This window comes from Salvelinus namaycush, chromosome 4 (genome assembly GCF_016432855.1).
Source record: "Salvelinus namaycush isolate Seneca chromosome 4, SaNama_1.0, whole genome shotgun sequence".
In the NCBI taxonomy this organism is placed as follows: Eukaryota; Metazoa; Chordata; class Actinopteri; order Salmoniformes; family Salmonidae; genus Salvelinus; species Salvelinus namaycush.
The window spans coordinates 79,469,427-79,595,809 of record NC_052310.1 but is presented as its reverse complement, the minus strand read 5'-3'; the positions used below and the strand labels follow the sequence as shown (position 1 = coordinate 79,595,809).

Below are 126,383 nucleotides of genomic sequence, written 5' to 3'. Positions count from 1 at the left end.
ACATATTAAACAACAATCCATGGAGGAACTAACCCCATATATACACAACACAACATCCCTGGAAGGTATTAAAACCCCATATAGAACACAACATGTCTGGAGGGCAAAAACACCACATATATTATCACAACAAAACATCCCTAGAGGTAATAAAACCCCATATATAACACAACATCCCTAGAGGGAATAAAACCCCATATATAACAATACACACACATCCCTAGAGGTAATAAAACCCCTATATAACACAAACATCCTGGAGGCTAATAAAACCGGGCATATATAACACAACATGTCTGGAGGGTAATAAAACCACATATATAACATAACACAACATCCCTGGAGGCTAATAAAACCCCATACATAACATAACACAACATCCCTGGAGGGTAATAAAACCCCATATATAACACAACATCCCTAGAGGGTAATAAAACCACATATATAACACAACATGTCTGGAGGGTAATAAAACCACATATATAACATAACACAACATCCCTGGAGGCTAATAAAACCCCATATTTAACACAACACAACATCCCTGGAGGATAATAAAACCCCATATATAACACAACACAACATCCCTGGAGGATAATAAAACCCCATATATAACACAAGACAACATCCATGGAGGGTAATAAAACCCCATATATAACACAACATGTCTGGAGGGTAATAAAACCACATATATAACACAACACAACATCCCTGGAGGATAATAAAACCCCATATATAACACAACACAACATCCCTGGAGGGTAAAAGAACCACATATATAACACAACACAACATCCCTGGAGGCTAATAAAACCCCATATATAACACAACACAACATCCCTGGAGGATAATAAAACCCCATATATAACACAACATCCCTGGAGGGTATTAAAACCACATATATAACACAACATCCCTGTAGGGTAATAAAACCACATATATAACACAACACAACATCCCTGGAGGCTAATAAAACCCCATATATAACACAACACAACATCCCTGGAGGCTAATAAAACCCCATATATAACACAACATCCCTGGAGGCTAATAAAACCCCATATATAACACAAGACACCATCCCTAGAGGGTAATAAAGCCACATATATAACACAACATCCCTGTAGGGTAATAAAACCACATATATAACACAACACAACATCCCTGGAGGCTAATAAAACCACATATATAACACAACACAACATCCCTGGAGGCTAATAAAACCCCATATATAACACAAGACAACATCCATGGAGGGTAATAAAACCCCATATATAACACAAGACACCATCCCTGGAGGGTATTAAAACCCCATATGGAACACAACATGTCTGGAGGGTAAAAAAAACACATATATAACTCAACATCCATGGAGGATAATAAAACCGCATATATAACACAACACAACATCCCTGGAGGGTAAAAAAAACACATATATAACTCAACATCCATGGAGGATAATAAAACCCCATATATAACACAACACAACATCCCTGGAAGGTATTAAAACCCCATATAGAACACAACATGTCTGGAGGGCAATAAAACCACATATATATCACAACAAAACATCCCTAGAGGGTAATAAAACCCCATATATAACACAACATCCCTAGAGGGTAATAAAACCCCATATATAACATAACACAACATCCCTAGAGGGTAATAAAACCCCATATATAACACAACATCCCTAGAGGGTAATAAAACCACATATATAACACAACATGTCTGGAGGGTAATAAAACCACATATATAACATAACACAACATCCCTGGAGGCTAATAAAACCCCATACATAACATAACACAACATCCCTGGAGGGTAATAAAACCCCATATATAACACAACATCCCTAGAGGGTAATAAAACCACATATATAACACAACATGTCTGGAGGGTAATAAAACCACATATATAACATAACACAACATCCCTGGAGGCTAATAAAACCCCATATTTAACACAACACAACATCCCTGGAGGATAATAAAACCCCATATATAACACAAGACAACATCCATGGAGGGTAATAAAACCCCATATATAACACAACATGTCTGGAGGCTAATAAAACCCCATATATAACACAACACAACATCCCTGGAGGATAATAAAACCCCATATATAACACAACACAACATCCCTGGAGGCTAATAAAACCCCATATATAACACAACATCCCTGGAGGCTAATAAAACCCCATATATAACATAACATCCCTGGAGGCTAATAAAACCCCATATATAACACAACACAACATCCCTGGAGGATAATAAAACCCCATATATAACACAACACAACATCCCTGGAGGATAATAAAACCCCATATATAACACAACACAACATCCCTGGAGGCTAATAAAACCCCATATATAACACAACACAACATCCCTGGAGGATAATAAAACCCCATATATAACACAACACAACATCCCTGGAGGCTAATAAAACCCCATATATAACACAACACAACATCCCTGGAGGATAATAAAACCCCATATATAACACAAGACACCATCCCTAGAGGGTAATAAAACCACATATATAACACAACATCCCTGTAGGGTAATAAAACCACATATATAACACAACACAACATCCCTGGAGGCTAATAAAACCACATATATAACACAACACAACATCCCTGGAGGCTAATAAAACCCCATATATAACACAAGACAACATCCATGGAGGGTAATAAAACCCCATATATAACACAACATGTCTGGAGGGCAATAAAACCACATATATATCACAACAAAACATTCCTAGAGGGTAATAAAACCCCATATATAACACAACATCCCTGGAGGGTATTAAAACCCCATATGGAACACAACATGTCTGGAGGGTAAAAAACACACATATATAACACAACATCCATGGAGGATAATAAAACCCCATATATAACACAACACAACATCCCTGGAAGGTATTAAAACCCCATATAGAACACAACATGTCTGGAGGGCAATAAAACCACATATATATCACAACAAAACATTCCTAGAGGGTAATAAAACCCCATATATAACACAACATCCCTAGAGGGTAATAAAACCCCATATATAACATAACACAACATCCCTAGAGGGTAATAAAACCCCATATATAACATAACACAACATCCCTGGAGGCTAATAAAACCCCATATATAACACAACACAACATCCCTGGAGGCTAATAAAACCCCATATATAACACAACATCCCTGGAGGCTAATAAAACCCCATATATAACACAACACAACATCCCTGGAGGATAATAAAACCCCATATATAACACAACATCCCTAGAGGGTAATAAAACCACATATATAACACAACATCCCTGTAGGGTAATAAAACCACATATATAACACAACACAACATCCCTGGAGGCTAATAAAACCACATATATAACACAACACAACATCCCTGGAGGCTAATAAAACCCCATATATAACACAAGACAACATCCCTGGAGGGTATTAAAACCTCATATGGAACACAACATGTCTGGAGGGTAAAAAAAACACATATATAACACAACATCCATGGAGGATAATAAAACCCCATATATAACACAACACAACATCCCTGGAAGGTATTAAAACCCCATATAGAACACAACATGTCTGGAGGGCAATAAAACCACATATATATCATAACAAAACATTCCTAGAGGGTAATAAAACCCCATATATAACATAACACAACATCCCTGGAGGGTAATAAAACCCCATATATAACACAACATCCCTAGAGGGTAATAAAACCACATATATAACACAACATGTCTGGAGGGTAATAAAACCACATATATAACACAACACAACATCCCTAGAGGGTAATAAAACCCCATATATAACACAACATGTCTGGAGGGTAATAAAACCACATATATAACATAACACAACATCCCTGGAGGCTAATAAAACCCCATATATAACACAACATCCCTGGAGGCTAATAAAACCCCATATATAACACAAGACAACATCCATGGAGGGTAATAAAACCCCATATATAACACAACATGTCTGGAGGCTAATAAAACCCCATATATAACACAACACAACATCCCTGGAGGATAATAAAACCCCATATATAACACAACACAACATCCCTGGAGGCTAATAAAACCCCATATATAACACAACATCCCTGGAGGCTAATAAAACCCCATATATAACATAACATCCCTGGAGGCTAATAAAACCCCATATATAACACAACACAACATCCCTGGAGGATAATAAAACCCCATATATAACACAACACAACATCCCTGGAGGATAATAAAACCCCATATATAACACAACACAACATCCCTGGAGGCTAATAAAACCCCATATATAACACAACACAACATCCCTGGAGGATAATAAAACCCCATATATAACACAACACAACATCCCTGGAGGCTAATAAAACCCCATATATAACACAACACAACATCCCTGGAGGATAATAAAACCCCATATATAACACAAGACACCATCCCTAGAGGGTAATAAAACCACATATATAACACAACATCCCTGTAGGGTAATAAAACCACATATATAACACAACACAACATCCCTGGAGGCTAATAAAACCACATATATAACACAACACAACATCCCTGGAGGCTAATAAAACCCCATATATAACACAAGACAACATCCATGGAGGGTAATAAAACCCCATATATAACACAAGACACCATCCCTGGAGGGTATTAAAACCCCATATGGAACACAACATGTCTGGAGGGTAAAAAACACACATATATAACACAACATCCATGGAGGATAATAAAACCCCATATATAACACAACACAACATCCCTGGAAGGTATTAAAACCCCATATAGAACACAACATGTCTGGAGGGCAATAAAACCACATATATATCACAACAAAACATTCCTAGAGGGTAATAAAACCCCATATATAACACAACATCCCTAGAGGGTAATAAAACCCCATATATAACATAACACAACATCCCTAGAGGGTAATAAAACCCCATATATAACATAACACAACATCCCTGGAGGCTAATAAAACCCCATATATAACACAACACAACATCCCTGGAGGCTAATAAAACCCCATATATAACACAACATCCCTGGAGGCTAATAAAACCCCATATATAACACAACACAACATCCCTGGAGGATAATAAAACCCCATATATAACACAACATCCCTAGAGGGTAATAAAACCACATATATAACACAACATCCCTGTAGGGTAATAAAACCACATATATAACACAACACAACATCCCTGGAGGCTAATAAAACCCCATATATAACACAACACAACATCCCTGGAGGCTAATAAAACCCCATATATAACACAAGACAACATCCCTGGAGGGTATTAAAACCTCATATGGAACACAACATGTCTGGAGGGTAAAAAAAACACATATATAACACAACATCCATGGAGGATAATAAAACCCCATATATAACACAACACAACATCCCTGGAAGGTATTAAAACCCCATATAGAACACAACATGTCTGGAGGGCAATAAAACCACATATATATCATAACAAAACATTCCTAGAGGGTAATAAAACCCCATATATAACATAACACAACATCCCTGGAGGGTAATAAAACCCCATATATAACACAACATCCCTAGAGGGTAATAAAACCACATATATAACACAACATGTCTGGAGGGTAATAAAACCACATATATAACACAACACAACATCCCTAGAGGGTAATAAAACCCCATATATAACACAACATGTCTGGAGGGTAATAAAACCACATATATAACATAACACAACATCCCTGGAGGCTAATAAAACCCCATATATAACATAACACAACATCCCTGGAGGCTAATAAAACCCCATATATAACACAACATCCCTGGAGGCTAATAAAACCCCATATATAACACAACATCCCTAGAGGGTAATAAAACCCCATATATAACACAACATCCCTGTAGGGTAATAAAACCCCATATATAACACAACATCCCTAGAGGGTAATAAAACCCCATATATAACACAACATCCCTGTCGGGTAATAAAACCCCATATATAACATAACACAACATCCCTGGAGGATAATAAAACCCCATATATAACACAACACAACATCCATGGAGGCTAATAAAACCCCATATATAACACAACACAACATCCCTGGAGGGTAATAAAACCCCATATATAACACAACATGTCTGGAGGGTAATAAAACCCCATATATAACACAACACAACATCCCTGGAGGGTAATAAAACCCCATATATAACACAACATGTCTGGAGGGTAATAAAACCACATATATAACACAACACAACATCCCTGGAGGCTAATAAAACCCCATATATAACACAACACAACATCCCTGGAGGATAATAAAACCCCATATATAACACAACACAACATCCCTGGAGGGTAGTAAAACCCCATAACATGAAAGAAATGAATATTTGACAGTTATGGAAGGTTCACCTGTTGGACATGTTGTGAGATGCTGTGCCCAAGGATCTCCTGCCCAGCACAGACAAGGCATAGCACAGAGTGACCAGAGGGGAGTCCTCGTCACAGTCCACAGGCTGGCAAAACACAAGGGTCAAAGGTCATCAGTGTTCACATCCTCTGAAATGACCAGCAGCAAGGAAACCAAACGGTACAACATGGGGTCATCCAGACTGCATGTCTTGATAGGGCCCTGTTTTTTTCCCTGACCACATTACCTTATCAGGAAGCATGAACTAGTTCCTAGAGTTTTCCTGACCATGAAAAATAAACTAGACTTGGGCATGGAGTTTTCCTGACAAGGAAAAATGAACTAGACAAGGGCCTGGAGTTTTCCTTACTACATGCATGATTGTACTGTGCATTACAATCTCACATCTCCACTCACCTCCTCCAGCTTGTTGGCACAGTACTGGATCCACTCCAGATAGATGTTACAGAAGCTGGCCCTGGTGACGCCCTGGAGGCAGTGGACGTAGTCCTCGTCTATCTTAACGCTGAACACGGCCGGGTCTCTCTCTATGTGGTGCCACTTGGTGTAGGACACCAAAGCCTTCGTGATAGAGGGATCCTTGATCCACGTCTGTAGCTTCAGGGACTGGATCAGGTAGTAGATTATGCTCTAGAGGTGAAACAAGAGGGAATAAGGTTTGATGATGAAGTATATATTTTTATGGCCTACTCCTTGCTTGCAAAGGTTTTGAAGCTCAGCAGTTAAGCTCAGACTTAATTGCTTTTGAAATAAAAGCAGTAATGAATTACAAAGATGTTGAAAGTATAAAAAATAAATGAATATTAAACTGCTTCGATCATAGGTTAAATTCAAATTCAAGTCTTTATTGTCTGTTACATTTCCATAAGAATTCAAAAGGTCTACAACCTTCAGATAGTAGCTGATAAGCAGTTTGCGCAGGTCGTACACCTGAAGCATGGTGGCAGCGTTGTTCTCACTGATGCTGTAGCCCTCCAGCAGGTACTTGGTGGTGGTGACCTCCCAGGCCAGCCATCGCAGGTTGAAGGCCGCATTGCAGGACAGGACGTGTGGCAGGTGGCCCGGCTCACAGCAGCAACAGGAATCGTCCTCCTCCACCCCCTCAGTGATGGCCTCTACCTCCCTCTGCTGGCAGTATGTACCTGGAGAGGAGGAGAAGGGGAAAGGAGATTCCTAGTCAGTAGCACAACTGAATACATTCAACCGAAATGTGTTTTCCGCATTTAACCCAACCCCTCTGAATCAGAAGGAGAAGGAGAAGGACCACAGACCATCATGTTAATGGTGATTGTACGTCAGTGGTCGAGATGTGGGGCTTATGATTATTAGAAAACAATTTCAAAGAAAATTTGAATATATATATATTTTTTTTTAAGAAACTTGTAACCGGAAAATATTCAGACCCCTTGACTTTTTCCACATTTTGTTAGGTTACAGCCTTATTCTAAAATTTATGAAATGTTTTTTTCCCCTCATTAATCTACACACAATACCCCATAATAACAAAGCCAAAAAGGTTTGAGAAATTTTTGCTCATTTATTTAAAAAAAAACTGAAATATCACATTTACATAAGTATTCAGACCCTTTACTCAGTACTTTGTTGAAGCATCTTCGGCAGTGATTACAGCCTCAAGTTTTCTTGGGTATAACGCTACAAGCTTGGCACACCTGTAATTGGGGAGTTTCTCCCATTTTCCTATCCAGATCCTCTCAAGCGCTGTCAGGTTGTATTGGGAGCGTTGCTGCACAGCTATTTTCAGTTCTCTCCACAGATGTTCGAGCTCTGGCTCGGCCACTCAAGGGCATTCAGAGACTTGTTCCAAAACCACTCCTGCTTTGTCTTGGTTGTGTGCTTATGGTTGTTGTACATTGCTCCGTTCATCTTTCCCTCGATCCTGACGAGTCTCCCAGTCCTTGCAGCTAAAAAACATCCCCACAGCATGATGCTGCTACCACCATGCTACACCGTAGGGATGGCGCCAGGTTTCCTCCAGACGTGATGCTTGGCATTCAGGCCAAAGAGGTGCCTTTTGGCAAACTCCAAACTTTAGGTGCCTTTTGGCAAACTCCAAGCAAGCTGTCATTTGCCTTCTGGCCACTCTACCATAAAGGCCTGATTGATGGAGTGTTGCAGAGATGGTTGTCCTTCTTTAAGGTTCTCCCATCTCCACAGAGCAACCCATCTCCCATCTCCACAGAGGAACTCTAGAGCTCTGTCAGAATGACCATCAGGTTCTTGGTCACCTCCCTGACCAAGGCCTTCCCCCGATTGCTCAGTTTGGCTGGGCAGCCAGCTCTAGGAAAAGTCTTGGTGGTTCCAAAGTCTTGGTACCCTTCCCCAGATCTGTCCTCGGCACAACCCTGTCTTGGAGCTCTACGGACAATTCCTTTGACCTCATGGCTTGGTTTTTGCTCTGACATGCACTGTCAACTGTGGGACCTTATATAGACAGGTGTGTGCCTTTCTAAATCATGTCCAATCAATTGAATTTACCACAGGTGGACACAATCAAGTTGTAGAAACATCTCAAGGATGATCAATGGAAACAGGATGTACCTGATTATGGGGTATTGTGAGTAGATTGTGTGTAGATTGCTGAGGATTTAAAAAAATGTAATCCATTTTGTATCGTAACAAAATGTGTAACACTCAAGGGGTCTGAATACTTTCCGAAGGCAGTGTAGGTGTATATGGTTCTGGGTGTGGTATAGTGCTCCTCATTTGTATTAGTCAGTATCTGACCTCTGAACTCCAAGCCTCGGAGCTGGAAGGTGACCAGGCCGTTGCCGATCTCGATGAGGTGAACGAAGGCGTTGAGGTAGTCAGAGGCCAGGATGAAGCAGTCTCCAGAGCTGTAGTTCCCCCAGCGGCCCAGCATCAGGTCACCACACAGCGAGTGCTGCAGAGAGCGCGTCAGATACTCATAGAAGATGGAGTTCAGGTTGTTGTCGTCACATCCTGGAGGAATAAAAGTTCATGTAAAATACACTGATTGACATGACCAACAAAACAACATGTATTAACCATGAGAAGATCATTGTCGAGTTGAGAAATTCGAAATCAGCTTCTCTGGTTAATGTTAATTAGGGAGGATAACATGATCATATTTATTAAATAAATGTAATATTTTACCTGTCTCTTTATCAACCTGAGATATCAGTCTGCTATTGGCGTTGTCAATACGTTTGGTGCTGCAAAATGGTACCAAACCAAGATTAGGGAGACAGTACATTCATTTACATACAACAAACAAAGTCTAACAGAGAGAATTCTGGTTTCTTCTTAGGACCTGTGTTAGTTATAGTTAAAATAGTTATATAAATCCTCAACAATAACCTAGTGACTGGAGTAGAGGTGCTAGACTATTTGTCTACGCCTAGAACACTTCGCTGTCAGCTGAGTGTATGACATCATCTCTGAGACAGAAATGTCCTTATATGGATGTCAACAGGGGCTCTAGGAGGCCACTTGCATATTTTCTGAGTAGATTAGAAACAGACTAACAATTAATTATTGACAGTGACCTCACTCAATGGTTTGGTCATAGACTCAAACTGATTTGGACGTCCCTCATCCCCCTCTTTATTCGTAATGGACTTTCCCTTGTCCCATCTCTGAGGCTGGATAGATGGGGGCCGTCGACACACTGTGGTGGTTTAAGGGCATATTGCGAGATTCAGACAATAAGCCGTTTTTCTATTTACCCAGTGTCAGATGAACTCATATGCTACTGTACCTGTAGACTTTCAGTCATTGCTCTAACACTAGTTAGCATTTTCTAGCAAAACTACCTTTAACTTCCTTCATACTGCATGCATAAACATAAAAATGGTATCCACAGGTTCATCGGACTCTGGGGAAGTAGATAATCTTGCAGTATCCCTTTAAGGTAAGTGCTTTAAAGGGCTTAATGGTACTTTATCTCATGCTGTGGGCGATGAAAGGTCATTACTTGTAGTTCCTCTCCCAGAACTTGACGGGCCGCGGGTAGGAGGTGATGAAGATGGCGCTGCCCAGGAAGGGGCTGAGAGGGGTGTAGAACAGAGTTGTGATGAATGTCTGCAGCAGCAACATGGCTGAGTCTGAGCTGCATCATGAAGGAGAACACCCACAACCAAGGAACAACCATCAGGTATCAACAGGTTTACCATACTCACATACCTGCTGTCAAATTCGCTGTCACAGTTTCAGTCAGAGCAACGTCAAAACATGTGGAAGCATTTGTAGTTCATACACACGTCAAAACCAAAGGATACGAGGCACAGCGAAGGGCTGAGCGAACGCGTGGAAGGCACTGCCCCATGCGATCTGCCACGGTGCGATGTAAACCATGATGAAGTTGAGCTTGTGAAGCAGATCGCTGAGCTGTAGAGGAACAAACACCTGCTGTGAGTCACTGACAGACAACAAAGACAGTTCTTTTTTAGATCCTAAAAATAAAACCAAGATAATTAAAAAAAAGAAGGCCACTCTACATACAGAGCAGCTGTGTCCGCTGCTTCACAGACCCCGAATAATACTACTGTACATTTTTTAAATCAATTGTAGGAAGTTTGGGAAGCGCAGCCATAGTGAGTTGCATTAACTTCCCTATTTTATGGTATTCAGAGGTCTATTATTGGGAGAGTGTGTACCAGTCTCTGGTCACGTCACAGACTGACCTTGTGGAAGACAATAGACATAATAAAAAAGTCCAGCAGAAAGGTTTCAGAGGCTCTGCTGCAGTCAAACTCGAAGAAGACGATAGTGAAGATGAGAGTGACGAACTGGAAGCTGGGATTGCAGAAGGAGGCGCGGAGGAGCTTCATCCCAGCAACTGTCATCAACAAGACATCACAGCTGGAGAGAGACACAGAGACCTGAGCAACTCAGGCGCACAGACGGGACACAGCAGAGCAAAGCAAAGGGGTGACATGGAGGGGGAGGGCAAATGCACCAATACTAGCTAATACTGTATATACATCACACATTCTTCCCTAGCAAAGGTCATGCATAGTGACTGACAAAGTGATATTTCTTTGATTGATGAAGGTACTCAGGGTTTTGTTGCACCTCCAACATGCACAGAGGGGAGTGGTGGAGACCAAGGTTATTATAGTAAACGAAAACTGACACTGAAATGAAAACGAATCATGAAAAAACTATTTTGTAAACGGAAATAAAATCATTAAAAAACCTGTTTGAAAAACTAAAATGATATTGAAACTATTATCTTTGACTCCAAAACTAACTCTAATGAAATAAAACCATCATGAATGATGTCCTTTAACTTCTTTGGGGTACCCCCCCTTCTTCTCAATTTCCGCCTAAAGACATGCCCTAATCTAACTGCCTGTAGCTCAGGCCAAGAAGCAAGGATATGCATATTCTTGGTATCATTTGAAAGGAAACACTCTGAATTTTGTGGAAATGTGAATTGAATGTAGGAGAATATAACACAATAGATCTGGTAGAAGAAAATACAAGGAAATAAATATACGTTTTCTGTTTTTTATTGTTGCTGCGTCATCTTTCAAATGACCAAGAACAGCCAAACATACAGATAGGATGCTGTGGATGATTTGAATGAAGAACATAAGATGGCAACAATAGCTGAGCAAAGTTTTAGACAGATAACTTCAAAAATGAGCCCAAATGTACCCAAGTGGCCGAATTGGTACAGTGATACATTTTGAAGGAAATAACTATATACAAAATACATAAATGCTATTCTAACACCCCCCCCACCCCCAAAACAAATATATATATATATGAAGAAAAATATATATATATAATAATAATAATAAACAAACAAATAACAAGGGTAACTATTTACACATTTTCTATTTACAATATTGTATATTTATTAAATAAATAGATAAATATTGTGAAGACCCTCAGCCCTCAGTCCTGGTGCCATGGCCCATAGCAGTCTCTTTCTGCTGTAAAGCAGAGGCTTACTGAACAGGTGGTGCAGGTGATGGGGCATTTCCTGTGACAAAGGGCACAACGTCTCCTCCCCACTGTGCCCTTTTTGCCCTGAGGCACATTCATGCCTGCAGAGATGAATCTGGGCAGGTGAACACCACTGGTTGACGGAGCAGAAGGTGCTGCAGTGGACTTGCTGTAGCTAGCAAGCTCCTGGATGAGCAGCTCCCTGAAGGCTAGCTGTGAGATGGGGGGCTGTCTCTATCAATTTCCTCTATAATTTGGGTTAAATCTGTATACTTAAACTTTGTTTTAGCTTTTCCTGATTTATTCGCCAAAATTTAAATATATAAACTTGTTGAAAATGCTATTGAATATGTACTGCTATGCGTAACACTCGTGGCTCCGTCAAGTAGGATTTGCAATGGCGAATGAACTTCTTTTGCGCCAGAGTTTACGACAAAGGCTGGTCTTCAAACGTATAACCATTACATATTGCCGTTTACCTCAGCTCATTGGCTATCTTCCAAGCTAGATTTCAAGATGATCAGTGGTCATTGGGTCAAAATACAGTCAATCAACGATAGACCGGTCCTACCATTGGTGCGCAATGAGGTCATTGATTGGTGTCTTCAAATCGGTTTGTTTCGGTCAATACGTCCCGGGAAAAGAGCCATCATGTATGGTTGTGTTAGTAACAACCAGAGGATTGCAATGAAACCAACCATGACTGGATAAACATTTGTTTAGTGTGTGTAATTACCACGAACGCTTCGTCCAAAGTTGAATGAGACGGAAATCACGACGCAACCGGTTTACAAATGTTTCGTGTTAGGCTATAAAAATTGATTTTATCAAACAAAACGAACATTCACTGTGTAGTTAGGACACTTGGCATTGCCACCAGAGGAAGATCTTCAATGGTAAGCAATTTATTTTATTGTTATTTCTGACTTTCGTGACGCTAATGCTTGGTTGGTAAATGCTAGTAATACTTGTGTGTGTGGGGCGCCGTCCTCAGAAAATCGCATGTTTGCTTTTGCAGTAAACCTTTTTGAAATCTGACACAGCGGCTGGATTAATAAGACGTTCATCTTTTAAATTATGTAAGATACATGTATTTACAAGAATGTTTAATACAACGAATGGTGTATTTAAAATGTTAGCTCTCTGCAGTTTCACCGGATGTTGGCCTGGTGGGACGTTAGCGTCTCACCTACCCTAGAGAAGTTAAAGTTTTTTTTACTTTGGGCAAAAATCAAATAGGTTTTTCAAGCTTTTTTCTAATGGGGTTTTTAAGCCTCTTAAGCCTGAATCTGGCAGGTAAAAGCTGCCAGTAGGTGGCGATGTTTCAAATAGGCCTAGCATCACTATCACTAGCTATCACTAGTTAACAGGGAAGAAATCTGCCACTTTCTAAACACTAAAACTGAAACTAAATAATATCAAAACAAAATAGCTTTTTATCCAACTCAAACTAAGTAAAAACTAGTAAATCAGGATGAAAGACTAAGAGAAATAAAAACGAATAAAAAAACACAAAACTATAATAACCTTGGTGAAGACTATATAGTATTAACCTGTGAAGAACTGTGTGATTCTGGAAAATGGTTTCCCCAGGTGCTACAGTACATGAAGCTTGGCATTTTAAGCTAATCGAATAAGTGGGACAGAGGCAAGTTTAAAGTATTTCACACTGTCTACCTGGAAAAACATTAACTCTACATTCTAAACTGAATGTTAGACAGAATATCTAAACAAACTGGTTTTAAATTGAAAATGGTTCTTAGAAAACCTGGGTCAAATTCTTGATTTAGTCTCGGTACAATGGAACCACTGGAATAGTTCCAAAAGTGGAAACCCCAAGCTAAACCCAGAGCACCTCAAAAACTGGATTTGTTCTGACATTCGTGATTTATTGTTTCTAATGTTTGATTATTATAGTGTATGTTTGACATTTTTATGCATTGTAGGAGCTAGTAACACAATCATTTCGCTGCACCCTCATCTGCCAAACTGTGTATGCAACCAATAAACCCTCTGTAACATCTGCCAAACTGTGTATGCAAACAAGAAAACCCACTGTAACATCTGCCAAACTGTGTATGCAACCAATAAACCCTCTGTAACATCTGCCAAGCTGTGTATGTGACCAATAAACCCACTGTAACATCTGCCAAGCTGTGTATGTGACCAATAAACCCACTGTAACATCTGCCAAACTGTGTACGTGACCAATAAACCTTCTGTAACATCTGCCAAACTGTGTATGCAACCAATAAACCCTCTGTAACATCTGCCAAACTGTGTACGTGACCAAAAAACCCTCTGTAACATCTGCCAAACTGTGTACGCAACCAATAAACCCTCTGTAACATCTGCCAAACTGTGTATGCAACCAATAAACCCTCTGTAACATCTGCCAAACTGTGTATGTGACCAATAAACCCTCTGTAACATCTGTAAAACTGTGTACGTGACCAATAAAGCCTCTGTAACATCTGCCAAACTGTGTATGTCACCAATAAACCCATCTGTAACATCTGCCAAACTGTGTATGTGACCAATAAACCCTCTGTAACATCTGATAAACTGTGTATGTCACCAATAAACCCATATGTAACATCTGCCAAACGGTGTATGTGACTAATAAACCTGCTGTAACATCTGCCAAACTGTGTATGTGACCAATAAACCCATCTGTAACATCTGCCAAACCTTGTATGTGACCAATAAACCCCTGTAACATCTGCCAAACTGTGTACGTGACCAATAAACCCTCTGTAACATCTGCCAAACTGTGTATGCAACCAATAAACCCTCTGTAACATCTGCATAAACTGTGAATGCAACCAATAAACCCTCTGTAACATCTGCCAAACTGTGCACGCCACCAATAAACCCTCTGTAACATCTGCCAAACGGTGTATGTGACCAATAAACCCTCTGTAACATCTGCCAAACTGTGTACGTGACCAATAAACCCACTGTAGCATCTGCCAAACTGTGTACGTGACTAATAAACCCGCTGTAACATCTGCCAAACTGTGTACGTGACCAATAAACCCTCTGTAACATCTGCCAAACTGTGTGTGTGACCAATAAACCCACTGTAATATCTGCCAAACTGTTTACGCGACCAATAAACCCTCTGTAACATCTGCCAAACTGTGTATGGGACCAATAAACCCTCTGTAACATCTGCCAAACGGTGTATGCAACCAATAAACCCTCTGTAACATCTGAACAAACTTTCTACATGACCAATCAACCCTCTGTAACATCTGCCAAACTGTGTATGTCACCAATAAACCCTCTGTAACATCTGCCAAACTGTGTACGTGACCAATAAACCCTCTGTAACATCTGCCAAACTGTGTATGTGACCAATAAACCCTCAGTAACATCTGCCAAACTGTGTATGTCACCAATAAACCCTCTGTAACATCTGCCAAACTGTGTACATGACCAATAACCCTCTGTAACATCTGCCAAACCGTGTATGCAAAAAATAAACCCTCTGTAACATCTGCCAAACTGTGTACGTGACCAATAAACCCTCTGTAACATCTGCCAAACTGTGTATGTGACCAATAAACCCTCTGTAACATCTGCCAAACTGTGTATGCGACCAATAAACCCATCTGTAACATCTGCCAAACTGTGTACGTGACCAATAAACCCTCTAACATCTGCCAAACTGTGTATGCAACCAATAAACCCTCTGTAACATCTGCCAAACGGTGTATGTCACCAATAAACCCACTGTAACATCTGCAAAACTGTGTATGTCACCAATAAACCCACTGTAACATCTGCCAAACTGTGTGTGTGACCAATAAACCCACTGTAATATCTGCCAAACTGTTTACGCGACCAATAAACCCTCTGTAACATCTGCCAAACTGTGTATGCAACCAATAAACCCACTGTAACATCTGCCAAACTGTGTATGGGACTAATAAACCCTCTGTAACATCTGCCAAACGGTGTATGCAACCAATAAACCCTCTGTAACATCTGAACAAACTTTCTGCATGACCAATCAACCCTCTGTAACATCTGCCAAACTGTGTATGTCACCAATAAACCCGCTGTAACATCTGCCAAACTGTGTACGTGACCAATAAACCCTCTGTAACATCTGCCAAACTGTGTATGTGACCAATAAACCCTCAGTAACATCTGCCAAACGGTGTATGCAACCAATAAACCCTCTGTAACATCTGAACAAACTTTCTACATGACCAATCAACCCTCTGTAACATCTGCCAAACTGTGTATGTCACCAATAAACCCTCTGTAACATCTGCCAAACTGTGTACGTGACCAATAAACCCTCTGTAACATCTGCCAAACTGTGTATGTGACCAATAAACCCTCAGTAACATCTGCCAAACTGTGTATGTCACCAATAAACCCTCTGTAACATCTGCCAAACTGTGTACATGACCAATAACCCTCTGTAACATCTGCCAAACCATATATGCAAAAAATAAACCCTCTGTAACATCTGCCAAACTGTGTACGTGACCAATAAACCCTCTGTAACATCTGCCAAACTGTGTATGTGACCAATAAACCCTCTGTAACATCTGCCAAACTGTGTATGCGACCAATAAACCCATCTGTAACATCTGCCAAACTGTGTACGTGACCAATAAACCCTCTAACATCTGCCAAACTGTGTATGCAACCAATAAACCCTCTGTAACATCTGCCAAACGGTGTATGTCACCAATAAACCCACTGTAACATCTGCAAAACTGTGTATGTCACCAATAAACCCACTGTAACATCTGCCAAACTGTGTGTGTGACCAATAAACCCACTGTAATATCTGCCAAACTGTTTACGCGACCAATAAACCCTCTGTAACATCTGCCAAACTGTGTATGCAACCAATAAACCCACTGTAACATCTGCCAAACTGTGTATGGGACTAATAAACCCTCTGTAACATCTGCCAAACGGTGTATGCAACCAATAAACCCTCTGTAACATCTGAACAAACTTTCTGCATGACCAATCAACCCTCTGTAACATCTGCCAAACTGTGTATGTCACCAATAAACCCGCTGTAACATCTGCCAAACTGTGTACGTGACCAATAAACCCTCTGTAACATCTGCCAAACTGTGTATGTGACCAATAAACCCTCAGTAACATCTGCCAAACTGTGTATGTCACCAATAAACTCTCTGTAACATCTGCCAAACTGTGTACATGACCAATAAACCCTCTGTAACATCTGCCAAACCGTGTATGCAAACAATAAACCCTCTGTAACATCTGCCAAACTGTGTACGTGACCAATAAACCCTCTGTAACATCTGCCAAACTGTGTATGTGACCAATAAACCCTCTGTAACATCTGCCAAACTGTGTATGTGACCAATAAATCCTCTGTAACATCTGCCAAACTGTGTATGTGACCAATAAACCCATCTGTAACATCTGCCAAACTGTGTACGTGACCAATAAACCCTCTAACATCTGCCAAACTGTGTATGCAACCAATAAACCCTCTGTAACATCTGCCAAACTGTGTATGTCACCAATAAACCCACTGTAACATCTGCCAAACTGTGTATGTCACCAATAAACCCACTGTAACATCTGCCAAACTGTGTATGTCACCAATAAACCCACTGTAACATCTGCCAAACTGTGTATGTCACCAATAAACCCTCTGTAACATCTGCCAAACTGTGTATGTCACCAATAAACCCTCTGTAACATCTGCCAAACTGTGTATGTCACCAATAAACCCGCTGTAACATCTGCAAAACTGTGTATGTCACCAATAAACCCTCTGTAACATCTGCCAAACTATGTACGGGACCAATAAACCCATCTGTAACATCTGCCAAACTATGTATGCAACCAATAAACCCTCTGTAACATCTGCCAAGCTGTGTATGCAACCAATAAACCCTCTGTAACATCTGCCAAGCTGCGTATGTGCCCAATAAACTTTGATTTGATTTGGATTTGTTCTACTTTCAATTTGACCCAGGTCTGGGCCTTGGTGTCAGGCAAAGGAGGGAGTATGTGTTGAATTTGACCCAGGTCTGGGCCTTGGTGTCAGGCAAAGGAGGGAGTATGTGTTGAATTTGACCCAGGTCTGGGCCTTGGTGTCAGGCAAAGGAGGGAGTATGTGTTGAATTTGACCCAGGTCTGGGCCTTGGTGTCAGGCAAAGGAGGGAGTATGTGTTGAATTTGACCCAGGTCTGGGCCTTGGTGTCAGGCAAAGGAGGGAGTATGTGTTGAATTTGACCCAGGTCTGGGCCTTGGTGTCAGGGACAGGGACAGGAGGGAGTATGTGTTGAATTTGACCCAGGTCTGGGCCTTGGTGTCAGGCAAAGGAGGGAGTATGTGTTGAATTTGACCCAGGTCTGGGTCTTGGTGTCAGGCAAAGGAGGGAGTATGTGTTGAATTTGACCCAGGTCTGGGTCTTGGTGTCAGGCAAAGGAGGGAGTATGTGTTGAATTTGACCCAGGTCTGGGCCTTGGTGTCAGGCAAAGGAGGGAGTATGTGTTGAATTTGACCCAGGTCTGGGCCTTGGTGTCAGGCAAAGGAGGGAGTATGTGTTGAATTTGACCCAGGTCTGGGCCTTGGTGTCAGGCAAAGGAGGGTGTATGTGTTGAATTTGACCCAGGTCTGGGCCTTGGTGTCAGGCAAAGGAGGGAGTATGTGTTGAATTTGACCCAGGTCTGGGCCTTGGTGTCAGGCAAAGGAGGGAGTATGTGTTGAATTTGACCCAGGTCTGGGCCTTGGTGTCAGGCAAAGGAGGGAGTATGTGTTGAATTTGACCCAGGTCTGGGCCTTGGTGTCAGGCAAAGGAGGGAGTATGTGTTGAATTTGACCCAGGTCTGGGCCTTGGTGTCAGGCAAAGGAGGGAGTATGTGTTGAATTTGACCCAGGTCTGGGCCTTGGTGTCAGGCAAAGGAGGGAGTATGTGTTGAATTTGACCCAGGTCTGGGCCTTGGTGTCAGGCAAAGGAGGGAGTATGTGTTGAATTTGACCCAGGTCTGGGCCTTGGTGTCAGGCAAAGGAGGGAGTATGTGTTGAATTTGACCCAGGTCTGGGCCTTGGTGTCAGGGACAGGGACAGGAGGGAGTATGTGTTGAATTTGACCCAGGTCTGGGCCTTGGTGTCAGGCAAAGGAGGGAGTATGTGTTGAATTTGACCCAGGTCTGGGCCTTGGTGTCAGGCAAAGGAGGGAGTATGTGTTGAATTTGACCCAGGTCTGGGCCTTGGTGTCAGGCAAAGGAGGGAGTATGTGTTGAATTTGACCCAGGTCTGGGTCTTGGTGTCAGGCAAAGGAGGGAGTATGTGTTGAATTTGACCCAGGTCTGGGCCTTGGTGTCAGGCAAAGGAGGGAGTATGTGTTGAATTTGACCCAGGTCTGGGTCTTGGTGTCAGGCAAAGGAGGGAGTATGTGTTGAATTTGACCCAGGTCTGGGTCTTGGTGTCAGGCAAAGGAGGGAGTATGTGTTGAATTTGACCCAGGTCTGGGTCTTGGTGTCAGGCAAAGGAGGGAGTATGTGTTGAATTTGACCCAGGTCTGGGCCTTGGTGTCAGGCAAAGGAGGGAGTATGTGTTGAATTTGACCCAGGTCTGGGCCTTGGTGTCAGGCAAAGGAGGGAGTATGTGTTGAATTTGACCCAGGTCTGGGCCTTGGTGTCAGGCAAAGGAGGGTGTATGTGTTGAATTTGACCCAGGTCTGGGCCTTGGTGTCAGGCAAAGGAGGGAGTATGTGTTGAATTTGACCCAGGTCTGGGCCTTGGTGTCAGGCAAAGGAGGGAGTATGTGTTGAATTTGACCCAGGTCTGGGCCTTGGTGTCAGGCAAAGGAGGGAGTATGTGTTGAATTTGACCCAGGTCTGGGCCTTGGTGTCAGGCAAAGGAGGGAGTATGTGTTGAATTTGACCCAGGTCTGGGCCTTGGTGTCAGGCAAAGGAGGGAGTATGTGTTGAATTTGACCCAGGTCTGGGCCTTGGTGTCAGGCAAAGGAGGGAGTATGTGTTGAATTTGACCCAGGTCTGGGTCTTGGTGTCAGGGACAGGGACAGGAGGCAGTATGTGTATAGGAGAAAGGAACTCACTGGATGCCTAGCTTCTTGCGGTGACTGAGTGAGAAGCCATCATTGGTGAGCGCACTCAGAATGATGGCTGGGTAAACAACGTATTTCTCAAAACACAGCAGGCCAACGTACAGACGCTCAAACCACATCAACTGAGCATTGTCTGGAAAATGAAAACAACTTTAATCACGAAACGCTGGTCATTAGATTTGCATGCTTTGACACATATTTATAGTCCTTCTTGGCATGTGAATATGGATCAATGACTACACTGCATGTCTTTGTTTTGGATTTTAAGAGTGGGAATGAAAACTGATATAAATGGGAAATAACCTAAAAGCAACCTCAGACAAAGATGAAGGCACAGAGAGGAGGTGCCCCAAATAACTGGGCCCACATCTGTGTATAGAACTATAGGCTATTAAATGTAGTCTTTCATCAAATGTTCTATAAAATATGCTAGAGAGACATATATGCTAGAGAGACACAAAAGGCCTACTGTAGGAAAGACCACATTGTGCCAGAAAACATTTCAAACATCCAATAAATAAGCTAGGACTGACCTCTGGGCTCATACTGGGAGTACTCATTGCTCTTTAGTACTGGGTGAGAGATCCAGAGCCAAGGGTGGTGCTTCCGTAACTGAGGTATGAGATAGTGGGTGACAAAGCCCACAGTCCCTGCCAGAGCATACAGTACTATGGTCACAAAGGGCTGTGGAGAGAAAGGGAGAGAGGGGGAGAGAGGGAGAGAAGGAGAAAGAGGTGATGAGAGAGAGGGGGAATGAGAGAGCGGGGGAGAGAGGGGGGGGGCGGAGAGAGAGAGAAAGAGAGAGAGAGAGAGAGAAAGTGGGCGAGAAAGAGAGAGGAAGCGAAAGGGAGAGAGGGAGAGAGAGAAAGAGAGAAGGGGGGAAAGAGGGAGAGAGAGAGGCGGAGAGGGAGGGGAGAGGGAGAGAAAGGGGGAGAGTGAGAGAGAGGTGGAGAGAGAGAGAGAGAGAAGGGGGAGAGAAGTGGGAGAGGGAGAAACAAAAATGGGGAGAGCAAGGGAGAGAGGGGGAGAGAGGGAGAGAAAGAGAGAGAGGAAGCGAGAGGGAAAGAGAGGGAGAGATAGAGAGGGGGAGACAGGGAGAGAAGAAGAGAGAGGGAGCGAGAGGGAGGGAGAGAGAGATAGAGAGGGAGAGAGAGAGAGAGAAGAGATAGAGGGGGGGAAAGGGGGAGAGAGAGAGGCGGAGAGAGAGAGAGCGAGAGAGAGAGAGAGAGAGAGGGGAGAGAAAGGGGGGAGAGAGAGAGGCAGAGAGACAGAGCGAAGGGGGAGAGAAAGAGGAGAGAGAGAGAGAAAGGGGGAGAGAGGGAGCGCCAGGGTGGTTGACTGAATACCAAACCGATGCAAAAACATTTTATTTACGACACGAAAGTAATTATTTCCTGATGAAACAACATTGTTTTATGACGCAAGACATTCATGACACATAGTTTAGGGATGGTGTTTGGCGGTAGGAAACCCACCTTTAGGGACAGGAAGACAGTGCTTGAAGTAATAGCAAAGGTTAAAATGTAGGCAATGGAGCAGACCACAAGATCCGAAAGAAGAATCTCCTTCTGCAAAAGCAAAATCAAATTATCCAATATCACAACGGAATGTAATAGTGTGTTAAAGTCAAACTAAAACGGGGGACAGCGTTTGAGTGGAACAAATACATTTAGAAGTATAGGAGACAATGCAAGTCTCTTGACTTACCACTGAATTCATGAGCTTCTCAGGAAGAGGGTCCCTGATGTCTTCTGAGTCTTCCCCCTCTTCCTCACTGTCCACAAGAGTGGGCATCAGTTTGGATTTGATTATTGACCTGTCGTGGTCAACAAAGAAGAATGTCTTTGCACTACCACCTCTCATAAAGTCAGCATGTTAGCAGGCATTACATTAGGAGGATTAGGCAGCTTACATCAGTACAGTCGGGTCACTGTTCTGCCCACTCAGATGGTAGGAGAGAATCACCAGCAAGCCACAGAACCCAGAGAACAAGGCTGGGATGTGCTGTTCATCCCAGGGCTCCTTCAGAATAGAATAGAATCAAATAGAAATATTGATAATGGCACCTAGGCAGAACATCTATTTTAAAATGTTGACTGCCAACCATCCTCTATAAAAACAGAGAACTGCTAATGGTTGCCTCATTCAGGCCTAATATTTGTAAGGATGAATATGGACACGTTGCTTTCCTGCAGGCATAGTGGCATACCTTTTCCCATCAGAGAGCCTTCTTAAGGCTATTTACAATGTTTGACTTCAACCCGTTTTACCAGCAGTTTGGAATACTAAATCATCGCCCAAGCAGAACAGTGCTTTCACTAGCCTGGAGGAAGAGAGAGCTGCTACCCAAAAAGCTATTTGATTTCTCATGCTTGACTTAGCTGCCTCTGCAGCAAGAAACTGTTCTGTCGCAGTGCAAAGCATATCCTCCACGTAATCATATACACACGTCTCAACAATGAATTCAATCCTACCTTCAAAGCTCCAAAACAGAACCCGTACAGCAAAGATAACGCCGTCAGACTACGGAATATGCTGTACACTGCTGAGTGGAGTCCAGTTGCAGCTGACACAGGAAGTGGATACACAGGCATCAGGTTGAGGCGTAAGACTTTGGTGGTACAGTATGCATTAGTTCATGATATTATGAAGCTCAACGTTAACAGAGAAGAGAGTGCTACTCACCTGTTCCACCAAAGAAATGAATGTCTATTTGTTCTAGCAGGTAAATCATAAAGGTGTTGATTTGTGGGAACAGGCCAAGGAGAAATGTGATAGGAAAGCAGAAGGTGAGGCCTGTGAAACATGAAACAGACAGGACTTTACAACTAAGATTGTATAATGAAAAAATAAAACACCTCATCTAAAATAATTTCCTTGAGATGACTGGAAATGGTCATAGAAATGATTTACTGTATGTGACTTACCCACTAAAATGTCTCTCAGGAATTTGAGAGCATCTGCTAATACTATGGGAATGCCATATACAGTGGACACAGGCAGGTCCTTCCTTCTTAACATCTGTTCCAGAATCCAAATAAGGCCACAGAAAATACAGAAATAAGCTGCCCGGCTGTAGGCAACAATCTGATTGTGTCCCTGGAAAACATCAAGAGGGGACAGAAATGAAACAGAGAAACCTCGAACCGTCTACTTGGAAAAAATGTAACAACCAGAGAAAATGTATCTTCACACTTTTAGAATATAGTATGTTCCACTTAGACTCACATGTGTTGGCGAGGCTGCATCAGGTTGCACACTCTGTAATACAAACAATTTGTTCCAAGCGTTATTAATGTGACTAACTGATACAGTCAATGACTGACAGAGAAATGTTTCCATCAGTAATGTGTCAGATAAGAAGTAGTTAGCTAAAGTGAAATGGGTGGGACAGTGAAATGGGTGGGGCAGTGAAATGGGTGGGGCAGTGAAATGGGTGGGGCAGTGAAACGGGCGGGGCAGTGAAATGGGTGGGGCAGTGAAATGGGCGGGCCAGTGAAATGGGCGGGGCATTGGAATGGGCGGGGCAGTGAAATGGGTGGGGCAGTGAAATGGGCGGGGCAGTGAAATGGGTGGGGCAGTGAAATGGGCGGGGCATTGAAATGGGTGGGGCAGTGAAATGGGCGGGGCATTGAAATGGGCGGGGCAGTGAAATGGGTGGGGCAGTGAAATGGGCGGGGCAGTGAAATGGGTGGGGCAGTGAAAGTATGTGGTGGGGCAGTGAAATGGGTGGGGCAGTGAAATGGGTGGGGCAGTGAAATGGGTGGGGCAGTGAAAGTATGTGGTGGGGCAGTGACAATGGCATGGTCTTATCACACCCGATCAACGATCTGAATTCTGTCAACACAGATAAGCAATGATTACGGTTGATTAGGCCTTATCCCTTCTTACAAAAATAGATACCTTCCTTACCTTTAACAATGAGTACTGGCAGCTAGCGATGACCACGCAGAATTGGAAAACCCAGATGTCTTTGAAGCAGCCGTGGTTGAGCAGGATAAACCCCAGGAAGGCCACCAGGAAGGCCAGGAACACCGCCACTATGTTCTCCACCACATCCTGGTTCCTAAGGGCAAAAATCTAAGTAAAGTCTCCATCAACCAGTTGATCAATCGCTGAGAGACGGAAAGGAAAGACAGAATAGGAGCCTTTTCTCTTTACCTGTCCAATAGCGCCAACAAGGTCAGCCGGTCATACAAGAAGTTCACCCACTTCCCAGGAAAAAGCTTAAGCTTATAGTACAGCTTAGGAGAGGGCTTTCCCTGTGTGGAGGTCTCTGACGACTCACCGATCGAGTCCTCCTCCTGTCAGAGGTGCAATTCAGGTTGCAGTGTAAAAGCGATCTCAATAACACTTTAATTTAATCTTTAGTCATACAGGTTACATAACATTGACATAATAGATTAAACTGTCATGACTGTTTGTTTCAGCTTTTGACAACTGACTACACACTGTCAAGGCACAGATAATGTTTAGATCAGTTCTCATACAGCTATAACATTTCAGTAATAATCATCAGTGCATTTCACCCAGTGTATTTCCTGTCCATCAATCATCTTTCAGCCATGTGCAGCTGGCATTATATCCCTTAACGGCCATCCGATAACTCAAACCTGGTGTGTGTGTGTGTATGTTTGCGCGTGTGCATGTTCTGTGAACCATATACTGTGAATTAGCTGCTGAGAGGGACAGTGAGCTATGTGATGTCTGAGCCAGGCAGACAGATACTGTTCTGCTCACAGAGTCACTATAGTGTAGGATCCCCCAACTGGTGGCTGGCGGGTTTGAAGCAAGGTTTGAAATTATAATGTTTTAGTAAAATATCATATCTGTTTGGGCTTCTTGCGGTCAATTTGCAGTCTACAAATTATTTGTAATTATGTTCTGGCCTGCTGACCATCTGCTCAAGAAACAATCAGCCCGTGGCTGAATCCCTGCTATAGTGTGATGAATGGCCAGCACTCTGATTTGCAGTGCTGAGTCAGACCACTGCTTGGCCTTGGCTGTCTGCGCCCACTGTCTGGGACGAATAGTGGTTTATGGGTGGAGTGGGGAGGAGAGGGGAGGGGAGGGGGGGTGAAGGGGTGAAGGATGTGTAACATCACTTGGAAGATTTTGTGAGGGGGAAGGGGAGGAGGAATGAGTGGAGGGGAAGAAGGGAGGGGGAGAAAGGGGTGTGGTCACCTGAAAGATTTCGGAGTACGTTCTCCGAGGCCGGAGCCTGTGTGCAGGGATGATGCGGCGCTGGAAGGGGCAGTCTGTGTGTGGGCCCGCCAGCTCGTCCTGGTACTCCGAGTTGGAGGAAGTGGACAGGAGATCACTGGGTACACGACAAGGACGACATGTAAAGACACATGAAGTTTTAAAATACTAAAATGTCAAATATGGATAGAACACAACAAGAACTTTATACAAATATTACATATCAAATAAAAATTTGCACCACATGTTGCCTGTGATAAGTTCAGCTCCCAGGGGTAGGTTTAGCGCTCTCTCAGCATACAGCTTACGAGGTCTGTCTCCTTGAATAGAGAACAGACAGAACTTCAAGTTTTAAACACCTACCTGATGTGACATAAGTCACATATGTTATACAATAGCTTGGCAATATTAGCACAGACAATTCACTAATACATTATCCAGGGTTTGTAACGAGTTTGCAGTCTTCAGTGAATTTACGTCACACCACAACATTTTGCACTTACTGTGGACTGTATGGAAAGTATAGGCTTCCTCCTTGTTAGTGGCCTCTGGTCTGCATATGACCTGGAGCATGGAGCTCTCTGTCTGAGATGTTTGGGAAGGCAGGGAGTCGTAGTCTGGCTCTTTATCCTGGTCTGTCTGGGGACTGAGAGTAGAGGACAAACTGTACAACGATCAAAACATTTATTCATTTAGAATAAAGATCAGATTAAAGAACAAAAGAAAGTCAATTGTGATGATGGCCTTTTATATCAAAGAGACATTTGAAAAGTTTTACCTGTCTGGAGACACAATGGGGATCCGTGTTTCAGGGATGGTGTGGAGGGTTTCTGTTGTGGCCAGAGTATTGGGAGGGATTGGACGCTCCTGCTGGCACTCTGTCTCTGTGTCAGCGTCAGTGACGTCCTCTGAAAAAACAACTTCCCTTTTCAATTTTACCAGTAAAGAATGATTAAAACACAGAGACAATAGCTTCTCTCCTAAAATGTTAGTTACATTTTAGCAGACACTCTTATCCAGAGCCACTTACAGAAAATCAGAAATACCTTATTTACATAAGTATTCAGACCCTTTGCTATGAGACTCGAAATTGGGCTCAGGTGCATCCTGTTTCCATTGATCATCCTTGAGATGTTTCTACAACTTGATTGGAGTATACCTGTGGCAAATTTGATTAATTGGACATGATTTGGAAAGGCCACACCTGTCTATATAAGGTCCCACAGTTGACAGTGCATGTCAGAGGAAAAACCAAGCCATGAGGTCGAAGGAATTGTCCGTAGAGCTCCAAGACAGGATTGTGTCGAGGCACAGATCTGGGGAGGGATACTAAAAAATGTCTGCAGCATTGAAGGTCCCCAAGAACACAGTAGCCTCCATAATTCTGAAATGAAATAAGTTTGGAACTACCAAGACTCTTCCTAGAGCTGGCTGCCCGCCAAACTGAGCAATCGGGGGATAAGGGCCTTGGTCAGGGAGTTACCAAGAACCCGATGGTCACTCTGACAGAGCTCCAGAGTTCCTCTGTGGAGATGAGAGAACCTTCCAGAAGGACAACCATCTCTGCATCACTCCACCAAGCAGGCTTTTATGGTAGAGTGGACAGATGGAAGCCACTCCTCAGTTTGGCACCGCTCATCACCTGACCAATACCATCCCTACGGTGAAGCATGGTGATGGCAGCATCATGCTGTGGGGATGTTTTTTAGGGGCAGGGACTGGTAGATTAGTCAGGATCAAGGGAAAGATTAACGGAGCAAAGTACAGAGAGATCCTTGATGAAAACCTGCTCCAGTGCGCTCAGGACCTCAGACTGGGGCGAAGGTTCACCTTCCAACAGGAGAAAGACCTTAATCACACAGCCAAGACAAAGCAGGAGTGGCTTCCGGACAAGTCTCTGAATGTCCTTGAGTTGCTCAGCCACAGTCCGGACTTGAACCCGATCGAACATCTCTGGAGAGACCTGAAAATAGCTGTGGAGTGACACTCCCCATCGAACCTGACAGAGCTTGAGAGGATCTGCAGAGAAGAATAGGAGAAACTCCCCAAATACAGGTGTGCCAAGCTTGTAGCGTCATACCCAAGAAGACTTGAGGCTATAATCGGTGACAAAGGTGCTACAACAAAGTACTGAGTAAAGGGTCTGTGTGAACCAGGCTTGTGGAGGTCTACAATATTTGTTCTGAGGTCTTGGCTGATTTCTGTATTTAAAAAAAAAAGTATATATATTTTTTTGAATACATTTGCAAAAATGTCTAAAAACGTGTTTTTGCTTTGTCATAATGGGGTATAGTGTGTAGATTGATGAGGGTAAAAAAATGATGTAATCAATTTTAGAATAAGCCTGTAACCTAACAAAATGTGGAAAAAGTCAAGGGGTCTGAATACTTCCGAATGCGCTGTATATGAAGAACCCTCCGTGAAGATACATTTCAGGAAAGACAGGAAACCATGCATATGGCTTAACTCACCTTCCTTCACGGCTCTGTCCCCCTCCTCTGTCGCCTCCTCTGGTGGGTTAATGGACTCCAGCAGCGACACAAACTCCACAAAGTTGGATTCGTTGGGGATCTGGCCCTCCTTGGCCTCCAGGTCTGACTTAGACGAGGTCATGGTAGTCTGTCTGTTCTGTGATCTGTCCGCAATGAGGACTGCATCCTTCCCACTATCCATGCTCAGGCCTCGCACGTGTGTCCTGCCCCCCGGGCCGTACTTCCTGAACGTAGACGGGATTCGCAGGAAGCCATCTGCATCCACATTGAGGTCTGGAGGGTCGTTCTCATCAGGGTGGGAGTGGACGTCGATGCCAGAGGAGCTGTTGTCGGCTGTGGTCAACAGGGGGGTGGGGTGTTCCAGGTCTGCCTTGTTGTATTCTAAGTCCCGGCAGTCCAGAGCGGCAGAGTCAGAGCTCATCAACTCTTTGGTGATCTGGCCGTCTGGGCTTGGAGTCTGCAGCTGAGCAGGGTCAACCTCAGATAACGGTTCCCCTTCATTCTCTGCACCGCTCTGTTCATCATCCTCAGGCGAGTCAAAGGTGATAACAGGAATTTTTTGATATTTGAGATTTGAAATTTTGATGAGGCAGTCGCCAGCAGCCCCTCCATGGTGGCCGATGACCATCTGTGCCTGGGCAGACTCCAGGATGCTCTGTTTGACCGACTCCTCCAGCTCCGCAGCCGTCTGGGCATCACAGATCATTGTGATGATGATCTTGACTGTGTCGTTCTCGTCCAGGCGGTCTGATGGCCCAGAGTTGTCAACCAAGACAACAGCTATCTCGTCCGAGCAGTATGTCTCCTCTGGCTGGTCATTCTGAGGAGGAGGTGGGAGGGGGTCATCATGCTCCTGAATGACCTCTAGAGAGTTGTTGTTGGGGTCCTTTTGAGGCTGTTTCTCCAGCTCCTTCTGCTCTCTTCTTTCTTCATCACTCCCCTTGGAGGAGAGCAATCCCTCATCAGCAATCTCCCTATGAGCCACATGCTTCTGCTCCCCCAGCAGAAGAGGGGTGGCCTGGTCAGGGTTGGGGCTAGACAGGTCCTCTGGGGAGAGCTCCTCCTCATGCTGCAGGCTCTCTGTTGGTTGTTTCTCCTCAGGGATACTGTCACTCTGGGCTGCAACAGATACACTATGTTACAAAGAGCATATTGACAGGAATTTAGACTCATAAATACAAAAAAATGACATATCAGTCGTTACAATTTCTGCTCTTAACTAACAATAAAGGATATTGATCTTCTCAGCAACACTTTGCAAAACCAACATGATGAGACAACATTTACTGGAAGCTGATGGCATGCTTATCTGAGCATATTTGAATTTGAATAATGTGCTAGACTAGCATAAAGAGTGCTATTCAATGTATCACTACATCTATACAATGCATTCCAGGAAGAACATCTCATTCTCACAGTGAGATTTGAGAATAGAAAATACATTTCCTGCTATAGGGGGAATCAGACCAGTTTTAAAAACATATGAGCGCACAGTACCTTCAGTATTCTTTAAGTTTTCTGATTTTGGGCACTCCTGTAAGGGCAAGAGATATGGATGATGGTAGAAAGAAAAAGGGGGAAAATGGTGCTCATTAAACAACAAAAAATGTCTATTCCATAATATATACTGAACACAAATATAAACACAACATGAAACAATTTCAATGATTTTACTGAGTTACAGTTCATATAACGAAATCAGTCAATTGAAGTACATTCATTAGGCCCTAATTTATGGATTTCACATGACTGGGCAGGGGTGCAGCCATGGGTGGGCCACCAACATGGGAGGGCCACCCACATGGGAGCCAGGCCCAGCCAATCAGAATGAGTTTTTCCCCACGAAAGAGCTTTATTGCGGACAGAAATAATTCTCAGTTTCATCAGCTGCCCAGGTGACTGGTCTCAGATGATTTCGCTGGTGAAGAAGCCGGATGTGGAGGTCCTGGGCTGCTGTGGGTACATGTGGTCTGCAGTTGTGATGCTGGTTGGACGTACTGCCAAATTCTGAATGAACATTCAATTCTCTGAAAACAGCTCTGGTGTACATTCTGGCAGTCAGCATGCCAATTGCACGCTCCTTCAAAACTTGAGACATCTGTGGCATTGTGTTGTGTGACAAAACTGCACATTTTAGAGTGGCCATTTTATTGTCCCCAGCACAAGGTGCACCTGTGTAATGGTCATGCTGTTTAATCAGCTTCTTGATATGCCACAGCCATCAGGTGGATGGATTATCATGGCAAAGGAGAAATGCTCACTAACAGGGATATAAACACATTTGTGCACAAAATTTGACAGAAATTTGCTTTTTGTGTGAATGGAACATTTCTGGGATCTTTTATTTCAGCTCATGAAACATTTATTTCAGCTCATGGACTAACACTTTACATGTTGCATTTATATTTTAGTTCAGTATAACAAGTGGTAGAATGTAGCTCAAGAGTAGTTAAAATGGTACACTAACCACTCCAATCAACCCAGGGTCCGTCTCTGTCTGTTTTACTGTAACCTGGATGACTGGATTCGGCCTGTTTCTGGTCAACATTGTCATGGCAACACTGTCAGGAACCGTGCTGCTTTTCCTATTTGGAAAGATGTAGAGAGTATGTGGTCATCTGTGGTAGTTCCTTTATCAAAGGATGACATGTTTTTCAAGACAAAAGCACTACTTCAAACTATATATACTTTGGAATATATTGGTTATACATTTTGTTTTTATAAACATGCTCACCTTAATTTAGCTGGAAGACATGAATCTGAGGTGTTGCTTTTATTCTCTGCACCTTGGATGACATCAGAGAGACTGCTTGGGGTCACAACGTCACCTTCATCAAACATCACATGGAGGCGATAGTTGACCATCTTTATGGTGATGAAGAAAATGGTGACTGAGGTGCAGTATATACTAAGTGCCATGGAGGTGGGCGGAAGAGCCTGAGGAAAGAACACACCAACTCCCTCAATATCTCAAAACTCCGATCTTGACCAAAAAATTATAATTATTCAAAAATACTTCTTATTCTTCTTCATCACATTGAGCAGAGTGCATCCCACCCTTTCCTCAATAATATGACAAGAAGTCTGAAACATAAACCTTCATCTTGGGTGTACTTAACACCAGAGGAGCTATTTGAGGCTGTAATGTAATGTACAGTTGAAGTCGGAAGTTCACATACACCTTAGCCAAATACATTTAAACTACATTTTTCACAAGTCCTGATATTTAATCCTAGTAAAAATGCTCTGTCTTAGGTCAGTTAGGATCACCACTTTATTTTAAGAATGTGAAATGTCAGAACAACAGTAGAGAATGATTTATTTCAGTTTTAATTTCTTTCAACACATTCCCAGTGGGTCAGAAGTTTACATACACTCAATTCGTTTTTGGTAGCATTGCCTTTAAATTGTTTAACTTGGGTCAAATGTTTCTGGTAGCCTTCGACAAGCTTCCCACAATAAGTTGGGTGAATTTTGGCCCATTCCTCCTGACAGAGCTGGTGGAACTGAGTCAGGTTTGTAGGCCTCCTTGCTCGCACACACTTTTTCAGTTCTGCCCACTAATTTTCTATAGGATTGAGGTCAGGGCTTTGTGATGGCCACTCCAATACCTTGACTTTGTTGTCCTTAAGCCATTTTGCCACAACTTTATGCTTGGGGTATGCTTGGGTTTTTTGTCCATTTGGAAGACCCATTTGCGACCAAGCTAACTTCCTGACTAATGTTTTGAGATGTTGCTTCAATATATCCACATAATTTTCCCGCCTCATGATGCCATCTATTTTGTGAAGTGCACTAGTGCCTCCTGCAGCAAAGAACCCCCACAGCATGATGCTGCCACCCCCGTGCTTCACGGTTGGGATGGTGTTCTTCGGCTTGCAAGCCTCCCCCTTTTTCCTCCAAACATAATGATGGTCATTATGGCCAAACAGTTCTATTTGTGTTTCCTCAGACCAGAGGACATTTCTCCAAAAAGTACGATCTTTGTCCCCATGTGCAGTTGCAAACCGTAGTCTGGCTTTTTTATGGCGGTTTTGGAGCAGTGGTTTCTTCCTTGCTGAGCGGCCTTTCAGGTTATGTCGATATTGGACTCATTTTACTGTGGATATAGATACTTTTGCACCTGTTTCCTCCAGCATCTTCACAAGGTCCTTTGCTGTTGTTCTGGGATTGATTTGCGCCTTCGCACCAAAGTACATTCATCTCTAGGAGACAGAACGCGTCTCATTCCTGAGCGGTATGACAGCTGCATGGTCCCATGGTGTTTATACTTGCGTACTATTGTTTGTACAGATGAACGTGGTACCTTCAGGCGTTTGGAAATTGCTCCCAAGGATGAACCAGACTTGTGGAGGTCTACAATTTTTTTTTCTGAGGTCTTGGCTGATTTCTTCAGATTTTTTAATTTTTAACATTTTATTTCACCTTTACTTAACCAGGTAAGGTAGTTGAGAACAAGTTCTCATTTATAACTGTGGCCTGGCCAAGATAAAGCAAAGCAGTGCGACACAAACAACACAGAGTTACACATGGAATAAACAAGCTTACAGTCAATAACACAATAGAAAAAAAGAAAGTCTATATACAGTGTGTGCAAATGGCATGAGTAAGTAAGGCAATACATAGGCCATAGTAGCGAAGTAATTACAATTTAGCAAATTAACACTGGAGTGATAAATGCGCAGATGATGATGTGCAAGTAGAAATACTGGTGTGCAAATGAGCAGAATAGTAAATACAATATGGGGATGAGGTAGGTAGATAGGATTGGCTATTTACAGATGGGCTATGTACAGCTGCAGCGATCGGTTAGCTGCTCAGATAGCTGATGTTTAAAGTTAGTGAGGGAAATATACGTCTCCAGCTTCAGCGATTTTTGCAATTCGTTCAAGTCATTGGCAGCAGAGAACTGGAAGGATAGGCAGCCAAACCAGGCGTTGGCTTTGGGGATGACCAGTGAAATATACCTGCTGGAGCGCGTGCTACGGGTGGGTGTTGTTATCGTGACCAGTGAGCTGAGATAAGGCGGAGCTTTACCCAGCAAAGACTTATAGATGACCTGGAGCCAGTGGGTCTGGCGACGAATATGTAGCGAGGGCCAGCCGACGAGAGCATACAGGTCGCAGTGGTGGGTGGTGTATGGGGCTTTGATGACAAAACGGATGGCACTGTGATAGACTGCATCCAGTTTGCAGAGTAGAGTGTTGGAGGCTATTTTGTAGATGACATCGCCAAAGATTTTCCCATGATGTCAAGTAAAGAGGCACTGAGTTTGAAGGTAGGCCTTGAAATACATCCACAGGTACACCTCCAATTGACTCAAATCATGTCAATTAGCCTATTAGAAGCTTCTAAAGCCATGACATCATTTTCTGGAATTTTCCAAGCTGTTTAAAGGCACAGTCAACTTAGTGTATGTAAACTTCTGACCCACTGGAATTGTGATACAGTGAATTATAAGTGAAATAATCTGTCTGTAAACAATTGTTGGAATAATGACTTATGTCATGCACAAAGTAGATGTCCTAACCGACTTGCCAAAACTATAGTTTGTTAAAAAGAAATGTGTGGAGTGGTTGAAAAACGAGTTTCAATGACTCCAACCTATGTGTATGTAAACTTCCGACTTCAACTGTATGTAACATTATGCTCAAACAGCCAAAGGCGATACTGAAAAACTATTGCCTATGGATGATCTGATTGAGAAGTCAATGCTCCACCCATATAATGTGATCATTTGGCTCCTCAGCCACATTCTGAGAAGAGTCTTTCGACAAGTCGACCTATCAACTTCTAGAACTATTTTCTGAGAAATCGAGAGAATAGAAATTCTGGCCCTTATGAAGTGGCACAATCTCACATTCTATGATATAGAGAATAAAATAGGAACTTGAAATAGAGGACAAAACTAATCTGCTTGAAAGTGGTTAGCGTGAGACAACATTACACCATTACATAACAATGGCAGTACTCCATCACTTTAACATCTGCACAAATAACCAGGAGGCTTTTGGTCTTCAGAACAGTTCATATGTTGTTGGACGTTTTTTTATCAAATTAATTCTAAATAAACTATGAAACAAGCTTTGTGGGTTTTTTACTAATTGAAACCACTCATGTATTTAAGCAGACAAGAGGTACTATTCTGAAACACAGTAGGTCTGATAAGTGTATAGCATTTCTGCAAGATAATAGATGCAATTCCATTACGATGGCAATAAAGGGACACATTAAAGAGCCCACATCTGGTGCCCGAAATAATTGTATAGGCTATCTTGACTAAATTAAACCAAACCCAAACAGCATTCACCTAGGCCTACTAGACACTAATTTGCTCAAATGCGAATGAGTGCCTGCTGTAGGCTTACTATCACATCCAAAAGAGAGAGACGGTTTAGCTGTGCTGCCGCTTGTCTTTATGAACGCTGTGTAGTCAGTGTTACAATGCCTGGAATTCTCTGCTTTTTCATCACTGTGGCTGGCAGACATACGTCCCAAATGCGACAATTCCATTTTCTGCCAATATAATTAATTAATTAATAAGCGGAAAAGTTTCAGTGATGAAGATAAAAATATCGCTCTAAATAAAAAATGAGACTGGAATGTTTCTCCAAGAGAACCGTGTTTGTTTTAACTAAAAGGGCTCTTCGTGATGCGGCGGCGCACTAAAACCTTATAGCCTAGACTACACAAGATCTGGGCCTTCGATTTAATTTACTCACCAAATGTAGTAATAGTGGCAACATCAGAAGGAACATCCACAAATAGAGGTGACAGGAGTTATTGAATTTGTTCTGGTCCGGGTCATGGTACCATCCTCCGGTCAATGATGCCCAAACCCCTTGACGCAAAGTTTGTACCATTTGCGAGCCCATCCTCCTCAAATGCGATGGATTCTACAAACGATGTACAAATGCATATGTAGCCCATTTATTACGCCTCTACCATGTTGAAAATCTAGGCCTTCAGGTTCTATCAAACTATCATTCGAGATTTACTCGCTGCATCATTCTATCCGAATGTCAGGTCTCACATGGTGGACGGCTGTCTCTAATCCTCTGTTCGTGGGTCCAAGATGCGCAGATCCTGAGAGAGCACGAGCAGTTATACAGTGCTGCATCACTAACACTCATATGCGGTTTATGAGCTGATCCTGAATCGAATTGAATCTACCTTATGGTTATTGACGTAATTTCCCATTTAAAATTGACTGTAAATCATCATGAAATGTTTTTCACTTCTTTGGGACGAACATTATATAAACAATATATATATATTTTTTTTAAAGTACTATCCTGATGATTGAATATAAAGCATAAACACAGTCTCACATACAATTCGTGCATATATGTACATAATGCATTTCATCAAATTTCGTGCATTTTTGCGCGGCTTAATTCGTGGAACGTGTCAATGACAGTAGCCTTGCAGTGATGCAAATCAAAATTAACGCATGAGTTCTTATAATAATAATAATAGGCTTACATAATGTCTATAATATACAGTACCAGTCAAAAGCTTGGACACACCTACTCATTCAAGGGTTTTTCTTCATTTTTAGTATTTTCTACAATGTAGAATAATAGCGAAGAACACACATGGAATCATGTAGTAACCAAAAAAGTGATAAACGTATCCAAATATATGATATATTTGAGATTCTTCAAAGTAGCCACCCTTTGCCTTGATGACAGCTTTGCACGCTCTTGGCATTCTCTCAACCAGCTTCATGAGGTAGTCACCTGGAATGCATTTCAATTAACAGGTGTGCCTACTTAAAAGTCAACTTGTGGAATTTATTTCCTTCTTAATGCATTTGAACCAATCATTTGATTGCATTTGAACCTTCTGTGGTACACAGAAGATAGCCCTATTTGGTAAAAGACCAAGTCCATATTATGGCAAGAACAGGAAAGGAAGACCCAGAGTTACCTCTGCTGCAGAGGATAAGTTCCTTAGAGTTAACTGCACCTCATCTTGCAGTACAAAAATAAATGTTTCGCAGAGTTCAAGTAACAGACACATCTCAACATACACTGTTCAGAGGAGACTGCATGAATCAGGCATTCATTGTCGAATTGCTGTAAAGAAACGAGTACTAAAGGACACTAATAATAAGAAGAGACTTGCTTGGGCCAAGAAACACGAGCAATGGACATTAGACCGGTGGAAAGCATTGAGAAGTTGGTGTGATGGTGTGGGGGTGTTTTGCTGGTGACACTGTCTCTGATTTATTTAGAATTGAAGGCACTTCACCAGCATGGCTACCACAGCACTCTGCAGCGATACGCCATTACCATCTGGTTTGCACTTAGTGGGCCTATCATTTGTTTTTCAACAGGACAATGACCAAAAACACACCTCCAGGCTGTGTAAGGGCTATTTGACCGAGGAAAGTGATGGAGTGCTGCATCAGATGACCTGGCCTCACCCGACCTCAACCCAGTTGAGATGGTTTGGGATGAGTTGGACCGCAGAGTGAAGGAAAAGCAGCAAGTGCTCAGCATTTGTGGAAACTCCTTCAAGACAGTTGGAAAAGCATTTCAGGTGACTACCTCATGAAGCTGGTTGAGAGATTGCCAAGAGTGTGCAAAGCCTTCATCAAGGCAAAGGGTGGCTACTTTGAAGAATCTAAAATCTAAAATATATTTTAATTTGTTTATCACTTGTTTGGTTACTACATGATTCCAGATGTGTTATTTCATAGTTTTGATGTCTTCACTATTATTCTACAATGTAGAAAATAGAAAAAATAAAGAAAAACCCTGGAATGAGTAGGTGTCTCCAAACTTTTGACTGGTAATGTATATACGAAGTAAAATAATAAAATAAAATGGTATTTGTCACATGCGCCAAATATAACAGGTGTAGACTTTACCATTAAATGCTTACTTACAAGCCCTTAACCAACAATGCAGTTCAAGAAATAGAGTTAAAAATAAAATATTTACTAAATATCCTAAAGTAAAAATAAAATAAAAAGTAAGACAATAAGGGCCTCCCGGGTGGCGCAGTGGTCTAGGGCACTGCATCGCAGTGCTAACTGCGCCACCAGAGTCTCTGGGTTCGCGCCCAGGCTCTGTCGCAGCCGGCCGCGACTGGGAGGTCCGTGGGGCGACGCACAATTGGGCTAGCGTCGTCCGGGTTAGGGAGGGTTTGGCCGGTAGGGATATCCTTGTCTCATCGCGCTCCAGCGACTCCTGTGGCGGGCCGGGCGCAGTGCGCGCTAACCAAGGGGGCCAGGTGCACGGTGTTTCCTCCGACACATTGGTGCGGCTGGCTTCCGGGTTGGAGGCGCGCTGTGTTAAAGAAGCAGTGCGGCTTGGTTGGGTTGTGCTTCGGAGGACGCATGGCTTTCGACCTTCGTCTCTCCCGAGCCCGTACGGGAGTTGTAGCGATGAGACAAGATAGTAATTACTAGCGATTGGATACCACGAAAATTGGGGAGAAAAGGGGATAAAAAAAATAAAAAAATAAAAAAAAATAAAAATAAGACAATAAAATAACAATACTAAGGCTAGATACAGGGGGGGTACCGGTACCGAGTCAATGTGGTACAGGTACAGGTTAGTCGAGGTAATTTGTACATGTAGGTAGGGGTAAAGTGACTATGCATAGATAATAAACAGCGAGTAGTAGCAGTGTAGAAACAAAGGGAGAGGGGGTGTCAATGTAAATAGTGCATTTGATTAATTGTTCAGCAGTCTTATGGCTTGGGGGTAGAAGCTGTTAAGGAGCCTTTTGGAACTAGACTTGGTGTTCCGGTACCGCTTGCTGTGCGGTAGCCGAGAGAACAGTCTATGACTTGGGTGACTGGAGTCTTTGACAAGTCACCCAAATTCCATGAGATATGCCTACAATATATACTTTTATGTATGCCGTTTTGAAGCCATTTGTAGGTATGAATGACTGGGTTCAACTCCAGGTACAGTATGTCAAATAAAATTGTATTCATAAACAACAGTTGTAGACTAGTGAAATGCTTACTTATGGGTCCTTTTCCAATAATGCATTTTTTTGTTTGTTTTGTACTTTTACCCCTTTTCTTCTCTCCAATTGGTAGTTATAGTCTTGTCCCATCACTGCAACTCCCCTACGGACTCGGGAGAGGCGAAGGTCGAGAACCATTCGTCCTTCGAAACACGACCCTGTCAAGCCGCAGTGCTTCTTGACACACTGCTCACTTAACCCGGAAGCCAGCCGCACCAATGTGTCGGAGGAAACACCTTCCAGCTGGCGACCGAAATCAGCTTGCAGGCACCCGACCAGCCACAAGGAGTCGCTAGAACGCGATGGGACAAGGAAATTTCGCCCCTCATGTGTCTCTGGAAACGGCCAGTTGTGACACAGCCTGGGATCAAACCCGGGTCTGTAGTGACGCGTTTAAGCACTGCAGTGTCTTAGAACACTGCGCCACTCAGGAGGCCCCCAACAATGCAGGGTTAAGATAAAGATACAAAATAAAATAGAAATGTGCACGAGGAATAAATACACAGTGAATAATGAATAATTGAGGTAGCTATGTACATATGGGTAGGGGTAAAGTGACTAGGATACAGGATAGATAATAGAGAGTAGCAGCAGCATATGTGATGAGTGGGAATGTGTCTGTGAGTGTGTGCGTGAGTATGGCGTCAGTATGCATGTCTGCACGTGCTATGCACGTGTGGGCATATGTAGTGTGTGTGTATGTGTATGTTGTGGTGTCAGTGTAACTATGTGTGAGTGTGTGGGTAGAGTCCAGTGTGTGTTAATAGAGTCAGTACAAGAGAGTTAGTGCAAAAAAAGGTCAATGCAGGTAGTCCGGGTAGCTATTTGATTAGCTATTTAGCAGTCTTGTTTAGCAGTCTTATGGCTTGGGGGTAGAAGCTGTTCAGGGTCCAGTTTGTTCCAGACTTGGTGCACTGGTAATGCTTGCTGTGCAGTAATAGAGAGAACAGTCTATGGCTAGGGTGGCTGGAGTCTTTGACAAGTTTTTGGGCCTTCCTCTTTTTTTTTTGTAGAGGTCTTGGATGGCAGGGAGCTTGGCCCCAGTGATGTACTGGGCCGTACTCACCACCCTCTGTGGCGCCTTATGGATGGGTGCCTTGCAGTTGCAGTACCAAGCGGTGATGCAGCCAGTCAAGATGCTCTCAATGGTGCAGCTGTAGAACTTATAGAATATCTGAGGGCCCATGCCAAATCTTTTCAGCCTCTTGAGGGGAAAAAGGAACTGACGTGCACACTTCACAACTGTGTGGGTGTACAGTGTATGCGGACCATGTTAATTCCTTAGTGATGTTGATACTGTTAGGGTTGCGAAAGTTCAACTGAGATAGGAACAATAGTACACCTGAACTTGGTTAAAATAATTGTTTAATTCAAAAGTTAATAAATGGCAAATACATTTTTCGTATATACGGGTTCACTGCACCACCCCGCAGGGTGGAACAGAGAAGACACTTGTTCCTGACAAAGATAGTATATTATACTCGTGACAGAGATTAGTTCCCGCTTCCGAGCCGGCCTGTCAGAGTAGAGACTGGGCGTGGTTTAGACTCACCCAGCCTATCGTTGATGTTGGCACATAAGCTGGTCCCAGCTTCTTTGCGCTTTCTGGTGTCCCTTCATTGTTGCTGTGTAGATTACGCTCCTTCACCCCAGAGACTGGGGTCAGACAGTTTTATAACATTGTCTGAGATATCTGCACCTGTATACATTGTCCACTGTTCTCGCTCAAGGCTAACTACAGCTTCCCAGCTTCTTATCTGAGCTAACTGTTACTTCCAGCACACACACACAGACATCCAGGCGCCCAGGCCAACAGTTAGCTAATATTCAATCACATTTAATACAGTTACTAATCACGTTTATTATAGTATTCAATCACATATGATATAGTTGCTAATATTCAATCACGTGTGTTATAGTATTACTCAGAACCTCACATATGTTCTTCGTGTGTATAGCTTATCTGTTATTGTCTGGTCAGCAGTCTCCTGATTCACCCCCCTCCTGTGTCTCTCTAAGATTAGCACAGTCTCGGCCACACAGTACAGCTTCACAGCGCCCTTTTTAACACACACATTTCAGACTGATACATTTGTGGCATACACACACATATTTCACACAGTACAGCGCTCTCTTTAACACACACACATTTCAGGCTGATATTCATGGTTAGGCCCTGAGCACTGGTAAAAGTGAGAACAATGGAAAATGCAGGTTCACAAGAGTCAGCAATTCAAACTTTAATGCATAAGAAGCCCTACTAGCTTATAGTTAGTTAAGCATGTCAAAAAACCTTATAAAAACCCCACAATCCCCCGTTTGACACCTAAAAGGTGTCAACATAAACATTTTTGATTAACATAGACATTTTTTATTTTTTATTTTTTATTCCCCCGTTTGACACCTGTAAGGTGTCACAAACAATAAACATTTCATCCCTATTCCATATACTAGGTGGGCTCGTTACCACCCAGGAACTTATAACCTTCTTAGGGAGAACAGTGTTATTCATAGATCTCTTTACATAGAAATTTCGATTCCCCCTTTTGATCTCAGAATACAAAGTTTAAAAGAAACACACCTTTATTGTATAGAAAATAAAAACCATCTAGTCCACCCTGCTACCCCTAACAGGTACCAGGTTGGCTACCTCCCACCCAGGAAATTTAAACCTTGACATAAGGTAGGACAATATACAGGGTAAAAGATTACAAAGATATATTGTGAAGCAAAAAATAATGAATTAAAACTAAAAATAAGCACATTTTTATTTCTATTTTTTATAGCAAACCATGGATCATCCTCTGTCAAGGCAGTCTCAGCATCCCCCCGTGAGCAAGCAGTGGCATCATAACTGCAGCGTGCGCAACATCTGTAAAATATTTCCTCAAACATGGGATAATACATGCAGCACAGCACATTAATATAAGAAATACAATTATTACGGTCAGAAATCCAGTAACCATCAATGCAGTGTACTCACCAAACCAACCACCCAGCCAGGAGAACAGTCCACTCTCCTCCACACCTGCAAGACCCTTCATCTCCACAGATAACTTTTCCAACCCGCTCAGAGCTTTTGAAATGCTCCCATCAGGACTGGTATTGTTAGGGATAAACGTGCAACATTGTTCTCCAAACATTGTACAAACACCCCCCTGGTTGGCCAGAATCATGTCTAGTGCTAGTCTATTTTGTCTACTAGTTCGAGAGGTGGCATCCAATTGTTCAGCCATCCCCATAAATTCAGTGTGGGTGTAGTTAACAAATCATTGTTGATTATAGTAGATATAATTGATCCAGGCATTCTGCTTAGCATCAACAATAGCTGGGCCAATAATGGGCAATAAATGCCACAGGCCATCATTCCTGTTTAATGTCTGGAATTCGTGGGGGACCCCTATTGGGACCCCAACAGGTTGGTGTGGATGTTATCTGTACCCTCGGACCAAGGAGCGTCACGTTTCTGCCGTCTCCTGGGTTGGTCCCGAGCCTCTGTGTCATGTGCAGCTTCCAGGAGTTGGTTAGCTGTAACTTCAATAATAGTTAATGGTGTTATCAGACTGGCCAAAGCACATTTGCCCTGACAATCTCCTTTCAAAATGGGGGTCAACCGCCTGGCAGGTCCACACATCCACCATACATCAGCAACACCTCTAGTTAATAGTGACATTAGTGATGCAGGCAGTAGTAGGGAGCCTCCCACAGTCTATACCCCTACCTGTACCAGTGATACAGCTGTAATTTCCCCCATATGCCTTAAGCCCCCATGGTGTCTTGTGGGGAGGGACTTCTGGGAACACAAGACTCAGAGTTTTACACAGGGTTGAATTTGGCTTATTATAATAGAAACTTTCCAATATGCACATCCAACCTTTCCCACTGCTTAGGGCAAATGGGTGAGCAGCCAGAATAGGTCTAGCATGTCCACATACGACACAGTCCTTTCTATGAAGTGTTTTGGCTGTGTATCTCATATAGGCCAACCACATATTCTCCCTTCCCTCATAACCAGTTTCAGTCCCCAATTGGTCACTATCTGAGATGTCTTTCACATTTATTACCTGTACCAGATTGGAGAGCTTAGGTGATGGTGTGGGACTTGGTCTTGAAGTGGTGGAGGAGGTCGGCTGAACCTGGCCCGTTGGAACTGGTGGTGGCTCTGGCAGCACTGTGATGGCAACCATCCCCATCGTATCCTAATCAGACAGCTCAGGACTACAAGCAGTCCTGTAAAGCCCCACCCTCTCCCAGAGAACACATCATCAGCCAGAGATCAAGCAACACTTTCACTTCTATGAACGTACACAGTGATGAGAGGGCGGGGTCAGGGAATTCTTCATTAAGGAGTTGATCCCCGAACTCTATTAGTAACGGTTCTTCTCCTTAACTCTGTGATCATTCGACAATGTCAGTGTGTCTCACCCTCCAAGTGCGATATGCCCCCAGGTCGAGTGAATCACCTTCTCCTTTAATTCACCTGTAATGCATAAAATCTTGGACATACAGGTTTGGTTAACAAACAGTTTCTCATTTGTTCTATCTGATTTGTTAGCTAGAATTTTTTAATTTTTTAATTTGTTTATTATCCAATAGGCCCCATCCTATCCTAGACCACAATGTACCCCTCCCCCTTTTGATACCTGGCTCTGGCCAGGTAACAACCTTACCTACTCTAAATAATGACTTAGGTAAGATTAGTAAAATATTCTTATGTTATGACATTATCATATAGGAACGCCCCTTTCATTTTCCACATGTTCAATTGTCCCTTGGGCTTGGGCGTCCATTCATATCTATCCTTTACCAATTATCTGTCAAGTGACTTATCTACTTTAAAATGTATCTGTGTATATGTTAAACCCTTTCTCTCCTATCTTATTTCACAGCCTACCTTGCTCATTTCCTGGTCCCCCCTCCCCACTCTGCTCTCAAACCTTCAAGGTCTCAACAGTGCGGGGTAGACCCATCTGTCTGCCTTTTTCTCATAATAGTCAATAACAACTATGTATTCCTTTGAAATATTAACTAAGTGTCACGAATCCCGTTTCCTGAGTCGTTTTTTTTTGCCTGTGTTCTGTCCTGGAGTGTTTTTTCCGGCGTCCTGGAACGCACCCTGTCTGGTTGCCGGGCAATGTAGCCAGTTGGGAGTTCTGATTACCCGCACCTGTATCCCATCAGCTATCTGCACACCTGGTTCTGATCATCATCTCTCCTCTTCATAAGCCCGGACCTGACATCCATTCCCTGCCGGATCGTTAGCCATGAACAGTATGTTGTGCCATAGTATCAGCCTCAAGTTGGATAGAATTTGTTTTGTTGTTTTTTTACGTATTGCTTGCCTTAAACTTACCTCCGTTTGTTTTGTCTTCAGTTACTCACCCGGATCATTTACCCCATTCCCGCCTGGTCGTCGGAGGATTCTGCTACCCCATTGGATCCACCTATTTACTCCCATCAACTCACCACCGCTGCCCGCTACGCCACCTGGATATATCTACCCATTCACATTCACTTGTAAATAAATACTCACCTTCTTCCTACTCTCCTTGTCCTGGTCTGCTTCTGGGTTCGATTTTGAAAGAACGTGACAGAACGATCCGGCCAAGGATGAACCCAGCGGACCTGGACCTCGTTTGCCATGCCATTACCCAGCAGGGGAAGACATTGGGACAACACAAGATGACGCTACAGGAGATAGCGGGTTCAATCCAGAACTTATCTGCTAGCTTGACACAAATCCAGGATCAGCTCAGTTTGTTCAGTCTGTTTCACCCATCTCACCTGCCGTGTCTGGAGCGGTTTCCTTCCGTGAACCCAAGGTACCGACGCCTGATAAATATGAAGGGGATTTGGGAAGATGCCGTTCGTTTCTTATGCAGTGTGGGTTAGTGTTTGATCTACAGCCCCATTCTTACGCCACTGACAAGGCTAGGATAGCCTTTGTTATTGAACTGCTGCGTGGAAGAGCTCTGGAATGGGCTTCAGCCGTTTGGGAACGACAGGGGACCTGCATGGCTTCATACCTGGAGTTCACGGGAGAGATGAGAAAGCTTTTTGACCATCCAGTCCGAGGTAAGGACGCAGCTAAACGTTTGTTCACTCTTCGCCAAGGAGCTCGCAGTGTGGCAGACTTTATGATCGAGTTCAGGACATTGGCTGTGGAGAGTGGTTGGAATGAGGAGTCACTACAAGCGGCTTTTTACCAGGGGTTGTCGGAGCAACTCAAGGACGAGCTGATATCCTATCCAGAGCCTAGTGACCTAGACAGCTTGGTCACTTTATCTATTCGGGTAGATAATAGAGTCCGAGAGAGGAGGGAGAAGCAGTGGGGCCCATCCAATCAATCAGCAACTCGGTTACCATTCGGTTCAGGAAGTGAACCAGAACGTATTGATCGTTATTCCCCACACGGGATTAGTGGAGGGGTCTTGCCACCAGATTCTGAACCAATGCAAGTGGGGCGACACGGGCTAACTAAGGAGGAGCGCCAACGTAGACGTGAGACCAACAGCTGTTTCTACTGTGGTAGCTCGGGACATTACATCTCCGCTTGTCCACAGCGCCCGTTAAACTGCCCGGCTCGCTAGTTTTGGGAGGAATTTTAGCGAGCCAGTTTCAATCTCTCAAGGATCCTGTCAGACCCCGTTTTCCTGCGACCCTTATGAATAAGGATCAGAGCTTAGAGATGAACGCTCTTATCGATTCAGGTGCCGATGGCAGCTTTATTGATGCCGACTTGGTGGAACAGCTGGGGCTTTCCAAGGAGCAATTGCCGGAAGCCATTGAAGCAACCACTCTGAACGGCAGTAGTCTGGCACGGATCACTATGAGGACTGAACCGGTTAAGATGTTGGTGTCGGGGAATCATTCAGAGTTTATCTCCTTCTTCATTCTGTCCTCGCCCCATGTTCCTCTGGTTCTTGGTTACCCCTGGCTGAAGGAACACAATCCCTCGTTTGATTGGGTGACGGGTAAGGTAACTAGTTGGAGCATTGAGTGTCATGCTAACTGCCTTAGGACTGCCTGTTCTCCTGCTGTTTCCAGTCAGGTCAGTGACTCTGCTCCTCCTGATTTGTCCCTGGTTCCAGAAACATATCACGAGTTGGGTGAAGTATTCAGTAAACAGAAGGCTCTGTCCCTTCCTCCCCACCGACCTTATGACTGTGCGATTAATCTGTTTCCTGGAGCTGCCTTTCCCAAGGGACGGTTATACAGTATCTCTCGACCTGAACGTGAGGCCTTGGAGACCTACATCAAGGAGTCTCTAGCTGCAGGTCTCATTCGGCCCTCGTCATCACCTCTGGGAGCAGGATTTTTTTTTGTGAGCAAGAAGGATGGCTCTCTTCGACCGTGTATTGATTATCGGGGTTTGAATGATATTACGGTCAAGAACAAGTATCCCCTGCCCTTGATGAGCTCGGCTTTCGATTCCTTACAGGGTGCTACGGTTTTTACGAAGCTTGATTTACGTAATGCTTATCATTTGGTTCGGATCAAAGAGGGGGACGAGTGGTTGACTGGGTTCAATACTCCGATGGGACATTTTGAGTACCAGGTGATGCCGTTTGGACTGACCAACGCTCCTGCTGTGTTCCAAAGTATGGTGAATGACGTTCTGAGAGATATGATTGGTATTTTTGTGTTCGTTTACCTGGATGATATCCTCATCTTCTCGAAGGAGCTTTCTAGCCACGTTCTGCATGTCAAGCAGGTCCTGCAGCGGTTATTGGAGAACCGTCTGTTCGTGAAGGCTGAGAAGTGTGATTTTCACGCCCACACGACGCCCTTCCTCGGGTACATCATATCCAGGGGAGAGATCAAGATGGACCAAGAGAAGGTTCGGGCGGTTCGGGATTGGGTCCAGCCCGGTACAAGATTGCAGCTCCAGAGATTCCTGGGGTTTGCGAATTTTTATCGGAGGTTTATCCGTGATTACAGCCGGGTGGCCACCCCTTTAACTGTACTGACGTCTTGCACCAGAAAGTTCTGTTGGTCTCCTGAGGCAGACCGGGCATTTCTAGATTTGAAGAGCCGATTCACCAACGCCCCGATTCTCTCTCAACCTGACACTTCCCGTCAGTTCGTTGTGGAGGTGGATGCGTCTGATGTGGGGGTGGGCGCCATCCTGTCCCAGCGTAGCTCCACTGACGGTAAACGCCATCCCTGCGCCTTCTACTCTTGTCGTCTTTCTCCAGCTGAAAGAAACTACGATGTGGGTAACCGGGAGCTTCTCGCTGTGAAGCTTGCCTTGGAGGAGTGGCGTCACTGGTTGGAGGGAGCGGAGCAACCGTTTGTGGTCTGGACTGACCACAAGAATCTGGCTTACGTGCAATCGGCTAAACGTCTCAACTCCCGTCAGGCCCGGTGGGCTTTGTTTTTTGGACGCTTCAATTTTTCCCTGACGTTCCGACCTGGGTCGAAGAACGGGAAGGCGGACGCCCTGTCCCGGATGTTCTCCAAGACGGAGGAGAGTGGGGCCAAGACTGAGACGATTCTTCCCCAGAACGTTGTCGTGGGAGCCGTTACATGGAGGATTGAGGAGGATGTGATGGCAGCCCTTCGGACACAGCCCGGGCCCGGTAACGGTCCACCCGGTCGGTTGTTCGTGCCTGAGTCGGTTCGTTCTGCTGTCCTTCAGTGGTCCCACGCCAGCAAGATAGCTTGTCACCCTGGCGTTGCTCGGACTATGGCGCTACTGCGCAGACGATTTTGGTGGCCTGCCATGGGAGAAGATACCCGGAGGTTTGTTGCCGCTTGTCCTGTTTGTGCGCAGAATAAGAGTACCAATCGGGCCAGCTCTGGGCTTCTTCACCCCCTACCTATTCCCCGGCGACCTTGGTCGCATCTGGCCCTGGATTTTGTCACGGGGTTGCCCTCTTCTGTTGGTAACACGGTTATTCTGACCATTGTGGATAGATTCAGCAAGTTTGCCCACTTTGTTCCCCTCTCCAAGCTGCCTTCTGCCACTGAGACGTCCGAGATCCTGGTTAGGGAGGTGTTCAGGGTCCACGGGTTGCCCTGTGACATTGTTTCTGACCGTGGTCCTCAGTTTACCTCTGCTGTCTGGAAATCCTTCTGTTTGGCCATTGGAGCTACAGTCAGTCTTACATCTGGATTTCACCCCCAATCTAATGGTCAGGCGGAGAGAGCCAACCAGAAGATGGAGTCCACGCTGCGCTGTCTTGTTTCCTCTGATCCCACCTCTTGGTCCTCTCAATTACCCTGGGTCGAGTATGCTCATAATACTCTCCCTTCATCTGCCACTGGGATGTCTCCCTTCCAGTGCCTGTACGGTTACCAACCTCCCTTGTTTCCTTCTCAGGAGCGGGATCTCTCGGTTCCTTCTGTCCAGACCCACATTCGTCGTTGCCACCGCACCTGGCATCGGGCCAGGAAGGCCCTCCTTAAGGTTTCTGACCGGTATCAGATCCAGGCGAATCGTCGCCGTATTCCTGCCCCCGCTTATACCGTCGGAGATAGGGTTTGGTTGGCTACACGGGATCTTCCTCTACGGACTGAGTCGAGGAAACTGTCACCGAAGTTCATTGGTCCGTTTGTAGTGGAGAGGATCATTAATCCTGTTGTGGTCCGACTCAAGTTGCCTGCTACACTAAGAGTACATCCCACCTTTCATGTCTCCTGCCTCAAGCCGGTTCTCCTCAGTCCTCTGTTGCCCCCTCCTCCTCGTCCTCCTCCTCCTCGGATGATCGGAGGTGGTCCTGTCTACACGGTGCGCCGCATCATGGACTCCAGACGGCGGGGTCGAGGGTACCAGTATTTAGTGGATTGGGAAGGATATGGTCCTGAGGAGAGGAGTTGGATTCCTCGGCGTCAGATCCTTGACGATGACCTGCTTCGTGACTTTTACCGCCTCCACCCTGGCGCTCCGGGTAGTCCGCCCGGTGGCGTTCGTCGGAGGGGGGGTACTGTCACGAATCCCGTTTCCTGAGTCGGTTTTTTGCCTGTGTTCTGTCCTGGAGTGTTTTTTCCGGCGTCCTGGAACGCACCCTGTCTGGTTGCCGGGCAATGTAGCCAGTTGGGAGTTCTGATTACCCGCACCTGTATCCCATCAGCTATCTGCACACCTGGTCCTGATCATCATCTCTCCTCTTCATAAGCCCGGACCTGACATCCATTCCCTGCCGGATCGTTAGCCATGAACAGTATGTTCATATAATATAACAATATTATCTTGTCTCTCGGAAACACGGAAACCCCTTAACCCAAACGTTTACTACAAAAACAAAACCTAATAATTGTGATAATACCCTCAAATCATTCGTTTGAAATTTCCCCGATGTTTCATGTAACTCATTCACACAACTGTGATAAACGTGTACTGTCCCTTTAAAAACTCCCAGCCAGCCATACCAGTTTGCGGGTCGGTCATTGTTCTCCATAATGAAAACAGATCATGTTTAGAATACGTTTACTTCTTGTTCGAATTCCCTGGTGTTACCTAAACAAAAACCAATAACTTTTAGCCACTTTTGAAAAGTGACTCAAAGCCATAATGTACGCATTTTCCCTCTAAATGACACAACCAATTTTTCTCTGGCATAATTTGATACGGCCACACCCGGTGGGGAAAGTACAAATTGTATCCCGTTCCTCCTATAATACCCAATGCTAAATTCAAAGTTGTGGTTAAATATATGGATTTGCCAATCATTATCAAATGTTGAATATACAGGTTTAGTAATTTTATCAAATAGATTAGTATAGTTCAAATAAAGATATGCGTTTACTAGCGCTCAACCTGTGTTCACTGTAAATCACTGTTAACTAACTGCAACAGGCAATAGTACGGATTCGATAAACCAAACCCAATTTATCACAAAGGTTGGATCTTGAATAGAATATACAACGTCAATCAACATCTCTTAATCAAAACTATACTGCAAGAAGTAAAGAAAATAGTGTACCTGAACAATGACCAAATCCATTCGAGTAACGTAATCGTGTATCCCCCCTAGTGACGTTGTTCTACGTCGTTACAAAACAAATCATCCTGTCCCTAGCAACGTACCCTGAAAATTAGTAGCATCAAAACTATCGTATAAGTAAAATCAACTTCTCAACTTTCTCTACTCCAAAGTTTAAACGTACCATATACTTCGCTAAATTTATATCGCATGTCAGCCAATCCATAACAATAATAACATTAGTCTGTAAATTTAACCTAAATAAGTTATTAAATGTATTCTCTCTACTCCGAATTGGTTTTAAGTTTTTCTCTATGTCACCAGCATTCAAACAGGCTCCCCGTCGACTGGGAGACCGTTGAGTGTGGCAATGCTGCCCTCTTCTGTCCATTCTCTGTACAGCTCTCCACCCAGTCTATTCAATTTGACACATACCTGTTTCTTATTATATCTTTTGTTTAATCATTTTTGTTTTTATCTGTTATTACCTAGTTAGACTAGAGTGTCCGTGACAAATAATGTGAGATTATAGTATGTGGTTAATGTACAACTTAAGTATATATGGTTATGTAATCTACATGCATGACCACACTTTCTGTTATTATAGCAGCCTGACACAGTTAAAACGTACAGTTCAATCATAAAGCAAAAACAATCATACAGTGAATCTTATCTTATCTCCAACACGTCTTATTCAATCAGTGAATCTTATCTTATCTCCAAAACACTGCCGTAGGTAATATGTGCACATAAACCCATCTTATCTTATCTCCAATGTTTTGCCGTTCACTTGTTACAGGGAACATGTCTTATACAGTGAATTGCCGTCGAGGGACCACCTAGACTTATCTTATCATCCAATTCTTCTGCCTTTCCCTGGACTATGTTGCCGTCCACTTTAAACATAAATCGACAATTTATTTTATTTCCAACACCCCACATAAAAATCCGTGAATCCGGTATATTGCCGTTCAATTATTAGAATCTTATCTTATCTCCAATATTCCGTCATTCACGGTGGTTAATGTTGCCATTGTCCTCACTCACTTCCCTAATCTTATAGACATTTGAGACAACCCTAGCTTATATACATACACACACACAAACAGGCTTTTAATTTCACTCCATACACATACAGTCATTCCATTGTTATTCTGTTGGCCAATTGAAAATGCATTCGCCATCAAGTAGTACGTAATTAAATAATACGTAGTTCGTTTTATCCTTACTTTGCTGTAGTGAACATATGGTTCGAAAATTTAGTAACTTACACCAGTTAGGTTTTCTCACAAAATAAATTTGGTTAACTCCAATATGCAGAATTTCAGTTTTGAAACAATAGGCTCTGCTTACCTGTTTTTTAGTAGACCGGTCTTTTTGTGAGAGGACCCCGTCTGGCGACAGTCTAGGCCAAAGGCTGGATGGCTCAATGTCCAGCGAAGTTCCCTCAGTTCACGGTCGGGGTCACCAATTGTTAGGGTTGCGAAAGTTCAACTGAGATAGGAACAATAGTACACCTGAACTTGGTTAAAATAATTGTTTAATTCAAAAGTTAATAAATGGCAAATACATTTTTCGTATATACGGGTTCACTGCACCACCCCGCAGGGTGGAACAGAGAAGACACTTGTTCCTGACAAAGATAGTATATTATACTCGTGACAGAGATTAGTTCCCGCTTCCGAGCCGGCCTGTCAGAGTAGAGACTGGGCGTGGTTTAGACTCACCCAGCCTATCGTTGATGTTGGCACATAAGCTGGTCCCAGCTTCTTTGCGCTTTCTGGTGTCCCTTCATTGTTGCTGTGTAGATTACGCTCCTTCACCCCAGAGACTGGGGTCAGACAGTTTTATAACATTGTCTGAGATATCTGCACCTGTATACATTGTCCACTGTTCTCGCTCAAGGCTAACTACAGCTTCCCAGCTTCTTATCTGAGCTAACTGTTACTTCCAGCACACACACACAGACATCCAGGCGCCCAGGCCAACAGTTAGCTAATATTCAATCACATTTAATACAGTTACTAATCACGTTTATTATAGTATTCAATCACATATGATATAGTTGCTAATATTCAATCACGTGTGTTATAGTATTACTCAGAACCTCACATATGTTCTTCGTGTGTATAGCTTATCTGTTATTGTCTGGTCAGCAGTCTCCTGATTCACCCCCCTCCTGTGTCTCTCTAAGATTAGCACAGTCTCGGCCACACAGTACAGCTTCACAGCGCCCTTTTTAACACACACATTTCAGACTGATACATTTGTGGCATACACACACATATTTCACACAGTACAGCACTCTCTTTAACACACACACATTTCAGGCTGATATTCATGGTTAGGCCCTGAGCACTGGTAAAAGTGAGAACAATGGAAAATGCAGGTTCACAAGAGTCAGCAATTCAAACTTTAATGCATAAGAAGCCCTACTAGCTTATAGTTAGTTAAGCATGTCAAAAAACCTTATAAAACCCCCACAATACCTAGGAACTTGAAGCTCTCAACCCGCTCCACTACAGCCCCATCAATGTGGATGGGGACGTGCTCTCCCCTCCGTTTCCTGTTGTCCACGATCAGGTCCTTTGTTTTGCTGATGTTGAGGGAGAGGTTGTTGTCCTGGCACCACACTGCCTCATCGCCGTCGGTGATCAGTTCTAACACCGCCGTGTTGTCAGCAAATGTGTGCCACAGGCCTGTGTTAGCTTGCTGAGCTAAAGCCTAGCTCTTGGCCATATTTATAACTGGTAATTTTTGGTGGTTATAAAACACTAATATATAACTAATTGACATTCAATAGATTTTTTTTTATAAGGCTATTAGAACCAACTAAGCTATTTCAGGTCTTAGCCATATTCTTCAAAACCCACGAAAAGAAACTTCTTACAGGGCCTAAAAAGTACATGCAATTGTTGAAAAATATGGTCTAAAAGGGTTAATAAATAGGCCTAGACAGTTAATTACTGGCCTAAATTATAGGCCAAATTAATGTAAGCTAGTTTATGAATCATTAATAAACAGTTATTACTCTTTGGTTTAAGATGTGATTGTCGTGTTGGTGCTTGTCAAATAATGAGTTTACGCATGGCTGCACTGTAATTCATTATTAGCCTACTATTGCTATCATCGATAATATTGCATAATTTTCCATCACAGCGCGCCCTCTTCTGCACACGGAGGCTACTCTCCCAACTGCTCCTCCTCGTTTTCCTATAGGGACAGGCATGTCACGTGAGGCTAAATTCACCAATCTACGTGTAGAACAGAACAGCTCGAGCAGCGTTCGCAAACTTTCCAGGACCAGCCAGACGCTGAATAGTGTGTCAGACAGTTCGGATAAGTCTAGTTGGAGCGATGGCGGTGCCGTACGGGTTGTTTTGAGGGAAGTTGCGGAAACGTTTGATATCTTTCGGATCCTAGCGAATCATTTCAACGCAACAAAACGTTCCATTGGTGGTTACACGACAAGACATTAGCAGAATGTATGCTCCAAATGTTCAAGTGTCAGTGCAGTAACGTTACTATAGTAGTATAGCGAATGAGTTAGCTGGCCAGCTAAAGGTTTTGGAGAGCGATTCAACTAACGTTAGCTAAACTTGCCAGCTAAAAGCTAACTGAAAACTTAGCTTGGCAATAGCGTAGTTACCAACAATAATATAGCTAATCCTGGTGTTGGTGTATGTTTCTGGTGTTTAACCAAAGTTTATTTCGATAATGTGACTGCAGGTACTGTTTTGGCACTTGATAAACGTCATAGCCTGAAAATTCAGGAGCTAACGTTTTCACGTATAACTATGCCTTTTTTGCTAGCTACTAAATTAGGTAGCTGCTAACGTTAGTACATTTAGCTATGCACTTTTTGCTAGCTACTAAGTTAAGTAGCTGTAATGGGCTTATTTTTCACTCTGTCCGTGTTGGGACTGGGTAAACTTTAATGTACACTTTCTGATAAGTAGCTCGTTAGCTACATAAATATGCTTTGTTTTTTCCAACTAGCGTAACTTTATAACACGCTAGGTATTAGCTAGCTAGTTTTACCTAGCTAGTTAGTTATCAAAAGTTGACCCACAAAGAAACTCCCTGTGGCGACGTGGAGAGATGAAAGTAGCAAACGAGTTTTACCAAGACTTTGGAATACCATGCTGGAACCGTCTTGCCCATTTGTGATATCGTTCTGAACGATTCACGAGCATTCCGATTAGAGGTCCTTTGATCGTTTGCTTTTTCGTCAACAGTTTGCACCCTATATGGTGCGGCTACAGCCACCGAGAAATGGATGTTTCCAAGGGCGGTTTCCCAAACGGTGAGGGGCGACCGAAAGACACGGGAGAGCATGCCTGGACAGATTCCCCCACTGCAAGAGCTTGGGCTCATTCTGCTCCGCTGTCCCGATCGCTGTGGACGGCAGTGTTTGACTATGGAAGTACTGGAGAAGACGAACTTAGTCTGCGGCGGGGGGACATTGTTGAGGTCCTCTCGAAGGATGCTGCCATCTCGGGAGATGATGGATGGTGGACGGGTAAAATTAACCATCGAGTCGGGATTTTCCCTGCAAATTATGTTACTGATCAACCTGCCATTTACAGACTTCCAGACGGTAGCACGGTAGGGGTGAGGGAGCGTCCGAGTACTCCCATCCAAATAGATTTTAGCGAACTCGTTTTAGAGGAAATAATCGGTGTCGGGGGATTTGGTAAAGTTTACCGAGGGGCATGGAAGGACCAAGAGGTCGCTGTGAAGGCAGCGCGACAGGATCCTGACGAAGACATCACTGCAACTTCGGATGGTGTTAAACAAGAGGCCAAGCTCTTTTCTATGCTACAACATCCCAATATAATAAAACTTGAAGGTGTTTGCCTTGAGGAGCCGAACCTGTGCTTGGTGATGGAATATGCTCGTGGAGGGACTCTTACCCGGGCTTTGACTGGTCGGAGGATACCCCCACACATTCTTGTCAACTGGGCTGTTCAAATCGCCAGGGGCATGCACTACCTACACGAGGAGGCTGTTGTGCCTATTATTCACCGCGACCTGAAATCCTGCAACAGTAAGAAACATTAATATTACCATCTGCTAAAAAATAACCTTGCATTACTTTTCAGAACAGATTAAAACAGAGCATGGCCATAGGTGCACTTGTTTCCAAAAATGCACCTGTGCATGCACTATTACCTTTGGGCACACCCCTCTTGAAACAGTGTGAAGGATGCCGGATCTAGAATGGTCCACAATGTCCTCTACCAACTAAAAAATAATCCTAAAGCTTATTACTATTTATTACTATTTACTATTACTAAACTAATGCATGAGGATACAATTGATATTCTACACAACTGAAACATCCATCACTAAGTAATGCAATAAGCCTAGAATGCAAGTGCAGAATAGTGGGTTCAATTCCTGGGACTACCCATATATAAAATGTATGCACTAAGTCGCTTTCAACAGAAGCATCTACTAAATGGCATTGCATGCATGTTGTTGATAGGCCCACTCGCAACTGAGTGTTGAGGTTGGCATTTGAAGGAATGATTAAGAGCGAGGGCTTTGCCGCCATGACTTTCCCTGTTTAAACTATCACTGAAGCCCTCTTGGGCTATCCTCACATTAATGATATGCTAGAACACAATTATGATAATATTCATCAGTCACAGTGGCATGTTGAAAGAGAACTACTTAATTTAACAAGGCAAGTCAGTTAAGAACAAATTCTTATTTTCAATGACGGCCTAGGAACAGTGGGTTAACTGCCTTGTTCAGGGGCAGAACAATTTTTTTTTTTTTTTTTAACCTTGTCAGCTCTGGGATTCGATCTTGCAACCTTTCAGTTACTAGTCCAACGCTCTAACCACTAGGCTACCTGCCACCTAGGTTTTGTTGACATATCTGTCCCATCTTGCCTGATTGCGTGACAGTACATGAAGTTAATTTAAGTTTGCAAAGCAGTAATGTTTGACATTTTTGGAAGTGCAGATTACATTTTGGGAAGTGCAGATTCATTGTGACTGCGATGAAATTGCACCATCTCTGCATTCCATTCCTTTCCACAGTCATTCAGCATAGACAACATTCCCTCTTTCAACTCTGTTGTTTTTCGGTCACCCGTATAGACTCCAGAGGCCTGTACAAGCAGCTGAGACTGAGCTCTCTCCTCCATCTGTTTGTTGGTCTGTTTGGCATGTGGCTGATCCCCACAAACACAGATCCTCTTCAGGGCATGTGAAAACATCTGCTTGTCGGTCTGACATGTGGCTGATCCCCACAAACACAGATCCCCTTCAGGGCATGTGAAAACCAGGCAGGACCCTAGAGAAGGATCTGTGTATGCAGGGGGGACCCTCGAAAGGATGTGAAGTAAGGTCTACGTTTGCTCAGCTGGGTTCCCTAACCCCCACCACCCTGAAATGTTGTCTCAAATATAGCCCCTGCTTTACTAAACACTCAACTTCAAACCATGTCATCAGTCTAGGCTATGTGCTCCTAAATTTTCCAAAGCATCTCATATTAGGCCTATATGGCCCTAAATTTTCCAAAGCATCTCATATTAGGCCTATATGGCCCATGTGGAAATCAAACCCACAACCCACAAGTTGCAAGAATCAACCGACTGAGCCACTGGAAAAAATCCTGAAGATTTTAGAACTGAAACATGCTACAGTTAACTTTTAGGCCTGTTTCAATAGGTGATACGATTTCCAGACTCAAATTTTTATGTGGCGTTGTTTACTTTTTGATACTGCCTCGGAGTCGTCCCTCTGAATAATGCATGAGAAAGTTTCAGAGTGGACTATGACTGTGGCTACATACTTCAAAGTGAGACCTCTGTGTTGTGTGAAACATGATTTTGGTGACTGTCTGTTCTCTGGTGTGTCTCATCAGGCTCTGCTTTCACCGAAGGTGAACCTTGTTCAGCAATCCTTCTGGCTGCATTTTATTTTTCACCAGGGAATCATTCTACATAATCACTGTCAGATGGGGGTGTGGGCTAACCAAACAAACCCAACCTCATTTTATTGAACAGGGTAATTCCATGGTAAGCCCCCCCCCCCCCCCCCCCCCCTCATTAACCATTAACTTCTACTTCACCACAACCACAATTTTTCACTAATCTTCTCAAACTTCTTCAGATGACAGTCCTATAACATCATATTACACAATACATATAGAGTTTGTTCGAAAATGTGCATATTTAGCGGCACAAATCGTGGTTATACAATGAGAATAGTAGCCAAGCTGCCAACAATATGTCGGGAGAAATCTTGGGAGAGGCACCTAATCTAATCAGTAACTAATCATAAACTTGACTAAAAAATACAGGTTGGACAGCAAATGAAAGATACATTAGTTCTTAACTTCTAGTTCCTCCCAAACCCGGATCCGGGAGCACCCCCACCAGTAAAAAAGCTGACTAGCATAGCCTAGCATAGCGTCACAAGTAAATACTAGCATCTAAATATCATTAAATCACAAGTCCAAGACACCAGATGAAAGATACACATCTTGTGAATCCAGACATCATTTCTGATTTTTAAAATGTTTTACAGGGAAGACACAATATGTAAATCTATTAGCTAACCACGTTAGCAAAAGACACCATTTTTTTTGCTCCAGTTTTTTACTCCATCAGTAGCTATCACAAATTCGACCAAATAAAGATATAAATAGCCACTAACCAAGAAACAAATTCATCAGATGACAGTCTGATAACATATTTATTGTATAGCATATGTTTTGTTAGAAAAATGTGCATATTTCAGGTATAAATCATAGCTTACCATTGCAGCCACCATCACAACTCGACTAGAATAACTACAGAGAGCAACGTGTATTACCTAATTACTCATCATAAAACATTTCTTAAAAATACACAGCGTACAGCAATTGAAAGACACAGATCTTGTGAATCCAGACAATATTTCAGATTTTCTAAGTGTTTTACAGCGAAAACACAATATAGCGTTATATTAGCTTAGCACAGTAGCAAACCACACAACAGCATTGATTCCAGCCAAACATAGCGATAACGTATTCACCACCAAAATATATTAATTTTCACTAACCTTCTCAGAATTCTTCAGATGACAGTCCTGTAACATCATATTACACAATGCATATAGAGTTTGTTCGAAAATGTGCATATTTAGCGGCACAAATCGTGCTTATACAATGAAAATAGTGTCCAAATACTCAAGCAATCTGTCCGGCGCCATCTTGGAAAGACACCTATTCTTATCGAAAACTATTCATAAACTTGACTAAAAAAATACAGGTTGGACAGCAATTGAAAGACAAATTAGTTCTTAATGCAATCGCTGAATTACATTTTTAAAATTAACGTTACTTCGCAATACAGGGTGCGATAACGCAAGGCTACACTGCAAGAAATGGTGTCTTATGCATTTGACATTTTTCAACAGAACAATGAATTATCAGCATAAATAGTTCTTACTTTTCGATGAACTCTCATCAGAATCTTGGGAAAGGTGTCCTTTGTCCAGAACAATCGTCTTTTGGTCGAAAGATGTACTCTTGTCCTGTCGAAATAGCCGCTAACGTTCGGCATGTGCCGGAAAGGTGAACAACTCTTGAAAGCGCGTCACAAAGAAATGCCAGAAAATCGCAATAAACTGATATAAATTGCTATAAGTCGGTTTAAATTAACTACCTTATGATGTCTTTAACAACTATAACGAATAAAAACATGACCGGAGATATAGAACTGGCAAAACGAAAGCTTGGCAGGAGGCCACTCTGGTGTCCCTACTGCGTCAGGCGCAACGTTGAAAAGGACGGTACTTCCGCTTCACGGTCTTATATAAGGTCCCAGATTGCGCAATCCACTCCATTCAAATTCTCACCACTTACTGACATCTAGAGGAAGGCGTATGCAGTGTTTGTAGCCCCACAGCGTACACAGGGACTTATAAACTGACCTCAGAACAGGGACCTCGATTTCTGAAATCTCACTCCCTGGCAGGAAATGTGCTGCAGAAGGAGTTCTGTTTCACTCAGAGACATAATTCAAACGGTTTTAGAAACTAGAGAGTGTTTTCTATCCAATAGTAATAATAATATGCATATTGTACGAGCAAGAATTGAGTACGAGGCAGTTTAATTTGGGGACCAATTTTCACAAAGTCGAAACAGCACCCCCTATACTCTCAAGAGGTTAACCTTTTCTCAATAGGGGGTGCTGTTTTCACTTTGTAAAAATTTCGTTCCCAAATTAAACTGCCTCGTACTCAATTCTTGCTCGTACAATATGCATATTATTATTACTATTGGATAGAAAACACTCTCTAGTTTCTAAAACCGTTTGAATTATATCTGTGAGTAAAACAGAACTCGAGTTGGAGCAATCTTCCTGTCAGCAAGTGAGAAATCTGAAATCAGCCAGGCTGTTCTGAGGTCAGTTTATTAATTTGCATGTCTTCTATTGGTTGAGATGCACTGCATACGCCTTCCCCTGGATGTCAGCAAATAGTGAGAATTGGAATGGAGTTGCTAGGCAGATCTGAGGCCATATAAATGGACTGGGAACGTGGGGTCCAGTCTTTCCTTCATTCGCCATGACGCAAGACAGACCTCAGGATGGCGTTCTAGAAAGCTCCCGTTATAGCCCTTAGATATATCCGGCTCTGATTTTATTCGATATAGGTGTTAAAGACATCATAATGTTGTTATTTTAAACCGAGTTATATCAGTTTATATCAGTATATTGCGATTTTCGGTATTTTATTTGTGCTGCGTTATGGTGAGTTGGACACGTCTTCGCCACATGGCTAATGTTTACTGCTAATTCCAAAGTTGAAGGCGACAATCTACAACCGAGCAACGATTCTTTTGGACAAAGGACAACTTGCCCAAGATTCTGATGGGAGCTCATCAAAAAGTAAGAACTATTTATGATGTTAATTCGTTGTTCTGTTGAAAAATGTAAAACTCATATTCCGCCATTAATTTCGGTGCGGTCTCGCTTTAACGCACGCTGTATGTCGTAGTAACGTTCATTTTAAAAATCTAACACAGCGGTTGCATTAATTTCAAAGTTTAACAAACCATGCAACTGTCACGTTCCTGACCTGTTTTCTCTTGTTTTGTATGTGTTTATTGGTCAGGGCGTGAGTTTTGGGTGGGCAGTCTATGTTTTCTATTTCTATGTTGGGATTTTGTGTTCGGCCTGGTATGATTCTCAATCAGAGACAGGTGTCTATCGTTGTCCCTGATTGAGAATCATACTAAGGCAGCCTGGGTTTCACTTGTGTTTTGTGGGTGTTTGTTCCTGTGTCAGCGTTTGGGCCACACAGGACTGTTTCGGGTTTGTCACGTTTGTTGTTTTGTATGTTGAAGTGCTTTGTTGTTTTGTCATTAAATAATGAACACTTATCCCTCCGCATCTTGGTCCGATCCATGCTCCTCCTCGTCCGAGGAGGAGAACGACATTGACAGCCGTTACAGAAACACCCACCAAAACAGGATCAAGCGGAGTGGAGAAGGAAGGCAGGAACAACAGCAATGGGGAAAAGAGGAATGGACTTGGGAGGAGATCCTAGACGGTAAAGGACCCTGGGCAGAGCCAGTGGAGTGTCGCCGCCCCAAAGCGGAGCTGGAGGCAGCGAAAGCGGAGAGGAGGTTGTATGAGGCTAAAGCAAGGCAGAGCGGCTGGAAGCCCGAGAAGCTCACCCAAAAATTTCTTGGGGGGGGGCCAAAGGGGAGTGTGGCGAAGCCGGGTTGGTTACCTGAGCCAACTCCCCGGGCTTACCGTGGAGTGAGAGGGCGTCGTACTGGTCAGACACCGTGTTATGCGGTAAAGCGCACGGTGTCCCCAGTACGCGTGCTTAGCCCAGTGCGGGCTATTCCACCTTGCCGCACTGGGAGGGCTAGGTTGGGCATCGAGCCGGATGTCATGAAGCCGGCCCAACGTATCTGGCCTCCAGTACGTCTCCTCGGGCCGGCGTACATGGCACCAGCCTTACAGGTGGTGTCCCCGGTTCGCCTGCATAGCCCAGTGCGGGCTATTCCACCTCGCCGCACTGGCAGGGCTACGGGGACCATTCAACCTGGTAAGGTTGGGGAGGCTCGGTGCTCAAGAGCGCGTGTCCTCCTTCACGGTCCGGTAGATCCGGCGCCACCTTCCCACCCCAGCCCAGTACCATCAGTGCCGACACCACGCACCAGGCTTCCAGTGCGTTTCCAGAGCCCTGTTCCTCCTCCACGCACTCTCCCTGTGGTGCGTGTCTCTAGCCCAGTGCCTCCAGTTCCGGCACCACGCACCAGGCCTACTGTGCGCCTCAGCAGGTCAGAGTCGGCTGTCTGCCCAGCGGCGCCTGAACTGCCCGCCTTCCCAGCGCTGTCTGAACTGCCTGCCTGCCCAGCGCTGCCCGTCTGTCCCGAGCCTTCAGAGCCGTCCAGCCAGGACCAGCCAGAGCCGTCCAGCCAGGACCAGCCAGAGCCGTCCAGCCAGGACCAGCCAGAGCCGTCCAGCCAGGACCAGCCAGAGCCGTCCAGCCAGGACCAGCCAGAGCCGTCCAGCCAGGACCAGCCAGAGCCGTCCAGCCAGGACCAGCCGGAGCCGTCCAGCCAGGACCAGCCGGAGCCGTCCAGCCAGGACCAGCCGGAGCCGTCCAGCCAGGACCAGCCGGAGCCGTCCAGTCAGGAGCTGCCGGAGCCAGCCAGCCAGGATCCGCCAGAGCCTTCCGCCAGCCAGGATCCACCAGAGCCTTCCGCCAGCCAGGATCCGCCAGAGCCAGCCGCCAGCCAGGATCCGCCAGAGCCAGCCAGCCAGGACCTGCCAGAGCCGTCCAGCCAGGACCTGCCAGAGTTCCTCAGCCAGGACCTGCCAGAGTTCCTCAGCCAGGACCTGCCAGAGTCCCTCAGCCAGGACCTGCCAGAGTCCCTCAGCCAGGACCTGCCAGAGTCCCTCAGCCAGGACCTGCCAGAGTCCCTCAGCCAGGACCTGCCAGAGTCCCTCAGCCAGGACCTGCCAGAGTCCCTCAGCCAGGACCTGCCAGAGTCCCTCAGCCCGGAGCTGCCGTCCCTCAGCCCGGAGCTGCTGCCCCTTATCCCGGTGCTGCCCCTTATCCCGATGCTGCCCCTTCATTTAGGTGGGTTTAGTTGGAGGGTGGTCATTGGGAGGGGGATACGGAAGCGGGGAGTGACTATGGTGGGGTGGGGACCTCGCCCAGAGCCTGAGCCACCACCGTGGTCAGATGCCCACCCAGACCCTCCCCTAGACTTTGTGCTGGTGCGCCCGGAGTTCGCACCTTAAGGGGGGGGTTATGTCACGTTCCTGACCTGTTTTCTCTTGTTTTGTATGTGTTTATTGGTCAGGGCGTGAGTTTTGGGTGGGCAGTCTATGTTTTCTATTTCTATGTTGGGATTTTGTGTTCGGCCTGGTATGATTCTCAATCAGAGACAGGTGTCTATCGTTGTCCCTGATTGAGAATCATACTAAGGCAGCCTGGGTTTCACTTGTGTTTTGTGGGTGTTTGTTCCTGTGTCAGCGTTTGGGCCACACAGGACTGTTTCGGGTTTGTCACGTTTGTTGTTTTGTATGTTGAAGTGCTTTGTTGTTTTGTCATTAAATAATGAACACTTATCCCTCCGCATCTTGGTCCGATCCATGCTCCTCCTCGTCCGAGGAGGAGAACGACATTGACAGCCGTTACAGCAACTCTATGTACAAGGACCACTTTGAACAATTCACACAGAATACTTATCAAAAACACATTTACTGGTAGAACTGTGGAGGTACAATGTTTGGTAACAGAATTATGGTCAAATCTCCCTCTGTTTTTTATGCGACCACTCGTTCCAAAAACGGTTAAATATTAAGATTCAAAGATGTCTGCAGAAAGAATAGGGTGTCAGCTATGACATGACACCTTGAGTTAGAAATTATGTTTTTTGGTTATTGAACTACAGTAGGTGAAGTGAATTTACATCCGGTAACAGAATTACGGTAACTGCACTGCTAACACAATGTAGTGTGTTTTATTTTTCCACATTATTGTGTCAAATAACACTTGCAGCTGACTTTAATTGGAAAATATAACATGTTTGTTTAGGTGCGCACTGAATTCACCGACCCCCGCCCACCCTCCCCCACCCACTGGGAACTATACACTTTCTCTTGTTTCATACTTTTAAACCAGTTACTCAGGACACCATCCACAACTAAGGCAGCCTAAAGGGCAATTCATCTGTGGGATATCATTGTGAAGGTTTCTCTTGAGCATGCATTCTGAGAGGAGGGCTAATGCAGTGCACAAACTTTCACAACCGACTACCTTCAGAAGTGATCAACCCACAATTGACTTAATGTAGTATAACACACACTGACTTGATCAATGATTATCTTAAGGGAATATCAAAAAGTCAGTGAAATTGTGTCTTTGTGTTCCCTAATCTTTTAATACCTCTTGGTCGAAGGAGGAATGCTGCTAATGAGGGGCAAAAGCTTAACATAAGTTTGCACAATGGAGTGGTCAAGCACTAGTTGCTAGGTGACGCCAGCCACAAGAATGCCCAGACTCCCGGGTCTGAAAGGCTTATTTTGATTATATTTAATCTCCACAACAGCTGCAACTCTCTTTTTATTTTAACACAATAGGTTGTTCCTTCCTGCTGATTGGGGCTGTAGAGTAGGGAGGTACTGTAGGTGGAAGCAATGTTCATTTGGCAGACAGGGCACAGCACATTGAAACGTGGCCTCTTGCCAGCCCTCCTAACACTTTCATTTTGTAGTTTCAGCTACAGAGATGTGAAGGTTAAAGAATTTCAAGATTCTCGCTCCAGAAGGCATGCACTTGAAATGAAACCAGGGAACAATAGTGTCCTGTTGGAAGTCAGTGTTATCCTGTGGATCCAAGTCATGGTTATTGTTGTGTCTAGCTCTCACGTTTACACCCCAACCTATAAAATGGGAACTGAAAATATATAGGCCCATTCAGAGGAGGGCATAACCATAGATTGCAAGGCAACTTTTTTTTGTCTCTTCCTTGAAATTAACCACATTAATGCGTAGTTAGCCTACTACAGGCTTTTTCTGAAAGGACAACTGGAAATGCTTTGAATATTATTTTTATTATGGCCACTTAGGCACCTTGCATAGCCCAACAGCTGGTGAAAACCTGACTGACTCAACCCAGTATTCTGTCTACAAATGATGCATTATCACCTTGAGCTGGTACTTTGACGGCTAACTTTTTGTATATAGTGTGGTCGAAACACACAAGACTAAGCAAAGGGAAATGGAGATGAGCTTAAACTGCTGTATTTTATAGGCTCTCATTAAACCAGTGAAACATGTTTGAAATGGAATAGGCCTTGTTTCTTCCTAGAAGCCTGTTTTGGATATTGCGCCACTGGGGCGTATTTGTTTTAATCTAAGTGAAGGTAGAAGCTATGTCAGTTACAGTATAATGTTTATCTACTAAAAATAACAGAACAGAAGACACAAATAGTCCTACACTCCAGATGTAGCCTATTTGCTACATTACCCTTCCCCCAGATGTAGCATATTTGCTACATTACCCTCCACCAGATGTATTCTATTTGCTACATTACCATTCTCCAGGTGTAGCCTATGTTTGAGCTTTGTTGTCACCCTCCCATTTGGCAAGTTCGTGACTGTGAGCTGGCAGTAGAGTCAAGCCTGCCCACAAGACCTTATCTACTGTAGGCTCTATTCTGGAGTAGATGATTATTAAATATCAACACTAAGGACATGGGAACGTTTAAGTGCTCCCCTGTAAAAATGAAATATGTGTTTAGTCTTTGGATAATGGCTTTTTGTTAGCTTGGCCAAGTTGGCTGTGGTGTTGATATGGAGTAGTGACACACCGATATTACATTTTTGTCCGATACCGATATCCGATATTTTCCTTGCCAAAAAAAACTATACCAATAAGTGACATTTAAAATTTTATTGGCCTTTTAAGCATTCTAGTACAGTTAAATAGTTAACACACACACATGGATGCAGCGGTCAAAGGCAGTGCAAGAGGTGTCACTACAGTCCCTGGTTCGAATCCAGGCTGTATCACATCCGGCCGAAATTGGGAGTCCAATAGGGCAGCGCTCAATTGGCCCAGCGTCGTCCGGGTTTGGCCGTCATTTTAAATAATAATTTGTTCTTCACTGACTTACCTAGTTAAATAAAGGTTACACACACACACCACACCGACCAAAAAGTTATTTTGTTGGCATTTACGTATGTCCCCAAACATAATCAAAACCTATTTATTTCACTTACATGCTGTGCTGTTTTGTTGTTAATTTGTTCGGTCGTTTCATTCTCAACCAGGATTTCTCATACTATGGGATGCCGTTTGGGTCTTTGCGTGTCAAATAACGCTATTTGACGTGTCAAATAAGCTTTTTGACCAATCAGGACCTGAATATGACTGCACGTCACATAATAAATGAACGCGTTCATACATTTTTTACGTAGTTATTACACATTGATTACACTTTCACTCGTATTTCATATGTCACAATGATTCATCGATACGTATGCTATAATGCTGGTAAAGTTGTCTCGCTCACTTACAGTGGTGGTCATAAAAAAAAAGCTAGCTAGCTCATGGATGCAAACGATGTTCTTCCCCAAAAACATAGCAAAACGACATCTGTTTCAGTAGCTATAGTTAGCTAGCTAACTATGTAGTTAGGTGTCATCTAAAATAACTCTAATTTATAAGACCGTTCTTATTTGATTAATGGTGGTCGGACCCATCTGTGAAGCTAGCCACAATAAGGATTAGCCACAATAGTGGACTTTGCGGTTAGCCTTCAAAATAAAAGAATGTCATTGACAGTGATACAAATGAATACAAATAGTAGAATTATGCCATAATTGAATAGATCATGCTAAACGAGGTTGGAATGTTGTTATATAAAATCAACAAAAGACAATAATTTTTTAATTTGACAAATCTGTTGAAATCACACTGGATGTATTTTACTTTAGAATTAAATTGGGGGCATACTTACTTACAGTGCCTTGCAAAAGTATTCATCCTCTGTGTTTTTCCTTTTGTTGCATTACAACCTGTAATTGAAATTGATTTTTATTTGGATTTCATGTAATGGACATACACAAAATAGTCCACATTTGTGAAGTGAAATGGAAAAAAATTATATTATATAAAATTATATTTTGTATTGATCAGACTGATACCCCATTTCATTGATCCCCAATCCATAGGTAAAGCTGTACAGTGCAATATGAATGTCAATACACACAATAGGCTGACTGGGGAGGTGATTTCACAAAGTCACAGTCCCGCGATAAGAGCTACAGCGCTAATATTTACGTAAACTCTTCAGTTGTGTTCTGTGCTTGTCACCGAGTAGACTGATACCCCATTTCATTGCTTCACATTTCAACCTTGTTTAACATTATCTAGTCGAAATATGGCATGATTCCACCAATTGAAACCTTCTGCATCACTTTCAAAGAGGTACTTTTATTTTAAAGGCAAACCGCAAATTCCACTCTTGTGCCTAATCCTTGTTGTGGCTAGCTTCACAACACATTACCCAGTCCGGTCGAGCGTCACTAGCCAAATGAAGCTAGCTGGCTGCTCATAACGTTAGCTTTGGGCAACTGGGTTAAGTAGCTGGCTAGCTATTTATTTCCATGAACTGAAGTTCAATTTCAATAGGCAAACAACAAGTGGCTACCTAGCTAATACTTATTCACAAGGATTCCTAAATCATTGCTAAGAATAATGAAAATGACTGCAGTTTCTGCTGGTCATTGTTTTCAGGCTGGTTGTATTGGTGCTAGCTAGGTACCAAGCTAAAGCTAGCTACTCCAGAAGTTGCGTTCGAACAAATAATGCTATAATGCAAATAATGCTATATATAGACTTTTTGTTCAGCTTTGACAGTGATACTGATAGTAGTGGTGGCACTTGGCTTGCACGTGCAAATTCAGAACACACAACATTCTATAATAGAATTGTGTTATTTGACGTGTCAAATTAAAAGCTCTACTAACATGTCAAATAGTGTTATTTGAGTAATCAAATAGTATTATTTGACATGTATCTTTTTTGACATTCCATAGTATGTCGTGAAGCTAATAGCAGAGACGCTGTTACTGTGTAACTCCGGTAGGGCAACGTGTACCGGTGCTCAACCAGTCGGCGAAAGCCAGCATCACCCACGACAGAGAACGGTTGATAGTTAAGGGCAATGAATTCCATTATCTTGGCATTAATGGATTTCGCCTTTGAGTTGTCTCGCTGAAATGTTCTTAATCTTTCAAGTGACTGCTCGACATGTTGACTGCTCGATCCACACAGCAGACATTGTGGGCTAGGTTAGGAATGCTGTGTTGCAAGTGTAGCGCAAAATTTTACGTGGCGTCATCACGTCATGTACCTATGTTATATAGTAGTCTAAGGCATTGCATCTCAGCGCATGAGACGTCACTACAAACACCCTGGTTCGAATCCAGGCTCTATCACAACCGGCCGTGATTGGGAGTCCCATAGGGCGGCGCACAATTGGCCCAGTGGCGTCCGGGTTTGGCCGGTGTAGGCCGTCATTGCAAATAAGAATTTGTTCTTAAAACCTTTCTGGCTCAGGCGTTCCGCTAGGGACCCACCTCGACAACCTCCGGTGAAATTGCAGAGCGCCAAATTCAAAATACAGAAATAGGAATAATAAACATTCATAGAAAATACAAGTGTTATACATCGGCTTAAAGATGAACTTCTTGCTAATCCAACCGCTTTGTCAGATTTCAAAAAGGCTTTACGGCGAAAGCATACCATGCGATTATCTGAGGACAGCGCACCGCTTACAAAAGCATACAAACATTTTACAACCAAGTAAAGGAATTACAAAAGTCAGAAATAGCGATAAAATTAATCACTTACCTTTGAAGATCTTCATATGGTTGCAGGCACAAGAGTCCCAGCTACACAATAAATGTTTGTTTTGTTCGATAAAGTCCCTCTTTATATCCCAAAAACTCAGTTTTGTTGGTTTTGTTCAGTAATCCACTGGCTCAAAGGCGGTCAAAACATGCAGACGAATACATCCTAGTAGTACCGGTAAAGTTCGTCGAAACATGTCAAACAATGTTTATAATTAATCCTCAGGTTGTCAATTGTCTAAATAATCGATTAATATTTCAACCGGACAATAGCGTATTCAATTGAAAGGAAAAACAACGAAGGGCGTGCACTCGGTCACGTGCGCAACCAGCACTGCATGATTTTACAGTCCACTGACAGAAAGGTCTCATTCTTCTTCATTTTTCAGAAAACAAGCCTGAAGCAATGTATAAAGACTGTTGATATCTAGTGGAAGCCATAGGAACTGCAATCTGGGTCCTAACCCATTAGATATTCTATAGGCATTCAATTGAAAACTACCCACATCAAAAGAAATCCCACTTCCTGGATGGATTTTCCTCAGGTTTTCGCCTGCCATATCAGTTCTGTTAAACTCAGACATTATTTTAACAGTTTTGGAAACTTTAGAGTGTTTTCTATCCAAATCTACCAATTATATGCATATCCTAGCTTCTGGGCCTGAGTAACAGGCAGTTTACTTTGGGCACACTTCTCATCCAGACGTAGAATAAAGTATAGGTATTAGAGGTCGACCGATTATGATTTTTCAATGCCGATACCGATTATTGGAAGACAAAGAAAGCCGATAACGATTAATCGGCCGATTTATTTAAAAAAATATATTTAAAAAAAAATATATATATATATATCATACACACACATTTTTGTAATAATGACAATTGCAACAATACTGAATGAACAATGAACACTTTTATTTTAACTTAATATAATACATGAATACACACACACGCACACAGCTCTGAAGTGATAATGATACTGAAGAGTCTGCTTAGGAGACAAATACTCTCAACTGTTTGAATAAAAATAGAGTTTAAGTTACCTGTGATGAATGATGAAAACAAAAACCTTAATTTCTATATGCAGGAAATCCTATTTTAATAATGGGCATGGTAAGAATTGACAACCAAAGTGCGAGTCATAATTCCCATGACACCTAGCAAAATCTGAAAAGCGGTTCCTTCATTTATTGCATAGGATATTTTTAGATTCACTTAAAATAAGGTCTGTGTTTCGTGTAGGCTTACATCACCGTGCCAATTTTATAACTGTGTAGATATCCATAGGACAAGGTAACTCTGATCAATATTGGCTAAATATAAGATAAGATAAATATAAGAAGAAAAAAAAATTGTAGAGTGGATTTATGAAAATATGTTGACAAACGTTACCTTATCCTAGTGAGATTTACACGGGTATCAAAACGTCGAGGCGGTTTAAGCCTGCACGAAACACAGACCTTATTTGAAGTAGATCAAGACATTCTCTATGGAAGACATGAACGGTAAAATAACGAAGGAACCCCTTTCAAATTCAGCCGCACGTTATTACAGGAATTATAACGCGTCGACTATTTCTCTCTAAACCATATACCTTTGACTAATCCGGAAACTATCACCTCGAAAACAAAACGTTTATTCCGTTCCGTATTTTATCTAACGGGTGGCATCCATGAGTCTAAATATTCCTGTTACATTGCACAACCTTCAATGTTGTCATAATTACGTAAAATTCTGGCAAATTAGTTCGCAAAGAGCCAGGCGGCTCAAACTGTTGCATATACCCTGACTCTGCATGCAATGAACACAAGAGAAATGACACAATTTCACCTGGTTAATATTGCCTGCTAACCTGGATTTCTATTAGCTAAATATGCAGGTTTAAAAATATATACTTGTGTATTGATTTTAAGAAAGGCATTGATGTTTATGGTTAAGTACACATTGGAGCAATGACAGTCATTGATTGATTGTTTTTTATAAGATAAGTTTAATGCTAGCTAGCAACTTACCTTAGCTAACTGCATTCGCCAACAGGCAGGCTCCTCGTGGAGTGCAATGTAATCAGGTGTTAGAGCATTGGACTAGTTAACTGTAAGGTTGCAAGATTGGATCCCCTGAGCTGACAAGGTTAAAAATCTGTCGTTCTGCCCCTGAAGGCAGAACGTTCCTAGGCCGTCATTGAAAATAAGAATGTGTTCTTAACTGACTTGCCTAGTTAAATAAAGATTAAATAAAGGTGTAAAAAAATATATATATAAAAAAATCGGCGCCCAAAAATACCGATTTCCGATTGTTATGAAAACTTGAAATCGGCCCCGATTAATCGGCCATTCCGATTAATCGGTCGACCTCTAATAGGTATGCACGTCAGCTTTGACATCGGTTTTGCACATCGGCATTAAACTAAACATCGGGCCGATACCGATGTTGGCATTTTTAGCTAATATTGGACGATTCCGATATGTTCGCCGATATATTGTGCGTCCCTAATTGTTAGCATTGTTAAGTATCTTGCTAGCTGGATCGAATTCTCCGTTAGCTAGCCAGGGAAATGTTGAGCAACGTTAGCCAACTTAACTGATCAAATAATTGAGTTTATGGTGTGAAAATTAGCAGGCTAATAAAGTCAGACAGCTAACGTTAACTTATCTGCGCTACGGATCCCTTTAGCGGGATCATTTTCCTAAACAACCGCTGAATTGCAGGGCGCAAAATATTACTAAAAGTATTTATAATCATGCAATCACAAGTGAAATATACCAAAACACAGCTTAGCTTGTTGTTAATCCACCTATCGTGTCAGATTTTGAAAATATGCTTTGCAGCGAAAGCAATCCAAGCTTTTGTGAGTGTATCAATCAATGCTACAACAGCTAGCCCCAAATTAGCATGGTCACGAAAGTCAGAAAAGCAATAAAATTAATCGCTTACCTTTGATAATATTCGGATGTTTGCATTCACGAGACTCCCAGTTACACAACAAATGTTATTTTTGTTCGATAAATATTACTTTTATAAAAAAATAACTTTATTTGGGTTGCGCGTTATGTTCAGAAAACCAAAGCCTCGTTCCGTTCGACGAAACTTTTGAACGGTAGTGTATTTTGAATTGTTTAACACTTTTTTTGGTTACTACATGATTCTATATGTGTTATTTCATAGTTTGGATGTCTTCACTATTATTCTACAATGTAGAAAATATTAAGAAAAACCCTGGAATGAGTAGGTGTGTCCAAATGTTTGACTGATACTGTGTGTGTGTGTGTGTGTGTGTGTGTGTGTGTGTGTGTGTGTGTGTGTGTGTGTGTGTGTGTGTGTGTGTGTGTGTGACTTGTTAAGCACATTTTTACTCCTGAAGTTATTTTGGCTTTCCATAACAAAGGGGTTGAATACGAAATGTCTTGAGTCAATGCCAATTTTCATTTTTTGTACATTTGTAAAAATGTCTTAAAACATAAATCCACTTTTACATTATGGTGTGTGTGGGTAGGCCAGTGATGCAAAATCTCAATTTAATCCATTTTATATTCAGGCTGTAACACAACAACATGTGGAACATGTCAAGGGGTGTGAATACTTTCTGAAGAAACTGTAGGTATACAGCGTGTTTAAGACCTGGGTACAGATCTATTATAATGCTGTCATTTTCCCCATTTGATCATCATGAAAGATATACATTTTTATTTTGTTTTTTATACCATGAAGATATCCCATTGTGGTTCACCAAATACCTAACCAACCCACTCCTCTGCTTCTAGTTTTATTACTTGAAAAAATCGAGAACGATGACATTGGAAGGAAGACCTTGAAGATCACAGACTTTGGCCTGGCCAGAGAGTGGCACAACACCACCAAGATGAGTGCTGCTGGCACGTACTCATGGATGGCCCCTGAAGTCATCAAGTCCTCTCTCTTCTCCAAAGGCAGCGATGTCTGGAGGTAAAACTAACAGCACGCTCCTGGGAAATTCCATGGTAACGGAATTACGCTGAGACTTATTCACTTTAAAATGTATGCCAAACAAAAACCATTGATTTCAAAGTTTAACTAACCATAGAATTCTATGCACAATAACTACTTTGAACAATTTACAATAAACTTTACAAAAACACATTTCCAGGAAGAGCTGTGCAGATGCAAAGTTTGGTTACAGAATAAAACTGAGGTCAATTTGACTGTGATTCTGTTACCAAACTTTGCATCTGCACAATTTTTCCAGTAATTGCTTTTTTGTTTTACTGTGTAAATTGTTCAAAGTATTCATTGTGCATAGAGTTGTTTGTTAAACTTTGATATTAATGGTTTTTGTTTGGCATACATTATAAAGTGAAAAATCGAGTCTCTGCGTAATTATGTTACCATGGATTGCTCTCCCTCTACTCCCTGTTCCAAACAGGCCCATGTCAGACTGGAATCAATAGGCTTTTAGGAGATGAAGATTTGGAAAGGTGGCACCATGATACTCCTTTTATTTCAGACATTTGGAAACATTTGTCCTAGCCTATTTCTGATAAGTGCTTTCGTTGTTATTTTGTTCAAACCAAAACAGTTTTTTTATCAGATCACAACTTTCTGTACATTCTGTGCTACTAGGATGTGCAGTATAGACTACAGTAGCCCTGAACACCTTCCACTGGTAACTACAATCTGCTGCATCCAGAGCTTACATTAATTACATGATAAATGATGACTGTAGGCTTGGTGCTTAATCAAAACAGGATCATTGTTTGCACTGTACTGGTAAACAACATTTTACTGCCATTATTTAGCATTCAACACGTCCATTATTCAAGACCAAGGTCTTCTAAATGGCAGTCCTAGGCACAACAAAGGTTTAGGCAATGTGAATTTGAGTGTTATCATGTGTTATAATAGTGGGAATGTATACTATACTATCACTGTACTATCACAATGGTGTACTATCACCATGCTGTACTATCACCTAGGGCTGGGCGATATGGCCAAAATATTATATCACGATATATAAAAATAAAAAAATGACGGTATTTTTAGTTTTTGAATAATAAAAGTTCTACGTTTGCTTTGAGTAGTGAGTGATCCTAGGGTGGCAACACTTACATTCTTAGTGATTTCAATGAATCTTTCTCTATTCTGATTGTTTTATACTGTTCAATTCATCTTCAACCAAAACAACTTTCAGCACTTTTATCATTTCTGCATTTTCTGCAATCAATTGCAGTGGTGGAAAAAGTACCCAATTGTCATACTTGAGTAAAAGTAAAGATACGTTAATAGAAAATGACTCAAGTAAAAGTAAAAGTATTTGGTTTTAAATATACTTAAGTATCAAAAGTAAATGTAATTGATAAAATGTACTTAAGTATCAAAAGTAAAAGTATAAATAATTTCATTTTACGGATAGCCAGGGGCACACTCCAACACTCAGATATAATTTACAAACAAAGCATTTGTGTTTGAGTCCCCCAGATCAGAGGCAGTAGATGACAAGTAGCTTGACAAGTGTGTGAATTGGACCATTTTCCTGTCCTGCTAAGCATTCAAAATATAACGAGTACTTTTAGGTGTTGGAAAATGTATGGAGTAAAAAGTACAGAATTTTCTTTAGGAATGTAGTGAAGTAAAAGTTGTCTAAAATAATAATTGTAAAGTACAGGTACCAAAAAAAAGCGACTGAAGTAGTACTTGAAAGTATTTTTACTTAAGTAGTACTTTGAAAGTATTTTTACTTAAGTACTTCACACCACTGCTCAATTGAGATCATTTCCACACTGCCACGTAGGGCTGCACGATATGGGCAAATAATCTAGGATTTATTTTTAACTAAATGTTGCAATTGCGATTTTACTTTGCGAATTAGAGCAAAACTGTTGGAATCATAGAAATAGAATGACTTCTAATTCTATATTTAGAATATAATAGTGGGCACTTTGAATACAGTGTTGTTTGAGATGACAACAAATTAAAATGCCAGGGAGGAGTTATTGTGACAGGGTAGGAACTAAAGTGTTGATTGTTTCCTAGGGGACCCTATAAGCTTTGGCTACATTGATGTTTTCTCTTAGCTACTTCATGTAGCTAACATATTCTTGCTTTGCATATTCCTTTTTGATTTAGAAGATACTGTTGCACAACCACATGCTGATTTAGGTCTACACCATCGCTGGTATTATCAGGCAGTATTAGCTAGCTACGTTTGCTCTTACTCAGTACATTTATTAGCTAGCTATTAGCATTAGAGGCTAACAATTAGCATCTCTCAAGATTTAGGGCAACTTGCTAAGAAAATATAAACTAGCTGATGTAAGAAACACAAACTAATAGTCTCCTTATAGAACGCTAGTGGATTTATATTAAGAAGCAAAGTGAAAACAGCATTGTTGTCGTCAACATTGTTGACTGTGCTGCATTGGCCATGCAGACTGAAGGCAAGTGTCTCGTGGTTGAGGAACATCAAATGCGCTTCTTGAGTGACAGAGGGCGTGGCTAGGTCTGTGTGGAAAGTGGCGCGGAGAGAGATGACTCAAGTAGCGAAGTAAACTATACAAATTGACATTACACATGGCATTTCACATTTAACAAATCAAACATTCAAATACCGGTATAGAAGGTAAAGTAAAAACCAAACCGGTCCCTGCATCAATACCGGTATATCGTAAACTGCCCAGCCTTACTATCACCATGCTATAATATCACCATGCTATACTATCACCATGCCATACTATCACCATGCTATACTGTCACCATGCTATACTATCGCCATACTATACTATCACCATACTTAAGGACCCCACCATACTATACTATCACCATTCAAAACTTTCACCATTCAATAATATCACCATTCAATAATATCACCATACTATACTATCACCGTACTTAAGGACCTCACCATACTATACTATCACCATACTATACTATCACCGTACTTAAGGACCTCACCATACTATCACCATACTTAGGTGCCGATATGATATGTATTGCAATTCTCACAATTATATATGTATTGCGATTCGATACTGTGATTTTATTGTAATTCGATTTTTCCAAACATATTGTTCACTATATGTCTGCTGCAGAAGGACAAGAGTCATGACTAAATTAGTTTTTATTAGTCATGGAAATTAAAGTGCTGAAAACAAATTGGCTCACTATTTAAAAATAGATGGAGAATAAGCAATGAAGGAAAATACTGGAGTTTTGGTGCAGGTACAGCCAACTAGTGCAAAAATGATATTGTCAAAACTATCAAATTTTTTTGTCAAACATAATATCCTGATATGTATCTATAGTTTTTTCCCCCCAGCACTATAATAGTGCTGTAATAACACTGTTGTTTGGACATTGTACTCACTATATCTGTGTTCTCTTCTAGTTATGGTGTTCTTTTATGGGAGCTGCTGACAGGAGAGGTGCCTTACCGTGGGATTGATGGGCTGTCTGTGGCCTATGGTGTGGCTGTCAACAAGTTAACCCTCCCTATTCCATCCACCTGCCCAGAACCCTTCTCCAAGCTCATGGAAGGTGCAGTCACCAAGTCAGACCATCCATCTGCTGTTGCCATTCCTCAACCCACTTTTCAAGAACAATTAATGTTGCCTGAAGTAGCTGCATTCATTGGATGATATATTGTTGTTCAAGAACGTGTGTGTGTGTGTGTGTGTGTGTGTGTGTGTGTGTGTGTGTGTGTGTGTGTGTGTGTGTGTGTGTGTGTGTGTGTGTGTGTGTGTGTGTGTGTGTGTGTGTGTGTGTGTGTCAGTGTCACACAACTAGATAATGGTGTTAATTTACTTGTCAAAGTTCCAGAACATTGATCTGTCTTGGTTCCACCTTGTTGTGTATCTCAGAGTGCTGGGAGCAGGACCCCCACATCCGGCCGTCGTTTGCCTCCATCCTGGAGCAGCTAACAGCCATAGAGGAAGCCGTGATGGCCACCATGCCCCAGGACTCCTTCCACTCCATGCAGGAGAACTGGAGGGTGGAGATCCAGGAGATGTTTGATGAGCTCAGGACAAAAGAGAAGGTACAGATGTAGGATCTTAATTGGATCACTCGTTTGTTGCTGAGAATTTTCCTGCACTGCAGGAAATACAGATACGTTTTGTGATTTACATAAATTCACTGAAAACACAGTTATATTTACAGTATTGCACTTTTCATGTAACCTACTTTTGGCCAGCTAATAGCCTAACCACCGATCAAACAACATTATGGACTAAACGTTCAAATCTTGTTGCTGCAAATGTCACCTCTCTCCCTGTATGTCTTTGTTCAGTTGATCAGCGTAGGGGGGATGTATTCCCAAACAGCGCCTCTCACCATTCACCTGGCATTTTCAGTAGTCAGGACACATTGAGAGAAATTGTACAATGTATTTTTTATGTTCCTTAAGTACATTTGTCCTGTTCATAACTTAGACTCATCCTTTGTGACTCATTAAGTAGATACATTGTATAGGTAAACCTCCAATATGAACCCAATGTGGGAACAAGACCTTTCCACTGTGTAAAGTACAAGGTTAGAAGCACGTGGAAGGCAGCGATGCAATAAACCTGTAGTTAAGGGAGTGCTTTGATCGGCTTTGATTTTAATTGGTTACTTTCTGTAGGCGAGCTAATCGTATCTTTAACAAAACAAGCTATTAGCGTTGATGGTTTTAAGTATTTCCCCTTGGTAATGCAATAAGCTGCTTTCCTTAGTCCCTCCTCGTTAAATCAAATGGGATTTGTAATTGCTGTATTGAGAATTCCCTTTCCTGCAACTTCAGCTGAATCGTTAAGCATCAAACTTGGCAAATGGTGCAATATACCAAAGCTCTCCCAGGGATTGTCTAGTATGTCAATTCTTCATGTTGTTTCCCCATATGACACTGGTTCATTTAATTACCTCTAAAAGGATAACAATGTAACGGAAGCACAGATAGTCACACACTGTTCCTACTGAGTGTGAGTTTCTACATTTCATAGTTAGGGGTTGCATATGATCTGAAACACTTATCCATATGTATTTTTGAGGGGCTTTAAGTCTAACCCTAGGCTTGTAGGTAAAGTGAGGTTCAGCTTGCTTCATGTATATTTCTGAGGGGCTGAAGTCTAACCCTAGGCTTGTAGGTAAAGTGAGGTTCAGCTTGCTTCATGTTTATTTCTGAGGGGCTGAAGTCTAACCCTAGGCCTGTAGGTAAAGTGAGGTTCAGCTTGCTTCATGTATATTTTTGAGGGGCTTTAAGTCTGACCCTAGGCTTGTAGGTAAAGTGAGGTTCAGCTTGCTTCATGTATATTTTTGAGGGGTTTTAAGTCTGACCCTAGGCCTGTAGGTAAAGTCAGGTTCAGCTTGCTTCATGTATATTTTTGAGGGGCTTTAAGTCTGACCCTAGGCCTGTAGGTAAAGTGAGGTTCAGCTTGCTTCATGTATATTTCTGAGGGGCAGAAGTCTGACCCTAGGCCTGTAGGTAAAGTGAGGTTCAGCTTGCTTCATGTATATTTCTGAGGGGCTGAAGTCTGACCCTAGGCCTGTAGGTAAAGTGAGGTTCAGCTTGCTTCATGCGCCATTTTGCAAAACTTATTTCTTCTGTAAATACAAAGTGAAGTTTTGAGTCCAGATATAGGGCTATTGTTTTTCTGTTCTTTTTAACAATGAAATTATTGTATATTTTTTCTACCTCACAAGTTGCAACGTTGTTACACAACATATCTCATTTCACTCCAGTGGGTTTGTAAAGCTGCTTTGCAGAAGTCATTCATTTAAGGATTATTATGTTTTCTGAGAGGAACCAAAACAAAATCCAAAATGCTGCTCTACGTAATAGTTCAAGTGATTTTGTCAACCCTACTCACTCTACGATCAAGCGATGGAAGCCTCTTACCCAATCAGTCAAAGGACTCTCTACATCTCTGTGGATGTGCCTCAGAAACTGAGGGCCCCCTTTAGCTTGTGATCTTTGGCTTAGTCATCCTCTCCCCGAGCACCACAACATTTCTGCAAAGCTCCATAAAGCCAGTTGAGATTTACAACTTGTGAGTGCTGGCCAGCCTCTCTTAAAGGAGCTTTCCTTCAGTAAGGGCTATGCTTCAGGGCCATGCAGCACTACAATGGGCCCACCTTGCCGTTACTGCAGACAGAGGGCCTGGGACAGCTCTGTGGACTGAGTGGCTGAGGGTCACAGGCCACTCTAGCTTAAAGCTAATGCTTTGTTTTTCTACCAACCAGAGTAAGTTCACTGATTGTGAAGGTTGGGGGGGAAGAGCACTGATCACTGCTGTGTTTGCAGAGAACTTTGTTTCTTATCATTTACAGAGTTCAATCTGATAAAATGCGTGAACAATGAAGGTATGCAAGTTATTTTTAGTAGAAATGACAGACAGAAGGGCTAAGGAAATAATGCACTGCCTGGAACCTGTATGTGGATCATTATGGTAGTGTTTCCCCTACTATTGTATAGCAGGGGCGGGCACCCCTGCCTGATACGTAAAATACCTATCCAGGCGTTGTAAGATCTGGCATGCGTCAGCAACGCCTGGGCAGAGGAACGCGGCCCTTATCATACAGAGTTGTCCATCTATTCGTCTGACCCTCCATGTGTTCCTGTAGGAGCTGCGTTCACGGGAGGAGGAGCTGACGCATGCGGCGCTGCAGCAGAAGTCCCACGAGGAGCTGCTGAAGAGGAGGGAGCAGCAGCTGGCGGAGCGAGAGATCAACGTGTTGGAGAGGGAACTCAACATCCTCATCTTTCAGCTCAACAAGGACAAGCCCAACGTCAAGAAGAGGAAGGGCAAGTTCAAACGCAGCCGCCTCAAACTCAAGGACGGCAACCGCATCAGCCTGCCCTCAGGTGGGTGCTTCTGTCTGTCTGTTTCTGACTCTCTTTCTGTCTTGTCGGGTTGGCTGATAGTGTGTCTTTGTCAAAGTCAGTGTTACCTTCGAGTTGACAAAAAGTTCAATAGATTTACACCTATCTTTATTTAGAAGCTCTGTTAGAATCTATCATAGACGTATGACAGCATACTAACAAGACATCATGGAGGACAGCATACTGACAAGACATCATGGAGGACAGCATACTGACAAGACATAATGGAGGACAGCATACTGACAAGAAAAAATGGAGGACAGCATACTGACAAGACATAATGGAGGACAGCATACTGACAAGACATAATGGAGGACAGCATACTGACAAGACATAATGGAGGACAGCATACTGACAAGACATCATGGAGGACAGCATACTGACAAGACATCATGGAGGACAGCATACTGACAAGACATCATGGAGGACAGCATACTGACAAGACATCATGGAGGACAGCATACTGACAAGACATCATGGAGGACAGCATACTGACAAGACATCATGGAGGACAGCATTCTGACAAGACATAATGGAGGACAGCATACTGACAAGACATAATGCAGGACAGCATACTGCCAAGACATAATGCAGGACAGCATACTGCCAAGACATAATGGAGGACAGCATACTGCCAAGACATAATGGAGGACAGCATACTGACAAGACATAATGGAGGACAGCATACTGACAAGACATAATGGAGGACAGCATACTGACAAGACATAATGGAGGACAGCATACTGACAAGACATAATGGAGGACAGCATACTGACAAGACATAATGGAGGACAGCATACTGACAAGACATAATGGAGGACAGCATACTGACAAGACATAATGGAGGACAGCATACTGACAAGACATAATGGAGGACAGCATACTGACAAGACATAATGGAGGACAGCATACTGACAAGACATAATGGAGGACAGCATACTGACAAGACATAATGGAGGACAGCATACTGACAAGACATAATGGAGGACAGCATACTGACAAGACATAATGGAGGACAGCATACTGACTAGACATCATGGAGGACAGCATACTAGCTTTGACTAAGACTAGTCAAAGCGGAACTACTTTCGCTCATTGGTCGTTGCATGCCAGTCTTTTGACAGACGTTACAATACCTTTTTATGTTACGTAGTCTGTCAACGAGAGATTACACCAATGGTCAAAGTGACCGACCACCCTTACCTGTTTCTCTGTTTTCTAGATTTCCAGCACAAGATCACGGTGCAGGCGTCACCCTCCATGGACAGTAGGAGTCTGAACACCAGCCCCCCCAGCAGCCCCACACTCATACCCCGCCTCCGGGCCATCCAGTGTAAGTACACCTCAGACAATCCAACATACTGCAACACGACAGACCTGGGTCAGATACATAAGTATCAAATAAAGTATGTGCTTAAGTGTGCTGTGAAACAAAGCTTTGTACGTGTGCCTTATCATGGCATCCAGTGCCTTCAGAAAGTATTCATACCCCTTGATTTATTCCGTTTTTTGTTTTGTTACAGCCTGAATTCAAAATTAATTAAATAGATTATTTTTCCCATCTACACACGATACCCCATTATGACAAAGTAAAAACATGTTTTTAAAAATGTTTGCAAATGTATTAAATTAAATATCTAATTTACATAAGTATACACACCCTTGAGTCAATACATGTTAGAGTCACCTGTGGCAGCAATTACAGCTGTGAGTCTTTCTGGGTAAGTTTCTAAGAGCTTTTGTACACCTGGATTGTACAATATTTGCACATTATTCTTTAAAAAGTTGGTTGTTGATCATTGCTAGACAGCCATTATCAAGTCTTGCCATAGATTTTCAAGCCGATTTTAAGTCAAAACTATCTAGGCCACTCAGGAACATTCAATGTCATCTTGGTAAGCAACTCCAGTGTATATTTAGCCTTGTGTTTTAGGTTAATGTCCTGCTGAAAGGTGAATTTGTCTCCAAGTGTCTGTTGGAAATAGGGCTGTCCCCGTCCCCAAAAAATATTGGTCGACCAAATGTTGTCTGTTCTTTAAACCAATTGATTGGTTTACATTTTTATACGTGTATTTTTCCATATATAGACACACCCTATGTGTATTATTAAAATCAACTATAAGCATCGAGTTTGTCTGATGCTTTGAGCTTATGGTTTGATGCCTCACGAGGGCGCCAGACAGCTAGATAACCAGAAGGGAAAAAAACTTAACCTGACCCAACTATTCTCCTACCGCTCCTGCTTGCTTTCACAGATTCTGCCATTACTCTCCTTAAGTTGCCAGTAATAGGCTACACGAGGAGTCGGCAACCTTTCTCATGTTGAATGTTGAATTTTTCTTACCATTTCTACCGATTTGCATACCAGTTATGGTATTCATATGCACATTTTCGTGAAAGTTTAATTTAAATTTATAATAACGTCTTCATATCTCAAAATCATTGTCATGTGGTTAATCAAGATTCTATCCAAACTTAAATGAACATGATACAAACCTAAAAATGAACTTCTATTGCCATTGCAAACTATGTAAAAGTAGCCTACATAAAGCCAACAAATAAAAACATTGCAGCCTGCAGGTAGAAAATATCCTGATAAATATCCTATAAATCACTTTGGCTACACATGGCCTGTCTGCAACGAACTTGAATCATTGTATCAACTATTAGCCCTGAAGCTTGCACTAGCTAACTTGCAACATTGTATAAAATATTCTGGGCCCTAAGAGTTTCCCCAGGCCAGTGAGCTCGGGACAGAAACAGCTGTAGGCTATTTGCGCAAGGGATAAGAAGCAGGGCTTGACTTGGGCAGGAGCTCACCGGAGCTGAGTACCAGCACCTCAAATGTTCTACTCCTTTAGCTCCTGTTCCTCTTTATAGAATATTAAATCCTGCGCCTGAATAGAAACAGTACCAGCACCCAAAATGAGTACCGGAACCTATTTCAGTCCAAGTCAAGCACTGTAAAGAAATAATCACGTAGGCCTATTTTATGACGTTTCCACTGGATGAGTGGTTATCGAAAGGGAGAGAGCTGGAAAGATTTGTCAGGTAGCCTATAGGCCTACTTCTATTTTGTTATTTATTTATTATTTTCACCTTTATTTAACCAGGTAGGCTAGTTGAGAACAAGTTCTCATTTACAACTGCGACCTGGCCAAGATAAAGCATAGCAATTCGACACATACAACAACACAGAGTTACACATGGAATAAACAAAACACACAGTCAATAATACAGTAGAAAAATAAGTCTATATACAATGTGAGCAAATGAGGTGAGATAATGGAGGTAAAGGCAAAAAAAGGCCATGGTGGCGAGGTAAATACAATATAGCAAGTAAAACACTGGAATGGTAGATTTGCAGTGGAAGAATGTGCAAAGTAGAAATAGAAATAATGGGGTGCAAAGGAGCAAAATAAATAAATACAGTAGGGGAAGAGGTAGTTGTTTGGGCTAAATTATAGATGGGCTATGTACAGGTGCAGTAATCTGTGAGCTGCTCTGACAGCTGGTGCTTAAAGCTAGTGAGGGAGATAAGTGTTTCCAGCTTCAGAGATTTTTGCAGTTCATTCCAGTCATTGGCAGCAGAGAACTGGAAGGAAAGACGACCAAAGGAGGAATTGGCTTTGGGGATGACCAGTGAGATATACCTGCTGGAGCGCGTGCTACGAGTGGGTGCTGCTATGGTGACCAGTGAGCTGAGATAAGGCGGGGCTTTACCTGGCAGAGACTTGTAGATAACCTGTAGCCAGTGGGTTTGGCGACGAGTATGAAGCGAGGGCCAGCCAACGAGAGCATACAGGTCGCAATGGGGCTTTGGTGACAAAACGGATGGCACTGTGATAGACTGCATCCAGTGTGTTGAGTAGACTGTTGGAGGCTATTTTATAGATGACATCACCGAAGTCGAGGATCGGTAGGATGGTCAGTTTTACGAGGGTATGTTTGGCAGCATGGGTGAAGGATGCTTTGTTGCGATATAGGAAGCCGATTCTAGATTTCATTTTGGATTGGAGATGCTTAATGTGAGTCTGGAAGGAGAGTTTACAGTCTAACCAGACACCTAGGTATTTGTAGTTGTCCACGTAAGTCAGAGCCGTCCAGAGTAGTGATGCTGGACGGGCGAGCAGGTGCGGGCAGTGATCGGTTGAATAGCATGCATTTAGTTTTACTTGCGTTTAAGAGCAGTTGGAGGCCACGGAAGGAGAGTTGTATGGTATTGAAGCTCGTCTGGTGGTTAGTTAACACAGTGTCCAAAGAGGGGCCAGAAGTATACAGAATGGTGTTGTCTGCGTAGAGGTGTATCAGAGAATCACCAGCAGCAAGAGCAACATCATTGATGTATACAGAGAAGAGAGTCGGCCCGAGGATTGAACCCTGTGGCACCCCCATAGAGACTGCCAGAGGTCCGGACAACAGGCCCTCCGATTTGACACACTGAACTCTATCAGAGAAGTAGTTGGTAAATCAGGCGAGGCAATCATTTGAGAAACCAAGGCTGTCGAGTCTGCCAATAAGAACGTGGTAATTGACAGAGTCGAAAGCCTTGGTCAGGTCGATGAATACGGCTGCGCGGTAATGTCTCTTATCGATGGTGGTTATGATGTCGTTTAGGACCTTGAGCGTGGCTGAGGAGCACCCATGACCAGCTCTGAAACCAGATTGCGTAGCGGAGAAGGTACGGTGGGATTCGAAATGGTCGGTGATCTGTTTGTTAACTTGGCTTTCGAAGACCTTAGAAAGACAGGGTAGGATAGATATAGGTCTGTAGCAGTTTGGGTCTAGAGTGTCACCCCTTTTGAAGAGGGGGATGACCGTGGAAGCTTTTCAATCTGTGGGAATCTCAGACGATACGAAAGAGAGGTTGAACAGGCTAGTAATAGGGGTTGCAACAATTTTGGCGGATAATTTTAGAAAGAGAGGTTCCAGATTCTCTAGCCCGGCTGATTTGTAGGGGTCCAGATTTTGCAGCTCTTTCAGAACATCAGCTATCTGGATTTGGGTGAAGGAGAAATGGTGGGGGCTTTGGCGGGTTGCTGTGGAGGGTGCCGGGCAGTTGACCGGGGTAGGGGTAGCCAGGTGGAAAGCATGGCCAGCAGTAGAGAAATGCTTATTGAAATTCTCAATTATAGTGGATTTATCGGTGCGGTGATCGGTGATCGGTGATTTATCTATGCGTGTGCGTCGTTACTCAACATTGACAGGAGTGCTCCAAACAAAAGACAATGACTAAATTGACAAAACAAAACAAAAACTTGTTTCTCACAAGTGTAGAATAGCTTCAATGTGTCCACTCAAACAATGGGAACAGGAAGACTGGAATAATAATATTGAATGCATTAAAATAAATTACCTTAACCAAAGTAACAAACATTGTAGATTAGAAATTATAGGAATTAACTGTAAATGTACGGCTGGTGATTATGTAATGGGGAATTGATATACACTAACAATCAAATGCAAACAATTCACACAATGAAGTTATGAAACTGAATGTGCACAAATCGTCAGGAGAGAGCGCATTCTGGAGAGAGAAGTGCATTGTGCATCTGGTCGCATGGTCAATCCGACGTCTGCATTGGCCATGCAGCATTTACAGGGATACGACCTCAGTAGAAGGCAGGGCATTCATACTTCTTGCGCTTCATGGAGCAGTGCAGAGCTGTTGTCAAGGAAGTGAGTTTGTGTTTATACAGGATGTACTGCCCCCACCTACCGTGAACCAATCATGCGGAGTTATACAGAGCCCTCGGCATTGTTACAGCCTAACAATCAATCATTCGACTAATTGGGGTCAACCTTAGTTGGAAAGCAGACTGAACCAGGTTTCCTCTAGGATTTTCCCTGTGCTTAGCTCGAAAAGCATACCCTGTATTTTGAAAATTGTATATAATATTGATTTATTATTGAAAGGTGGTGTACTTTCTGGGGCCACGTAACTGCCGTAGCAGCATCCAAGTGGGTGCTTAATTTTGGTTGTAGTGAACGAGTAGCTAGCTAGCTATCTACTACGGAGTCCAAACTTAATCTCAGTTCTACTACAGAAAAGCCAGAGACATCTTGATGACAGCGCACTTCCTGCCTACCTCCCTCCGATGACCACACAATGACTGTCATGATGTTGTGGTGTTGTTTTTCTAAATTGGTTATCTTTTTTTGTGATTTGAAATGCTTAGAGATTCTTTGAAAAGTACTACATTATATATACAAAAGTATCTGGACACCCCTTCAAATGAGTGGATTCGGCTATTTCAGCCACACCCGATGCTGACAGGTGTATCAAATCGAGCACACAGCCATGCAATCTGCATAGACAAACATTGGCAATAGAATGGCCTTACTGAAGAGCTCAGTGACTTTCAACATGGCACCGTCATAGGATGCCACCTTTCCAACAAGTCAGTTTGTCAAATTTCTGCCCGGCTAGAGCTGCCCCGGTCAACTGTAAGTGCTGTTATTGTGAAGTGGAAACGTCTAGGAGCAGCAACTGCTCAGCCGCGAAGTGTTAGGCCACACAAGCTGACAGAATGGGACCGCTGAAGCGCATAAAAATTGTCTGTCCTCGGTTGCAACCCTCACTACCGAGTTCCAAACTGTGTCAGCACAAGAACTGTTCGTCGGGAGCTTCAACTCAGCCTCCCGGGTGGCGCAGTGGTCTAGGGCACTGCATCGCAGCGCTAGCTGTGCCACCAGAGTCTCTGGGCTCGCGCCCAGGCTCTGTCGCAGCCGGCCGCGACCGGGGGGTCCGTGGGGCGACGCACAATTGGCCTAGCGTCGTCCGGGTTAGGGAGGGTTTGGCCGGTAGGGATATCCTTGTCTCATCGCGCTCCAGCGACTCCTGTGGCGGGCCGGGCGCAGTGCGCGCTAACCAAGGGAGCCAGGTGCACGGTGTTTCCTCCGACACATTGGTGCGGCTGGCTTCCGGGTTGGAGGCGCGCTGTGTTAAGAAGCAGTGCGGCTTGGTTGGGTTGTGCTTCGGAGGACGCATGACTTTCGACCTTCGTCTCTCCCGAGCCCGTACGGGAGTTGTAGCGATGAGACAAGATAGTAATTACTAGCGATTGGATACCACGAAAATTGGGGAGAAAAGGGGGTAAAATTTATTTTGAAAAATTGAGAAAAAAAAAAAAGTGGAGCTTCAACTCTTCCCAGAAGAGTGGAGGCTGTTATAGCGGCAAAGGGAGAACCAACTCCATATTAATGCCCATGATTTTGGAATGAGATGTTCAACGAGCAGGTGTCCACATACTTATATACACTACATAAAAAAAGTATTATTATTTTTACCCATAACATGATGCAGCCACCACCATGCTTGAAAATATGGAGAGTGGTACTCAGTTATGTGTTGGATTTGCCCCAAACATAACACTTTGTATTTAGATAAATTATTTGTCAAATAAAGCACATGTAGCAGTTTTACTTTAGCGCCTTATTGCAAACGGGATGCATGTTTTGGAATATTTGTATTATTTACAGGCTTTCTTCTTTTCACTCTGTCATTTAGGTTAGTATTGTGGAGTAACTACAATGTTGTTGATCCATCCTCAGTTTTCTCATGTCACAGCCATTAAACTCTGTAACTGTTTTAAAGTCACAATTGACCTTATGGTGAAATCCCTGAGCGGTTTCCTTCCTCTCCGGCAACTGAGTTAGGAAGGATGCCTGTATTTTTGTAGTGACTGGGTGCATTGATACGCCATCCAAAATGTAATTAATAACTTCACCATGCTCAAAGGAATATTCAATGTCTGTTTTTTTTATTTGTACCAATCTACCAATAGGTGCCCTTCTTTGCGAGGCATTGGAAAACCTCCCTTGTGTTTGTGGTTGAATCTGTGTTTGAAATTCACTGCTCGACTGAGTGACCTTACAGATAATTTAATGTGTGGGGTACAGAGATGAGGTAGTCATTCAAAAATCAGGTTAAACACTATTATTGCACACAGAGTGAGTCCATGCAACTTATTTTGTGACTTTAAGCTCATTTTTACTCACGAACTTATTTATGCTTGCCATAACAAAGGGGTTGAATACTTGCTTGACTCAAGACATTTCAGCTTTTACTTTTTTATTAGTTTGTTAACATTTCTAAAAACATAATTACACTTTGGGATTATTGTGTATTGTGTGTAGGCCAGTGACACAATCTTAATTTTATACATGTTATATTCAGACTGTGGTAAAATTCAAGGGGTGTGAATACATTCTGAAGGCACTGTAGCTGTTATGACTGGGTAAGCTTCCCTCTCTAACCTCTATTCTGGTTCTGCATGAATGTTTTCTCCCTCTAGTGTGCGCCCGAATTGACAATATCCGAAGGGACAGTATGTATGTGTATCACCAAGATGTGGATATCACCAGCGAGTGCCAGTCCTCTACTGGGGTTAGGAAGAAAGGCAAGCAACTGGCATTATTGGAATGTGGCCATTCTGTCTGCTGTGGGTGCACCGGCTAACGTGTTTCTCAACGGCTAGGGTTCTAACAAGACTAGCAGCTGTTGCCTGTGCTTCTAGCTACTAAGACAATTTGATGGACTATCATCATCTCTGATTTCAGAAAATGTACTTGGGTTTATCCTCTGAAAAGCCCAGGATGTTTCAGGGTTTTTACTAATAATAATAATATAGGTTTGCTTTGAAATGAAGGACACGTTGGGATGCATCCGAGGTAATTTGTAACCTGTAATGTTAATCACCTGATCACAGGTGTTCTCTTCATTTGCAACCCAACGTGTTCTTGAAATGTTCACATATCTATATACAGAGTATTTTTGATTTCCTAACCACTGTTCAGCTGCAGTGATTATATGAATATTTCCCATTGCGGTTGATGGTGGAGGTTATCTTCTCAAATCATCCAGTCCTCTAAATGCTACTCAAGTGGTTGAAGTCTAAAATATATTGGTACCCTTGTACTTTTCTTAAATAATTCCCTATTTCTTCTAAAATAAGTTTCATTTTAAAAGTATTTGTCACCACACCTTGTTATTGGATTTTCAACTTATTCTAGAAGAAATAGGGAATTATTTAAGAAAGTGCAAAGGTGCCAATATATTTGGCTGGAACTGTAACTGCTGTTGGCCTGGACACTCAGATTTGTCACTGGTGTATTGGAGTACTCTGCCAGTTGTTGACTGATGTTCTCTCCTTCATCACAGTGACTCTGGACGAGAGCAACAGGACATGGGGACGAAGCACCATCTACAAGCCGGAGGAGTTTGATGACGTCAAGAAGGGGATTAAGAAGAAGGGGCGAACGTGGGGACCGAGCTCCGTTCAGACCAAGGAGCGGGGAAATTGTGCTGAAAGGTACAGGACATTAGGGTTTCTTTTCATCTCTGTTCATTATTTCTTCTGTCATCTTCATTGTGTCTGTGTGGGTTGTTTTATGAAACTGACTTGTCCTGGCAGAGTGAGGCCACTGTCTGATGGAAACAACCCCTGGTCCACCAGTCTGGGGAAGTCCCAGAAGTCTGTTCCGTTGGCTGCGTTGTTTGCAGAGCAGCAAGGTGAGGGGAAATGTGTCTTCTAATATAATCAGATGGAACACAACAAGACCATTTCTTAGTTCCTGTCAACAGCCTGTCTCTGTCCTCGTCCTTCATATTCAGGGACCAGTAAAGAAGAGATGTGCTCGCCGGATGGATCGGACAACACCAAACCAAAGCAACTGAAGTTCCCCAATCAGGTGTACATCGATCTACCTCTGTGGAAAGATGAGAAGCAGCAGGGGGGCGAGGGGACGGCAGGAAGCTGCCCTGGGGAAAGCCTGGAGGACTCCAGCACCACCTCAGCCAGCTCCACCAGCACCACCCCCCAGCACACCCCCACCAACAGCCTGAAGAGGACCTCCGCTCGTCGCCGGACAGACACCGTACTCTACTGCTGTGCCTCTATGCTGGCCTCGGTGGCATTGGGCTTTGACCTGCGTGACGTGCTCAAGGCCCCACCGGCAGATGACCCTGAGCCTCAGCCCAGCGTGGAGAAGAAAAAGAAAGAGGGTCTGTTCCAGCGCGCCACACGCTTCCCTGGTGGACGTTCTTCCCATAAGGAGGAGGCAGCCTCTCAAAGCCCCATCAACCTCATCTCCATGTCTTCCATCTCAGTGTATAACTCCACCAAGAGCCTCCTGCGGTCAGCCTCGGAGGGGCCAGAGCCCAGCCCTGTGAAGGAAGTGGCCCCTGTCAACCTGTCGCACCCCAGGCCACAGCCCAGCAGCGGCTCCCAGCCCCAGGTTCCAGAGGCGCCCGGCTGCAGGACTCCGGCCTCCCCCCTCCCCCAGCCTGCTGCCCTAGAGAAGACTCACAGTCAAAGCATGGGCTCTCGCCTCCGGAGGAAGAAGTCAGCCATCATTCAGGACAGTGAGTGAACGTGACATCAGGACCGTGGGTGACACATAGAGACTGTATATATTTAATGCAGTAGTGTTTGATTGTGAGGTGACACCACTGTACAAATGATCCGTGAACAATGAAACAGCCTCTGTTTCTCCTTTCTGTCCCCAGCTAACGGTACATCTGGCTCTCTCACAACTTCATCGGGACAGTCTTCCACCACGACCTCTCAGAAGAAGAAGTCTGACAGGGAGGACACCCCTAAGAGAGCAGCTAGTGAGGAGACTGTCACCTCCAGGTCCCGGCCTTTGTCCCTCCGGGGCAAACCCCACTCATGGGGTCTCCTGAGGGGCCGCAACAAAAGCTACTCCCTGGGCCACTATTCTGGAGAGAAGAGCGCCAGGAGCCTCAACATCGTCCTCTCCTCCGCCGAGGTCAAGATGGACTGCTCTCTGCTGGATATGGACACGGAGGGGCAGAAACGTGACTGTACCGTGCCCCTCTGTCGAATTCAGAGCGGCCCCAGTCGCCCCTCCGTCTTCGAACTAGAGAAAAAATTATTGTGATAGCAGAAATAAGCTGCCTTATTACCAGGATCCAATCTCTAAGTAACGTTTATGAGTTGGATCAACAAGTCTTATTTGACATTCCAGGGCATTCCACTGCCCTCCTGTGGTTTTCACCTGAATGTAGGCCACTGCTGCTGAACACTTTATTTATTCTGTAATATTTTGATAGGTAATTTAATATTGGAAAAACGTGTTTCAATAGCATCAGGTTGATTGAACACATTTAATTTTTTGTTGTTGCAGAAATGTTTACATTTTTGTGCGCACATACTGGATAGGACCATGGCATCTTAAGTTACAAAATGATGCTTACGTTAAAATGTTAATTTGCTTTTGTCTGTGGATCTTTTATTCTCCGTTTTGATTTAATGCTGGTAATTATTTTGTATTGTATTGATTTTGTTTTTATATTGACAGATACAACAGTGTTTATTTTAGGATGAGTTCTGTCCAATGTCTGAGAGGTAATATTGAAGTCATCAACATGTGGCGCAACTGACAGATTTACAAATGTAGGATCTTAATTTGAGCCAGTTTGCTACAGCAGGAAAATAATGCTGCAGCAGGACAGTTCTTTTGCAACAGGGTGATCAAATTAAGATCCTACATCTGTAACAGTGCAACCAACAACACTGGAGAACCTAGTCTCAACACTGAAACACTAAACCAGGCCTGGTCAGCTTCTACTTCTACCACTATACGACAAGCCTTACCAGCAGCTGGACTAGTACCAGTACTGTACATAAAGACTATTCAGCATTATTAGCTGCTATGGTTTATGTGGAATATGACCATTTGGCTCGAAATCTGTTCACATGGGGGTTAGTCTACCTAGGTTCCTGTGAAAACACTATTTTGAAGAACAAAGAGATGGGAATTAAATATATTTCAATACTTGTTTGAGTAACAGTTAAATGCTGTATTCCTTAGCAATCATTTTCATATTAACATAAAAAGCTGACAGGAACTGTCTCTGATGCCACTAAACTACACAAATTGTTATCATCTGAATATTCAGTCTCCATTTAAGTACCATGCAAGTCATTAGTACCGAGCAACAAGTAAAACTGTCCGTAAATATCCAATGTATTGTTGTTCGTCCCCATTTACAAAGAATACCGAACGTTAAATCTCTCTTTTTGTAGTTCTTTTTAAATCATGAGCACTTTCTCTTTATTTAAATCGACATTCCTAACAGTACATCCCAGACAGCTGTTGAAGTCACTACAACTGGAAGAATAGATTTTTTTTAACACTGCCTTTGAGATCAAATCTCATCACTGTCAAAGCTGGAGTCCCTGCTATATCCTGACATGTTAAGCATTCCATTAATTGAACAACAACTTAAGTATTTTTTTTGCCTTATCTTCCTTTTTATTAGCATTGTGTTAGCTCTGTGTGAGGAAACTGGTTCAAGTGATTGAGATGGCAACATACAGTACATACTGATCAAACCTGTTTATCAGTGTTTTTGTTCACACCACAGAATCCCAGCGTTGTTTTATCTTCATGTATCCCCATGTTAACAGGAATACGTCAGTTGACCTCAACCTTCTTACTTTTATACTCGCAAGCATACTTAAACCACTTCAAGAATGGCTGTCTGATTAGAATGATAGGTCTTTGAACCAGTGTGAATCATCAAACCCTCCATGTTCTTTCTGGAAATGTAAATCAACTCAAGATGACCATACCAAACAAATGTGAATCCATACCCTCTTTACCTTGTGTAGTGTCAATACCTGGAAATCAAGACCAAAATGCCTATTTTTGTTGTCTTAGTATCTTGGAATGAAAATGGACTGAAATACAGTAATTATAATGAAATAGTATTCTCTGAAATGTTTCATGTTGGGTCTCAAATCAATTAATGAATTATGCTGCAAGTAGTCTCACTGTGGGAGGCAAATATTAATTTGCAGACATGCAGTATGACATGTCTTCTCAATAACCTGCGTGGACCAACAGCTGCAATAGAGCTGTGTAGATGTTATGAGGACATGGTCAAAGAAACTCTGGTGACGTGACCACTTTTCAGACTCCTCTCTGAGTGTAATAACCTGAAGTAGGATGACTAGGTGATGATGATATCCAGCCTCTGGAGGACCATGTAAGCCAATAGTTTAGTCTTATACAGTATGGCTCATGGTTATGATAGAGTTTGCTACAGCACATATAGTATGAGACTAGGCTAGCAGGGCGATTGACAAAGCACAATCATTCTACTCATGTGAGACATTCAGACTTCCCGTACACTAAGTGCTTGTGTAGTCGGAGTGGTGTTGCACTCAACAAGCTGCAAGATACACGGCAAGGAGCTCTGCTGTTGATCTGCAGACAGTCTGTGTTGAGAGACAAAATAATGTAATGTCTCCTGTTCCCAAAACTTTCACCAAAGCTCAAAGTTCATGAGACAGATTTTTTATACTGTATTTTTAACCAGCCATTTGGTTTGAAATTATTTAAGTCAAATTGACAAATGTATTTTATTTAAAAAAAAGTTTGTTACATAGTACCCATCTACATACTTTTATTTGTGACCTAGTGTATGTACAGTATTCTAGTTTTTTGGTCTCAGAATAAATCACCTGTATGGTGTTTTAAGGAACAATGTTTACCTCTCAGGAGTGGCTTTGGGATTAATAGATTTTTCTCCTACTACTTAGACGAGGTTAAATCAGTAAAGAAAATGTATGATTTTTAAAACAAAAAATGATATTATACATGTATAATACACATGGCAGCCCCCCGCACCTCTCTGATTCAGAGGGGTTGGGTTAAATGCGGAAGACACATTTCAGTTGAATGCATTGTTGTACAACTGACTAGGTATCCCCCTTTCCCTTTTATTTGATGGTTAAATGGTTAGCAAAATCCATGGTCTGAGAACATTGGCATTCTGTTACAAATCAATTCAAAACTAAGTCTGAGCATAATAGAAAGTTTAATTTCCCTAAATTGTGTGGGGTTAAAACTACTGACTTTGCACGTGTGACACTAAATAATTAAATATATTGTATGAGTCTATCCCATGTCATGCTCCATATAGGTTGGTGAAAACGGAACCAAATCTACACTCTTAGAAAAAAAGGTTCTGGATAGACCATAAAGGGTTCTATGCTTGCCTCATATGTGGCACCCCTAAAGGTTCTATATAGAACCCTCTTGTAGGGTTGTTTGGTCAGAACCCTAGGGGTTCTTCACTGAACTACAACTGGTACCATATAGAACTCTTGGGTTCTATATAGAACATTTTAGGGGTGCCATATGAAGCAAGTATAGAACCCCTTTTGGTTCTATCCAGAACCTTCTGTTCTAAGACGGTATAGTGATGTTTAAGATACAGTATGAGGTAGAATGTAAAGAGATCAAATTCTCCATCTTATACAAAATTATTTATTGTAAGATCTAATATGGCAATTTAGGAATTGTAGATTTGAATTGTTTTTCTTGACACATGTCCCTTGTGTAAATAAAGATCTCCTCAAGGATATGTTGATCAAAGCAAAATGAGCAGACTATTTGCATTTGAATACAGACAGTGGAATTAGTCATTTACATTTTCTTTTTTAGATTTTGGACATTTAGCAGACACTTATCCAGAGTGACTTAGTCAGTGCATTCAACTAAGGTAGGTAAAACAACCACATATATATCAACTAAGGTAGGTAAAACACCCACGTATCAGTCAACTAAGGTAAGTAAAACACCCACGTATCAGTCAACTAAGGTAAGTAAAACACCCACGTATCAGTCAACTAAGGTAGGTAAAACACCCACGTATCAGTCAACTAAGGTAGGTAAAACACCCACGTATTTGTCAACTAAGGTAAGTAAAACACCCACGTATCAGTCAACTAAGGTAGGTAAAACACCCACGTATCAGTCAACTAAGGTAGGTAAAACACCCACCCACATATTAGTCAACTAAGGTAGGTAAAACACCCACGTATTCGTCAACTAAGGTAAGTAAAACACCCACGTATCAGTCAACTAAGGTAGGTAAAACACCCACCCACATATTAGTCAACTAAGGTAGGTAAAACACCCACATATCAGTCAACTAAGGTAGGTAAAACAACAACCATCAGTCAACTAAGGTAGGTAAAACACCCACATATCAGTCAACTAAGGTAGGTAAATCAAATCAAGTTTATTTTATATAGCCCTTCGTACATCAGCTAATATCTCGAAGTGCTGTACAGAAACCCAGCCTAAAACCCCAAACAGCAAGCAATGCAGGTGTAGAAGCACGGCGGCTAGGAAAAACTCCCTAGAAAGGCCAAAACCTAGGAAGAAACCTAGAGAGGAACCAGGCTATGAGGGGTGGCCAGTCCTCTTCTGGCTGTGCCGGGTGGAGATTATAACAGAACATGGCCAAGATGTTCAAATGTTCATAAATGACCAGCATGGTCAAGTAATAATAATCACAGTAGTTGTCGAGGGTGCAGCAAGTCAGCACCTCAGGAGTAAATGTCAGTTGGCTTTTCATAGCCGATAATTAAGAGTATCTCTACCGCTCCTGCTGTCTCTAGAGAGTTGAAAACAGCAGGTCTGGGACAGGTAGCACGTCCGGTGAACAGGTCAGGGTTCCATAGCCGCAGGCAGAACAATTGAAACTGGAGCAGCAGCACGGCCAGGTGGACTGGGGACAGCAAGGAGTCATCATAGTCCTGAGGCATGGTCCTAGGGCTCAGGTCCTCCGAGAGAGAGAGAGAAAGAAAGAGAGAATTAGAGAGAGCATACTTAAATTCACACAGGACACCGGATAAGACAGGAGAAGTACTCCAGATATAACCAACTGACCCTAGCCCCCCGACACATAAACTACTGCAGCATAAATACTGGAGGCTGAGACAGGAGGGGTCAGGCGACACTGTGGCCCCATCCGATGATACCCCCGGACAGGGCCAAACAGGAAGGATATAACCCCACCACTTTGCCAAAGCACAGCCCCCACACCACTAGAGGGATAACTTCAACCACCAACTTACCATCCTGAGACAAGGCCGAGTATAGCCCACAAAGATCTCCGCCACGGCACAACCCACGGAATAAGAAGGGTTAAGAAGAATGCTTTTGTTGAAGAATCCTGACAACCTTTGACCTGGTTGCCTTGGAGCCATTTTGGAGCGTCCCCAGCTGTTCTGTCCCACCACGGTTTCACGGCGGCCGTCCTTTCTCCTCCTGCTCCCCCTGAGAGCCAAGCTTTCGTAACGGCCCTGAGACTCCCACTTCACATCGATTCTCAGAGCAAGAACAATGGGAATATCTGATTTACTTTTTCACTGGTAGGAATTAAAGGCAGTGGAATTGGCTCCTCTTACTGGAAGCTATTCTAGGGGCCTCTTCTCCTGATGCACAGTTAGGCCATCCCATTTAGAGAAACAGGTAGTGCTTGCTTAAAATGCAAAACAAAAGCAAACATCTTCTGCACATCTATCACCCCAGTGTTTAATTTGCCATAGTGTAATAATTACGCCTCTATGGCCTATTTATTGCCTCACCCCCCTTATCCTACCTCATTTGCACACACTGTATATAGACTTTCTCTATTGTATTATTGACTGTATGTTTGTTTATTCCATGTGTAACTGTTGTTGTTTGTGTCGCACTGCTTTGCTTTATCTTGGCCAGGTTGCTGTTGTTAAATAAAGGTGAAATATTTCAATTTTTTTTAAAGTCAGGGGTCTAAATTTAAAATTTTTAATTGGTAGCAGTGGTGCTCCAAACTTTAAAAAGTTAGGAGCACCACATGACATTTAAGAGCACTAGAAAATATGATTTTTTAAATTGATTGAGCTACAGCTTATATTGGGCCTATATGGGCCTCCGGGGCACCTACACCACCCGATGTCACTGTTAAATAGCCATCATTAGCCGGTCTCCACCCAGTACCATGCCCTGAACTTAGTCACTGTCACTAGCCGGCTACCACCCGGTTACTCAACCCTGCACCATAGAGGCTGCATGGAATCACTGGTCACTTTAATAATGTTTACATGCTGTTTTACTCATTTCATATGTATATACTATATTCTAATCTACTGTATTTTAGTCAATGCCACTCCGACAGTGCTCGTCCTAATATTTATATATTTCTTAATTCAATTATTTTAGATTGGAGTGTATTGTTGTGAATATTTAGATCTTACTGTGGTGTTAGAGATATGAGCACAAGCATTTCGCTACACACGCAATAACATCTGCTAAATATGTGTATGTGACCAATAAAATAAGTGGGATTTGATTTTAATTCTAGCTATTTTTGAAGAACACGTGCCCCAGAAACGAATATGTAACACTGTAAATACATTTCTTTATTATAAAAGCTAAAATGTTGATACGAATACCTGTCACAAAAGTCATTTGTGGAATAGTAGGTTTCTACATTAGGTAAAAGCAATATTTTCTTATTGAGATGCATTACATTACCCTGTCTCTTTAAATACATCAGGTTTGCGATGACGTCATGCAAGATATGTCATTCATCCATTGCTTTGATCATTGATCACTGAAGAAGCTTTCTGTGCCCCCAAATGTTTGGATAGACTGATAGCATATAGCAGGGCTCTCCAACCCTGTTCCTGGAGAGCTACTGCCCTGTAGGTTGTCATGTAGTCAGCTGGATGGGACTTCCAACTTCATTGGCTGATCCCTCCTGGTGACCATGTTGGAGTCATATACGGGTCATCAGGAGTGATGAGCTAATCATGAAGAAAAAAATGGATTACTTTAATTAAAATGGAGATAGCCTCAATGGCAATGCCCATGCTGTTACAGACGCTATAATGGCACACATACAAAGGTGTGTCCTCTATCTCTATGGTTGTTAGCTAGCTAGCCAATTTGGCAGGGCTCTCCAACCCTGTTCCTGGAGAGAGACCCTCCTGTAGGTTTTCACTCCAAACCCAGTTGTGACTAACCTGATTCAACGTGCCAACCAGTCAATCAGGCTCCTGAGTGGCACAGCGGTCTAAGGCACTGCATCTCAGTGCAAGAGGTGTCACTACAGTACCTGGTTCAAATCCAGGCTGAATCACATCCAGCCGTGATTGGGAGTACCATAGGGCGACGCACAATTGGCCCAGCGTCGTCCGGTTTGGCCGGTATAGGCCGTCATTGTAAATAAGAATTTGTTCTTAACTGACTTGTCTAGTTAAATAAAGGTTAAATAAATAAATAAAATAAGGTCACTGATTAGTAAGGAACTCCCCTCACCTGGTTATCTTGGTCGAAAGGAAAAAACAAAAAACAGCAGACACCATGGAATGAGATTGACACCCCTGGTGTATCCCAACCTGGTCAAAAGATCTGACCCATATTACTGGCGCTACATTTTTATCTTCCTGTAGCGGATCGCCGGGACTGCATTTTGCATTCATAAACCATGTCACGGGCCGTTCTAAAACTACTCACATGTCAACGTCGTTAACCATTTGTTCAGTGATGGACCATTGAAGGGCTCTCCAATCCTGTTCCTGGAGTTACCAACCTGTAGGTTTTAGCTCCAACCCTAATCTAGCACACCTAATTCTAATAATTAACATTATTTTATAAATCAAGTACAAGGGCGGAGTGAAAATTGGCAGAATGAGTTTGACACGTGGTCTAGAAGGCTGTTTTTGCTGTTGTAATGGTGCAACCATGACGAAAACAAATCTGTGCTTTAGAGCCCTGGGCACAGTGAAAGTATCTGGACAAGAGGAACTTGTTTTTGTAGAACAACCAATCAAATACTAAATTGATACTCTGCAAACAGATTCAGGGGTGGCCAAGCAAATGCCCAAGGTGAGCATGTTCAAAGAAACATTTCTATTTTTCATGATTGCGTTTTGTAAGTTATTTTCTTAAATTGTTGTAATACTGTTTATATTGTGTTGGAATTGTAAATACTGTGAATGTGACTATGCAGGGCTCCTTTTGTAAAATATGCCTTGGTTTCAATGGTATTTTCCTGTTTAAAAAATAAATGTTCTTGAGCAGCCTGGTCTCAGAGCAAAATGTATTATATGTAACTAAAATCTGTGCCACTTCATTTAGTATGCTGTTACGTTGTTTGACCAATAGAGTACCACAGTAAACCTAGTGGTCAAACAGGGAAATTATTCCAATTAGTTTTCCACCATTTTTCTCATAGGGGATTTTAGAAACACTTAATAAGGGCTGTGTTTCAAGTAGGCTTACCCTGGTGTGATGTGTAAATCTCTCTAGGACATGGTGACGTTTATCAATATAGTCACCTGTATTTATTCCCCAAAAATGAAATGCTAATGTGGCTATCGTAAAGCACTACAAAGGCCATGATCTGGATGAGACTGCCTTAATTGAGGCAAAGGTAAGAATCTCTGTATTAAGTCTTAGCTAAACATAGTAATTAATAAATTCTTTAAATGGGCAATTCTGTGCAAGTTTTAAATTGACACTACATGTTAGCAAAGGTGGCATCTAGAGATGACTTTCAGGGATGTGTAGTTTTGAATGCTTTCTACTTTGATGCTAATTATCTTTTTTAAATCTGAGAGTAAATAGAGGCAAATATATTGATGTCACCTTGTCCGAGAGAAAATTACATCGTTCTCAACACGCCACGCCAGGGTAAGACTACACAAAACGATTTCCCTGTTGGACCGCTAGGTTATGGGTATTATGACACCACCATTGTGGGGCTATATTTAGTATGATATATTACGTTCGATAAGAGTAGGTTACAAAAATGAAAGTAGGGTGGGTGGTTGGATGGGTTGGTGTATAACTCGAATGTCCAGTAACTCAAAAGTTGTGTGTTCGAATCTCATCCATGGACAACTTTAGCATTTTAGCAACTTTGCAACTACTTAGCATGTTAGCTAACCCTAATGCATAGCTAACATTAGTGACCTAGCTAACATTGCATTAGCAATCTACCCACCTAGCTAACGTTAGTAACAACAAATGGAAATTTGTAACATTATATGTATTGCAATTTGTATCATATTGTATCATATATGTACTATTTGTATTGTACGATGGCTATTACATTAGTAGGCCAGTGTAACATAATTTAACATATCATACTAAATAGAATGGTAAGGATTTGAGTAACGTAACATTTGCTTTGAGACTAGGTTATTGAGAGAGACTCAGATCTTGTGTCCCCAGGACTAATTTCCTCTATCACAGGTCTATGGGGTCAGTCAGTCTGACAGCTCAAAGTCCCTCCGGTTCCCACCCCCTTGTTACCTCCAGTGAAGAGCCTGAACCCTTGTTGGGTGACATTACCTCCCCACCGCTCCTCTCCTGGTCCTTCAGTCCAATGTGGAGGTGGAGGACTTCTTTCTGAGGTTGTAGTGATGACTGAGGCTCTCATCTGGCACAGATTCCACCGGGATCTGCAGCAGGTGGGAGCCACCAGTTTGTGCCTCACTCAGAATGTCTCTCTCAGGGTGCATAGGGGATCCACCTGCACAGTGTGACAGCATGGAAGCCTACCAGATAATGAGAAAACATTCAGTCTGTGAGTGAAATAGGTTTTTAATGTGCTATTGCCTTGACAATGTTTGCAGGAAGACTGACCTGAGCCCATTTTAATCTGTTTATACTTGTATAATTAGCCTAGCAGTAGTAATTGTGTTATGGGTTAGATGGAATTATCTATGTGCATAGTATTTGGGCAGAGGGAAAGTACTGTACGAAGGGAGCCTGTCTGAGGGCCAGAATAATTCCATATATGTTGAATAGGAGCCATGTGTCTAGAGCTGATAGATCATAGTTACTGTTCTATAACACTGTCTAAAATCTTAACTGTTTTATATCATTATATACTCTTAGTATGAATATACAGTTGATATATTCTTAGATTGAAAGTAGTGTTAGGTTTAAGCTCTTTGTGTATGAGAAGTGTAATGTGTACTTCCAATAACTCAAAGCCTCTTCTGACTGATAAGAAGTCCTGTGAAAGGAGGAGTATGTAGGTTTTGGACTCAAGCTGGGCTACGACAACACCAACAGGAGGAACATACTCGGTTGTTGCCCAGCAAGAGAGTTTGATTGTTTATTCTAGAAATACAAAGGGACTGCACCTAGTCAGAAGATAGAAATATATGTGCTTGTGTGACCTGTAGAGGTGCTATGCAGCTGCAACACCCAGTGGTGAATAAATCTAGTTTTAGTTTCTCGGAGTCCGTCTGGATTATTGTACCAGAAATTAGAACCGAACACCAATAACTGCCTGGTATTGTGGCAACAAACATTTCATATTCACTAGCTATACACTATTCTGGATAGCCTATTTGGTGAAACATATCAATGGGAGAGGTTAACTACATTTTGCAGTAGCTTGGTGGTAGTTTAACTCAATTCAAATCTAGGTAGTGTTTTCAGTAGTAAATGACGTTGTTTGCCGTGCAGCTAACTACACTACTCTTTGGGCAAAAATAAAATATGGGTGAAGTAGGAAAATCATTTCCTTTTTCAGGCATCAGACCTAAATCTCCCTTGAAAATCATTTGTGTGTTTAATAAGCTAAAGTACACATTTTGTTAAAATGTGACCCCCAAAGTGAGCTGTGATAATTTCATATGATAATTATCATATGATAATTTCATATGATAATTTTTCACAAAGTAGTGAACTACTTTTTCTAAGTAGCCTATAACTTTAAAAAAATATATATTTAGTGTAGCTTACCTTCTTCCAGTGTGAAGTAATTAGTAGCTTGGTAAACTATATTTTCAGAGTAGCTTCCCCAATACTACTAATACAGTATAGCAGCATAACATAACAGCAATTCAATCTATCCAACTGATGTTGCAATACCCTGTATACAGTACCTAAGAAATACAGATATTTTACTGATTGTTTTATCCTAAAGAGTCCACTAGAGGGTAGGCTAATAAAACTCAAACAGAAACGTGTTGACCGCTCTTTGTCTTGAGTTACCTCCATCATAACGTTAGAAAGCTGGAAATCAAGGTTCCCTGCAGCTTGATTCCATTGGAAAAATAATTCACTGACACACTAAGGGAAGTTACAAGAATGTCAGAGGCTTGTGATTAACAACCATTCAAAGTATTTGGCTTGTAGAGATTGACAGAGTCACTTAAAACCTTTTAAGGATCCGCCCCTTTTTTCCAATTTTTTCCTAAAATGACATACCCAAATCTAACTGCCTGTAGCTCAGGGCCTGAAGCAAGGTTATGCATATTCTTGGTCCCATTTGAAAGGAAACACTTTGAAGGTTGTGGAAATGTGAATGGAATGTAGGAGAATATAACACAATAGATCTGGTAAAAGATAATACAAAGAAAAAAACAAGCATTCTTTTGTATTTTTTTGTACCATCATCTTTGAAATGCAAGAGAAAATCTATAATGTATTATTCCAGCCCAGGTGCAATTTAGATTTTGGCCACTAGATGGCAGGAGTGTATTTTAAACGTTTTAGACTGATCCAATGAACCATTGCATTTCTGTTCAAAATGTTGTATTAAGACTGCCCAAATGTGCCTAATTTGTTTACTAATAACTTTTCATGTTCAAAATTGTGCACTCTCAAACAATAGCATGGTATTCTTTCACTGTAATAGCTACTGTAAATTGGACAGTGCAGTTAAATTAATGTTTTGAGCAAGCGTCAGGGCTCTTAACAAAACTGCCCTGGTCAGAAGATACTATATAGGGCTTACAGTTGCGTCACAAATCACCTAGCAACTGCAGCAGGCGCCATGTTGGAAGACCAGTCAGTCTAGTTGAAGTCCCCCAATCATCCACGTGGCTGGCTGCATGTGGCTGGCTGTAACTTTGTGGGAGGACATTATTAAAATATTCTCCAGTTCCAGTCCCTAGAGGGGAAAACTGAGGACATAGAGCCATAGCAACATCATATTCAGTGCTGTTTCATTTGAGTATAATGAAGCCTGTGTCTTTGTAATGTTTTCTGTCCTTAGATACAGAGAGCTATAAAAACCTGTCTGCAGATGAAGAGGTCCCAATGAATGTCCCAACAGAATAAGGGTACATCCTTGTATACCATGGATTATATGTGTACATGTGTTAGCACATGTTGTGAACAAAAATACATTTTAAAAGTCACAATGTATTAACCTATTACAACTGGAGCAGGCCAGCCCTGCTGGGAGTGCAGGCTTCTGTTCCAGCCCAGCATTCAATTTATCAAACCTTAGATAAACCTTTTTTTGTTCACCTGAAATTATGCTTTAATAATAATGGCCTACTTGTTACTAAGATTTCTAACCTTTTCATATGAGTTAGCTTACTTGTACACTTTGAAGTGTTGATTCTTTGAAGTGAAGTGTTTAAATTTGTTTTAATTGTTAACTTGAAACTCTTACTCAAGATGAACTAGTGTCAATGTTGATTAATCACAGCTCACAATCCTACAATAAAGAGGGGAATTGAATCTGATTCAATAAAGAGGGGAAGGGAATCTGTCTCAATAAAGAGGGGAAGGGAATCTGTCTCAATAAAGAGAGGAAGGGAATCTGTCACTAATTTGTCTGTGTTGTATTCTCAAATTAACATGACCTTTTTGATCAGTCATAAGCTCTCCAATTAGTTTTATTTGTTATTATCACATTTTTTAGGATTATAGCCATGTGAACCCATTTCGCGGATGATAATGGCATGTAACGCCAATGCAGCCATAGGCCTACACTTAGCAGTGGTTCCCAACTCCAGCCCCAGACAAACATGCCTGATTCAACTCATTGAGGTCATGATGATTAGTTATCAAGTTGAGTCAGGTGTGCTTGTCCGGGGCTACAATAAAACTGTCTACTGTTAGAGGTACACGAGGATCGGAGTTGGGAACCACTGGCCTACAGTATGACGACATTAGCCTTATGGGCATTTGCAATGCTCCCCTTGACATTGTGCATCTGAAGCAGAGAATGGCTTAAGTCACACATTGTTTACATGTTGTTGAGCTACAGTATGATATTGTGCCGTGGTGAAGTTTACCCAAGGTACAGATCTAGGATCAGCTTCTCTCGGGCCCTCCCCCAATCTTAACCTTAACTATTAGTGGGAAAATGCAAAATTGACCCAAGATCAACGCCAAGGGGCAACTTAGCCCGGTCTACACCCACCACACTAGCTAGGTGAGCTTTATTTATCTTGGCCAGTGCGCAGCTAGGCAGGTCCACACAGTACAGGTCCACACAGTACGCCGGACAGACTGCTCTAATTACCTTGGTAACCAGTTTATAATAGTAATAAGGCACCAAAGGGGGTTTGTGGTATATGGCCAATAGACCACGGCTAAGGGCTGTATCCAGGCACTCCACGTTGCGTTGTGCTTAAGAACAGTCCTTATCCGTGTTATATTGGCCAAATGCCACATACGCTCGGCCCTTACCGCTTAAATATGCAGGCTTATGAATGTAATGTATAAATAAAAGTTATTTTTCACAAAAAAATGCACTACACCCCAAACAGCTGTTTTCCCTGTTAATAGGCTATTACTCAATTTAAATTAGGTTTCCATGTCTGGGAAAAGAGGGTGCATTTTCCTGTATCTCTTTTGTAGCCCTACCAGCAGCACTGACTTGTTCTAGGCCTAATACATTCTGACATTTCAGACAAAAGTATAATTTTATCAGATTATTAACATCCTCCTGATGAGCAAGGCACTTAACCCTAATTTGCTCCAGGGGTGCCAGACTACTAACCCTGTAAACAACACATTTCACTGCACCTATCCGGTGTATGTGACAAAAAAACATATTTAATTTATTTGATTTTATTATTATTGATAATTAAATATACTTTTCAATTGTAATTGAAATGTTGATGAAATTCTTGCTTTTTGCTGTAACGAAATGGCGAAGGCCCTAGAACTGGTTGTCATGCTAAATCCTACAGACCTGACTGGTGTCCTTTTCATCCCATGTACAGGAAACTTGCCCTTTCTGACTCCATTACTCCATTGGAGGTATTGAATCTTCCTTTTGATTAGCTGAGGGTAATTGGCCAAAGCATGAAATGCTCCAAATAAAAACAATTTATCCTTTTGGAAACCTTAAACACTCAACTTAATTATCATTCAAAAATAACTTTATAAATACAAAATATACATGTACTGTAAACTGTAAACTGTAGTTATTGTTATTTAATTTTTTTGATTTTATACTGAACAAAAATATAAACGCAACATGCAACAATTTTATTGATTTTACTGAGTTACAGTTCATATGAGGAAATCAGTCAATTGAAATTAATTCAGGTTCAGGTCTGCGGTTGTGAGGCCGGTTGGACGTACCGCTAAATTTTCTAAAACGACGTCGGAGGCGGCTTATGGTAGAGAAAGGAACATTAAATTATCTGGCAACAGCACTGGTGGGCATTCCTGCAGTCAGTATGGCAATTGCATGCTCCCTCAAAATTTGAGACATCTGTGGCATTGGGTTGTGTGACAAAACTGCTAAAAAAAAATTTTTTTTTATTTTTTATAAATTTTATCCCCTTTTCTCCCCAATTTTCGTGGTATCCAATCGCTAGTAATTACTATCTTGTCTCATCGCTACAACTCCCGTAAGGGCTCGGGAGAGACGAAGGTCGAAAGCCATGCGTCCTCCGAAACACAACCCAACCAAGCCGCACTGCTTCTTTAACACAGCGCGCCTCCAACCCGGAAGCCAGCCGCACCAATGTGTCGGAGGAAACACCGTGCACCTGGCCCCCTTGGTTAGCACGCACTGCGCCCGGCCCGCCACAGGAGTCGCTGGAGCGCGATGAGACAAGGATATCCCTACCGGCCAAACCCACCCTAACCCGGACGACGCTAGCCCAATTGTGCGTCGCCCCACGGACCTCCCGGTCGCGGCCGGCTGCGACAGAGCCTGAAAACTGCTAATTTTTGAGTGGCCTGTTGTCCCATGTCAGGTGGATGGATTATCTTGACAGGGGAGAAATACTCACTAACAGGGATGTAAACAACTTTGTGCACAGAATTTGAGAGAAATAAGCTTTTTGTGCACATGGAAAATATCTGGGATATTTTATTTCAACTCGTGAAACATGGGACCAACACTTTACATGTTGCGTTTATATTTTTGTTCAGTGAACAATACAAAACATACACATACGAAAGACAAAAGACAACATACTAAAAAATATCAACAACATCACTCCTGCTCAGACCCAACTACTCTCACCCCTATCTCCATGCCTGCACTACTCTTCGCCATGTCCTCAAAATGCAGACAGATGGATTAAAAGTGAATGTACATTGTAATACTCCTGACAGCTAACTTTCTAACTCTACCTAACTCCATAAATCCTCAGCTTAGTCCAATCCAAGGCCCTCTTGTGGTTTTCAGTTATTTTGCAGAATTAATATTCTGTCATTACTCAAAGCAACACCTCCAGACAATCAGGTAATTACAGCAGGTATGAGGCTAATATCTGACAATATGTCACCAGGTGGCCTGAAAAATCAAGCCTATGTGGAGAGACACAGGAATGCTACAAGTATATAGATAAATGACTTGATAGATGTACTGTGGGAGTCATCTTTGAGTTCCAGGATGAACTGTTAGTATTTAGTGTTCATTCTGTTGTTGACAGATGTGACCCTGTGCTAACAAGGCTCCGGAGCCAATATACTCCCTTCCATCTGGTCAGGACAGCCTCAAACAGCCAATTGAGCAGCTCAGTCTGGACGGAGCTACAAACATAACAAAGACAGTCTGTGATTGGACGTTCTCTCTTCATTGGCCAAAAACTGCTTAGTTAGGTCCTAAGATTCCCTCAGTCTCTGGCTGGGGAACAGGATCCATTTCATAAAGGGATCAGAGGCACCATCTTGGCCTGACTTCAATGAGGTGTGCCTCCATCTAAATGGATTGTGTGGTCTGTCACCCCCCCACCCCCCCCCCCCCCACCCCACACACACATACACACATACACAGATGAGTCCTAATCACGCTTGCTGGAGATCGTTGGAGATGTCGAACCTCAGGCACCTTAGTCAGGCTCTGTTGTCCTGCTTGATATGGATGGTGGTGTCCGGCCTCCTCAGGCCAGAGTTTAACTGACATATGTGACTGACCACAGCCTGTTATACTGTGCTTGTGTCCATGAGCTGGTGGCCTGTGGTGTCATCAACCCCAGAGAGTGTACCTGTAAGAACCACCTGTTCTCTGTGCTGCACCGGGCAGACAGCTCCAGTTTAGATGGCGCCAATGGCCAATGGCGCAGACTCAAGATGGCGCCGACAGAGAGGGCTGTCTCGCTTCTAGTCCTTAGGAAACTTTGCAGTATTTTTTTTTTTTAATGTATTATATCTTACATTGTTAGCCAAGAAAATTATTACAAGTATTTCACTACACTCGCAATAACATTTGCTAACCATGTGTATGTGACCAATAACATTTGCTAACCATGTGTATGTGACCAATAACATTTGATTTGATAGTGCAAATAAGACTCCTGACCGTCTGGTACACGTGCCCGCTCAACGTGGCCCTCCTGCTGAACAACGCAGAGGTGTGGCATCTCACACTGATCAAGTGCAAATCTGTAGGAGACAAGCCAGCCTTCTAGGACTCTTTCACAGTACAGCATCTGCAGAGGCTGACTGTCATACACCTTGTGGCTGTCTGGCCAGACACATGACATCATACTGGGGAGGGACGTGGGTGCACCTTACTACAAAGAGGCCAGGCTAGGGATCATCCACAGGTCAGTGCTGCTGGGAGAATCCAATGTGAAGGCCTATACCATTCAAACCAATATAGACAGCAATGAATCCTCCCTTCCCCAGATCTCTAAAGTCAAGCTACCAGAGACTTCCTGTATATTTGTAACTTTTATATACTAATGCAGATTCCTTTTTTCTCTGCTAACATTGCCAATATACCTAACATTGCCAGTACCTATGTCTGCAACTGTGTGCAATCTTCATAATCACTGTTGACCAAACAGAATGTTTCTCCTTTTGGTCATTTCAATATGATAAGGTCAGGATTCAATCATTGCAGATGGTGTATTTTCACAAGTTCCATCTAGGAGTGGGTTTGATTTGCGCAGCACAATGTCTCACATGGTGCCATTACTTCTTGTTATTTTCACAGTAAGGAAATCAGACAGGGAGACAGCCAAGTGGAAGAAACAGTAGGAAGGGTGGACACAGGGATTGAACCCTGTTGTTACCACTACACCACGGCTCTGCACAGATAGTCCCATTACTTTAAAGACAGTATGTTCTGCCGTTATTCCTCTAAACATCAACAGACTTGAAGATGAGAGGACTGAGTTGTCCAACATTGGCTCACTGCCATACATGGACCCTGCTTTCCACTGGTGCCAAAAGTCCTGTTCCCCCAAAGGGAGACATGTATGCAGCCTTCTCTTGTCTCTTTCTGCTTGACACTTCATCTTTCTTCTGGCATCTCTGTTCGGCGAGTTAAGTTTTTCTACCAGTCAAAAACGTGTGCCTGCTGAGTGCACAGTGCAAGCACATACAAGGGTAATATGAACATGGTTTGATGACAATGTTTACTAATTTCAAACATACCCATAAATTAAGCAATAGAAATCAGGCCATTATGACAGGGAACACATCCTGATTGTTTAATGGCTTTATGACAGGGAACACATCCTGATTGTTTAATGGCTTTATGACAGGGAACACATCCTGATTGTGTACGGCTTTATGACAGGGAACACATCCTGATTGTTTAATGGCTTTATGACAGGGACCACATCCTGATTGTGTATGGCTTTATGACAGGGAACACATCCTGATTGTGTACGGCTTTATGACAGGGAACACATCCTGAATGTGTATGGCTTTATGACAGGGGACACATCCTGATTGTTTAATGGCTTTATGACAGGGAACACATCCTGATTGTGTATGGCTTTATGACAGGGGACACATCCTGATTGTTTAATGGCTTTATGACAGGGAACACATCCTGATTGTGTACGGCTTTATGACAGGGAACACATCCTGATTGTTTAATGGCTTTATAACAGGGAACACATCCTGATTGTTTAATGGCTTTATGACAGGGAACACATCCTGATTGTGTACGGCTTTATGACAGGGAACACATCCTGATTGTGTATGGCTTTATGACAGGGAACACATCCTGATTGTTTAATGGCTTTATGACAGGGAACACATCCTGATTGTGTACGGCTTTATGACAGGGAACACATCCTGATTGTTTAATGGCTTTATGACAGGGAACACATCCTGCTTGTGTACGGCTTTATGACAGGGAACACATCCTGATTGTTTAATGGCTTTATGACAGGGAACACATCCTGATTGTGTACGGCTTTATGACAGGGAACACATCCTGATTGTGTACGGCTTTATGACAGGGAACACATCCTGATTGTGTACGGCTTTATGACAGGGAACACATCCTGATTGTTTAATGGCTTTATGACAGGGAACACATCCTGATTGTTTAATGGCTTTATGACAGGGAACACATCCTGATTGTTTAATGGCTTTATAACAGGGAACACATCCTGATTGTTTAATGGCTTTATAACAGGGAACACATCCTGATTGTTTAATGGCTTTATGACAGGGAACACATCCTGATTGTTTAATGGCTTTATGACAGGGAACACATCCTGATTGTTTAATGGCTTTATAACAGGGAACACATCCTGATTGTTTAATGGCTTTATGACAGGGAACACATCCTGATTGTTTAATGGCTTTATAACAGGGAACACATCCTGATTGTTTAATGGCTTTATGACAGGGAACACATCCTGATTGTTTAATGGCTTTATGACAGGGAACACATCCTGATTGTGTACGGCTTTATGACAGGGAACACATCCTGATTGTTTAATGGCTTTATGACAGGGACCACATCCTGATTGTTTAATGGCTTTATGACAGGGAACACATCCTGATTGTGTACTGCTTTATGACAGGGAACACATCCTGATTGTGTATGGCTTTATGACAGTGAACACATCCTGATTGTTTAATGGCTTTATGACAGGGAACACATCCTGATTGTTTAATGGCTTTATGACAGGGAACACATCCTGATTGTGTACGGCTTTATGACAGGGAACACATCCTGATTGTTTAATGGCTTTATGACAGGGAACACATCCTGATTGTTTAATGGCTTTATGACAGGGAACACATCCTGATTGTGTACGGCTTTATGACAGGGAACACATCCTGATTGTGTATGGCTTTATGACAGGGAACACATCCTGATTGTTTAATGGCTTTATGACAGGGAACACATCCTGATTGTGTACGGCTTTATGACAGGGAACACATCCTGATTGTTTAATGGCTTTATGACAGGGAACACATCCTGATTGTTTAATGGCTTTATGACAGGGAACACATCCTGATTGTTTAATGGCTTTATAACAGGGAACACATCCTGATTGTTTAATGGCTTTATGACAGGGAACACATCCTGATTGTTTAATGGCTTTATAACAGGGAACACATCCTGATTGTTTAATGGCTTTATGACAGGGAACACATCCTGATTGTTTAATGGCTTTATGACAGGGAACACATCCTGATTGTTTAATGGCTTTATAACAGGGAACACATCCTGATTGTTTAATGGCTTTATGACAGGGAACACATCCTGATTGTTTAATGGCTTTATAACAGGGAACACATCCTGATTGTTTAATGGCTTTATGACAGGGAACACATCCTGATTGTTTAATGGCTTTATGACAGGGAACACATCCTGATTGTGTACGGCTTTATGACAGGGAACACATCCTGATTGTTTAATGGCTTTATGACAGGGAACACATCCTGATTGTTTAATGGCTTTATGACAGGGAACACATCCTGATTGTGTACGGCTTTATGACAGGGAACACATCCTGATTGTGTATGGCTTTATGACAGGGAACACATCCTGATTGTTTAATGGCTTTATGACAGGGAACACATCCTGATTGTGTACGGCTTTATGACAGGGAACACATCCTGATTGTGTACGGCTTTATGACAGGGAACACATCCTGATTGTGTACGGCTTTATGACAGGGAACACATCCTGATTGTTTAATGGCTTTATGACAGGGAACACATCCTGATTGTTTAATGGCTTTATGACAGGGAACACATCCTGATTGTTTAATGGCTTTATAACAGGGAACACATCCTGATTGTTTAATGGCTTTATAACAGGGAACACATCCTGATTGTTTAATGGCTTTATGACAGGGAACACATCCTGATTGTTTAATGGCTTTATGACAGGGAACACATCCTGATTGTTTAATGGCTTTATAACAGGGAACACATCCTGATTGTTTAATGGCTTTATGACAGGGAACACATCCTGATTGTTTAATGGCTTTATAACAGGGAACACATCCTGATTGTTTAATGGCTTTATGACAGGGAACACATCCTGATTGTTTAATGGCTTTATGACAGGGAACACATCCTGATTGTGTACGGCTTTATGACAGGGAACACATCCTGATTGTTTAATGGCTTTATGACAGGGACCACATCCTGATTGTTTAATGGCTTTATGACAGGGAACACATCCTGATTGTGTACTGCTTTAACACATCCTGATTGTTTAATGGCTTTATGACAGGGAACACATCCTGATTGTGTACGGCTTTATGACAGGGAACACATCCTGATTGTTTAATGGCTTTATGACAGGGAACACATCCTGATTGTTTAATGGCTTTATGACAGGGAACACATCCTGATTGTGTACGGCTTTATGACAGGGAACACATCCTGATTGTGTATGGCTTTATGACAGGGAACACATCCTGATTGTTTAATGGCTTTATGACAGGGAACACATCCTGATTGTTTAATGGCTTTATAACAGGGAACACATCCTGATTGTTTAATGGCTTTATGACAGGGAACACATCCTGATTGTTTAATGGCTTTATGACAGGGAACACATCCTGATTGTGTACGGCTTTATGACAGGGAACACATCCTGATTGTTTAATGGCTTTATGACAGGGAACACATCCTGATTGTTTAATGGCTTTATGACAGGGAACACATCCTGATTGTGTACGGCTTTATGACAGGGAACACATCCTGATTGTGTATGGCTTTATGACAGGGAACACATCCTGATTGTTTAATGGCTTTATGACAGGGAACACATCCTGATTGTGTACGGCTTTATGACAGGGAACACATCCTGATTGTGTACGGCTTTATGACAGGGAACACATCCTGATTGTGTACGGCTTTATGACAGGGAACACATCCTGATTGTTTAATGGCTTTATGACAGGGAACACATCCTGATTGTTTAATGGCTTTATGACAGGGAACACATCCTGATTGTTTAATGGCTTTATAACAGGGAACACATCCTGATTGTTTAATGGCTTTATGACAGGGAACACATCCTGATTGTTTAATGGCTTTATGACAGGGAACACATCCTGATTGTGTACGGCTTTATGACAGGGAACACATCCTGATTGTTTAATGGCTTTATGACAGGGAACACATCCTGATTGTTTAATGGCTTTATGACAGGGAACACATCCTGATTGTGTACGGCTTTATGACAGGGAACACATCCTGATTGTGTATGGCTTTATGACAGGGAACACATCCTGATTGTTTAATGGCTTTATGACAGGGAACACATCCTGATTGTGTACGGCTTTATGACAGGGAACACATCCTGATTGTGTACGGCTTTATGACAGGGAACACATCCTGATTGTGTACGGCTTTATGACAGGGAACACATCCTGATTGTTTAATGGCTTTATGACAGGGAACACATCCTGATTGTTTAATGGCTTTATGACAGGGAACACATCCTGATTGTTTAATGGCTTTATAACAGGGAACACATCCTGATTGTTTAATGGCTTTATAACAGGGAACACATCCTGATTGTTTAATGGCTTTATGACAGGGAACACATCCTGATTGTTTAATGGCTTTATGACAGGGAACACATCCTGATTGTTTAATGGCTTTATAACAGGGAACACATCCTGATTGTTTAATGGCTTTATGACAGGGAACACATCCTGATTGTTTAATGGCTTTATAACAGGGAACACATCCTGATTGTTTAATGGCTTTATGACAGGGAACACATCCTGATTGTTTAATGGCTTTATGACAGGGAACACATCCTGATTGTGTACGGCTTTATGACAGGGAACACATCCTGATTGTTTAATGGCTTTATGACAGGGACCACATCCTGATTGTTTAATGGCTTTATGACAGGGAACACATCCTGATTGTGTACTGCTTTAACACATCCTGATTGTTTAATGGCTTTATGACAGGGAACACATCCTGATTGTGTACGGCTTTATGACAGGGAACACATCCTGATTGTTTAATGGCTTTATGACAGGGAACACATCCTGATTGTTTAATGGCTTTATGACAGGGAACACATCCTGATTGTGTACGGCTTTATGACAGGGAACACATCCTGATTGTGTATGGCTTTATGACAGGGAACACATCCTGATTGTTTAATGGCTTTATGACAGGGAACACATCCTGATTGTTTAATGGCTTTATAACAGGGAACACATCCTGATTGTTTAATGGCTTTATGACAGGGAACACATCCTGATTGTTTAATGGCTTTATGACAGGGAACACATCCTGATTGTGTACGGCTTTATGACAGGGAACACATCCTGATTGTTTAATGGCTTTATGACAGGGAACACATCCTGATTGTTTAATGGCTTTATGACAGGGAACACATCCTGATTGTGTACGGCTTTATGACAGGGAACACATCCTGATTGTGTATGGCTTTATGACAGGGAACACATCCTGATTGTTTAATGGCTTTATGACAGGGAACACATCCTGATTGTGTACGGCTTTATGACAGGGAACACATCCTGATTGTGTACGGCTTTATGACAGGGAACACATCCTGATTGTGTACGGCTTTATGACAGGGAACACATCCTGATTGTTTAATGGCTTTATGACAGGGAACACATCCTGATTGTTTAATGGCTTTATGACAGGGAACACATCCTGATTGTTTAATGGCTTTATAACAGGGAACACATCCTGATTGTTTAATGGCTTTATAACAGGGAACACATCCTGATTGTTTAATGGCTTTATGACAGGGAACACATCCTGATTGTTTAATGGCTTTATGACAGGGAACACATCCTGATTGTTTAATGGCTTTATAACAGGGAACACATCCTGATTGTTTAATGGCTTTATGACAGTGAACACATCCTGATTGTTTAATGGCTTTATAACAGGGAACACATCCTGATTGTTTAATGGCTTTATGACAGGGAACACATCCTGATTGTTTAATGGCTTTATGACAGGGAACACATCCTGATTGTGTACGGCTTTATGACAGGGAACACATCCTGATTGTTTAATGGCTTTATGACAGGGACCACATCCTGATTGTTTAATGGCTTTATGACAGGGAACACATCCTGATTGTGTACTGCTTTAACACATCCTGATTGTTTAATGGCTTTATGACAGGGAACACATCCTGATTGTGTACGGCTTTATGACAGGGAACACATCCTGATTGTTTAATGGCTTTATGACAGGGAACACATCCTGATTGTTTAATGGCTTTATGACAGGGAACACATCCTGATTGTGTACGGCTTTATGACAGGGAACACATCCTGATTGTGTATGGCTTTATGACAGGGAACACATCCTGATTGTTTAATGGCTTTATGACAGGGAACACATCCTGATTGTTTAATGGCTTTATGACAGGGTGTCACGTTCCTGACCTGTTTTCTCTTGTTTTGTATGTGTTTAGTTGGTCAGGGCGTGAGTTGGGATGGGCAGTCTGTGTTGTTTGTTCTATGTGGGAGTGTGTTGGTTAATTAGCCTTATATGGTTCTCAATCAGGGACAGGTGTTATTCATTTCCTCTGATTGAGAATCATATATAGGTAGGCTGTTTTACACTGTTAGTTTGTGGGTGATTGTCTTCCGTGTCTGTGTATGTTGCGCCACACGGGACTGTTTCGGTTTGTTCGTTTGGTTTTTGTGTAGTCTGTTTTCCCGGTTCGTGCGTTCTTCGTGTTACATGTAAGTTCTTACGTTCAGGTCAGTCTACATCGTTTATTGTTTTGTTAGTTAGTCAAGTATAGTTTGTTTTCGTCTTGTTTAAATAAATATCATGTCATATCACAACGCTGCGCCTTGGTCGAATCACTACTCCTCCTCTTCGTATGAAGAGGAGGAGGAACACCGTTACAGAATCACCCACCAACAAAAGATCAAGCAGCGGTGTAACGGGAGTAAGGGACAGCGCAAGAAGGAGGAATGGACATGGGAGGATATTTTGGACGGAAAGGGTTGCTACACATGGGAGGAGATTCTGGCTGGTAAGGATCGCCTCCCATGGGAACAGCTGGAGGCAGCTCGGAGAGCGGAGGAAACCGGAGAGAGGAACCGGCATTATGAGGGGACGTGTCTAGCACGGAAGCCCGAAAAGCCCGTGAGTACTACCCAAAAATTTATTGGGGGGGGGCTAAGAGGTAGTGGGCCGAGGGCAGGTAGGAGACCTGCGCCCACTTCCCAGGCTAACCGTGGAGAGCGGGAGTACGGGCAGACACCGTGTTACGCAGTAGAGCGCACGGTGTCTCCTGTACGGGTTCATAGCCCGGTGCGGGTTATTCCACCTCCCCGCACTGGTAGGGCTAGATTGAGCGTTGAGCCGGATGTCATGAAGCCGGCCCAACGCATCTGGTCACCAGTGCGTCTCCTCGGGCCGGCTTACATGGCACCAGCCTTAAGCATGGTGTCCCCGGTTCGCCTACATAGCCCGGTGCGGGTTATTCCACCTCCCCGCACTGGTCGGGCGACGGGGAGCATACAACCAGGTAAGGTTGGGCAGGCTCAGTGCTCAAGGGAGCCAGTACGCCTGCACGGTCCGGTATTTCCGGCGCCACCTCCCCGCCCCAACCCAGTACCACCAGTGCCTCCTCCCCGCACTAGCCTGAAGGTGCGTGTCCTTAGTCCGGTGCCTCCAGTTCCGGCACCACGTACCAGGCCTACAGTGCGTCTCAGCCGGCCAGAGTCTGCCGTCTGCCCAATGGCGCCTGAACTGTCCGTCTGCCAAGCGCCGCATGAACTGCCCGTCTGTATTGAGCCTTCAAAGCCGCCCGTCTGCCATGAGCCTGCAAAGCCGCCCGTCTGCCATGAGCCTACAGAGCCTTCCGCCAGACAGGAGCCGCTAGAGCCTTCCGCCAGACAGGAGCCGCTAGAGCCTTCCGCCAGACAGGAGCAGCCAAAGCCTTCCGCCAGACAGGATCAGCCAGAGCCATCCGTCTCCGCAGCGCCATCTGAGCCATCCGTCTCCGCAGCGCCATCTGAGCCATCCGTCTCCTCAGCGCCGTCTGAGCCATCCGTCTCCCCAGCGCCGTCTGAGCCATCCGTCTCCCCAGCGCCGTCTGAGCCATCCGTCTCCCCAGCGCCGTCTGAGCCATCCGTCTGTCCCGAGCCATTAGAGCCGCCCGTCTGTCCCGAGCCGTCAGAGCCGTTAGTCAGTCAGGAGCCGCTAGAGCCATTCGTCAGTCAGGATCTGCCAGAGCCGCCAACCAGACAGGATCTGCCAGAGCCGCCAACCAGACAGGATCTGCCAGAGCCGCCAACCAGACAGGATCTGCCAGAGCCGCCAACCAGACAGGATCTGCCAGAGCCGCCAACCAGACAGGATCTGCCAGAGCCGCCAACCAGACAGGATCTGTCAGAGCCGTCAGCCAGCCATGAGCGTCCAGAGCCGTCAGCCAGCCATGAGCGTCCAGAGCCGTCAGCCAGCCATGAGCGTCCAGAGCCGTCAGCCAGCCATGAGCGTCCAGAGCCGTCAGCCAGCCATGAGCTACCCCTCAGCCCAGAGCTGCCATTAATCCTGAACTGCCCCTCAGTCCAGAGCTGTCTCTCTGTCCGGAGCTGCCCTTCAGTCCGGAGTTGCCCCTCTATCCTGAGCTATCTCTCTATCCTGACCTACCTCTCTGTCCTGAGCTATCTCTCTGTCCTGAGCTACCTTATCCCGGTGCTGCCCCTTATCTCAACGGTACCCTTTAAATTAAGTGGGTGGAATAGGAGGGTGGTCATTCAGAGGGGAATACGGAAGCTGGGATTGACTATGGTGGGGTCGGGACCTCGCCCAGAGCCTGAGCCACCACCGTGGTCAGATGCCCACCCAGACCCTCCCCTAGACTTTGTGCTGGTGCGCCCGGAGTTCGCACCTTAAGGGGGGGGTTATGTCACGTTCCTGACCTGTTTTCTCTTGTTTTGTATGTGTTTAGTTGGTCAGGGCGTGAGTTGGGATGGGCAGTCTGTGTTGTTTGTTCTATGTGGGAGTGTGTTGGTTAATTAGCCTTATATGGTTATTATTACAAGTATTTCACTACACTCGCAATAACATTTGCTAACCATGTGTATGTGACCAATAACATTTGCTAACCATGTGTATGTGACCAATAACATTTGATTTGATAGTGCAAATAAGACTCCTGACCGTCTGGTACACGTGCCCGCTCAACGTGGCCCTCCTGCTGAACAACGCAGAGGTGTGGCATCTCACACTGATCAAGTGCAAATCTGTAGGAGACAAGCCAGCCTTCTAGGACTCTTTCACAGTACAGCATCTGCAGAGGCTGACTGTCATACACCTTGTGGCTGTCTGGCCAGACACATGACATCATACTGGGGAGGGACGTGGGTGCACCTTACTACAAAGAGGCCAGGCTAGGGATCATCCACAGGTCAGTGCTGCTGGGAGAATCCAATGTGAAGGCCTATACCATTCAAACCAATATAGACAGCAATGAATCCTCCCTTCCCCAGATCTCTAAAGTCAAGCTACCAGAGACTTCCTGTATATTTGTAACTTTTATATACTAATGCAGATTCCTTTTTTCTCTGCTAACATTGCCAATATACCTAACATTGCCAGTACCTATGTCTGCAACTGTGTGCAATCTTCATAATCACTGTTGACCAAACAGAATGTTTCTCCTTTTGGTCATTTCAATATGATAAGGTCAGGATTCAATCATTGCAGATGGTGTATTTTCACAAGTTCCATCTAGGAGTGGGTTTGATTTGCGCAGCACAATGTCTCACATGGTGCCATTACTTCTTGTTATTTTCACAGTAAGGAAATCAGACAGGGAGACAGCCAAGTGGAAGAAACAGTAGGAAGGGTGGACACAGGGATTGAACCCTGTTGTTACCACTACACCACGGCTCTGCACAGATAGTCCCATTACTTTAAAGACAGTATGTTCTGCCGTTATTCCTCTAAACATCAACAGACTTGAAGATGAGAGGACTGAGTTGTCCAACATTGGCTCACTGCCATACATGGACCCTGCTTTCCACTGGTGCCAAAAGTCCTGTTCCCCCAAAGGGAGACATGTATGCAGCCTTCTCTTGTCTCTTTCTGCTTGACACTTCATCTTTCTTCTGGCATCTCTGTTCGGCGAGTTAAGTTTTTCTACCAGTCAAAAACGTGTGCCTGCTGAGTGCACAGTGCAAGCACATACAAGGGTAATATGAACATGGTTTGATGACAATGTTTACTAATTTCAAACATACCCATAAATTAAGCAATAGAAATCAGGCCATTATGACAGGGAACACATCCTGATTGTTTAATGGCTTTATGACAGGGAACACATCCTGATTGTTTAATGGCTTTATGACAGGGAACATATCCTGATTGTTTAATGGCTTTATGACAGGGAACACATCCTGATTGTTTAATGGCTTTATAACAGGGAACACATCCTGATTGTTTAATGGCTTTATGACAGGGAACACATCCTGATTGTTTAATGGCTTTATAACAGGGAACACATCCTGATTGTTTAATGGCTTTATGACAGGGAACACATCCTGATTGTTTAATGGCTTTATGACAGGGAACACATCCTGATTGTGTACGGCTTTATGACAGGGAACACATCCTGATTGTGTATGGCTTTATGACAGGGAACACATCCTGATTGTTTAATGGCTTTATGACAGGGAACACATCCTGATTGTTTAATGGCTTTATAACAGGGAACACATCCTGATTGTTTAATGGCTTTATGACAGGGAACACATCCTGATTGTTTAATGGCTTTATGACAGGGAACACATCCTGATTGTGTACGGCTTTATGACAGGGAACACATCCTGATTGTTTAATGGCTTTATGACAGGGAACACATCCTGATTGTTTAATGGCTTTATGACAGGGAACACATCCTGATTGTGTACGGCTTTATGACAGGGAACACATCCTGATTGTGTATGGCTTTATGACAGGGAACACATCCTGATTGTTTAATGGCTTTATGACAGGGAACACATCCTGATTGTGTACGGCTTTATGACAGGGAACACATCCTGATTGTGTACGGCTTTATGACAGGGAACACATCCTGATTGTGTACGGCTTTATGACAGGGAACACATCCTGATTGTTTAATGGCTTTATGACAGGGAACACATCCTGATTGTTTAATGGCTTTATGACAGGGAACACATCCTGATTGTTTAATGGCTTTATAACAGGGAACACATCCTGATTGTTTAATGGCTTTATAACAGGGAACACATCCTGATTGTTTAATGGCTTTATGACAGGGAACACATCCTGATTGTTTAATGGCTTTATGACAGGGAACACATCCTGATTGTTTAATGGCTTTATAACAGGGAACACATCCTGATTGTTTAATGGCTTTATGACAGGGAACACATCCTGATTGTTTAATGGCTTTATAACAGGGAACACATCCTGATTGTTTAATGGCTTTATGACAGGGAACACATCCTGATTGTTTAATGGCTTTATGACAGGGAACACATCCTGATTGTGTACGGCTTTATGACAGGGAACACATCCTGATTGTTTAATGGCTTTATGACAGGGACCACATCCTGATTGTTTAATGGCTTTATGACAGGGAACACATCCTGATTGTGTACTGCTTTAACACATCCTGATTGTTTAATGGCTTTATGACAGGGAACACATCCTGATTGTGTACGGCTTTATGACAGGGAACACATCCTGATTGTTTAATGGCTTTATGACAGGGAACACATCCTGATTGTTTAATGGCTTTATGACAGGGAACACATCCTGATTGTGTACGGCTTTATGACAGGGAACACATCCTGATTGTGTATGGCTTTATGACAGGGAACACATCCTGATTGTTTAATGGCTTTATGACAGGGAACACATCCTGATTGTTTAATGGCTTTATGACAGGGAACACATCCTGATTGTTTAATGGCTTTATAACAGGGAACACATCCTGATTGTTTAATGGCTTTATGACAGGGAACACATCCTGATTGTTTAATGGCTTTATGACAGGGAACACATCCTGATTGTGTACGGCTTTATGACAGGGAACACATCCTGATTGTGTATGGCTTTATGACAGGGAACACATCCTGATTGTTTAATGGCTTTATGACAGGGAACACATCCTGATTGTTTAATGGCTTTATAACAGGGAACACATCCTGATTGTTTAATGGCTTTATGACAGGGAACACATCCTGATTGTTTAATGGCTTTATGACAGGGAACACATCCTGATTGTGTACGGCTTTATGACAGGGAACACATCCTGATTGTTTAATGGCTTTATGACAGGGAACACATCCTGATTGTTTAATGGCTTTATGACAGGGAACACATCCTGATTGTGTACGGCTTTATGACAGGGAACACATCCTGATTGTGTATGGCTTTATGACAGGGAACACATCCTGATTGTTTAATGGCTTTATGACAGGGAACACATCCTGATTGTGTACGGCTTTATGACAGGGAACACATCCTGATTGTGTACGGCTTTATGACAGGGAACACATCCTGATTGTGTACGGCTTTATGACAGGGAACACATCCTGATTGTTTAATGGCTTTATGACAGGGAACACATCCTGATTGTTTAATGGCTTTATAACAGGGAACACATCCTGATTGTTTAATGGCTTTATAACAGGGAACACATCCTGATTGTTTAATGGCTTTATGACAGGGAACACATCCTGATTGTTTAATGGCTTTATGACAGGGAACACATCCTGATTGTTTAATGGCTTTATAACAGGGAACACATCCTGATTGTTTAATGGCTTTATGACAGGGAACACATCCTGATTGTTTAATGGCTTTATAACAGGGAACACATCCTGATTGTTTAATGGCTTTATGACAGGGAACACATCCTGATTGTTTAATGGCTTTATGACAGGGAACACATCCTGATTGTGTACGGCTTTATGACAGGGAACACATCCTGATTGTTTAATGGCTTTATGACAGGGACCACATCCTGATTGTTTAATGGCTTTATGACAGGGAACACATCCTGATTGTGTACTGCTTTAACACATCCTGATTGTTTAATGGCTTTATGACAGGGAACACATCCTGATTGTGTACGGCTTTATGACAGGGAACACATCCTGATTGTTTAATGGCTTTATGACAGGGAACACATCCTGATTGTTTAATGGCTTTATGACAGGGAACACATCCTGATTGTGTACGGCTTTATGACAGGGAACACATCCTGATTGTGTATGGCTTTATGACAGGGAACACATCCTGATTGTTTAATGGCTTTATGACAGGGAACACATCCTGATTGTTTAATGGCTTTATGACAGGGTGTCACGTTCCTGACCTGTTTTCTCTTGTTTTGTATGTGTTTAGTTGGTCAGGGCGTGAGTTGGGATGGGCAGTCTGTGTTGTTTGTTCTATGTGGGAGTGTGTTGGTTAATTAGCCTTATATGGTTCTCAATCAGGGACAGGTGTTATTCATTTCCTCTGATTGAGAATCATATATAGGTAGGCTGTTTTACACTGTTAGTTTGTGGGTGATTGTCTTCCGTGTCTGTGTATGTTGCGCCACACGGGACTGTTTCGGTATGTTTGTTCGTTTGGTTTTTGTGTAGTCTGTTTTCCCGGTTCGTGCGTTCTTCGTGTTACATGTAAGTTCTTACGTTCAGGTCAGTCTACATCGTTTATTGTTTTGTTAGTTAGTCAAGTATAGTTTGTTTTCGTCTTGTTTAAATAAATATCATGTCATATCACAACGCTGCGCCTTGGTCGAATCACTACTCCTCCTCTTCGTATGAAGAGGAGGAGGAACACCGTTACAGAATCACCCACCAACAAAAGATCAAGCAGCGGTGTAACGGGAGTAAGGGACAGCGCAAGAAGGAGGAATGGACATGGGAGGATATTTTGGACGGAAAGGGTTGCTACACATGGGAGGAGATTCTGGCTGGTAAGGATCGCCTCCCATGGGAACAGCTGGAGGCAGCTCGGAGAGCGGAGGAAACCGGAGAGAGGAACCGGCATTATGAGGGGACGCGTCTAGCACGGAAGCCCGAAAAGCCCGTGAGTACTACCCAAAAATTTATTGGGGGGGGGCTAAGAGGTAGTGGGCCGAGGGCAGGTAGGAGACCTGCGCCCACTTCCCAGGCTAACCGTGGAGAGCGGGAGTACGGGCAGACACCGTGTTACGCAGTAGAGCGCACGGTGTCTCCTGTACGGGTTCATAGCCCGGTGCGGGTTATTCCACCTCCCCGCACTGGTAGGGCTAGATTGAGCGTTGAGCCGGATGTCATGAAGCCGGCCCAACGCATCTGGTCACCAGTGCGTCTCCTCGGGCCGGCTTACATGGCACCAGCCTTACGCATGGTGTCCCCGGTTCGCCTACATAGCCCGGTGCGGGTTATTCCACCTCCCCGCACTGGTCGGGCGACGGGGAGCATACAACCAGGTAAGGTTGGGCAGGCTCAGTGCTCAAGGGAGCCAGTACGCCTGCACGGTCCGGTATTTCCGGCGCCACCTCCCCGCCCCAACCCAGTACCACCAGTGCCTCCTCCCCGCACTAGCCTGAAGGTGCGTGTCCTTAGTCCGGTGCCTCCAGTTCCGGCACCACGTACCAGGCCTACAGTGCGTCTCAGCCGGCCAGAGTCTGCCGTCTGCCCAATGGCGCCTGAACTGTCCGTCTGCCAAGCGCCGCATGAACTGCCCGTCTGTATTGAGCCTTCAAAGCCGCCCGTCTGCCATGAGCCTGCAAAGCCGCCCGTCTGCCATGAGCCTACAGAGCCTTCCGCCAGACAGGAGCCGCTAGAGCCTTCCGCCAGACAGGAGCCGCTAGAGCCTTCCGCCAGACAGGAGCAGCCAAAGCCTTCCGCCAGACAGGATCAGCCAGAGCCATCCGTCTCCGCAGCGCCATCTGAGCCATCCGTCTCCGCAGCGCCATCTGAGCCATCCGTCTCCCCAGCGCCGTCTGAGCCATCCGTCTCCCCAGCGCCGTCTGAGCCATCCGTCTCCCCAGCGCCGTCTGAGCCATCCGTCTGTCCCGAGCCATTAGAGCCGCCCGTCTGTCCCGAGCCGTCAGAGCCGTTAGTCAGTCAGGAGCCGCTAGAGCCATTCGTCAGTCAGGATCTGCCAGAGCCGCCAACCAGACAGGATCTGCCAGAGCCGCCAACCAGACAGGATCTGCCAGAGCCGCCAACCAGACAGGATCTGCCAGAGCCGCCAACCAGACAGGATCTGCCAGAGCCGCCAACCAGACAGGATCTGCCAGAGCCGCCAACCAGACAGGATCTGCCAGAGCCGTCAGCCAGCCATGAGCGTCCAGAGCCGTCAGCCAGCCATGAGCGTCCAGAGCCGTCAGCCAGCCATGAGCGTCCAGAGCCGTCAGCCAGCCATGAGCGTCCAGAGCCGTCAGCCAGCCATGAGCTACCCCTCAGCCCAGAGCTGCCATTAATCCTGAACTGCCCCTCAGTCCAGAGCTGTCTCTCTGTCCGGAGCTGCCCTTCAGTCCGGAGTTGCCCCTCTATCCTGAGCTATCTCTCTATCCTGACCTACCTCTCTGTCCTGAGCTATCTCTCTGTCCTGAGCTACCTTATCCCGGTGCTGCCCCTTATCTCAACGGTACCCTTTAAATTAAGTGGGTGGAATAGGAGGGTGGTCATTCAGAGGGGAATACGGAAGCTGGGATTGACTATGGTGGGGTCGGGACCTCGCCCAGAGCCTGAGCCACCACCGTGGTCAGATGCCCACCCAGACCCTCCCCTAGACTTTGTGCTGGTGCGCCCGGAGTTCGCACCTTAAGGGGGGGGTTATGTCACGTTCCTGACCTGTTTTCTCTTGTTTTGTATGTGTTTAGTTGGTCAGGGCGTGAGTTGGGATGGGCAGTCTGTGTTGTTTGTTCTATGTGGGAGTGTGTTGGTTAATTAGCCTTATATGGTTATTATTACAAGTATTTCACTACACTCGCAATAACATTTGCTAACCATGTGTATGTGACCAATAACATTTGCTAACCATGTGTATGTGACCAATAACATTTGATTTGATAGTGCAAATAAGACTCCTGACCGTCTGGTACACGTGCCCGCTCAACGTGGCCCTCCTGCTGAACAACGCAGAGGTGTGGCATCTCACACTGATCAAGTGCAAATCTGTAGGAGACAAGCCAGCCTTCTAGGACTCTTTCACAGTACAGCATCTGCAGAGGCTGACTGTCATACACCTTGTGGCTGTCTGGCCAGACACATGACATCATACTGGGGAGGGACGTGGGTGCACCTTACTACAAAGAGGCCAGGCTAGGGATCATCCACAGGTCAGTGCTGCTGGGAGAATCCAATGTGAAGGCCTATACCATTCAAACCAATATAGACAGCAATGAATCCTCCCTTCCCCAGATCTCTAAAGTCAAGCTACCAGAGACTTCCTGTATATTTGTAACTTTTATATACTAATGCAGATTCCTTTTTTCTCTGCTAACATTGCCAATATACCTAACATTGCCAGTACCTATGTCTGCAACTGTGTGCAATCTTCATAATCACTGTTGACCAAACAGAATGTTTCTCCTTTTGGTCATTTCAATATGATAAGGTCAGGATTCAATCATTGCAGATGGTGTATTTTCACAAGTTCCATCTAGGAGTGGGTTTGATTTGCGCAGCACAATGTCTCACATGGTGCCATTACTTCTTGTTATTTTCACAGTAAGGAAATCAGACAGGGAGACAGCCAAGTGGAAGAAACAGTAGGAAGGGTGGACACAGGGATTGAACCCTGTTGTTACCACTACACCACGGCTCTGCACAGATAGTCCCATTACTTTAAAGACAGTATGTTCTGCCGTTATTCCTCTAAACATCAACAGACTTGAAGATGAGAGGACTGAGTTGTCCAACATTGGCTCACTGCCATACATGGACCCTGCTTTCCACTGGTGCCAAAAGTCCTGTTCCCCCAAAGGGAGACATGTATGCAGCCTTCTCTTGTCTCTTTCTGCTTGACACTTCATCTTTCTTCTGGCATCTCTGTTCGGCGAGTTAAGTTTTTCTACCAGTCAAAAACGTGTGCCTGCTGAGTGCACAGTGCAAGCACATACAAGGGTAATATGAACATGGTTTGATGACAATGTTTACTAATTTCAAACATACCCATAAATTAAGCAATAGAAATCAGGCCATTATGACAGGGAACACATCCTGATTGTTTAATGGCTTTATGACAGGGAACACATCCTGATTGTTTAATGGCTTTATGACAGGGAACATATCCTGATTGTTTAATGGCTTTATGACAGGGAACACATCCTGATTGTTTAATGGCTTTATAACAGGGAACACATCCTGATTGTTTAATGGCTTTATGACAGGGAACACATCCTGATTGTTTAATGGCTTTATAACAGGGAACACATCCTGATTGTTTAATGGCTTTATGACAGGGAACACATCCTGATTGTTTAATGGCTTTATGACAGGGAACACATCCTGATTGTGTACGGCTTTATGACAGGGAACACATCCTGATTGTTTAATGGCTTTATGACAGGGACCACATCCTGATTGTTTAATGGCTTTATGACAGGGAACACATCCTGATTGTGTACTGCTTTAACACATCCTGATTGTTTAATGGCTTTATGACAGGGAACACATCCTGATTGTGTACGGCTTTATGACAGGGAACACATCCTGATTGTTTAATGGCTTTATGACAGGGAACACATCCTGATTGTTTAATGGCTTTATGACAGGGAACACATCCTGATTGTGTACGGCTTTATGACAGGGAACACATCCTGATTGTGTATGGCTTTATGACAGGGAACACATCCTGATTGTTTAATGGCTTTATGACAGGGAACACATCCTGATTGTTTAATGGCTTTATGACAGGGTGTCACGTTCCTGACCTGTTTTCTCTTGTTTTGTATGTGTTTAGTTGGTCAGGGCGTGAGTTGGGATGGGCAGTCTGTGTTGTTTGTTCTATGTGGGAGTGTGTTGGTTAATTAGCCTTATATGGTTCTCAATCAGGGACAGGTGTTATTCATTTCCTCTGATTGAGAATCATATATAGGTAGGCTGTTTTACACTGTTAGTTTGTGGGTGATTGTCTTCCGTGTCTGTGTATGTTGCGCCACACGGGACTGTTTCGGTATGTTTGTTCGTTTGGTTTTTGTGTAGTCTGTTTTCCCGGTTCGTGCGTTCTTCGTGTTACATGTAAGTTCTTACGTTCAGGTCAGTCTACATCGTTTATTGTTTTGTTAGTTAGTCAAGTATAGTTTGTTTTCGTCTTGTTTAAATAAATATCATGTCATATCACAACGCTGCGCCTTGGTCGAATCACTACTCCTCCTCTTCGTATGAAGAGGAGGAGGAACACCGTTACAGAATCACCCACCAACAAAAGATCAAGCAGCGGTGTAACGGGAGTAAGGGACAGCGCAAGAAGGAGGAATGGACATGGGAGGATATTTTGGACGGAAAGGGTTGCTACACATGGGAGGAGATTCTGGCTGGTAAGGATCGCCTCCCATGGGAACAGCTGGAGGCAGCTCGGAGAGCGGAGGAAACCGGAGAGAGGAACCGGCATTATGAGGGGACGCGTCTAGCACGGAAGCCCGAAAAGCCCGTGAGTACTACCCAAAAATTTATTGGGGGGGGGGCTAAGAGGTAGTGGGCCGAGGGCAGGTAGGAGACCTGCGCCCACTTCCCAGGCTAACCGTGGAGAGCGGGAGTACGGGCAGACACCGTGTTACGCAGTAGAGCGCACGGTGTCTCCTGTACGGGTTCATAGCCCGGTGCGGGTTATTCCACCTCCCCGCACTGGTAGGGCTAGATTGAGCGTTGAGCCGGATGTCATGAAGCCGGCCCAACGCATCTGGTCACCAGTGCGTCTCCTCGGGCCGGCTTACATGGCACCAGCCTTACGCATGGTGTCCCCGGTTCGCCTACATAGCCCGGTGCGGGTTATTCCACCTCCCCGCACTGGTCGGGCGACGGGGAGCATACAACCAGGTAAGGTTGGGCAGGCTCAGTGCTCAAGGGAGCCAGTACGCCTGCACGGTCCGGTATTTCCGGCGCCACCTCCCCGCCCCAACCCAGTACCACCAGTGCCTCCTCCCCGCACTAGCCTGAAGGTGCGTGTCCTTAGTCCGGTGCCTCCAGTTCCGGCACCACGTACCAGGCCTACAGTGCGTCTCAGCCGGCCAGAGTCTGCCGTCTGCCCAATGGCGCCTGAACTGTCCGTCTGCCAAGCGCCGCATGAACTGCCCGTCTGTATTGAGCCTTCAAAGCCGCCCGTCTGCCATGAGCCTGCAAAGCCGCCCGTCTGCCATGAGCCTACAGAGCCTTCCGCCAGACAGGAGCCGCTAGAGCCTTCCGCCAGACAGGAGCCGCTAGAGCCTTCCGCCAGACAGGAGCAGCCAAAGCCTTCCGCCAGACAGGATCAGCCAGAGCCATCCGTCTCCTCAGCGCCGTCTGAGCCATCCGTCTCCCCAGCGCCGTCTGAGCCATCCGTCTCCCCAGCGCCGTCTGAGCCATCCGTCTCCCCAGCGCCGTCTGAGCCATCCGTCTGTCCCGAGCCATTAGAGCCGCCCGTCTGTCCCGAGCCGTCAGAGCCGTTAGTCAGTCAGGAGCCGCTAGAGCCATTCGTCAGTCAGGATCTGCCAGAGCCGCCAACCAGACAGGATCTGCCAGAGCCGCCAACCAGACAGGATCTGCCAGAGCCGCCAACCAGACAGGATCTGCCAGAGCCGCCAACCAGACAGGATCTGCCAGAGCCGCCAACCAGACAGGATCTGCCAGAGCCGCCAACCAGACAGGATCTGCCAGAGCCGTCAGCCAGCCATGAGCGTCCAGAGCCGTCAGCCAGCCATGAGCGTCCAGAGCCGTCAGCCAGCCATGAGCGTCCAGAGCCGTCAGCCAGCCATGAGCGTCCAGAGCCGTCAGCCAGCCATGAGCTACCCCTCAGCCCAGAGCTGCCATTAATCCTGAACTGCCCCTCAGTCCAGAGCTGTCTCTCTGTCCGGAGCTGCCCTTCAGTCCGGAGTTGCCCCTCTATCCTGAGCTATCTCTCTATCCTGACCTACCTCTCTGTCCTGAGCTATCTCTCTGTCCTGAGCTACCTTATCCCGGTGCTGCCCCTTATCTCAACGGTACCCTTTAAATTAAGTGGGTGGAATAGGAGGGTGGTCATTCAGAGGGGAATACGGAAGCTGGGATTGACTATGGTGGGGTCGGGACCTCGCCCAGAGCCTGAGCCACCACCGTGGTCAGATGCCCACCCAGACCCTCCCC

General features: G+C 43.4%; 2 protein-coding genes across 5 annotated transcripts; one reads left to right on the top strand and one right to left on the bottom strand.

Moving 5' to 3' along the window:
• Window positions 1–6,463: 6,463 nt before the first annotated feature.
• LOC120046019 (pecanex-like protein 2) lies at window positions 6,464–35,083 on the bottom strand. Its single transcript, XM_038990931.1, has 24 exons — window positions 34,931–35,083; window positions 31,037–31,145; window positions 28,188–29,327; window positions 26,495–26,624; window positions 25,699–25,834; window positions 24,676–24,818; window positions 24,427–24,580; window positions 23,743–23,775; window positions 23,442–23,613; window positions 23,200–23,310; window positions 22,989–23,080; window positions 22,427–22,536; window positions 22,222–22,330; window positions 21,990–22,082; window positions 21,048–21,198; window positions 20,506–20,647; window positions 11,151–11,328; window positions 10,746–10,854; window positions 10,442–10,571; window positions 9,622–9,680; window positions 9,232–9,447; window positions 7,375–7,628; window positions 6,883–7,116; window positions 6,464–6,571 (listed from the first exon to the last, which is right to left on the bottom strand). Exons 1-24 carry the CDS (start codon window positions 35,081–35,083, stop codon window positions 6,464–6,466), a joined length of 4,266 nt encoding a protein of 1,421 aa, XP_038846859.1.
• A 17,355-nt stretch (window positions 35,084–52,438) lies between these two features.
• LOC120046847 (mitogen-activated protein kinase kinase kinase 21-like) lies at window positions 52,439–92,268 on the top strand. Of its 4 annotated transcripts, none has more exons than XM_038992399.1 (11): window positions 52,439–54,176; window positions 70,784–70,964; window positions 74,380–74,528; window positions 74,852–75,027; window positions 77,592–77,832; window positions 79,073–79,183; window positions 86,148–86,252; window positions 87,014–87,164; window positions 87,267–87,364; window positions 87,467–88,216; window positions 88,361–92,268. In XM_038992399.1, the coding sequence occupies exons 1-11, from the start codon at window positions 53,402–53,404 to the stop codon at window positions 88,753–88,755; spliced, it is 3,132 nt and encodes a 1,043-aa protein (XP_038848327.1). In that variant the 5' UTR covers window positions 52,439–53,401; the 3' UTR covers window positions 88,756–92,268. The 4 variants fall into 4 exon arrangements, with proteins under 4 accessions (XP_038848327.1, XP_038848326.1, XP_038848329.1 ...); XM_038992398.1 differs by having other exon boundaries at window positions 87,437–88,216; XM_038992401.1 differs by lacking the exon at window positions 86,148–86,252.
• Window positions 92,269–126,383: the final 34,115 nt, after the last annotated feature.

Coding starts and splice junctions, on each gene's coding strand:
- LOC120046847 (XM_038992398.1), top strand. CDS start 53,402: ATGGATGTTTCCAAGGGCGGTTTCCCAAACGGTGAGGGGCGACCGAAA. Junction 54,177..70,783: donor CGACCTGAAATCCTGCAACA/GTAAGAAACATT, acceptor CTCTGCTTCTAG/TTTTATTACTTGAAAAAATC. Junction 79,184..86,147: donor CCGCCTCCGGGCCATCCAGT/GTAAGTACACCT, acceptor TTCTCCCTCTAG/TGTGCGCCCGAATTGACAAT.
- LOC120046019 (XM_038990931.1), bottom strand. CDS start 35,083: ATGGGCTCGCAAATGGTACAAACTTTGCGTCAAGGGGTTTGGGCATCA. Junction 23,311..23,441: donor CCTGAGAGACATTTTAGTGG/GTAAGTCACATA, acceptor CATGTTTCACAG/GCCTCACCTTCTGCTTTCCT. Junction 11,329..20,505: donor CGCAAGAAGCTAGGCATCCA/GTGAGTTCCTTT, acceptor GTCTCTCTCCAG/CTGTGATGTCTTGTTGATGA.